Source organism: Tachyglossus aculeatus (assembly GCF_015852505.1).
Source record: "Tachyglossus aculeatus isolate mTacAcu1 chromosome 12 unlocalized genomic scaffold, mTacAcu1.pri SUPER_6_unloc_1, whole genome shotgun sequence".
NCBI lineage: Eukaryota > Metazoa > Chordata > Mammalia > Monotremata > Tachyglossidae > Tachyglossus > Tachyglossus aculeatus.
The window spans coordinates 4,224,789-4,359,765 of record NW_024044828.1 but is presented as its reverse complement, the minus strand read 5'-3'; the positions used below and the strand labels follow the sequence as shown (position 1 = coordinate 4,359,765).

At 43.7% G+C, this 134,977-nt stretch overlaps 1 protein-coding gene across 2 annotated transcripts; it reads right to left on the bottom strand.

Annotated features, from left to right (window-relative positions):
• Positions 1 to 24,043: 24,043 nt before the first annotated feature.
• Positions 24,044 to 134,729, bottom strand: PTPN12 (protein tyrosine phosphatase non-receptor type 12). 2 transcript variants are annotated; one of them, XM_038741447.1, is made up of 18 exons: positions 134,578 to 134,729; positions 82,054 to 82,162; positions 69,240 to 69,316; positions 65,886 to 65,981; positions 64,263 to 64,301; positions 63,484 to 63,555; positions 61,804 to 61,863; positions 58,026 to 58,168; positions 53,937 to 54,003; positions 52,004 to 52,081; positions 51,793 to 51,891; positions 43,811 to 43,896; positions 36,939 to 37,900; positions 33,123 to 33,200; positions 30,987 to 31,057; positions 27,912 to 27,939; positions 26,433 to 26,504; positions 24,044 to 24,840 (listed from the first exon to the last, which is right to left on the bottom strand). In XM_038741447.1, exons 1-18 carry the CDS (start codon positions 134,674 to 134,676, stop codon positions 24,779 to 24,781), a joined length of 2,298 nt encoding a protein of 765 aa, XP_038597375.1. In that variant the 5' UTR covers positions 134,677 to 134,729; the 3' UTR covers positions 24,044 to 24,778. The 2 variants fall into 2 exon arrangements, with proteins under 2 accessions (XP_038597375.1, XP_038597376.1); XM_038741448.1 differs by lacking the exon at positions 33,123 to 33,200.
• Between the last annotated feature and the right edge of the window lie 248 nt (positions 134,730 to 134,977).

Sequence of the window (134,977 nt, the reverse complement as noted above, 5' to 3'; positions counted from 1 at the left end):
AGCCAAAATACTCAGAATCACAGGGACGGGGGCTGAAGGTACAGAGGAGGGCTGGCCAGGGACAACTAGGAAGACCGCAAAAGATGACAGGAGGAAAAGGTGTCTGCTGAACTCTTCTCCCTGCCCTTCTCTCCCCATCCCACTCACGTTTCTGTGGAAAACATGTTCAAACCAGGCTTAAAATGGCTTCAAACTGAACTTCACATAATTACCTTGATTTGTGGACTCCCCTTAGAGGTTCCAGATGCTTGGTGAGACAACGGGATTTTTAATTACAGGAAAAGAAGCTGCCCAAGCCAAGATGGCATACCATACTCCTTGGGTCCATCTGCAATCCTCTTGGTGTGCTATAGACCTATGCACAACTCTGAGGTGTTGACAGGGGCCACCTGCACCTCTCTCTCTGACATGGACTCTAGAAGCAAGACCCATTTCCCTTGTTACCTTCTGCTCTGGGTGGCAGGGAAGGAGCCCATACCACCCGTTACCACTGGCTGGGAAGGCAGCTGGAAATTGGAGCTTGCTAAAATGACAGCTCAGGTCCATCTGAGCCTCTGGGCCGTGGCAGGCCAAGCTCTACCTATAATTATGGTACTTGTTAAGCGCTTACTATATGCCAAGCACGCTGCGGTAGATGATCAGGTTGGGAACAGTCCCTGTCCCACATGGGACTCACACTCTTAATCTCCATTTTTTACAGATGAGGTAACTGTTCCCCTTGAGGATTATGGGGAGGTGTGATAAAGAGGAAATTCAAACACCGCGGGAACAGTTTACTTAAGGGCAATCAAACGTGTGATGATGTATAATTTTATTTCTCTAACACCATATTGTTATTTTTCCTTTTTGTAGTACTTTACATTAAGAAAGAGATTTCTATTTTTATTGTTTCCTACAGTAAGTCTGTTAGGTAGGTTAAGACTATCCTTCTCTTTCAATCAATCAGTACTATTTATTGACCACTTACTGTGTGCAGACCACTGTGTTAAGTGATTGGCAGAGTACAATACAATAGAGTTGGTAGACAGGATCCCTGCCCGCAAGAAATTTACAGCCTAGTAGGGGACACAGACATTAAAATAAATTACATGTAGGGGAAATGGCATAGGTATAAGGATATGTACTTAAGTTTTTTGAGACTGGGGTGGGGTGAATAAGTAATCCCTCAATTAATCATATTTATTTATGGTATTTGTTAAGCACTTACTATGTGCCCAGAACTGTACTAAGCACTGGAGTAGAATCAAATTAATCAGGTTGGACACAGCCCATGTCACACTTGGGGCTCATGGTCTCAATCCTCATTTTACAGATGAGGAAACTGAAGCACACAGAAGTGAAATGACCTGCCCAAGGTCACACAGCAGACAAGTAGCGGAGCCTGGATTACGACCCAGGTCCTCTGACTCCCAGGCCCGTGCTCTTTCTGCTCAGCCATTTGGTTTCAACTTCCTGAAAACCTTTGCCTTACAGCACTAAAGCTCTATAGGAAACAATTCAGAAAGTATTTTTTCTCCTCTTTAAAGCACCTTTTCTCTAAAAGGCGCTTTGCTTAGAACCCACCTGTTTCATAAATGGAGACAAATAAGCATAAAAAACTGTATTGTGTTCAAATGTAGCTAACTACAATACACCTGTAAATTCTACATTTATTTGAACTTGCTGCACTTGACATTCTCAAAATAGTAAAGAACCCAGTTTCAGCCCACAGGTCAGACTACTTTACATAGACAATATAGTCAATGGGCTTTCTATATCCACATAAATTTTTGGGTCCCTCACACTTGAATATGACACCACTGATAGTGATAAATAGTAATAAATAATAATAATGATGATGGCATTTGTTAAGCACTTACTATGTGCAAAGCACTGTTCTAATCAATCAATCAATCGTATTTATTGAGCGCTTACTGTGTGCAGAGCACTGTACTAAGCGCTTGGGAAGTACAAGTTGGCAACACATAGAGACGGTCCTTACCCACCAGTGGGCTCACAGTCTAGAAGGGGGTGACAGAGAACAAAACCAAACATATTAACAAAATAAAATAAATAGAATAGATATGTACAAGTAAAATAGAGTAATAGATACGTACAAACATATATACATATATACAGGTGCTGTGGGGAAGGGAAGGAGGTAAGGCGGGAGGGATGGAGGGGGAGAGGAAGGAGGGGGCTCAGTCCGGGAAGGCCTCCTGGAGGAGGTAAGCTCTCAGTAGGGCCTTGAAGGGAGGAAGAGAGCTAGCTGGGCGGATGTGGGGAGGGGGTGGGCATTCCAGGCCAGGGGGTGTATGGCGGATGTGTAGCGGGCCAAAAGCGAGTAAAATTGAGGAGCTGGATGTTCCCCAATACTGCAGGTGCGAGATCCAATTTTTCTTCATAAAACCGAGTACCTAAGCAGAAGCCAGCATGAGGCAAAAATTCAAGGGTTCTGCTGAAGCGGTAGTGAGCCGAGGCTAGATGGCTCCATCTTCACGCCTCCTAAAGATGATTTCTTCCTTTGTCATTGGCAGGCACTGACTGAAAACGTTTGTCCGTGGGGTGTGATGAAATAATAATAATAATAATAATAATAATAATTGGCATTTATTAAGCGCTTACTATGTGCAAAGCACTGTCCTAAGCTCTGGGGAGGATACAGGGTGATCAGGTTGTCCCACGGGGGGCTAACAGTCTTAATCCCCATTTTACAGATGAGGTAACTGAGGCCCAGAGAAATTAAGTGACTTGCCCAAGATCACACAGCAGACATGTGGAGGAGTCGGCATTCGAACCCATGACCTCTGACTCCAAAGCCCGTGATCTTTCCACTGAGCCACGCTGCTCCTGGAACCGATCCAATAATCTGTTTTGAACGCCCCACTCCTCCTCTAAGCTCCTTGTAGGCAGGGGGTCACATCTACCAACTCTGTTGGAGTGTACCCTCCCGAGCGTTTGGTACGGGGCTCTCCACAAAGCAAGCGAGCGCTCAGTAAATAGCAGAGATCAATCGATAACCATCGAAGGATAAGCAGTGTGGCATGGGGTTGGGGTACGGGCCTGGGAGTCACGAGGTTTGCTGCCATTTGTCTGCTGCATTGGGTTAGGGGCACGGGCCTGGGAGTCACAGGGTTTCCTGCCATTTGCCTGCTGCATGGGGTTAGGGCACGGGCCTGGGAGTCGCAAGGTTTGCTGCCACTTCTCTGCTGCATGGGGTTAGGGCACGGGCCTGGGAGTCACAAGGTTTGCTGCCATTTGCCTGCTGCATGGGGTTAGGGCACGGGCCTGGGGGTCACAGGGTTTGCTGCCATTTGCCTGCTGCATGGGGTTAGGGCACGGGCCTGGGAGTCGCAAGGTTTGCTGCCATTTGTCTGCTGCATGGGGTTAGGGCACGGGCCTGGGAGTCGCAAGGTTTGCTGCCATTTGTCTGCTGCATGGGATTAGGGCACGGGCCTGGAAGTCACAAGGTTTGCTGCCATTTGTCTGCTGCATAGGGACAGGGCAGGGGCCTTGGAGTCACAATGCTTGCTGCCATTTGTCTGCTGCATGGGGTTGGGGCACGGGCCTGGGAGTCACAAGGTTTGGTGCCATTTGTCTGCTGCATGGGGATAGGGCAGGGGCCTGGGAGTCACAAAGTTTGCTGCCATATGTCTGCTGCATGGGGTTGGGGCACGGGCCTGGGAGTCACAAGGTTTGCTGCCATTTGCCTGCTGCATGGCGATAGGGCACGGGCCTGGGAGTCACAAGGTTTGCTGCCATTTGTCTGCTGCATGGGGTTGGGGCATGGGCCTGGGAGTCACAAGGTTTGCTGCCATTGGTCTGCTGCATGGGGTTAGGGCACAGGCCTGGGAGTCACAAGATTTGCTGCCATTTGTCTGCTGCATGGGGATTAGGGCAGGGGCTGGAAGTTACAAAGTTTGCTGCCATTTGTCTGCTGCATGGGGTTAGGGCACGGGCCTGGGAGTCACAAAGTTTGCTGCCATTGGTCTGCTGCATGGGGTTAGGGCATGGGCCTGGGAGTCACAAGGTTTGCTGCCATTTGTCTGCTGCATGGGGATAGGGCAGGGGCCTGGGAGTCACAAAGTTTGCTGCCATTTGTCTGCTGCATGGGGTTGGGGCACGGGCCTGGGAGTCACAAGGTTTGCTGCCATTTGCCTGCTGCATGGCGATAGGGCACGGGCCTGGGAGTCACAAGGTTTGCTGCCGGTTGCCTGCTGCATGGGGTTAGGGCACGGGCCTGGGAGTCACAAGGTTTGCTGTCATTTGTCTGCTGCATGGGGTTGGGGCACAGGCCTGGGATTCACAAGGTTTGCTGTCATTTGTCTGCTGCATAGGGATAGGGCACGGGCCTGGGAGTCACAAGATTTGCTGCCATTTGTCTGCTGCATAGGGACAGGGCAGGGGCCTTGGAGTCACAAGGCTTGCTGCCATTTGTCTGCTGAATGGGGATAGGGCACGGGCCTGGGAGTCACAAGGTTTGCTGCCGTTTGCCTGCTGCATGGGGTTAGGGCATGGGCCTGGGAGTCACAAGGTTTGCTGCCATTTGTCTGCTGCATGGGGATAGGGCACGGGCCTGGGAGTCACAGGACTTGCTGCCATTTGTCTGCTGCATGGGGATAGGGCACGGGCCTGGGAGTCACAAGGTTCGCTGCCATTTGTCTGCTACATGGGGTTGGGGCACGGGCCTGGGAGTCACAAGGTTTGCTGCCATTTGTCTGCTGCATAGGGACAGGGCAGGGGCCTGGGAGTCACAAGGTTTGCTGCCATTTGTCTGCTGCATGGGGACAGGGCAGGGGCCTGGGAGTCACAAGGTTTGCTGCCATTTGTCTGCTGCATGGGGTTGGGGAACGGGCCTGGGAGTCACAAGGTTTGCTGCCATTGGTCTGCTGCATAGGGACAGGGCAGGGGCCTGGGAGTCACAAGGTTTGCTGCCATTTGTCCGCTGCATGGGGTTAGGGCACGGGCCTGGGAGTCACAAGGTTTGCTGCCATTTGTCTGCTGCATGGGGTTGGGGCACGGGCCTGGGAGTCACAAGGTTTGCTGCCATTTGTCCGCTGCATAGGGATAGGGCACGGGCCTGGGAGTCACAAGGTTCGCTGCCATTTGTCTGCTGCATGGGGTTAGGGCACGGGCCTGGGAGTCGCAAGGTTTGCTGCCATTTGTCTGCTGCATAGGGACAGGGCAGGGGCCTGGGAGTCACAAGGTTTGCTGCCATTTGTCTGCTGCATGGGGTTGGGGAACGGGCCTGGGAGTCACAAGGTTTGCTGCCATTGGTCTGCTGCATAGGGACAGGGCAGGGGCCTGGGAGTCACAAGGTTTGCTGCCATTTGTCCGCTGCATGGGGTTAGGGCACGGGCCTGGGAGTCACAAGGTTTGCTGGCATTTGTCTGCTGCATGGGGTTGGGGCACGGGCCTGGGAGTCACAAGGTTTGCTGCCATTTGTCCGCTGCATAGGGATAGGGCACGGGCCTGGGAGTCACAAGGTTCGCTGCCATTTGTCTGCTGCATGGGGATAGGGCACGGGCCTGGGAGTCACAAGGTTTGCTGCCATTTGTCTGCTGCATGGGGTCGGGGTACGGGCCTGGGAGTCACAAGATTTGCTGCCATTTGTCTGCTGCATGGGGTTGGGGTACGGGCCTGGGAGTCACAAGGTTCGCTGCCATTTGTCTGCTGCATGGGGTTAGGGTACGGGCCTGGGAGTCACAAGGTTTGCTGCCATTTGTCTGCTGCATAGGGACAGGGCACGGGCCTGGGAGTCACAAGGTTCGCTGCCATTTGTCTGCTGCATGGGGTTAGGGCACGGGCCTGGGAGTCGCAAGGTTTGCTGCCATTTGTCTGCTGCATGGGGTTGGGGCACGGGCCTGGGAGTCACAAGGTTTGCTGCCATTTGTCTGCTGCATGGGGTTAGGGCACGGGCCTGGGAGTCACAAAGCTTGCTGCCATTTGTCTGCTGCATGGGGATAGGGCAGGGGCCTGGGAGTCACAAAGTTTGCTGCCATTTGTCTGCTGCATGGGGTTAGGACACGGGCCTGGGAGTCACAAGGTTTGCTGCCGTTTGCCTGCTGCATGGGGTTAGGGCACGGGCCTGGGAGTCACAAGGTTTGCTGCCATTTGTCCGCTGCATGGGGTTAGGGCACGGGCCTGGGAGTCACAAGGTTTGCTGCCATTTGTCTGCTGCATGGGGTTGGGGCACGGGCCAGGGAGTCACAAGGTTGGCTGCCATTTGTCTGCTGCATGGGGATAGGGCAGGGGCCTGGGAGTCACAAAGTTTGCTGCCATTTGTCTGCTGCATGGGGATAGGGCAGGGGCCTGGGAGTCACAAAGTTGGCTGCCATTTGTCTGCTGCATGGGGTTAGGGCACAGGCCTGGGAGTCACAAGGTTTGCTGCCATTTGTCTGCTGCATGGGGATAGGGCAGGGGCCTGGGAGTCACAAGGTTTGCTGCCATTTGTCTGCTGCATGGGGTTGGGGCACGGGCCTGGGAGTCACAAGGTTTGCTGCCATTTGTCTGCTGCATGGGGTTGGGGCACGGGCCTGGGAGTCACAAGGTTTGCTGCCATTTGTCTGCTGCATGGGGTTGGGGCACGGGCCTGGGAGTCACAAGGTTTGCTGCCATTTGTCTGCTGCATAGGGACAGGTCAGGGGCCTTGGAGTCACAAGGCTTGCTGCCATTTGTCTGCTGCATGGGGTTGGGGCACGTGCCTGGGAGTCACAAGGTTTGCTGCCATTTGTCTGCTGCATGGGGTTAGGGCACGGGCCTGGGAGTCACAAGGTGTGCTGCCATTTGTCTGCTGCATGGGGTTAGGGCAGGGGCCTGGGAGTCACAAGGTTTGCTGCCATTTGTCTGCTGCATGGGGTTAGGGCACGGGCCTGGGAGTCACAAGGTTTGCTGCCATTTGTCTGCTGCATAGGGACAGGGCAGGGGCCTTGGAGTCACAAGGCTTGCTGCCATTTGTCTGCTGCATGGGGATAGGGCACGGGCCTGGGAGTTACAAGGTTTGCTGCCATTTGTCTGCTGCATGGGGACAGGGCATGGGCCTGGGAGTCACAAGGTTTGCTGCCATTTCTCTGCTGCATGGGGTTGGGGCACGGGCCTGGGAGTCGCAAGGTTTGCTGCCATTTGTCTGCTGCATGGGGTTGGGGCACGGGCCAGGGAGTCACAAGGATTGCTGCCATTTGTCTGCCGCATGACCTTGGGTGAGTCACTTAACTCCTCTGTGCCTCAGTTCCCTCATCTGCAAAATGGGGATGGAGACTGTGAGCCCCACGTGGGATAGGGAGAGGGTCCAACCCAATTTGCCGGTTTCCACCCCAGCTCTTAGAATGGTGCCTGGCACGTGGTAAGTGCCTAGCAAACAAATAATCATAATAATGATAACATTTATTAAGCACTTCCTATGTGTAAAGCACTGTTCTAAGCGCTGGGGAGGTTACAAGGTGATCAGGATGTCCCACGGGGGGGCTCACAGTCTTCACCCCCATCTTAAAAGTGAGGGAACTGAGGCACAGAGCAGCCAAGCGACTCGCCCAAAGTCGCACAGCTAAGTGGCGGAGTCGGGATTTGAACCCATGACCTCGGACTCCAAAGCCCGGGCTCTTTCCACTGAGCCACCCACTAAGCGCTGGGGAGGGGGGATACAAGGTGATCCGGTTGTCCCATGTGGGGCTCAGTCTTAATCCCCATTTTACAGATGAGGTAACTGACGTACGGAGAAGTGAAGTGACTTGATGTTTACCTCGGAGTATAGATGTGGCTTAATAATGTTGGTATTTGTTAAGCGCTTACTATGTGCAAAACACTGTTCTAAACACTGGGGTAGATACAAGGTGATCAGGTTGTCCCACATGGGGCTCACAGTCTTAATCCCCATTTTACAGATGGGGTAACTGCACAGAGAAGTTAAGTGACTTGCCCAAAGTCACACAGCTGACAATTGGCAGAGCCGGGGTTTGAACCCATGACCTCTGACTCCAAAGCCCGTGCTCTTTCCACTGAGCCACGCTGCCTCTCTTAAGAAGGGAGTGTTGGGGTGGCAGTAGTGGCAAGGTTGGCCTTGTTGAGCTGACAGGATTGTGGCTTGTGTTTCCTGGATTGAATTGGGTGCCTTGGAGGAAGTGGAAAAAGTGACCATCCCTGTCCCTAAAGAACATGAAATATAAAGGAGGAGGAAATAAAAAAAAAAAACCCAAATACACAAGTATCGATACAGTGTACAAAATCAGCTTGATTCAAGACAATCAATGGTATTCGTTGAGCACTTACTGGGTGCATAGAGTACTGTACTGAGTGCTTGGGAAAGTACAGTACAGTAGAGTTAGCAGACACCTTCCCTGCCCACTAAGAGCTTACAGTCTAGAGGGGGAAGCACACAGTAAAAAAATTACAGATGGGGAAAGGCAGAGTGTAAGGATATGGACATAAGTGCTGTGGGACTGAGGGTAGAGTGCATTTCAAATGCTTAAGGGGTACAAATCTAAGTACGTAGGCAATGCAGAGGGGAGGGCGGTTAGGGGAAATGAGGGCTTAGTCAGGGAAGTCTTGGAGGAGGTGTGATTTTAGGAGGGCTTTGAAGGTGGGGAGAGTGGTGGACTGTAGGATATATAACAAATACATAACCACATGTGACCCACAACACAGATTAAAATCAGCAACATTTTGGTCCAATACGCATATAGGAACAAAGGGTTATTGGAAATGATGCGATCAGAGTCCTGCGGATTAACCTGAGGGCTCCGGGGAGGAGATATGTTTTGGAAGAGAAGTGAAGAAGGGATTGGCCATATTTTGGAAAAGAGGAAGTGGGGATGAGATCCCTGTTGAAGGGTATAAAGTATGCTAAAGCGCAGGACCCCAGATTATATGAACAGGCTCATTTGGCAGAAGCAGAGAGTCTAAATTGGGGGGTAGGAGAAAATAAGAGCTGAGGACAAGATACAAAAACAAGGAGCAGGTAAGGTGGGAGGCAAATCGTTGTGGAGTACTTAGCCCGGAAAGACTTCACAGTGGAAAGCTGAAGGAATTGCCAAAGGATTCCTGGTCATTTTTTAAAATAAAAAAGGATTTAGGTTTGCATTTGCGGTGCTAATGAAAACCTAGGATAAGAATGTTTAAGGAGAGATTTGAGGGCAGGGATCATTCCCACCAACTCGGTTTCACTGTATTCTCTCAAGTGCTTTATACAGTGCTCTGTACAAATTGAGCATTCAGTAAATACCGTAAATGAAGAAAAAATAAGGATTTAACCCTCCTCTTGGAGATGTTTGTCTGATTCATTGGCTAACATTTTCTGAGCGAGCTCAGTAGAACTTGTTGGAGAGTAAAGTTGGGAGATACCCTTCCACTCTGCCTTGGGAAATGGGGTCTGTGCGTGTTTCCCAGGCAGCTTAGCATTCTGTTCATTCCGAGGAATGGTGATTCCAGGAGGTCCTGACCGAGACTGGGTGAACTAAGCAAGTCAGGGAAAAAAGATTAAAGGTGGAGAGTCATAGATGATGGAAAGAGCGGGAGTGACATTCAGGGAGAAGAGGTGAAAGGGCACTTCCAACTTCTCTCTTCTGCACTCCGTAAACTCTGTACTTAAAAGTTGTCCAAAAAAAGAACTTTCCTGTTTCCCATTGACTTAATGATTCAGAAGAAGCAACCTCATAAATTACAGTGTTTCTAAGAACATAATTTTAATCCTCGGTTTGATTTTACTACATAGTTTATTGGGGTCAGCACTTATTTGCATATTTGTAATTTATTTATTTATTTATTCATATTAATGTCTGTCTCCACCTCTGGACTGTAAGCTCGTTGTGGGCAGCGAATGTGTTTACTGCTAATAGTGTAATAATAAGAATAATAATTTTGGTATTTGTTAAGCGCTTACTATGTGCAAAGCACTGTTCTAAGCGCTGGGGAGGATACAAGGTGATCAGGTTGCCCCATGTGGGACTCACAATCTTAAACCCCATTTTACAGATGAGGTAACTGAGGCACAGAGAAGTTAAGTGACTTGCCCAGAGTCACACAGCTGACAAGCGGCAGATAGTAAGCGCTTAATAAATGCCAGCATTATTATTATTATTTACATGGACTTGTTAATTACCCTTTGGAACAGTTTCTCCTCCTTACCTAGCAGGGAATCCTTGCAGTGGTTAAGTGACAGTGAGGAAAAAAAATCAGTTTGCTCAGTACTCTGCCAAGCCACTTTGATGCAGAAGGAGCCCGTCAGCCTTAAATTAGCAATGTAGTACAGGGAGCAGCATATTAGGACCAAGGGGATATGCTAAGGAAAAAAAAAAAACAATGCCTGCCCTTGAAGAGATTCCCTCTCAATGTCCTTTCTTGTCTTGTCTTTGGTAGAGATTAATTCACTCTGTTCTCTTTAGAGCAATAGGTCTCACTTCCTCTTCCAGATCCATGAATTCATTCTCTCTTTCTCTCCCCTTATTTTAATTCTTGATTTCCCACCCTCCTTTGACTGTAAACTCATTGTGGGCAGGGAACGTATCTATTAACACTGTTATATTTAACTCTCCCAAGCAGTTAGCACAGTACTCTGCGCACAGTAAGTGCTCTATAAATATGACTAGTTGATTGATACTTTTTACAAGCAATGATTAGGGCTCCAGAAAATGAAATTACTTCCAGTGGAATAAATTATGGTCCTACCTTTAAAGCTTGGGTGCTTAAGATTCCTCTCCCAAGGTTTTACTCTGGGTGAGCATAATTTGGTCATAATGACTTTTGCTCTTGATTTATGAAAGCTCAGAACTTCATTTCACAGACCAAACCGGATAAAAAAAACTGGGATGCAAAGCATCTGAGCTGAGAAGCAAGAATATTTGCTTTAAAATGTCAGATATGGCTATGTAAATTAATCTGACAATCAGCTGTCAGAGTAGTTTCTAAAAATTACTCCAGGACCAGAGGTACCTAATGATAATGATAATAATAAGAATATTATTCTGTGAGCCCGCTGTTGGGTAGGGACTGTCTCTATGTGTTGCCGACTTGTATTTCCCAAGCGCTTAGTACAGTGCTCTGCATACAGTAAGTGCTCAATAAATACAATTGATTGATTGATTAACGTCCTCTCGACTGTAAGCTCGTTGTCTAGCAGCAAACATGTCTAACAGCTCAGTTATATTGTACTCTCCCAAGTGTTTAGTACAGTGCTCTGCACACAGTAAGCACTCAATAAATACGATTGATTGATCAATAATAATATCAATAATAATTGTGGAATTTGTAAAGTGTTTACTATGGGCCAACCACTGTACTAGGCACTGGGGTAGATACAAGATAATTAAATCCCACAAATGATTGACAATCGAAGTAGGAGGGAGAACAGGTACTGAATCCCTATTTTGCAGACGAGGGAATTGAGGTACAGACAGGCTAATGACTTACCCAAAGTCACACAGTGGGCACATGACAGAGCGAGAATTACAGCCCAGGTCCTCCGCCTCTCAGGCCCATACCGAAAGGGACTAAATCCAGACAGGGGATCGGCCAAACTCTGTCACTTGTTTACAAGGCAACGCATTTCTGGTCCCTCACCATACAACATGTGTGAAGTTGGAAAGGAGAGCAAAAAAAGAAAATGACCACAGCCAGACTTTTAGCAAAATCAACCCCTGAGGCCCCATGTTATCAGACACACCCAGGATGTAATTACCTGCAACATCATCTAGGTCTCTGGGGTAACTGGGCGGCAATCAGAGAGCTGAAGTAATTTCTCTTGTGGATGGGCGAGGAGCTGAAGGAGGATGAAGTTGCTAGGAGAGAACGGCTGACGCCAGCCCCGAATTTCAACGGATTGGAAGCCACGGGGGCCGGCCAAGACCCCGGCACTGCAGTTTTACAGACAAAAGCAGCCTGTGGAGTAGAGGGTGAACAGGAACGTTACCTAAATGAAAACCCCATGTGGAACAGCTCTCCTTTTCATCTCCCACCTTCAAACTTTCTCTCTGCATTTTGGAACATAAAAAACTCGATACATTACTAAATCCCTTGACAGCTCTAGGCTAGGCTGGAAATTCCTCCCTCTAGGCTGGAAACACTTTGTGGGTAGGGAATGTACCTACTGACTCTGTTATACCCTACTCTACCAAGTGCTTAGTACAGTGCTCTGCATACAGTCAGCGTTCAAAAAATATGATTGATTTGCAACTGCCTCACTTTTCTGGAATAGGCCTCCTGAAAGAACACCATTACTTTCCTGAAAGGCACTTGGGTGTGTTATTGGTATATTTCCGAGTGGCCATCGGGTTTTCTCTTGTTGACTCTTACATAATCTGCCCTAAACCAAAGTTGCTACATTACTACCAGATTGTAGGCCTGTGAGGGGAAACACACATGGAAAACATTGGCTCGGTGGATAGAGCACAGGCCTGGCAGTGAGACGGCCTTGCGTTCCAATCCTGGCTCCACCACTTGTCTGCTGTGTGACCTTGGGCTTCCCTGTGCTTCCGTTACCTCATCTGTAAAATGGGGATGAAAACTAAGAGCCCCAAGTGGGACATGGACTGTGTCCAACCTAATTAGATTACATTGGCACGTAGTAAGCGCTAACATACCATTTAAAAAAAAAGATATTCTTCGTTTACAGACACTAACAGAAGCAGCCACTCGGGCTCCCCACTAAGTTCATTCAATCAATCAATGGCATTTATTGAGAACTTACTGTGTGCAGAACACTGTACTCAGCATGTGGGAGAGTATGATAGAGTCAATAGACATGATCCCTGGCCCCTAAGGAGTATACATTCAGGCAGCGTGTTTATCAGAGGGGTTGAATACCTGTCAATGTATGAGGATGAGTGTTTTCTTTCTGTCTGCAAATGTTTCTCCCGGGTGAATGTTGTGTGGGACAAGTGGAGTCTTGTCGGTGCAACAAAACTGAACTGGGTTGGTTTGGAGGGTGATGGGGCAAGGAGAGAGGAAGAAATGAAAGATGAAAGAAGGACCGTGAGGCTAATTTTGGATGGGGCCAAAGCATGGCCGACCTGGTGCGGTCCAGGCCGGGGCTGGTTTGAGCTCCCTGGATCCAGGCTGCTACTGGCTGGTGCTGTGCTGGTACTGTGTGCAGTGCTCTGCACACAGTAAGCGCTCAATAAATGCGATTGATTGATTGATTGATTGGAGGAGGTGGGGCTATAAGTCCCAGCAGCCTCCAGGGCCCACCCGGCGTGCACAGCTGCAGCCCAGCCAGGGCGGGCTCGGAGTCAGGCCCAGCCACGACTTATCCAGGTCCAGACATGCACTACTGGAGTTTGGTTTCAGTTGGGCCAGACTCAATCAATCAATCAATGGTATTTATTGAGCACTTACTGGGTGCAAAGCACTGGGAGAGTACAATAAAAACAGAGTTGGTAGACACGTTCCCTGCCCACAGTGAGCCTACAGTTTAGAAGGGGAAGTCAGACATTCATGTACACAAATTACAGATATGAGCATAAGTGCTGTGGAGCCGAGGGAGGGGTGAAAAAATGGTGCAAATCCAAGTGCAAAGGTGACACTGAAGGGAGTGGGAGAAGAGGAAACGAGGGCTAAGTTAGGGAAGGCCTCTTGGAGCAGATGTGCTTTGAATAAGGCTTTGAAGGTGGTGGGTAGAGTCTGCCTCAATCAATCAATCGTATTTATTGAGCACTTACTGTGTGCAGAGCACTGTGCTAAGCACTTGGGAAGTACAAGTTGGCAACATAGAGAGACAGTCCCTACCCAACAGTGGGCTCACAGTCTAAAAGTCTATATCAGAAGTAGTGCAGAGGAGGCCCATTCGTAGACTCCCCGAAGCCACCGAGGGGCAGGCCCGGTGGAGCTGGTGGAAGGAGGGGAGTTGAGACGAGGCAGAAGTTGGAAGCTCCTGGTGGGTCAGGCCCCCAGGGAGGTTTTGGCTCAGCTTGGGCCTCCCAGTGCTGGGGCTGAAGGGGATGGGGGAGGGACTACGACAGATTGTAAACTGTTCCACTAGACTGGAAGGTCCTCCACTAGACCATATGCTCCCTGAGGGCAGGGATTGTGTTGACCAGCTTTATTGCACTCTCCTAAGTGCTCAGGACAGTGCTTTGCACAGAGAAAGTGCTCACTAAATACCACTGATTGATTGGGGCGATTAGAGAGTCTGCATGTGGATCATCATGGGATTGAGAATCCCAGGATTCCACCAAAACAATCACACATCTGGGTCCACATCCCCTTCCTATCCTGGACTGATCCTGGCCTGTCTCGGACACTTAGAGCCCCAGAGCTCAAGCCAGCCTGAATGGGCCAGCGCAGTCATTGGACATGGACACAGCAGACCGTGGGGATCTCTTCCAGAGAGGGCAGAACTCCAACCACATCGTAGGAAGCAGTGTGGTCCGGTGCGCAGAGCATGGGCCCAGGAGTCAGAGGACCTGGGCTCTCATCCCAGTTCTGCCACTTGCCTGTGGTGTGAACTTGGGCAAGTCACAATTCTTCCCTCTCCTGTATAATGGGGATTCCATACCTGTTCCTCCCTCTCAGACAGCGAAACCATGTGGGAACAGGGAGTGTGGAGACACCCCGGGGTCTCTGCCCTGCCCCGTCACTGCCTCAGGGCTGTTCTGGACATCGCTGATTAGGACAATACTAAGAGCTGGTGTCCGTCAGTCACTCCTGGGTCTCAGGGCTGGTTACCACACCCGACTAGGACTTCTAGACTGTGAGCCCGCAGTTGGGTAGGGACCGTCTTTATATGTTGCCAATTTGGACTTCCCAAGCGCTTAGCACAGTGTTCTGCACACAGTAAGCACTCAATAAATACAATTGAATGAATGAATGAATGCTAGCCCTCTTGCCAGCCTGGCCATCTAAGACTGAGCCCCCTTTTTCCTCTCCATCCCTCCTGCCCTACCTTCTTCCCCTCCCCACAGCACCTGTATCTGTTTGTACAGATTTATTACTCTATTTATTTTACTTGTACATGTTTACTATTCTATTTGTTAATGATGTGCCTCTAGCTTTATTTCTATTTATTCTGATGACTTGACACCTGTCCACGTGTTTTGTTTTGTCTCCCCCTTCTAGACTGTGAGCCTGTTGTCGGGTAGGGACCGTCTCTATATGTTGCCAACTTGTACTTCCCAGGCGCTTCGTACAGTGCTCTGCACACAGTAAGTGCTCAATAAATACGACTGAATGAGTAGCCGCCCGTACTGCTCCTCCCAAGATTTTGGAAAGGGCTTTGAGGGGTTGGGTTTCCGATTCCAGCTAAATGGCTTTGGGTCACTGTGTGCACCCACCCCTCCAGACCCTTTGACGAAACAGGACAAAATGTTGGTGATTTGGGAACGCTCAATAAATACCATGGATCAACTGATCATGCTTGCTACTGCGGTTCATTGGGCCAGAAAATGCTTCAGCAACCTTTTGCTGTCCTCTGCTGGATAGTTCAGGCAGTGTTATGCTCTGCCTACTCAATTAGTGATATTTACTGAGCTCCTTTTGAGTCCCCAGTGGTACTTAATTAAGTGCTTGAGAGACTCCTCTTAAAGCAAAGTCTCCCTGCTGTCAAGGAGCTGATACCTGAATGGTTCCTGCTGGGTATTGCAGATGTTCTGCCCTCCTCTATTGCTCCACTGATAGGCAAGAGAGGAGGGTGTCCTGGATTGATCAATAATGAGATTTTCTGCCACCCATCTCTCCTATTATTGTTATTATACTTGTTAGGTGCCAAACACTGTACTAAGCACTGGGGAAGATACAAATCATCAAGTCAGACACAGTCCCCGCCCCATCGGAAGCTCACGGGAGAACAGGTATTGAATCCCCATTTTCCAGGTGAGGACACAGAAGCACAGAGGAGTTAAAGTGACTTGCCCCAAATCACAAAGCAGGAAGTGGCAGAGCTGGGATTAGAACCCGGGTTCCCCCAACTCCCAGGCCATTCTGCTTCATTCCTGTGCTATTAGTCCTGGGGGCCCCAAATGCATGACAAACAGGCTTTCCCTCAATGTGGAAGGGAAAAAAAAAAACCCAGTATTTTAACAAAGCCAACAGCAGACAGCACCAGGACAACGCCAGAAAAAAAAAAATCCTCTCTGGCTGCAAGTTGCCAGTCTCTGGGGTGTGACCAACTCCCTGAGCCACGTTCCCAGATCTTCCAATCAATTAATGAGCACTTACAGTGTGCAGAGCACTGTACTAAGTTCTTGGGAGAGGACAATATAATAGAGTTGGTAGACATGATCGCAGCCCATAACTAGCTTAATCTACATGGTTCTTCCAAGGTGCTTACCTGTCTCTAAGTCCTAGATCTCTTCATGTGGCTTCCCTTAGCTCCTCTAAAACAGATACTTTTAGCAGTTCACCTTCTGAGCACAGGGACTCCTGGCCCCTACATGTTCCCCTTCCCCCCCAAACCTCCCCATCCCTCGCTCCATTCTCCCAGAGGTAAAAAGTTCCTCACTTCCTATCTCTAGGAGTTTTATTCCCTCCTTTGCCTCTAGATACCTGCTCTCCCCATTGGTTAGACTGCAAGCCCCGGGTGGACCAGGGATTGTAGTATCTGGCACACAAAAAGCATTTAGTAAATACCATCACTACCTAGTTCATTTTTCCATGTAAAAAAATAATAATAATAATAACATTGGTATTTGTTAAGCGCTTACTATGTGCCAAGCACTGTTCTAAGCGCTGAAAAAATTACGGCATTTGCTAAGTGCTTACTATGTGACAAACACTGTACTAAGTGCTGGGATAGGTACAAGATAATCAGGTTATCCAGGTTGTCCCATGTAGGGCTCAAAGTCGTAATCCCCATTTTACAGATGAGGTTATTAAGGCACAGATAAATTAAGTAGCTTGCCCAAGGTCACACAGCAGACAAATGGCAGAGCCAGAATTAGAACCCATGTCCTCTGACACCCAAGCCCTTGCTCTTGCCACTAAGCCATGCTGCTTCTCCAATAACTGTGCAGCATTAAGTACCCACTGGGTACCATGTATTGAATCGTGTCTGGGAAGTACAAAACAAGTTTGTCACTCTACAATCCCTGCCCACAAGGAGCTTACACTCTGAGGGAGAGACCCAAAAGTACTTACAGAGTAATCCAAATAAAGCATGGACGCTGTGGGTATACCAGTGGGCCTCCCCTTGCTAATAATAATAATGATGGCATTCGTTAAGTGCTTACTATGTACCAAGCACTGTTCTAAGCACTGGGGGAGATACAAGGTAATCAGGTTGTCCCACATGGAGCTCACAGTCTTAATCCCCACTTTACAGATGAGGTAGCTGAGGCTCAAAGAATGATGATGGCATTTTTATTAAGCACTATGTGCAAAGCACTGTTCTAAGCACTGGGGAGGTTACGAGGTGAACAGGTTGTCCCATGGGGGGCTCACAGTCTTCATCCCCATTTTACAGATGAGGTAACAGGCACAGAGAAGTTAAGTGACTTGCCCAAAGTCACACAGCTGACAATTGGCTGAGTCAGGATTTGAACCCATGACCTCTGACTCCAAAGCCCATGCTCTTTTCCACTGAGCCACGCTGCTTCTCTAAGTTCCCAGAGAAGTTAAGTGACTTGCCCAAAGTCACACAGCAGGCAAGTGGTGGAGCCGGGATTAGAACCACTACCTCTGACTCCGAAGCCCGGGCTCTTTCCACTAAGCCACGTTGCTTCTATTGTCTTTGTATCAGGCTGACTCTAGAAGTTTGTAGGGAAGCCTGGAAGCCTAGTTCAGATCGGACAGTTCACAAGAAGAGATGCTAATAGATGCAAATCCTCTAGAATGTAAGCTTCTTGTAGGCAGGGAACATGCCTACCAACTCTGTTATATTATACTTTACCAAGTGCTTAGTACAGTGCTCTAATGAATATGATTGACTGAACAGGTGTTTTGTCCAGAAGGCTGCATCTTTTAGGCCTTGCTAAATCGAATACCCTTTGCATTTGCTCTGCACACAGTAAGAGCTCAATAAATACAACTGAATGAATGAATGAATTTCAGGTTTGGTTACTTTCTCCCTCTCCTTCAGTCACTCAACTATTAAATGCTTGGAGGAGAACAGAGGAGTTAGAAAACACGATGCCTGCCCTCAGGGAGCTTTAGGAGTTTGGCGGGAAAGGCAGTCACAAAATAATTTACAGATAGAAAGGAAAAAGAAATATATAGACAAGTGCTTAAATTAGTACCAAGTTGATAGTATGGTATTGTGAGTCCCCTCAAATGGGAGAACTACCAGGAGGTCAGTTAACACTAGTCTCTGGGCTCTCTGTAAATAGTAGTAATAGTACTTATTGAGCACAAAGTGCGTGACAGAGTACCTTGTTCCTACCGCTCAAGCCAGGGGGACCGTAAGCTCGTTGTGGATGGGGAATGTGTCTTGTTTTTTTGTTATACTGTACACTCCCAAGCGCTCAGTACAGTGTTCTGCACACAGTAAGCGCTCAATAACTCATTCAATTGTATTTATTGAACACTTACTGTTCGCAAATGTCTTGGGTCATTACTCCCGCCTTGCCCACAGTGACCTCTCCTTCTTCTGCCTAGTGTTTATTAGTGACTTCGGGACTCTCATGCAGCTCTTGTCCTACAACTTCTATCGCGGATATTCCTGTTCGATGACCCATAACAGACGGCAAATGTCCTGAAAGCAGAGATCATGTCTCTACTAGTCATTCCTCAACACCCCTGACCCCTTTACAGTGCCCAGAATAGAGGCCACTAATAAATGCTGGTGTCTATCTTTGCTTTTAGGGATCTGCAATAGGCAAGGTCTGAAGATGCCGAGATCCTTGACCATCATTCCCGACCTCTGAGCCTGAGGGTCTGGACGCAAACCCTCTTCAATCTGGCTCTTCAGGCACTCGCCCTCCACACTGGGTTTCCTCAGAGATGCAGCGAGTGAACACGGATTCAGGCAGGGTGGGTATCACCGGCCGATCCGGGCAGGGCATGTGTCTCTTCAAGTAAGCGCTCAATAAATACGACTGAATGAATTGTACTCTCCCAAGCGTTTAGTACAGTGCCCTGCACACAGTAAGTACTCAATAAACACCAGTGACTGACTGACCGACCCCTCAGCAGGAGGCTGCTGGCAGTCTTCGGGCCTTATCTGTTGGATGGAACAGGGCAGGGTGGCCCAACTGACCACCACGGCACGCTTCCTCCCGCGGTTGAGGAGGAACCCCAGGTCTGGGGTCGCAGGGCACCCCGGGGATGGAGCTTTATTTCAGACCCATCTCCAGGGGCAGCCAGAAGGTCTGGGGGGAAAGTGGGGGTGGTCAGATGCTGCCACAGTAGCCAAGGCTTGGAGAGGCAGGAACGGGACGGTGGGGCTGAGCGACTGGCCTGAGGTCTGGGAACACGGTGTGGCTAAAATCTCAAGGTGAGGGGCAAGGTGAGAGTACCAAGAGAAACGAGGGCTGGCAAAGGGGTGGTAGGGGAGCTGGGTAGAACCCCAAAGGTGCTTAGGGATTTAACTCTCTGCATGCAGCTGCTTTTCTTCTCCCCAAATCATATACTCCCACCACAACACTTCTACCCCACTTCAGCATTTACAAGCTCACAACCATCCGTAGCACTTTTATACATATTGACTTGTACGTGCTACAGCTGAGGCACTTTTTCATCCCCTCTGTAAACTCTTTTGTTTCCATCTCCATTAGATTGCAGACTGCTTGAGGGCAGAGTTGATCATATCTTCTAACTGTAACATGCCTTCTCAAGCGCTTAGGAGAGTCCTATGGGCACAGTAGGTGCTCAATAAATAGCTGGAACAACACCTACGGCTGAAGGAGAGGGTGGAGCTCGGCAGAGAGAAGGGGTGGGACAGGGATTGCATCCAATCTGATTTGCTTGCATCCACCCCAGCGCTTAGTACAGTGCCTGGTACATAGTAAGCACTTCAAAAAAATCGCAATCATGATTATTATTCCTAACTTGCAAACTGCAGGTGCTTGGGTCCAAGGGGCCCAGGGCCAAACCACATTCCTGAGCCTGGGATAGAAAGACAGTCTCTTCTAGGCTCCAAAGAAACAACTACTGCTGGTGATACTCAAGAGCAAAACCTCTCAGGTCCTCAATAGTGAGATGGCTCAGACAGGTCCTTCTGGAATCAGCAGCTGTGAGCTCCTGTGGGCAGGGAACGTGTCTACCGATTGTACCAGAGGTACAGTCAATCGTATTTATTGAGTGCAGAGCACTGTGCTAAGTGTTTGGGGGAATACAACAATAGAGACACATTCCCTGCCCATATGAGCTTACAAACTGACCCCAACCAAGACTTGGCTTGGCAATTCACTGGACTGGCCTTCCTTTGTCTGCCTCACCTCAATCAATGGTTCATTCATTCAGTTGTATTTATTGAGCGCTTACTGTGTGCAGAGCACTGTACTAAACGCTTGGGAAGTACAAATCGGCAACATACAGAGATGGTCTAGGCGCTTGGGAAAGCAATGATACCTTTACCTATCTTCGCTAGACCCAGCCCCACTCCTGTTTCTGCTTTCATTGGTGAGGGTGTCTGTTTTAGCCTACAGATTAGCGCTTCTCCATTTCATACTGCTTCTGCCCCTCAGGATTTAACCACAAAGGGAACCGGGTGTTAACTGATCTAACAAAATCAGAGCTTGCATTCCAACCCAGCTTTCCTCTGCAAATTAAGGCAGGATTCAGCCTATGTGAGCACTGTTTGTTGGACTTCTGCCAAAACCATTCTTTAGAGGTCTTGCAACTCCCCATCTGCCAAAATCCAAGACTGCGCTGCCGGCTTTTCAAAAGCTGCTCCCCCCACCCCCCTGCCCCCCGCCATGGTATTTGTTAAGTGCTTACTATGTGCCAGACACTGTACTATGCGTTGGGGTGGATACGAGCAAATCAGGTTGGACCCAATTCATGTCCCAGGTGGGGCTCACAGCCTTAATCCCCATTTTACGGATGAGGTAACTGAGGCACAGAGAAGTGAAGTGACTTGCCCAGGGTCACACAGCAAGCAAGTGGCAGAGCCAGGACTAGAACCCAAGTCCTTCGGACTTCCAGGCCTGCGTTCTACCCCTTAGGCCACGCTGCTTCCCGTACGCTTGTGCTGCCAAAACCCAAACTTATAGAGCAGATAGTACTAAAAGCATACCCGTAATTTCGATCAGAGAACACGTGGTTAGCCCTTTCGCGTGGTGATCTGCAACTCTCAGGTCTCCGGCCACATCATCGGGATGAGCAGTCCAGTCGTCCTCCTGGGTAATGATAAATTATAAACTGAATGAGAACAAAACAAAAGTACCGGTGTTCTGCAGCTCAATCTTCTGATCCTCCTTCCAGGGAGGGGGATGAAGATAACGCCCTGTGATACGGAAAAGCTGGGAAATTCTTTTTCTATTACCCCACATGTGCCTCTTTATCCCCCCCCCAACAACTGGGACTCTTCTTTCAGGGTTCTGCCGCTTGCTTTTTAGAGAAGGCCCACAGAAAGAAATAAGGACCGAGGAAGGATAGAGTCCAAATCACCCAGGGCAGGTGAGAGTCTGTTTTTTTCCTCCGAGATCAGCCGCACTGGAGACCCCAGAGCCTCCGCCTTAGTTTGCTCCACAGTTTTAACTTCTGCCAGTTCTTCCTTCCATACTATAGACTTCGTTTCTGTCTTCAGTTAATTAAGGCCTCCTGTTCAGTTCTCTGTAGAGATGGATAATGTCTAGTTCCTCAAATGGTACACGCTTGTGATATTAGTGGTGCAGTATTAGTTCTTTAAGCTAAAATTAAAGTAGGACTACACAGCTTTCCAAGTTCATTAACCGCACATTAGGACTAAATCCCAAAAGATAAAATAAAAGCATCTTGACAGTGGAATGAGCTTCTAACAAACATTTACAGTTACCTATGTGAAACCACTAGCATTTACTTTTAACTTTTTAATCTATGTTTTTAATGGTGTGGATGGCACGAAGACTCCTTTTTCATTTAGTCACATGTTCCCCACAGCCACAATAGTACCCCATCGCATTTAAGCAATATTCTTTACGGAAAGCTTTTCAAACAGCTCAAGACTACGGGTGAATGGGCAGACACCTTCAAAGGAAAAGCAAAGTATCGAAGGGAAGTTGTATGCACGATCCCAGCCACAGGGCAGTGAACGAGTTTTGGGTCCTTGTCAGCAAAGAAAACAGAGTCCAAATACACAGTCATTATGTGTTAAGCTCTTCTCTGCTCTGCAGAAATACAAAGCTGACAGAATGCCCATCTGGAGTCGTGAAAAGCACTCAGAAACCCACTTCACTTGAAATACAACTGCTGCTCCTGTTGTGGAGTGAGATGACAATAAAGGTCAATGCAAAGAATGCCCCTCTCTCCTCTGCCATGTGCCACTGACTCTGAACTGTAACTGAAGCCCAATGAAACAGAAAACTAAACACAGCATTATAATACAAAACGGAAGAAAAGCCACAAAATGCTGTCAGAAGCCAAAAGCATTAACTCTTGGCAAAAAATAATACAAGAGAAACCAGTCCAAACATTAGGAAGAATTCAGATCTACAGATATCATCTGTCCCAGTGTCAGGGTTTGATAATTATGCCAAAACAAGAATCATACAGACATTTCAGGATTAATCACAGAGAATGAATCATCTTCCGGATGGAACTTAGAAAAGGAAGTTTACAACAAAGCTATGGCTATCCCGGACGTTAACGGTATATAAAATAAAACTTACTACTATTAATAACTGCGGTATTTGTTAAGCATTTACTATGCCAAGCACTGTACTAAATGATGGGGCAGATACGAGATAATCGGGCTAGATAGAGTCCATGCCCCACGTGGGATTCACAGTCTGAGTGGGAGGGAGAACAGATGCTGAATTCCCATTTTACAGATGGGAAAACTGAGGCATGGAGAAGTGAAGTGACTTGCTCAAGGTCACAAAGAAGGCAAGTGGCAGAGCCAGCATGAGAACCCAGGTCCTCTAGCTCCCACCTCTTTCCACTAGACCACCCTGCTTCCCTAAAGCCTTTGTGTGTTTCTGATCAAATAGACACCCTAATCAAGCATTGGCATTGTTTCTACTATCCAAGCCTCAGCAATAAAAATCCATGTGGCGAGCTAACACAAGCACTTTATTGTAAAACTATCACCGAATTTCCCCTTCTGTTCCAAAAGATCCCTGCCGGACCCACTGCGCTTGATCCCCACCGACCCACGCCCCAAATTGTCCTTTATTTGGGAAGCTGAGTGGCCTAGTGGAAAGAACGCAGGCTTTCCTGTCAGAGACCCTGGGTTCTAATCCCAGGCTCCGCCACTTGTCTGCTGAATGGCCTTGGGCAAGTCACTTCGCTTCTCTGGGCCTCAGCGACCTCATCTGTAAAATGGGGGTGACGACTGTGAGCCCCACGTAGGACAGGGAGTTTGTCTAAACTGATTTGCTTGTAGTACAAAGCCCAGCCCATAGTCAGCATTTACATACAATACAATTTTAAAAAACTCAAAATACAAAAAAACACCTCTTCCCTTGGGAATTGCAGGGATAAATCCTCACTGTTAGATGCACCTTCCGGTTCCCTTCCGACCTGCTTTCTTGATACTTTACCTTGCGCTCTCAGTTCTGCTTCACAGGCAAGATCAGTAAAGTTAAATGAATCCATCTCGAATCATTTACGGAGGTTCTGGACGTGCACGGCATTAAAATGGGACTTAAAGGCTTCCTCTTTTGAACTGGGATGAATTTTTGTAACTGCTGCTATTTGGGTACAATGGATGCATCAATCATCTCTTTTCCCAATGGAGTGCCTAGGTTTCCCGCAGCAGAAATTTGACACTTTAATCTGACTAAAATGTAAGATGATTTGCTTTTGGAAAAAATAATTCGTACCAAGTACGTTCAAATGAAAATCAGGACATACAAGAGATGGCAGAGCTGGGGGGGGTTCTGTGTCGATTGCTTGCTTTTTGTTTCCACCGAGATGTCAAGTACCCTAAAAGTGGGAGCTATTTCTATATGTCTTCTAATCTCAGCAAGCTCAGATATTGAGGTATGCAATCCAAGAGAACTCAACATTGCTCCAAGGCTCTCTCGGAGCCCTCACGGCTAAGTGAAAACCCGGACAAAGTAGGTTTGACAATTAAACGGTATGTAATATAAAAATAACCTTTTGCTTACAATTTACAAAATGTATTATTACAATCTTTCATCTCTGCTAACCTGCAGTGCTGGTTGCATGTGTCCAGCAATTAACAAAAATCAGAAACTATTTTCTAAAACTTCAGGGCAAATAATTTACAAATAAGGTACACAAAGATTTAGACCATGCAGAGATTCCTTACATCTTCTGTTAATATTTTATGATTGCAGCTTTATCAAATTATATACCTACTTGCCCTGTCCATTTACAAATAATGCATACATGATAATCAAAACATTAGCCAAAGAAAAATCCATAAACTCAATTTATCATAAAAAGTATTACTATATTAACATATGTCTACAAGCAGCGTGTAACAGGGTTAAGAGACATTAAGGCAATAATACTTGAAGTTACAAAATAAACCATATGTAATACTTTTCCTAAGTGTAATATAAGGCAGGTAGATGGTCCTGGGGGGAGGAAAAAAAAAGGTAGAATGGTATGGTAGGATGTAATACTGGAATTCTCTGTTGTGAACATTTCAGGTTTACAGGGGAAGTACAATAAAATGTGTACCATTCAGTCATTAACTCAATCTACACTGCTTTGGGTTAGTCCCAAAAGTTTTGTTTGTTTTTTTTTTTTAAAGTGGAATACTAAAAATCAGGTTTTCAGTGGCACTTGTATTTTCCAGGATAATTAAAGTGTCCCTTGGCTCCTTCCATCATGTCCATTCTGAAGGTGGATCTCTTGGTCCTTTTGGTTTTCCGCATCGATTGCCAAAACCTAGGGCCAAAATAGTCAAACAATGTCACCTTGCTCAGTGTCCAGAAAAAAACGCCCGGTTCTTTAAACCTCCTCATGCCACCCACGCCCACCCCCTCACTCTTGGGGATCAAACAGTTTTCCATCTGAGAGCTCATCTATGGTAGAATACCAATCCTGCCCCAACACGGAAAGGCGATTACTCCCAACAGACAGAAAGGCCCCTTTCATAAAGAAGAGAAGTTCTAGCCTTTAGCTTGAATAAATGTCAGAGTTCTCTATAGCACCGACAAGTTCCCTATTGTCCAGGCCGGGACAAAAGTATTAATCTTTCGCCCGGGGTTCTGATTTTGGCCAGGGGCTCAGGGCCCGGGGAGGGAGGGCTCGGAGAACAAACGGCTCCGTCCAGATGAGCTGCACAGCGGGGTTGGGTCTGGCTCTCAGCTCACTCTGTCAGCACCAGATGCTAGACGATCATTTTGGGGGCAGCCCTAACGCTACGGTGCAAGGTCTGCAGCACAATTGAATACCGTTTCACAGGAGTTCTGAAAGTCCCTTTTCCTAAAGGACAGAGTCTTTGGTCACCGTAATCTTGCCTGCTAAAGGGACACAGCTCTCTCCTCTTCGCTTGATTTCACGGAGGATTGGTTTTTGGATTTAGAGGGTTGCTCTCCATTATTTGGAACAAGTGTAAACCCAGGAATAGTAATACTCACTGTGGTATTTAAGCCCTTACTATGTGCCAGACACTGTACTAAGCGTGGGGTGGATACAAGCGAATCAGGATGGACACAGTCCCTGTCCCACATGGGGCTCACAGCCTTAATCTCCATTTTCCAGATGAGAGATCTGAGGCACACAGGAGTGAAATGACCAAGGTCACATAGCAGATGCAAGTGGTGGAGCCGGGATTAGAACGCAGGTCCTTTCGATTCCCAGACCTGTGCTCTATCCACTAGGCCACGGTGCCCCATTCCTTTCTCAGGGAAGAAACCGTACTGGTTTCCGGGTCCAAGGGCCGACTCCCAGGCCAGAGGGCTCACCCAGCTAAGGGAATCCCTCAGTGGTGCTAACTATATAGTGCAGAAAGAGGGAGACCACATATTACATCGCACTCTCGTACCAGTCATCCGTCGTGTGTCTGCTGTGTGATCTTGGGCAAGTCACTTAACTTCTCTGGGCCTCAGTTACCTCATCTCTAAAATACGGATTAAGAGTTTGAGCCCCATGTGGGACAGGGACTGCGGCCAAGCTGATTACCCTGAATCTACCCCAGTACTTAGAGCAGGGCTTGGCACAGAGTAAGCGTTTAACAAATACCATTATTATTATTATCCACCTCTCCACACCTTCCCTCATAATGACCAAGCTAGCAAAAAAGGCACCCAGAGTCCTCTTTTGGACCCCACAGTGAAGTTACTGTTCTCTACTGTACTCACCCAAGCACTTAGTACAGTGCCCTGCAACATAGTAAGTACTCAGTAAATACCATTGAAGGTAAAATGGTAGTGACTGTAAAGTTAAAAATTTTTGCCACAATCTTCTTAGTTACAGCAACGCTAATGACATTACCAATACCTGTAACCTCTTCTCTGATGTTCTGAGAATCTCACCTTTCTTATCACTGGAGATGGGCAGTGGACATACTGTATCAGTTTCCATCTGTTTGCCGGCTTCTCGTTGCTCTACAAAGCAAAACAAAGAAAAAAAACAGCAGCTGATCATCGCCATCTTAATAGAAAATAAGGCTAATCAAATAAGGTCTCTAGAGTCACAGTATGTAGAACTGTAAAACCGTGGGGCAAATAAAATGTACATCCAAAAAAATGGTTTTTAGCTTCCTAAAAGTGGAAGGCTTATTATTCAGATAAAGCTTGTTGTTTTTTTCTGTGTATTGCAGGGGACGGAGGGGAGGGAAAGGAGCTGGGGAGGATGGGTTCTTAAACCTGCTATTAGTTAACAAGAAGCATCTATAACATTCTCCGCCCAAATCTAAGACTTGAGAGTCTCGTTTCAGCTGCATCAGCCGGAGCTGTTCTCTCTGCTGCAGCTGTGGGTGACTGCTATCGCATTTACTGCTGCTGCCACCATTGCAGGTTTTCTGTGGGTGTGTGTCTGTGTGTTTTACATCACAGCTGGATGACATGCTTCTGCTTGGGCCCAATATTCCTATCACCTGTTTAGAGAGGTCAATTTCAAAATGACCAATTGGCTGTCAACCAATCATAGTTACTGAGTGTCGACTATGTGCGGAGCACTGTACTAAGCGCTTGGGAGAGTCCGGTATAACAATAATGACGTAACAGAGTTGGTAGACACGGTGAGCTTTCGGCCTACAGGGCTATGGCTGCTGACATTCCTTCAGTCCTCTAGGCCTCAGTCATAATGCTGCTGTAAGAGGACAGGAATGGGGGCAGCAGAAGCTGGGAAGTGATCCTCGCTGCCCCATTCTCTCCCCCCTTCTCCTGCTCACATTCTCTCTCTCCCTCCCTCCTCCCTTTGCCTCTCCCCCCTTTCCCTCTTTTCCCTTCACTATCCCTATCCATCATCACCAAGCACAGTTAATGATTACCGACTGGGTGGAGATCACTACGCTGCTGCTAGGCACTTGGAGACCCAAAACGCAATTAGAAGATGCAGCCTCTTCCCTCAAAAGGCTTTAAATCTAATAATAGAACTAGCCTGCCTCACCCCTTGGAGTTTGAAGGGGCCTGAGAGTGGGAATAAAATATTGGCTCCATTTCTCAAGTAGCCCCCTATCTTCCCTTTTCCTCCTCTTTGTTCATGCTGGGCCAGCCCCATCTCTAATGCCTTGTCCCAAGTCTGCCCAAAGTGTCCAAATTTCTGGACAGTGGACCAGAGGACAAATTTTCCAAATTTATAAACAGGTGCATCCCGAATTCTCAAGTGCGGTTGGAATTTCAGAGAGAGAATCCCAGTTCCTACGTAGGTTCTGCAAAGCTGCCGTTCATCTTCAATGTGGACTCAAATACAATTTGTTCATGTAACTCGAAGAGTGAGGATCTAAATTGCTATTACAATTTGCTTCACTATGAAGTTTAGGAAAGGAAATGAAAAGCAAAATCACTTACCAAACTTTAGACTCCCAGATGTTAAGCCCTGATAAACAAGATATTTTGTAAACTTAGTAAACAATGTTTAAAAATAAAACACAACCCCTCATACAAGTAAAAAATAACCTTCTCAAGAGACATACATCCCGCAAGGCTAGATTGAGTTACTTGTCAAAAACCTCAGTATAACAAAAACTACCTCTGCCTTCAAAGTTTAAACTAAACAGGTAAACAAATTGATTTTATACAAAAGCACTACGTAATAGCTGTACAACTAATTCACTATAGCTTTCATACCTCAGTTATGACACTTGGCAAAATATGCCATTATAATCCTTTCTACTCCTTTCAGAAAGAAGCACTACAATGCATGTCACTGAACACCACAGCCACTACCGCCTCAACTGTAAATGGGTTTATTTCACTATGAAAATAAGACGTCAAAGGATGAGAAATAACATTTATCAAGCAGGATATTTGGGGATAGGGCTTTTTGGAAGACTGTAAGCTCTTAGAAGACAAGAACTGTATTTAATTTTTGGGGGGATAGGGCTTTTTGGAAGACTGTAAGCTCTTAGAAGACAAGAACTGTATTTAATTTTGGGGGGGATAGGGCTTTTTGGAAGACTGTAAGCTCTTAGAAGACAAGAACTGTATTTAATTTCACTTAGCTGTCCCCCAGTGCCACTTGAGAGGGGGTTAGTCTGTTTCCCTAACAATTTCCAAGTCACTAGCCCCACACCCAAATTCTTCCACAGGAACATATGTGACCACACATTCAGGAAACGCTGGTGATGAAATGGGTTTGGAAGAACGGGAACAATTCTGCCTTGCTCCATCCGGTATTCTACGTGTGGGAGCATTTGGGGCACTTTGGGCATTGAGGAGAAGGTTTGGCTTTCTGTGGTAATAATAATACCATTTGTTAAGCGCTCACTATGTGCCCAGCACATAGGGAGATTCAAGAATCAGGTCAGACACAATCCCTGACCCAACAGGAGCTCGCAGTCTAAGTAGGAGGGAGAACAGTTATGGAATCCCATTTTACGGCTGAGGAAACTGGGGCACAGCAGTTAACCTAGATCACATGGCAGATTAGAACCCAGACCTTCCAAATCCCAGGCCCAAAGCCCTGTCCAACAGGCCCCCGTTCCTGGGAGGAGAAGAGTCCCTAGCTGTCCCTGGAGCCCCAGCAGGGCTGTTGGGGAAGAACGATGGAGGGGTGAATTGGAAAGGACTGGGATCCATTTCTGGCATCCATCCGGCTCCAAGGGGCCTCAAGAGATCCTGACGGCTTCCCCCCGAGATGGCCAATTCCATGGGGAGGCAACGGGCCTCCTCCCTCGGCCCTGGGGTGCTGGTGGGGCTCCTGCTATCTGGGCTACTATAGGGAGAGAGTCGAGCAGGGTAGGTGGGCGGAAGACATTATTTGATCCACAACTCTCACTTTCTGCCCCATTCCCCGTCGTTTCCAGATAAAGGTTTAAGACTACATCTCTCTAGCTTTTCTTTTTTTAAAATGGTGTTTAAGTGCTACGGATCAAGCACTGTTCTAAGCGCCGTAGTGGATCTGAGGTAATCAGGTTGGACACAGTCCCTCTTGCCTAGGGGCCCTGCTGCCTTTGCTGTTGCAACACTAAGTACCAGCTTTTCAGGGTGGAGAGGTGGGGGCGGGAGGTGAAGGCTGAGGGAAGGGGACGGAAGGCATCCTTGGTCTCTGGCCGCAAGGCTCACCGCTGGCAGCCAGGCCCTAAAAGCGCCCGCAGTTGGCTGCGGGGGAACCCACCAAGGGGTCCGACTGGGAACTTCTTTGGGCCTCAGTTGCCTCATTTTTAAAATGTAGATTAAGACTGTGAGCCCCATGTGGGCCATGGATTATTTCCATCCTGACTATCTTGTATCTACCCAAGTGCTTAGTACAGTGCCTGGCACACAGTAAGCACTGAACTACCATTAAGAAAAAAAATCCACCTATCAGATGTGAGTGGAGAAAGTGGAGTCCCTGAAATGGCAAAAGCTTGGAGGTGAAGAGTTGAATCAATATTGCAAATTAATTTCTGAATAAATCCCCAGTAGGCCCTGTTGTAACATAGACTGATGTAGTCCATTCCTCGACTGATCCCATTTATTTATTTATGCTTCGGTTGTCATATATGTTTGTACATATTTATTACTCTATTTATTTTACTTGTACATATCTATTCTATTTATTTTATTTAGTTAGTATGTTTGGTTTTGTTCTCTGTCTCCCCCTTTTAGACTGTGAGCCCACTGTTGGGTAGGGACTGTCTCTATACGTGGCCAACTTGTACCTCCCAAGCACTTAGTACAGTGCTCTGCACACAGTAAGCACTCAATAAATACGATTGATTGATTGATTGATTGAGATGCTTTTCAGCCACTGGGTGAGAAGTCTGGGTGGGTTCTGGGCTGATCCTCTCAGGTGAACGTGGCAGAAGAAGAACGTCAACCCCTGCCTTCTCGAAGGTGGGAAGCGGCTTGGAGAGCAAGATGGTGACGGCGGGAAGCAGAAGCACAAGGCCCTCCCGTGGCCGATGCTCTCGTCTAGACATGGGGCGGGCGGGCGGGATTGGTCACGCTCCATCTTTTCCCCCCCATTAATGGCGAGTCTTGTGCCTACAGGCCTAAGGTGAGCCTGGGGCTCATCACAGCCCCCAAGAACCTACACTATTTTGGACTCTCTGTGGCACTTAGTATCCTTGAGGGATAAAATGTCAGTCGTGTAAGATGGGGACCGCTCATGCTTCCTCTATGTGTTCAGATTTGTCCTTTCAGGTCAGTGCTCTGCACGCAGTAAGCGCTCAATAAATACGATTGATGATTTCTGGCAATACATTTAGAGGGGTTCGAGAAGGGGTTTCTTCTCACCTAAATTTCAGAGCTCTGGGGCCAGAATGCCACTTGCTTGGCTTGAAATCAAACATCTTAACTCAGAAAACTAAAATTACACATTGACTTTCCTATGTTAAACTGACATCACCAATACCTCGGACGGCAAAGCTAGAGTAGCCAAACGCAAAGTAACAAAATATTCCGAGTTCAACTGCCTCCCTCCCAAATTACTACACTTACTTCAGACTTCTTTTGTTCACATAACTTCTGATTTTGAAGTGCATTCCACTCAGCAGATCGTACAGCCGGGTCTGAGAAAAGTGAAATCTTATGATCAAAATTTAAGCCCTTTGAATACGGCAACGCTTTAGTTCAGTAGCAAACTTGAAATCAAACTTTGTAATTACAAGCGTAAGTGTTCCAAACACATACTTTGAAAATAATTGTTCATTATGTTATAGTAAGTAGTTTCTAAATTCAAGACAATTGAAAGGGGGGAATCCTCAATCGCTCAAAATAGCACTTTTTCTTGAACCAGCTTCTTAAATGTGTGTCATTTAAATACGGTGAATTACTATTTTGGAACAAGCTCATGACATGATTATTTATTTCCAAAGCCAGGAAAGATATCAACATTTCCAGCAGTTACCCTCCCTGCATTGTCTTTATTGTTAGATACATTAGAACGGGGCCACGTGAATTTAACTAGTTTGTCTACATGCACTATAAAGAATAAAATGCCAAAAACAATAGGTTAAAAAAAGTAAAAACAAATAAAAACATTAGCGATATGCAGACACCCATTGTTGGGGGAACTGATATTTACAGTGCAAATGCTGTACTTTATTTGCTGATCAGAAGGGAAGTCTTCTACTTGCATATAACACCTCTGGCGTTACACTGAATCGAAGATGAGGCAAACAGGATACCATTAATTAAGTTACTGCGCTTCAGAGCCTCGTTGAGTTTTTTACTTTAAACCTGTTCTCTGAGGATCAATTTTGTGTCCAAATGGACTTATTTTGGCCAAATGTTAGGCAGCAATTTTGTTAAAAAAATAACATGAGTCTGCATCTACATATAAAGTCTGAGCTCCACTATCCTACTAAACTACAATTTTGCCATATTCCCTGGACAATTTGCATGAAGTATGTACTCCTTCACATACTGCCTTTTTTAAAGAATATTTATTAAGTGCTTACTATGTGCCAAGCACTGGGATGTGACACTCAGGTTGGACAGTCCACGGCCTGCATGAGGTTCACAGTTTTACCCCTCATTTTACAGATGAGGTAAAGTCATTACAGGAAAGGAATGTGTCTGCTAATTCTGTTGTGTTGTACTCTCCCAAGCGCTTACTACAGTGCTCTGCACATAGAAAGCGCTCAATAAATACCAATAATTGGTTGATTGCGGTAACTGAGGCACAGAGAAGCAAAGTGACTTGCCATGGTCACATGGCAGACAAGTGGCAGATTGGGATTAGAAACCAGGTTTTTCTGACTCCCAAACCTGGGCTCTTTCCACTAAGCCACGCTGCTTCTCCTTCTGCACGTCAAAGCTAGTGTGTTTATACTATGAATAAATGTGCTAATACTTTCAAGCAGGACTCCATCTAGACTGTAAACTCACTGCGGACAGAGAACGTGTCTACCATCTCTGTTGTACTTGTCCTCTCCCAAGTGCTTAGTACGGTGCTCTGAACATAGAAAGCACTCAATAAATACCACTGGTGGTGGTGATGACGATGACGACGATGATGATGATATAAAGTGTTTTACCCAGGGCTTAAATAAGGATTAAGAGCTACTCTTGAAAACCTGTCCTAATGGCTGAGGAGTAAACGTTCCTCCCAAAGTACCCTGTTTAAGTCCAAGCAAGAGGCCCTAAGGACCCAGCAGATACTGTTCCGTCAAAGGCACCGCTCATTACGGGCAGGGAACGTGCCTGCTAATTCTGTTGTATTGTTCTCTCCCGAGCACATAGTACAGTGCTCTGCACGCAAGCGCTCAGTCGATACCACTGATTGACTGATTGATTGACGGCACTCTTGAAGCATCTATGAAGGGCTGCGCCTCTCCCCACATGCTCCTTCACCTAGAGATCAGGTGCTGGATGTGTGGAGAGAACATATCCCAAATGCCAGAGGCTGCCTTCACATCTCCATCCCTCTCCCCAGAGTTTACCCTGGGCCTGCTGCTGCCTAGTTGGGCTGTGGCAGGCTTAGAAAACAATCAAGAAGCCCCCGCTGGGGAAGGAACTGGAGTCAGGAAGGGGAGGGACTAAGGTGTCTAAGCCCAACTCGGCCCCCGGGGAGGTACTCTCATTTGTGGGATCAAGAACCGGAAGATATAAAAGCAAAAATAAGAGACTCACTATGTTCGCTTGTTAGTACAAAAGATTCAGGAGTTCTTTCTGGGAGTGGGGGAGGCGACTCTTCACTAACTTCAACATCTAAATCAAATACATACAATTTGAAGAAATGATTAGGAATGCAACACTTCATCTGAACAGGAGGAGGATGTTGTGCATTTCTTAAAATTCTTGTAACATAAACGACAGTGATAGCTTCTTTGAAAAAGTCAGTCACAAGGTAAAGCTGGAAATTCCTTCCCCCAGGTGCACCTGGTTCCACCTTCACCCTCCCATCCCTAGCTCTTTTCTACACCAGCCACCGTCCAACTAGGCCCAAAGTGCTCAGGAAGGAGACTCCCCTCAACTCTAAGCTCCTTGTGGGCAGGGATTGTGCCTATCAACTCTACTGCATCATGCTCTCCCACGACCTTAGCATAGTGCTCTGCACACAATAAGTGTTTAATACATACCACTGATTGATTGACTGGAGGGTACATGGGTGTTCGAAAGTGGGGGTCAAATCTGCCATCCTCTGCCATCCAGTTGAGCAAGACAGAGGGAGGAGGCGGCATAGCAAGCAAGCGGTGCCCAGAAGAAAGCTGGTAGAAAGGCCAGAGGAGGGTCCTCCTTTGGGTGTGCTTGGGTGACGTGTTTGGGTTGGGCGGGGGGTGTCTCGGATAATGAAAATTACAATAGTAATAATAATAACAGCATTTGTTAAGTACTATGTGCCAAGCACTGCCTGAAACACTGGGGTAAATACAAGTTAATCAGATCTCACATGGGGCTCACAGTCTAAGTAAGAGGGAAAACAGGTACTGAATCCCCATTTTGCCGACGAGGGAACTGAGGTTCCAAGAAGTGACCTGCTCAACGTCACGCAGCAGATAAGTGGCAGAGCTGGGATCGAAACCCAGGTCCTCTGATTCCCGGGGCCATGCTCCTTCCGCGAGGCGACGCTGCTTTTCAATGTTTTATCTAATGCCACTGCTCTTAACACTTCATACAGGGGTGTGGTTACGGGGAAGTGGAAGCAGAAAGGACCTGCAGAAATCTCACCATCTCCTACACCTTTGCTCTGATTTTATGGACACAAATAAGGCCCAGCTAAGAAGCAAGCTTTCAACAACTCAAGCATTCATTTCAACTGCTTCCCACTAGGGCCAACCTCAGTGCTTTCTGTCTCAGACAAACTCTATTACATATTCTGTGAACTGGCAGACCCTGAGAGTTCTAGGTTTTAAAAATAACAAGACTATGTAACTTCCAAATTGGTCTCCTTCAATTTGGCCTTTGGTCCACTAATAGCCAACCATGATTCTAGTGGCTTCAGTGGTTAGAGCAATAGGAAGAGGATTGATTGAGCACTGTCAAGGTGCAATTCACCATACTAAGCATTTGGGAAGTATAAAACAAGCAAAGGACGCATTCCCTGCCCAAAAGGAGCTTACACTCTAAAGGAGGAGACTGACGGACTTGTCTACGGACAGAATAATCCAAATCAAATCACTGAATAAACGTATGCCTCAATTAGCTTTTCAAGTTTCCCCTTCCCTGACTGTGGAGTGCTCTCCTCTTTGGGCTCCACACTAGTGGTGAAAGGGAGCTGGGTCGATAACTGAGTGGGGGTCAAGGAAGAACAGGAAAATTTCAAAGCTGACAAAATTGTCTGAGGCTAAACTGGATGGCCCAGGGGTGAAGAATTATGTGTGTGTTGGGGACAGGAGCTGAGGTGTGTGTTTGGGGTGGGGGGGTGGAGAGGGGACAGGGGGGTGCCAGGAAGCAGGGCAGGTCATAGGAAAGAAAGCAAGAGGAATGAGGGGGAGAGAAACTCCAGAAGAGCTGCCACTTCCAACTATGCTGGTACCCTCCCGAACTCTGAGCCGGCCAGTCTCAGTCGGCGTTCCCCTTTGGCCACTGGTCTCGGAGGTGTGGCCACAAAGGCAACACGGGGAGGGACGGCCAACCCGGGCAGAAGTGGCTGGCTGCACTTGCTCATGCAGGTGAAGCCTAAGTAGACAGTGTGCAAACTCACTTGTGGCTTGCCCTATTTCACACATTCTTCTGTGTATCCCTTGACTAAAGCCTAGCGGCAGCCCTGTAAACCTAAATCCACTATCAAATGCCCTCCAATGACAGCTGGCATCAGCACCACATTTTTAGCATCTGGCTTTAATTAAAAACATTTATCTCCAGAATTTTCACCGAGCCCTCTGGTGAAAGATAATCATAGCCCCTATTATTAATTTACATCATATTCCCATTATGTCATTTTCAGTTAAACCTTTCTTATGGTCTCAATTGATTTTTCATATTTCACAGCACTTACGTGTATTCTTACATTGGGTTGCTTCCTTTACCTGTTATTCATTTCACTGCCTGCCTCCTGGCCCAGACTGTAAGCTCCGTGAGAGCAGGTTTTGTGTCTACTAAGTCCAGTGTAACTCTCGCAAGTGCTTAGTACAGAGCTCTGCACGGAGTAAGCAGGATAATATGAATAAGGTTGTTGGCTGATTGGGCGTCTTTCCTAACTTAGGATGGGGCAGAAAGTGTACTTGGACTAATATTCGATCAAGGTCGCATTTATTTGGCACAGGGAGGTGGAGTACACAGAAGGAACTGTTTAAAGTTGTTTCTCAGGTGGGGGAAAACACAGTGAGCCTCTGTCATTCCTTTGTGACTAAACCTTAAATTTTAAGAAGTCTTTCCATTATACAGAGACTGGTGGATCAAATCATGCTCTTCCACCTTCACATTACATCTGTTGGTATACCCACCTTACAATCCCATGAGACCACGCTTTATTAACTGATAAGGTTTTGTTCTCTGTCTCCCCCTTCTAGACTGTGAGCCCACTGTTGGGTAGGGACTGTCTCTATATGTTGCCAGCTTGTACTTCCCAAGCGCTTAGTACAGTGCTCTGCACACAGTAAGCGCTCAATAAATACGACTGATTGATTGATTGATAAGGTGGCACTCATGATGATCACCATCAGTACTTACTGAGCACTCACTGTGTGCAGAGCACTGTACTAAATGTTTGGGCAAGTGTACTGATATAAGTCCACAACCTGAGCACTCACTAAGTGCCTTTTAGGCTGTGAGCCTGTTGTTGGGTAGGGACCGTCTCTATATGTTGCCGACTTGTACTTCCCAAGTGCTTAGTACAGTGCTCTGCACACAGTAAGCGCTCAGTAAATACGATTGAATGAATGAGTGTCCTTGGGTAAATCTCACAGATTTTTTTGTGCCTGAGATCATTTGTAAAACAAAAGGATGCTCCTGCCTCTCGGGGATGTGGCAAGGGTAAGATGTGAAAGTATTTGAAAAGCAAAGCAGGTATATAAATTCCAGGTTCTCTTATGACTCATTATTCTGCAACTGAAAATGCAGAGCCATGGAACAGCGGGGAATTAATATAGCGACTGCAGGAGCTTGGGAGGGAAAAAAAAATCGGCGGAGAACTGAAGGAATGAACATTTTCAAAATTTTGGCTGCTGAAAGATATTATTAATGAACATTTGTGAGGAGCAATGGTGACCTCAAGTGGCTGGCAAAGCTATTCCATGCAATATGTCCAGTGATATAAGTTGGAAATGACTGCAACAGGTAACAGAATACCACCTTCCATTTGAGAGAATGGGGAAGAGCACATAATACTGAAGAAATGGCTGGTAGATAAGGGTGACGCCCAAATTAAACTCTTATCGAAACAAACCTAAACACCTTCATTTCATCCATTTAAAGTTACGTTTTTGTTTGCTTTCTAAGAAAAAAACCCACAACACCTTGAAACTAGTTTTCTACCTCACCTTGTGGATTATGTTAGAGACCTACCTTTTTCAGCACCTGGATGTACCGGGACTGGCACATCATGCCTAGCAATGGACATTGGTAACACTTTCCTAGCAGTAACGTTTTCAGTACTAGCGGCAGCAGAAACAGTGGCACTGGCGGTTGAAATATTAGTCACGCTCTTGATCGTGATTTCATCAGAGTTCCTCTCATCACTGTCCGAGTCGTCCGAGTGAAGTGGATTAGTGAAACAGAGGGGGGCTCTAGGTGGGGGGGTGCTGCTGGGCTCCCCGAGAATGCTGGACTCCATCTGCGATGCTGGGCTTGGAAAGAGAGAAACAGTTTTCACAGGGGCACCTGAGGATTGGTTCTCTGGTGCAGTGGATTTGGGCAGTGCATTTTCAGGTCCGGGGGATGACCACAAAACAGGTTCCTTCTCTCTGAGGGGCAAGCGGTCCGGTCTAGGTGGGGTATCTGAACTCTTCGACATTCCTTCTGGCGGACTTGCTAAGGCTTTGTTTGATTGTGACACAGTGCAGTCCGCCCAGGAGTTTGGAGAAGTATCTTCGACTAAGTCCCCCAGACTGGACTCTTGGGGCTTACAGGTTTTACCTATCACATTAGGGGGAGCCGATTTAAACTTGATCGCGTGTCCTCTGTTCAAGAGGGCGTTCCCCTCGAAGCTCTTCGGCCCCTCCTGGAGGGGGATCTTCCTAATCTCAAAGCTCAGGTTGCGCTCCAACTTCTTCTCTAGACGCTCAACCGTCGATTCGTTCTTCCCCGCGGGATCTGCCGATTTGTTGTAGTTTTCATTGAGGTCGGGCGCGTGCTGTTCGGACGAAGCCATGTGCAAAACTGGCTTTGGGTGGTATCTGTCGTTGTCTTGCCACACAGTTGTGACCGTTGGATAGGCTGAAGGAGGAGACGGTGTCAAGATGGGTGGGACTGGGTGAGGCTCTGGAGGCTGCAAGATTTCTTCTTTAGCGTCTCCTTCTACAAGGCAACTGTAAAAACAGAAAACAAGGGGTAAACTGCCGGGCCCACTGCAATCGTTGGGGCATCAACCATTTTCCTTAAACACCGGGTCGTGGGCCCCCAAACTCTGATCCATCAATCGACGATAATGACTGAGCGTTTCCTAGGTGCAGTGTGCTGTACTACGCGTGTGATTCATGAACCGAATCCATTTCCCCTCCTAGACGAACCTGGTCTGCCAGATGAAAGGCTGGAGGTCCATGACTCAGATGGGCGGCAATGATCAAATTGATCCCTGGATCATCGTTTCTCGGACCTCATGCTCAGCGGTGGCGGGGTACTGCACTAACGAGCAGCTCTGCTCTCTTACAATCACCGCCCAAACAAGTGAACAGCATTATAGGCTCACAGATGTTTACTGAGTCTGGCCCCCAGGGGAAAAAGTCTGAACAACTTCAGAGTAGGTAAAGTACTTTGGCCACAATTATGAAACTACTCTAAATTGCTTAAATAACCGCTGCACTCTCAGTCACTTGTTTGTATACTGTCTACGTGTATCATTTGCATGCTCTTTTCCTCATGTTTGCTAAATGCCCTTATCCAGATTTCATCAGTAATAATAATAATTATGGTGCTTGTTATCATCATCAATCGTATTTATTGAGCGCTTACTGTGTGCAGAGCAATGTACTAAGCGCTTGGGAAGTACAAGTTGGCAACATATAGAGACAGTCCCTACCCAACAGTGGGCTCACAGTCTAAAGCACTTACTATGTGCCAAGCACTGCTGGGGTAGATACAAGTTAATTGGGCTGAACACAGCCCCTGTCCCCCATGGGGCTCACAGGCTAAGTAGAGAGGGAATAGGATATAATCCCTATTTTACAGATGAGGTAACTGAGACACAGAGAAGTGACTTGACCAAAGTCACACAGCAGACACCTGGCAGAGCCGGGATCAGATCCCAGATGCTCTGCCTTCCGGGCCTGGGCTCTTTCCACCAAGCCATGCTGCTTCTCTAAATTTCAAAGCATGAAAAAGACTTTTCCCCCCTCTTCCTAAAACACTGACTGGCAAATAAGCGCTATATTTCTAATATAAATTAATCAATTAGAAGTACTGATATACTTTTTCTGTGCAGAGCACTATATGAAGCACTTGAAAGAATATGACAGAATCAGTAGACATGATCTCTGTCCTCTAGGAGCTTACAATCAATCTAGTGGAGGACACAGAGTAACCCCAAATACTACCCCAAGAATCCAATACTAACGGAGACTCTATGCTGACAGTTTTGGTGGCAGGCTTGGAAGAGGATATGATACAGAGAGAGAAACTGAGGCAAGGTGAGGGGATAGGGAGATGTGCCATATGGATGTGTCACCTCTCATTGCCTAGTATCCCTGACCAGAGTATAAGTCGCTACTCTTTGAGGTTATTTTGAATAACTGTCAATCAAGTATTCACGGCAAGTGAACTGCAGTTCCTACTTCCTAAGTCTGTACTTTTGGTCAGCATGCCCACTTCCCGAGAAAGCAAACATCAGATAAAAGCAGCTCAGCTAGGAGAAGCGGCCCTGAAAATATTAGAATGAGCAAAGCTACTTACTATCCGTGGCAGACCAGGAAAGGATCTAAATTCCAAACCACAGGAATACCTCAAAATGAACAAAGACCACATCACGAGGTACTTTCCACCTTCTGGGTGTACTTGTCTGACTCAGATGTTAACTGGAAATAAACGTCTGACTTCAGAGATGGCTTTATAAACCCAAAAAAGATTAGAGCACATATGCTAATCATATGATGCTACCTTCTGCAACTGTCCTATTTTAAACGATGAAAATTAAAACCAGATTAAGTAAAATGAAGACTTAGCCAAAGAAACTACAAGCTTCCTCCCCCAAAAATGAATGAGCATTGTGATGAGCCAGACTTTTGACAGGCATATTTCAGTTATCCTGCTTTTCACATCCCCGAGTGGTATAAAGCTAGAATTACCTTCTATGGAAATTTGGTTTTCTAGGAGCAAACCCGTAAATAGCTAGGAATGAATCTAATTGGTCAGATTCAAAATAAATGAATGTTGCTCTGGAATCCCCAAATACCCATATGTAAAGGGGATAAAATTATCTGATCATCTGAATCTGCCTTAGGCATGACCTTAAGTGAAATGAACGAAATTTACGAATTTCAAGTTTTACTTTATTTTGAAATGACTACAAAAAAGGAATTTAGTATCACAGGATTCATTTTTTTTTTTTAAGGATACTGGCTGTGCACAGTGATCAAACACATGAAGACAAAATGCCCACCACAGTAGCAAAGGCTCTGCCACTTGTCTGCTGTATGACCTTGGGCAAGCATTTAACTTCTCTGTGCCTCAGTTACCTCATGGGGATTGTAAACCCCATGCAGGACAACCTGATTACCCTGTATCTACCCCAGCATTTAGAACAGTGCTTTCATTCATTCATTCATTCAATCGTATTTATTAAGCGCTTACTGTGGGCAGGGCACTGTACTAAGTGCTTGGGAAGTCCAAGTTGGCAACATATAGAGACGGTCCCTACCCAACAGTGGGCTCACAGTCTAGAAGGGGGAGACAGACAACAAGACAAGACATATTAACAAAATAAATAAAATAAACATGTACAAATAAAATAGAGTAATAAATCCATACAAACATATACATATATACAGGTGCTGTGGGGAGGGGAAGGAGGTAAGGCAGGGGAGAGGAAGAAGGGGGCTCATTCTGGGAAGGCCTGTGTGGCTTGCCCAAAGTCACACAGCTGACAAGGCTCGTCACACAGTAAATGCTTAACAAGCACCATTATTATTATTATTATTATTATTATTATTATTAAAAGACACATCTAGCTAAGAATTGTTTTTGAGATGAGCTAGCTATGAAAACGATCACTCCACAAGGTTTTAAAATGAAGCTCTGATTGTGATGGGGATATGAAGGATGCCAAAGATTAGTGGCCTATGACCATGCTGATGAGATGTTCAACCTAGGATTTCCACAAAAAATATTTCCTTTCCAGAAAGTAAAGTCTGTGGTCATTAAGAAGCATAAGAAAACTTTGACATGTTTTGCTTGATAAACCTAAAAAAATGAACAAGTCTGTCAGAATCCATCACACAGAAAAATAAAAACTTAATCTTTGGAAATAACTGTGAAGTCAAGGAATGGTGACACTCAGGTTTGAAAAAAATCACCAGGAAATCAGATACCAAGTTTTATAACTGAAGAATTTTTAATGCTATAGATAGAGCTTTATGGTAGTAAGAGACAACTGGCCAGGGAGTAAATGAAAAACTATCAATTAATAGTGGTCACTTCACAATACCCTAGAGAATGTTATGATTTTTGAAATACAATTTTAATTGAATTAATGTCAAGGTCATGCTATTCAGCTGCTGATTTACCAAAAATAGAAACTTGAGTTCTCAATCCTTCAGGATTATTTAAATAGGACAAACCCCTTCATAAGTGGACTGAGGCTAGAAACCAGGGTAATTCTACTTCCCATAAAACATCACATGTGGTTCAGCCATATGGCAGAAAAGCTGCAATTTGCTGAATTTGTCAGACTGAATTACAGGTTAGCAAATATTCCCAAGTGAAAACACGACTTTAAAATAGGCTGTTTGCAATTTTTTGGACTAGAGATGTTTTTATTTTGGTCCACCAGGTAATGGTAGATAAATCTAAAACTCAAAACCTAACTCAATTATATCACTGACTGATTTCTCTAATCATCAGAAAACCTATATTTTGGGGGATTTAACTGAAAAATTAAAAGGCATTTAGCAATTGTAGTTTCAGAGATTTGATGCTCTATTTTCTTCCACGGAATGGGCCAAAACACACTATACAAAAACTGGCTGATCATCATCAATATTTATTGAGTGCTTATTGCAGGCTTGGCCTTGGGGAAGTCACTTAACTTCTCCTTGCCTCAGTTCTCATCTGTAGAATGGGGATTAAGACAATGATCTCTATGTGGGACATGGACTGTGTCCCACCCTATTATCTTGTATCTACCCCAGCACTTTAGTGTAGTGCCTGGAACATAATAAGCACTTAACAAACACCTTAAAAAAAAACAGAGTTGGTAAACACGTTCCCTGCCCACATCGAGCTTCATACCACAGCACCCCGGCCTTCAAGGCTCAGTCGGCACTCTCCTTTTTATGCATCTGGTCTCTTCATCCCATTACTTCCCATCTCACACTCTTTGCTTTGTTTGTTGTCTCTCTCCCCCTCCTAGACTGTGAGCCTGTTGCTGGGTACGGACCGTCTCTATACTTCTGTACTTCTATACAATCTGTACTTCCCAAGCGCTCAGTATAGTGCTCTGCACACAGTAAGCGCTCAATAAATACGACTGAATGAATGAATGAATGCTTCTGCCAGGCCCCGCTTCTCACTGGGCCTCATTCTCAACTTCCTAGCCTTCAATCCCTTCTTCACACCCTTTCTCCTGCCTGGAGAAACCAAAAGGCCAAAGTGTCCTGTGCCGTCCTGGCCAATGTCACGTACTCACATTTCTACCATTTCCCACTCAGTTACTCTGCAGTAAAACACTTGGAATTCCCCCTTGACCCACGTTAAAAGGAAATGCTCAGTACTGCATTTCTTTTGGGCTCTGCAGACTTCTTTCAGGACTCTACTTTGTGCTGATAATCCGCTGCTGGATTAGTTTAGGGGAGTGCCAAGAGTGAACCCCTTCCTTAATGGGGTGCCATGAAACTGTAATTAAGGGTTGCTTTACAAAAACATATTTTTAAGAATTGAATTGGCAAAACTGGGAAAAACAGAACCAGTGGTTTTGTTTTTATAAGAATGAAAAATAGTTGGAAAGTGCTGGTAATTTTACAAATTTATTTTACTACACAATTCTTCTTAATGTATAAAATTTTCCTCAATGGATCCGTAAGGTATCACAGTACACAAAATCTGTAGAGTATAATAATTTTAAAATATTTCTTTGTAATCATTTGAATAAATACAAATGTATGGGATACATTTTGCTCCTTTCTAAGTAGATTTTCATTGAGTCCTTTTTTCCCAGAAATTCATAGCACAATACCAGGAATTCATTAAATATTTCAAATTCACACTTTTTCAGTAAGTCTTGGAGTGCTGCTCTGCTTTTAAAGACAGATCTCAGAAACGATCTCCCCATGCCGCCTCATGCAAATTTTGAAATTTGACTGATGAAATGACATTTTAATCTTCTTGGCAAAAAACTAACATAGCCAGGCAGGGACTTCATTACTGAGAATAATGTGGCAGAAGCTAGCCAAAAATTTTTTTATAATTCTATGTGAATAAACACTGTAGAGCATATACTGCTTTATAATAGTCAGAATTGGAAAATGGGGATTGTGTTATTAAAGAGCCTCCTGATCAACAAAATGTACCTTATGGTAATCAATCAATCAATGGGATTTATTGTGCACTTAAACTGTGTGTAGAGGACTGTACAAACACTTTTGAGAGTACAATACATTAGCGGGTAGACACGATCCTGGTCCTCAAGGAGCTTACAAATACTCACACCTAGACCAACACAGTGCACGTGCAAAGTCGTTTCTTTCGATAACGCACTGCTCAGGAGCCCGACTGATTTGCACTTTGGAAAGACTTTTCGTAATAATGTGCTACCCAAAATATTTAATGAAAACATGGCACAGTAGAACTGACTGTATTCGGATTTGCTCTGCCTATATTTGAAAGTCACATTGTATCACAGGACAACATAAGTTAACCACAATGATCATGAATAGATCTATTTTAGTTAGTTTTACTTATAGTAAATATTCTTAAAAATCATTTTGTTCATAGAATAATGAGTCAAAGTGCCAAGGTAAAAAATGGAATTCTCTTTTCCACTCCCAACGAGAAGATATCAAGTACCGTACCTGCGAGTCCGGGGAGGCTTTGGTGGGGGTGAGTCTTGTTTTTCAAGGTCTATAGAGCTGACAGTATTTTCTGTGCTAACTTCATCCTGTCGAAAGGAAACAGGTAGGTATGTTTAAATGAAATCTGGAGCAAATATTTTACCTCATTTTCTGATATGGAGGCACTACACAGCCTACTTTTGAAGGTTCAATACTAAATAAATCATTAAATCCCATCCCCCTCCAAAAGACCCGTATCAATCTGATCGGATGACTGAATCGATATTTCATTTCAGCTCTAGCAGGCGGCCAGTTTTTAGTCAAGCAGAGCCTTGACTTCCAGCACTCCGGGTTCATGCTTCTCGGTTTCCGGTCATTGAAATTCAACTATTCCCACGATGACTTCAGCTCAAAACCCATTGCCCCAGTCCAGTTCCTGCTCTGCTCTTCTTCCTTCCCTAGGCCGCACAGCTGCTGCCCCTGACTTCTGCCCACCACTCCCGGTGGGAAAGGACAGAGCTGCTTCATTGCGCGGGTGCTGTGTAGGTAAAATTAGCTTTGATTTTCTTTTCCAAGCTGCCCACGAGGGAAAAACTGTAAGCGATCTGTGTACATATTGAAGAGCAGCACAGACCGTGGCTTTACACAGACCGATGCATCAGACTGCTAAGAGAGCCACATCAAACACCTTATATAGTTTTTTACTGTATGCATCCCATTAAGCATGAGTTACCATGAGGAGTTTACAAGTGACTGTAACACAAGCACACTCAAGTAATAACCTGTCTCTGCGGCTTAGGACCATGGCTGAAACTAAATATTAACTTATGAAAGGGTTTTCTTAATGTCCAGGACCATGAAAAAAGTTTCACATGAGAATGCAGTGTAAATTGCTACACCTATTGAAGATTGCCACTGGTGCCATAGCTTTCCTCACAGACACACCTGTCGCCCATCTTCCCCTGAGAAGCGCCAAAAGACCATTTGCTATGCTGATGTAAATTAAGGATTCTGATTTTGAAAGACGTCTTGAGTTCATCACTAAAGTGGGTGAAGTGGTTGCAGCCAATTTCAGTTCAAAACTCAGAAGACATCGGCTACGTAGACAAACTTAATTTTCTCTGGTCCTATTCAGTGCAGTCACATGAAAGAGAACAGGAAGACTACAACGGCCTGGTCTTCAAGCCACTTGAAAGGGGCTTCTAAAGTGCACCCTCCCCGTTTCCCCTTTTCTGAATATAAGCCTGCTGATGAAGAACAGACAAAGGGCTCAAAAATATTTGAAAAGTTCTCTTCCACTAAGGGGAAAAATGGTCCTTGAAGAGGCACTGGGAGACAAAGCTTGCATTTCACCTTCAGTAGTGGGCAATGCTAAATCACCCGCAGTGTGGAGGAATGGAAATTTTGCAGTGAAACTCGTCTGAAATAAGTTACAGAGCAAAATGAGGAAAAGGCAACCTGATTACTCATCACTCATACCACTCCAAGAAATACACAAGACCAAAGTCCCAGCAAAACATTTCAGGGCCCAGGAACAGTATCCTTAGGATTCATGCTCAGGCTCCCTTTGCTCAGCCTCCACCGCTCTACTTACTTTTAAGAAAATTTGGGGCCCACAAGCAGTACTGAACGGGCTAAGCTTATTCAACTCATCTAATGTTATGAGGCAGGTTGCACCCTAAGTTTGAGAAAGAATGTTTGGCAACCAAAATGGCACATGTTGTATATGACATGGAGATGATAAACTCATCCAAGGAAAGAGAAGAAACCAGATGGTAGAAGTAGGAGAAAACCTCTGATCTTTCAAATCCTGGCTCAGTTCTGAAGACAGCCATTTACACGATTTCCTAGATAGAAGTCATTTGTGTAATAATAGCAGCCAAATTTAAGAGGAGTGAAACAAAGAAGTATGACTCCTATGTGCAGGTTTAACAAACTTTTAACATGAATTCTAGAAAAAAATTTGAAAACATGCTTGTGTCCAATGAATTGTTATAACAAAGACAAGAAGAAAGGATGTTTTCAGTTACATCCCCCACCAAAATACTTAAAAACAGACAAAACAGATGGTTATGGGGTGGATTTTAGTTCACCCAAGAGACGGGTTTTTATTTGGATGGCAAACATCCTCGATAGATAAATCTTGTTTAGAAATGTAAAGGGAACCGAGACTCTACTATTATGGTGGGATGGATGAGATTTAATATTCACCTTCAGATTAAATCCAGAAGTGATAGATCTCATGGCTATTAGACTGTGCTGGAGCAACTAAGCCTTTAAAACATGATGTAAACACATTACAGCTAACTCAGTCAGCAATACCAGGCCTAAGAAATCTAGGCAGACTAAGAACAGGCAACTAGGGTTTAAATATGCTTTTCCATCTTATTTCCTCATCCTTAACTGTATCCTGCTCTCTTCTTCTTTGTTAAGAGTAGAGCACTTCCAGATGAGGTCTATAGTATTTGGTCTTTTACTTCCATTTCCACACAGTTCTTTTGGATTATTTTTCTTTACGACTTTCAAAGTATATATTATATACTTCTGTGGTGAATTCAGTGTAAAATATACTTGCTTTTTTAGCATAGTGATAAAGGGAGCTTCATTAAGGGATGGGCATGGTCAAGGGTGACACAAGGGACAATAAACTGGTGAAAAATTGCTTAAACAGGATAAAATTTGGGTATGGCAATTTGCTGGGTCAGTAAAGTTTTTTTAAAAAATTAATCCCAGAGCCACGTGGCTAATTAATATCGTTGACCCTAGCAAACCATGAAAGGAACATCGCCGAGTTTGGAAATTTCCAAAGGCTTGGAATCCAAAACCTGAGTCGATTGAGGCAGGTATTTTCTGTAGACCATTACAACATGCAAGAATTAAATGGTACAGGTCTAGACTGTAAGCTCGTTGTGGGCAAGGAATGTGACAGTTTACTGTTGCATTGTACTCTCCCAAGCGCTTAGTACAGTGCACTGCACACAGTAAGCGCTCAATAAATATGACTGACTGAATGAATGAATGAATAAGGTGGTTACTTCACACATACGATCTCCTAAACTGCCTGCATACTACAAGTGCATAAATGGGTCGAGAAGGAGGGTCAAGGCTTAGAATAATTTTAGAGAAAAACAGCCTCTCAAGAATTTGCCCTGTGCAACCTTTTTATTTCAGTATCATTCTTCTCAGGATATGCTTCTAAACAGCTCCTTCTGATTCTAAGCTTGACTCATTGAAGTTGTGTGTTAATATTTCCTGTTATTTTATAAGGTATGTGATAAAAAAAGGGTCAGAGAATTTGAAGATTTGGACTTTGGAGTTGGAGAAAGCATAATGCTTAGAAAACAAGAGATTGTGTTACAATATATATAAAATGCTACAGACGCCTCCAACCCTGAAACCTAAAACTTACCTAAATGAAAACTGATTTCTGAAACCAGTATTGGTTACAAATCCATGCTTTCAAGGTGAATGCTTTAAAGACCAAGGCTACTTAAAAGAAATTATCAAATTCCTCATTCATTTACAGGCAACAAATTCCTTATTTATTTACAGCATATGAATTTGGATAGGATTTTGTATTCTCTTTACAGGCCAAATAGAGGGGAATTTTAAAATAAAAACAGGTATTTTTAAATTCCTCCTTTTTTCGCTGCTTAGGTACTTCAAATTTCACTTGTTTTTCCTCATATTTTCTATTTTAATTATGAAATTAATGTCACTAAAGACATGTGTAAGAGAACCTACTCTATTTCTTATTACAGTTTCATGCAAAAACTGCTAAAATTGTTTGGGAAGATAACTCTGAAGTGCAGGAAAACTGCAATTTTTTATGGCTGAAATTCTGCTTTAGTTTATCTGAACTGCTAAAATTACTTACAATGAGCCTTACCTCAAAGCACATAAATACAAACTCTGAACAGAGAAAACCATCAAGTTTTGGAAACTGGTTTAGCACAGAAACCTGAGGTTTCCACCTGTGTAGTGGATAAAGCATATAGGCCCAGGAGTCAGAAGGTCATGGGTTCTACTCCAGGCTCTGCCACCTGTCTGCTGCGTGACCCTCTCTGAGCCTCTTACCTCATCTGTAAAATGGGGATCAAGACTGTGAGCCCCACGAGGGACAAGGCCTGCGTTCAACTCGATTTGCTTGTATCCACCTCAGCGCTTAGTACAGCGCCTGGCACGTAGTAAGCGCTTAACAAATACCATAATTGTTATTATTATTATCCAGGGTCAATAAGAATATCTGAAGAGCTTTAAATAAACTCTCCCACCCATTCAAAACATCCCAAAATAAATATATATTTCTTTTGGAGGGGGGGTCGGGGGAAAGAAAGGGGAAGGCACGGGGCCCACTTTGAAACCTAATTGTGGGAAGACAATTTAGAGGCACACTAGGAAAAATTCAGTGAAGCAGGGCCACACCACCTCAGTCTTTCAGGCAGCCTTAGACAGTTGGTACTTCAGAAAATTAGTATAGTACTGAAGGTACTTATAAAAGCCTGAAGAAGTCATTGCCACGAGGAGGAGTGTGTAAGGTTCTATAATTCAAGTGGCTGGAAGCAAGCTTTCCTTTTCATATCCATTTTAACTTTGAAATGCACATATTTAATGTGCATCTTTTTCTTATTTCTGACAGCCAAGAGTTCCTTATTGCTTTAATCAAGCCCTCAACAGTGGCTTACATAATTGATTCCATTCAGTGTGTAATGAATGCTGGCAATGAGTTTGGGAGGAGAGCTAGGATCCACACCAGGTGGTACATGTTTTGCATATGAAGCTAATGCCCATTTAGTACAGCCATGAAAATTACCATAAGACTGGGGCTTAAAACAAGGGTGGGCTTTTATTTTGGCCTGCGGCCCACCTTTGTAACTGTCTGAGGGCTAACACTGAGGAGGGAGGGTAATGGGGCTCAAACTGAGGAAGTGCAGCTGCTTTGGCCTGTAGCAGTTCTTACCGGGCTCCATGCCCACCACGGACATTGTCAGGAACCCCCAGGCACTGCTGCTCTTGGAGTCTCTGCGGGCTGGGAGGTTGGCATGGTGTAGGAAGGGATCGTGTCTGCCAACTCTGTTGTATTGTACACTCCCAAGTGCTTAGTGCAGTGCTCTGTGCACAGTAAGGACTCAGATGCGATTGATTGATTGCCAGGTAGGAGCTACATCAGGAGGAAGCCGCCGGCTCAGAGTCGGAGTGAATCTAGCCCAAGAAGCATATTGTGCCCACCCCCATCCTAAAGAAAATTGTGCCTGAAACAAGTAAATATATGTAGCTCCTCTTCATACTTGTAGATACCCATGGCAGTGAAATTCACCTATGAAATACGGCCCTTTTCGCCATAAATGGTTCAAAGTTTAAGGGGCAGGGAGAGGGAACTGAGGCACAGAGAAATTAAGCGACTTGCCCAAGGCCGCACAGCAAGCAAGCGGCAGAGGTGGGTCTCCTGACTGTGCTCTCCTCCCTACGCCAGGCAGGACCAGGCTAAATTTTGTAATCCCGAAGAAGATTTAAACCGCAACTGCAAGACTGAACTATTATAACATGCTTCTTTCATTTGAATCAAGTGGAGTCATGCACTGCTTCACTTCTACCCTTTCACAGCAAGCAGGAAGATTTGACTGGAATAATAAAAAGGCATTCGTTTACGTTTAGAGGTAAAGGTTAGGAGTAGATATACCCAATTTGCCCAACTGAACAGAAAAGAAACCAATGGATTGAAGGGTATTTTAATATGGCCAGTTCTCTCGTAATTTTCAGCTCGGCAAACGCACCAAAGGGTTCTAGTTTTTGATAAGTTTGCCTTTCAGCCTCATACACCTGACTTTACAGACCACTAAACATTACAAGAAATAACTCAATGTTACTATTACTAGACTCTTTCAAAATTATATTCCCTAAAACTCCTAATTTGAGTCAACATCTGCAATTAGTGTCAACATGCTATTACGGAACACAGAAAAATTAAGTGATTACTTATGAGAACATTTTGCTTAAAGAAGACTTTTTGTGTAGTTTGAGAAAGAAATCGTCTTCATTAGACCACAAGAGAAGCAGAGCGGTCTAGTGGATCGAGCACAGGCCCTGGGAGTTAAAAGGACCTGGATTCTAATCCCAGCTCTGCAACTTGTCGGCTGTGAAACCTTTGGCAAGTAGTCACTTCACTTCTCTGTGCCTCCGTTACCTCATCTGTAAAACGATGATTAAGACCGAGCTCCATGTGGAACAACCGACCATGTCCAGCCTGATTAGGGCTTGTATCTACCTCTGCACTTAGAACAGTGCCTGGCACGTAGTAAGTGCTTAACAAATAATATAAGAAAAAAAGGGACCAGGTACTCCTCTTGAAGGCTTACAATTATTGTTACCAAAACCTATGTTTTCACAGAAAATATACGGCGGAGCACTGGGTTATGAAGCCGTTTTGGAAAATGTCCCTATGCAAAACATGTGCACGAGAGAAAATCTTGCTTTCAAGTCACTAAGGCAAAAACAAAGTTGGAAGATTTATCTGTGCTCATAGTTCCCTTGGGTTTAATTCAAAATAAACAGGCTGAAATGGTTCTCAGGTGAGAGGTTTCAGGGCTAGTACTCTGCCCCAGAGCAGAACATGCCAGACATGAAGAGCTCTTGCTGTGAAGGAGCATTAATATCCCTCAACCCCCCACTGTCAGCTGGCAGTGAGAGGGGAAATTGGATGGCATAAAGAAAATAATGGGCCTAGGAAGGGGAGGGTGGAGGAGCACCGTGTGTCAAGAGAAAGGAGAAAACACGAAAGGGAAATAACAGGACTTCTCCCTCTCCAGGCTACAAAGCCCTACAGTCCTACTCAGTGGCAAACCTGAAAAAAGACAATGGAAAAGCTTTCCAGCTCTGCTTCATGTTAGAGGCTGACAGACATGTCAAGGGTAGCCAATATGTGATCCACTTTTGAGCAGAAACGATGATGCTTTATTTGGGTAAGAGATAAACAAAGAGGTCTGTGAGAGAAACACTTCTGGTTAAGGCCTACTCGTGTCACCCACACCCCTCACTGACGCCAACACACCCAAGAAGATGTCCTCAGCATGGACCGGGGAAGAAATGGCTGGAGAAAGTAAGGGAAACACCAGCTGGCTGCAGCTGCTGCGACTGGGATTGCCCCGATTTTCTGTCCTGCTAGCTTGCTCAGAATCTGCATCAGGAATTTTGGCCACCGGGGCACTGGCATTGGGGGTGGTGGTAACAAGCAGCTGTTCCCATTTACTTCTCCTATCCCGGCTGGTCTGCTCCCGGGATGTTTGTAAGTTTGCGTGGCCGTCCGAGAGAGTGGTTGCTTACTGCAGTCTAGTAGGGGTACGTGTGTATCAGTGGCAAGTTCCTGGTGGGCAGACGGGAGCCGAAGGTTAAAAAAAGGAGAGGAGGAAGTGGGGGGTGAGAGGGAAATGAAGGAGGGATCGGAATGGAGCGTGAGGAGTACAAAAGGGGGTAAAGACGTGGAAAAAGGATGGGATGCAAGTGGCCAAAACATGGAGGGGGGTGGCGGGGAAACCTCATCCTTCGTCCCACTCCATCATCATCATCGTCAATCGTATTTATTGAGCGCTTACTGTGTGCAGAACACTGTACTAAGCGCTTGGGAAGTACAAGTTGGCAACATACAGAGACAGTTCCTACCCAACAGTGGGCTCACAGTCTACTACGAGGCATACCTGAGCCTCCTCTGTCCTTCTACTTGCATGCTGCCACCACCGTCCCACTGCACCAGAAGGCAAACCTGAGTCAAACTGATCACACTGAGGGTGGATTAAACCTCTCCTCGCCTCCTACCTCCACGCCCCATGCCCTAGTCGTTCCAGCCAAGTACTACCTAGAATCTTCTCCAAATCAGAGGGCTGGAGAAACTGACTTGGATGATACCTCCTTTCCTTTCTCAACCCTCACTTTTTTAAAGAAAACCACCAGGGACAGAAAAGTCCTTGGCATTTTAGGCAGTGTTCCTAAAATAGGCCAAGCAAACTTACCACTCCATCCCCAATCTTCCAGTCTGCTTGACTTTCATATTTTTGTAGCTGCTTTTCAAACAGTTGTGCGATGGCTCGATGAACAAGTTCATATTGCTCCTAAAAAAAAAATACACATCGAAAGAGAAGACTGAGGTGCAATAGCCTTTAAAATACCAGAAGAAACCTGCAAATAATAATACAATACTCTAAGTAACGGGAATAAACAGACCTTCGTTTGTACAGCAGAATGCCTTTGTGTCCTCATTTCTTGTATTAAATTAAATACATTAAACTCTTCTGGTATTTTCTGAAACACAAAACAATTAGTACTTTTTGGGAAAGTCTACAAAAAAAGGCAGTTGACAGTTTTATGTTTTTATGGATCCTTTTACTTATTGGTCTCCACAAGAAGCAGTGTGGCCTCGTGGAAAGAGCAAAGACTTGGGAGCCAGAGGAGATGGGTTCTACTCCTGGCTCTGCCACTTGCCTGTTGTATGACCTTAACGTCTCGGTGCCTCCTTTTCCTCCTCTGTAAAATGTCTTGTCAATGCTTTTCCTCCTTCCTACTTAGGCTGTGAGCCCCATGTGGAACAGGGACTGTGCCCGGCCTGATTAACTCACCCAGGAGATACAGTACAACAGAACCGGTAGACACGTTCCCTGTCCACAATGAGCTACGTTCAAAATATGTCCTTCCATTTTTAAACCTTCAAGTTAATAATTAATAATTTAAAAAAACATTGCTGTAGTTGAATTGTTGACACTGCCTTTTCTTGCCCTTTGTCATTCTTAGCTTCTATTTTATTAAAGTGCCAACGGAAATGCAATTTCTTTTACTAAATTAGGCATTTTCATCTGAGATAACTTTTAGGTAATGGCTATTACAGTCATCAATCAGACAGAATAATACTCTTTCACATAACTAAACATTTAAATAACAAAATATTTTCCAAGGTTAAGATGCACTAAGATTCAATCAAAAAGCTATTAACATTTAAATAACCCATGACAAGCAGTCCCACAAAAAATTACCAACTCCTACCTTCGACAAATCACTCTGTCGATTTAGCTGATAAATTGCTGATAAAGTAAAACCCAAATTACAGCTCTCCACAAAAAAATGTGTCAGCCGTAAATAGGTCTTTTCCAAATGGTGGGAAATGAATGGAATAAAAGTTTCCAAATAATGTAATAATGATGTGGCAAAAAAGATGAATTGGATGATATCAAAGGAAAATCATCATCAACGGCATTTACGGAGCCCCTACCAGGTGCAAAGCACTTTCTAGGGTTTGGGGAATGAAATATAATATAAATTATAAGATACGGCCCCTGCCCTTGAGGAACTTCAGACACAATAACTACGAGCATTCCTTTCAACCATTTACCTGCACGTGAAATTCTCCTCAAAGATAAGGAAAGCCCTTCTTCTTAAAAGATATGCAAAGTATGGGTGAGGTAGCATATGTAGCTTAAAATGAAATCTGATGTATGTGTTTTCCCAAAATATTAATTTGGCATTAGACTTTCTGAACCAGTGACTGTTTTCTTCAAACTCTGCCTTCCATCTCAGAGCTAACACCATTAACCAGAGGAAATGGATCTATGACAAATTATTCATCAGGGCGTATTCTCCATCCACTTGAAGGAGTTAAAGTGGGTTAATAAAATCGTGGTTTTTTGAGGTTTTTCCCACCCCCGCTATTAACAGTTTCTTCTTCAGTATCTTTTCTGTGGACAAAACCCCTCCCCATAGACACTTTAAAAATAGAGGAAAAAAACCCATGGAAAGACAAAGTAAAGTCAGTTAAAAAAATACAAAAGGACAGAACCCCCCATTTCTCCTCTGTCCTCAAAGTTGAATATGCCTCGGCAAGAGGCATTTACAGAAAGCAGGAGCTGCTACCTCCCTCTAGCACATCACTCAGCCATCGTGCACCTAACCCACATGCAACCCGGGGGCATCCCATAGTCTCAAATGGCTAAGCCAAATTTTCATCCGTGTGCTTGTCTGAAACAAAGGATCCCTCTCCTAGTCAATGTGTAATTTAAGATTACTTGCTCTCAGATACTGATTATTTCTAATAAATGGCAAATTCCACTTTAAAAGATCATAAAACATAACAAAAATAGGCCAGATGAGACTCCATTAAATCACTCACCCCAGCTTTCAACAAATTCCACGTATAATCTATGGCACAAATAGCTCCGGTTCTTCCACATCCTGCACTATGGAAAGAAAATGTAAAATAACTATTTTTTGACTGTTTAAAAAAATGATCGCATAATGAGCACTTATGCAATGGCTGAATGTACAAAAGTCAAACTTTACTTTTACATCAAAATGTACTTTATTAAAGTGCTCTGCACACAGTAAGTGCTCAATAAATATGATTGAATAAATTAAAAGGACTACTGCTAAAGAATAATCTGTAACAAAAAATCCACGACCGAATATGACTAACTTTTCACAGTCATGTATGAATAGTTATATAAATCATATGGCTTTCAAAATATGTCTTGAAAACTTTTTTGTTACTACATTAATGACTAATTTTTCACAGTCATTTATGAATGGTTATATAAATTATATGTTTTTTTAATGTATCTTTAAAGCTCTTTTGTTTTCTAATACAGGGTAAGTACAGACAATTCAGCTACACAAAAAACATGAAGTTATTTTACGAACTGAAAGAGCACCAAAGGTTCTGAGGCCTTTCAAGTCACTTGAAATAAATGGTGCATTAAAGGGAGAATGAGAAAATGTAAAAATAGTTTACAGCCTTCCAACTGAAAACAATTGTCATTGGATTGCCTTTTTTAAAACCACACATTAACCAAGCAAATGAAACAAACACTCTACAGATGTTTTGGGAGCCTTTTCACATCAATGCATTTTTCAAGCAGCTAAATATATTCTGATTAGATGTAATTCGTTGTTATTTTCCTAGTATTTTTTCTTCAGAGGAAAATAAACTAATTATTAAACTTCCAAACAGTAACAATATTAACCTAAAGTAATTCAAGCAAAAACAACAGAATCTAAAGCTTTGCTAAACTAGTGCAGAATGAAATTTCAAAACATGAGAAACGGAAAAAAAAGAAATGAAATTTAGGTTTGGGGAGCGGGAAGAGCACCCAAACTTGACAGTGTTCACAGACTAATGGGAAACAAATGATCTTCTATCAACAGCTGTTAGAATACCTGAACTTGCCAGATTTTCAAATGAACATGCACTCAATAACTACACTTTCACTACATTTGCTTCAGTGCTGCTCAACTCCCTCCACCTTCTGACTGCACAAATCAGTTCAGTCAATCATCTGTGGAGTGCTCACTGTGTGTAGGGCACCATGCTTGGCAGAGTACAAACAATCCCTGCCCTCAAGGAGCTTGCCGCCTATCTCGCAGGGGAAACAGACATTAAAACCAAGTATATGTATGGGAGGCAAATGAATATGCACGTAAGTGCTGTAAGAGGAGGGCTCAGAGTGAGTTCCTAAACATTTACGGGATTAAGACTCACGTGCACAGGTGACATAACACTGGGGAGGGGAGATCAGAGATTTAGTCAGGGAAGGCTTTCTATAGGAGATGTGATTTTAGTAGGGCTTCGAAGACGGGGAGAGTCATCAGGGAGGAAATTCCAGGCAGAAGAGGATGTGAGGAAGGAGTCACTGGTGATGAAGATGAGACAGAGAGAGAGCGAGGCTCAGTGAACAGGTAGGTATTAGACGAATGATGTATGTGGGCTGAGGTGCGGTGGGAGAGGAGCAAGGCTAAGTAGTGGGGAAAGAGAGCTGACAGTGTGCCTTAAAGCTGATGGTGAGCAGATTCTGCTTGCTGCAAAGATAGAAGGGCAACTGCTGTGGGTTTTTGAGGAGTGGGGAGAAAGACAGAGAATGATTTTTTAGTAGAGTGAAGTAGCAGAGTAGTGAGCAGTTGAGTTCCTTTAACCACCCTCTGCTTGGAATACACATTTAGCGAAACCAGTGCAACTTATTTCCCCAGAGAACAGGAAATAGAAAACGTTAGATAAAAGAGTTCTAAAAGGAGAAGTGAAAGCAGTTTTGTGGGAACTGCTGAAATATTGTAAAAAAGGATATTTCGTACACAAAAGTTATAAAAAAGTTATCAAAAAGAAAGTCAAAGGCCCTTCCCTGCCCTCTCCTACTTCACCCACACAAATTTAGGAGCTCTTTCCTTCCCCTAGCTCCATGGATGGCTCCTTTCTTCCTGGTTATAAAAAATTAAGAGTAGCCCAAAACGTAGAATGAGGCTTGAAATGGGAATTGTACAACAGCTATAAATACATACTTGTTTTACGTCCCTAAAATGACAGACTAACAGAAGATCTTGTATTGTGGTATCACGAACACCGAAGAAAGACAATTGTAAAATTTCAATTTTCTCCAGGACTTAGGCAACCTGGCATCTATTATAGAATGAGTCATGAGGCAAACCACTAAGAACGACAGTGTCTGCGCAGCTTCCTAACGTTCCCTACGGCTCTTTCCAGAAACCCTATCCGAATTTCAACTTTATTTAAATAGAGCACTACCAAAAAAAAAAATTCAAAGTGGACAACTAAGTGCTCTGTCTTGTTAACCTGTGAACCATCCAAATGGCTAACTATGCTTTTTAAAACTCCTTTACAATATGTATAATTGTCTCAAATACCATACCAACTGTGAATATCTCCATTTAATTTTCACTGTAATGTTTGACTCTCAGGGCTTACTATTTTGCATTCAGAAAAAGTGAAACCATTTCCCCAAGGTTTGCATCTCTAATATGGTTATTGTTTAAGATGCCTAACCACAGGTAGCTGGTACTCTCAACTGCTCAGACTCCTCCATCTCCCTGGCATGACGAGTACTGGGAGATTAAAAATTCAGATACACACGTACTCCTGAGGCACAACAGAGCTGCTTAGAAACACCTGACTCACCTCTGCAAGATTTTGTGAAGTATTTGTTAAGTGCTTATGTGTCAAGCACTGTTCTAAGTGCTGGAGCAGATACAAGTGAATTAGGTCACAGTTTAAATAATAAGTATCAGTGTGGCATTTGTTAAATGCTTACTACGTACTAAGAGCTGGATTAAGCGGTAGAGTAGATGCCACAGAGGCAAATTAGACCCAATCCCTTATCCCACATGGAGCTCAGAGTTCTGGGAGAAGTAGGGAGAGAATCCTTCAGTATTTCCCTCTCCTTCCATGCCTCCACAGGTACATGGCATCCTTTTCGTGCGCGTGGTGCAGAGCCCAGTTGGTAATGGGCCTGCCGGCAGATGGTAATCCTCACCACCCACGCTTGCCTTCAAGGGTGCGTAAGCACTTGGTCTGCGTGCCACTCTGGGGTTATGTAAACTGGGGGGAACCAAGCCCGTTCAGGCCAGCCACTGTTCTTGGACACAGCACGGGAGTCCTGAGCACTCTTCCTGCGCGGCGACCCTCTTGCCCTTGACACAAATGCAAGAAAGATGGACACCTGCCTCAAAGACAGGACTGAAGACAGACACAGCCCTTTTTCCTTAACTTAGAGTTTAATGTGCATTCGGCAAGTACCTTTCTTTTTTTTTCCACAAGTGAGTAAACTCAAGCCTGAAAGAAAGCATTAATCTACCTGGAGAGAGAATGACATTCAGTATCCTTTCTATGGTCTAAGAATGCAATCAATCATATATATCTAGCATTTACTGAGTTCGGAGCACTGTACCTAGTACTTGGGGGAGTAAAAACAGAAGGAAAGCATACATACATTCATTCCTTCCCCTCGAGGAGCTTCCAATGTAATGAGGTGTGGAAGGAACTGTCCTTCCTTCCACAAAAAAGGTCATAGTGCAAATATATCAAGATGAAATATTAAAATGCATAACTGAATATGCACACAATCATGACTGTTGAGGAGGGGTATAGATTCGTAAATGCTAAGGATGATCATTGGGTTGCTTTGATTTGGGCCACAGGAAAATAAATAATAATAATGATGATGATGGCATTTATTAAATGCTTACTATGTGCAAAGCACTGTTCTAAGTGCTGAAGGGGAAAGCGCTCGACCGTAAGCTCCTTGAGGACTGGGATCATGCTATCAACTGTACTGAACTCTCCCAGGTACTCAGTACAGTGCTCTGTGCAAAATACTCAAAAAAATACCATTAAGAACTGTATAAATAGATTACAAAAATCACACAGGTTTCAAGGGACAATCTTCCAATAAAGCTTGAAAAAAACTATATTTTGTACCTGCAGTGAATACAAATAGGCACATCTTCATGTTCCTGGTATTCCCTCATTAAGCTGATCATGTCCAAAATAGAATCAAATGATGAAGGAACATCATGGTCTGGCCAATTCACATAATGAAACTGATATATCCTACGAGACTCCTGAAAGAGATTTATAAAATTACTTTGAAAACATATTTAAACTTCTAATAAAATCCAAAGAACATTTTCTGCTTTAAATTATGCCACTTTCTAAAACACTGATAAACAGTGATAAAAAAAACCACTACTACAATGAAATTTTTGGACAAAGGATAAAAAATAATTTAACTACCAAACCCTCACAAAGGTACAAAGCCAATGTGCATTTTCCTAACAATGCCTTGAAATAAGCACGGTTTCCAGGTATTTTTGATTAGTGGTACTCTTTTGGAAAACAGTGTTTTTTGGCATAACATTATCCTTACAAAAAACCTTTTCACTGGAAAGGCTGAGATGGGTCGAGCAGGACCTGTTTTCCTGAATACCTTCCAGAGAAAGGGACTGAGACTAGCCTCAGTTTGGGACCTGAACAGAGGGAAGGTCTTAATTTGACAGCTAATACTTTTGGGAGGCCAGAGAGAGGAGGCTTGCTGTGCCAGGGCAGAGAGATGTTAAATGTTATAGGAGAGGGATAAAGTGGAAAACCGGAATGACTATGATTGAAAAGGCGTTTTCTCAGTTCCCACTTGAGGCTGCCTTCTGAAATTGGCAGCTCAGAAACAGAGGTATAAAAGGTCAAGGACTAAAGGTCAAGAAGGGGAGAAGAACGTGTGATCACAGATTCCTGACCTTGTTAAGGTCTACCAAACATTTCAGAAGGGGTCCAGGAGCCTCCCTACCCATTCCAAACCACCTCCCAATACCAGCACATTATTGCATGGGCAAGTGTGAAGAGACACTGATGAGGCTGAAGCTCTTTTTGATACAACTGATGGGCACAGTCATGAAAAAAAAATTCTAGGCTCACATTTTATATATAAGTACACCTGAAGGCACAATACGTTCATACAGGAGGTGTAAATTCACCATGGCTGTGACTAGGATTGCCACGGAATACTTAGACAATTGCCAGGGCACACTGGTGTGACATGGTCCATTCAAGAAAAGATTGCTTTAGTTGATATCAATATGGGAAAAAAGCCTGGTGCTTAAGGGTTATGAAGACAACAGTAGGTTTTTAGATTTCTGCTTCCAAAATTTCCTTATTCTCACGTTTCTCTAATCACCAAGAATATCAGTGATGTGTAGTAGGCTTGAACTCAATATGTTATGTGATCGGATCTCCTCTAAACCAGTAGAACTGGGGTCATTGGCAAAGGGTAAAACCTTCAGGAAAACCAAGGTTAGGCAGGTGTGTCAACATTCCTTTATAATATATTAATACATTAATACATCAGCATGAGGCCAGGGTTCACAAGGATGCTAGAAGTATTTACGTAAAGATCCAGATGTCTAGGTCTACTTGCAAAATTAACCAGGACATTCCATGCCATTGCTCACCCTATTACCAAATGAACAAGAGCACTCGATGATAAAAAGGAATTTTACATTACATACACAATAGTATAACTCAAAGTTCACAGACATTTCATTTTAAATGAGAAATATGGAATTTTTGGCCATTTAGTAAAAATCTAAGATTTAAAATTAACAACGAGCGCTCACAATTCTCTTTGGATCGGATTACACAGAAACACTGCCATTATTTCTGCTTTTCCTCTAACACGGATTACTTCATCATCAATCGTATTTATTGAGCGCTTACTGTGTGCAGAGCACTGTACTAAGCGCTTGGGAAGTACAAGTTGGCAACATATAGAGACAGTCCCTACCCAACAGCGGGCTCACAGTCTAAAAGACTGACTAAAAGATTACTTGACACGATGTCCTCATAAGAAAGGCACTTGGGCTGGGGTTTCTCTTGAAACTGCTAAGTAAAGCAGCACAGCCTAGTGAAAAGAGCCCAGGCCTGGTACTCAGCGGACCTGGATTCTAATTCCATTCTGCCAACTGCTTGCTGTAAGACCTTGGGCAGGTTGCTTCACTTCTCTGTGCCTCAGTTTCCTCAATTTTAAAATGGGGATTAAATCCTACTCCCTCCTACTTAGACTGTGAGGCTCAAGTGGGACAGAGACTGTATCCAACCTGATAAATCTGTATCTACCCCAGTGCTCAGAACAGAGCTTGACACATAGTAAGCACTTTACCATAAAAAAGTAAATGTGATGGCTTATGTATTTTTTCCACTTAATTTCAGTTTGGTTTGACCAATTCTTTATCTAGGGAAAGCTAGAATGTATAACCAGGGTATTAAAGTGCAAAGCACTATTAGATTATTATTAATGTGGTATTTGTTGAGCACTTTTACTATGTGCCAGGCACTGTACTAAGCGCTGGGGTGGATACAGGCAAATCAGGTTGGACACAGTCCCCGTCCCCAAGTGGGGCTTGCGGCCTCAACCCCATTGTACAGATGAGGTAACAGGCAAAGAAAGTGAAGTGACCTACCCAAGGTCACACAGCAGACAAATCATTCTGGTCAGCTCCTACCTTGAAACCATTTTTCAGTTACTAGGCAAGGGTTTACATTTTCTAGGGTAGGATATGCTTCTCAAACTGGGAACTACATTGCAATAATTTCAATATTTAATAAGACAACGGTTGCAGAGAGGCAAGCCCAGAGTTTTGTTTGTTGAGTTATTTCATTTTAAAGATCCAGAGATACAAAGGAAATTTTTGAGTATGTTTCTGCTGACCAGTTCAATAAAATGTTTAGCCCCTCCTACAGGGAGAACATCCAAGCCAATTGTAATAACTGTCATCTACCCCTAAAATGACACTATTGTAAGGACAAGATTTTGTTGAAAACAGCGAAGTGACTAGTGTAGATTGATCTTACATCACTATATTAGCATATATATATGAGGTCTGTTGCCATAAGAGGAAACTTCAGGTTTTTAAGGGTTTTTTAAAAAAAATAATCTAAAGGCCCAAATTGAGGGGTAGGAGATGAAGAGCCAAGGTATGAGAAGCAGCTAGGCAAGAACTGCAAAGAACCCAGCTCTACCAGCTTCTTCCCAATCCCCCTGGTTTCTCTGCTACTATTCCCTCAAGCTTCACTAGACCAACTCTCCCCAGCCTTCTGCTGCCAAATAAAGGATGTTAACTGTTCAGTAACTCCTGATGCAGGAACATGGCTTCGATAACGTTGCGTGTAGACTGAACATTGCTTAATGGAGCTCCAAAGTCACATCGCCTCGTGCAACTTAAACACCTGAGGGCTAAGGAGACTTTTTCCCAACGGTTGGGAGGTGAAACTAAAGGATTAGAGTGTGACATCTCAGTTGAGGACATTTAAATTGAAATCTCTACTGAGGAAAATCAAATTTTAATAAACGTAATCTGAAGCGATTGTGTGAACAAAGAAAAGAGATTTGTCTAAACGGGTGCATCACTCAATGCATACTTAATCAACAGTGCCTTTACAGAAATTAACTAGGTGTCTCAAAATCTATTAATGTATTAGAAAATAAAACCATATCCCCATTTATGGAAAGATATTTTGTGTTAAACTGACAGTGTTTAGTAACATTCTGGCTACAAATTTCTCACCACCTGAATTTTTGTATGTCTTTTTACATAGCTCTATGGTTATTAAATCACATGAGACGGTTTGTGATAGCATTTATGCCTGACATCTTCAATCCATTTGAAAATGGCCCCCCAAGGACTCTGCTGGAGCTGAAAGCACTTACATTTTGAAATTCAAGTAATAGTGTTCTAATAAAGTAGTCTGTTCTTGCTTGCTCAGCTTCCTAAATGAAAGGAAACAGCTGTGAGTCAATAGCAACATTACAACAAAGTAGACTGCATACACCCAAAATTCCCAATGCATGCACATATATAAGAGCATAAAGATAATTGGTGACTCTGTATTTTAGATTACAGATTAAGAGGACTAAAAACAAAGTGATGGTTCTCATTAATAGCCTTTGAAAAGATACTATCATGGACTGGCAATATAAGCAGGATCGGCACGATTCATTTCCTGAGCAAAGTTAGGGATGGGGGGTGAAAGCACAGATGTGAATTTGTGAAATAGTGCGTCACCCACCCTGAACTATCCACCATCGATACAATAAAGAAAATAAGGAAAATATGTTTGTTTTTGTACTGGTTGCTCAGGTTCCAAAGATAAATCACATTTGCCTCTTCAGAGTGAGCCATATTCTATTCTTATCTGTCTGACTTTATGGGCTGATTTTGGAACTCTTAGGGTAGTTTAAGGTTTACTTGAGTAAGTTCCCCATTATCCAAGAGAGATTTTTGAACTGTAAATAAGTGGTTCTGTTGGGGCTGCCCTCTGAAGCTCTTCCTGGAATGAGCTCCCAAGATTTATGCTCATCCACAACTCTGGGAAGGAAGAAATTGGGCAGAGCTCTACACCCGGACTTTTAAACAGCAAAATGAGAGAGGGAGAGCATAGGAGGGGAAGGGAGCTCAGCAGAATTTAACATAAGCCCGTAAGCCACCTTAGCTTTCTTTTCACCTGGCAGCCTGGAAAGATGGATCTCTGCTCCCTTAGAAGTATTCATTCCTATCACCTCCAAGGGTCAGGGTTGAGGGTCCATTGCTCAAAAGATTAGGGCCATAGCTTCAGAACAGAGGTGACTGCTTCTAATGCAACCGCCTAGATAGGTCTGGGGCCAAAACCCTAGCAGATGGAAGCTCACTTGAAAAGGGCTGTCACTCTTCGAATCTCCTTTCAACACTGATGTTTCAGGAATGATTGGAACAGTACTTGATAAATAGTAAGTGCTTAACAAGTACAATTTTTTTTTAAAAAAGGAAGAAGAATGAGGGCAAGAGAAAGGAACTAGAACAGGAGCAAGCTGGACTAAGTCCCTATAGTTGTTTTTCTGGGAAAAATGGGGAAGACAAGCTGGGAAGTTTGGTTGAAATTCCTCTTCCACAGTATTTCCTATTCCACAACTGGGATTCTCCCAACTACTATATAAGATACATTTCCATGTAGGTACTTGCTTTAAGATTAAAAATACTGCATTTTATTCCATGGTAAGTTGAGAAGGACATGGAAGAACCAGCCTCTAAGTCTAGAGATGTCAACTCCAAGGAAAAAAAAAATGCTGACTGACAAAATACACCACTTTCCTCACTTCTAATCACTTTCGACATAGCAGGCCAATAAGGCAATCACGTAAATTCTTATATTTTAACCTGTCCCAAGTGGTAGGGCAGTACACTACAACAATCACTAATAGATTTTACTTACTGTTTATCAATACAAAGGGGCTTGAAGGAAATGAAGGGGATTTCTATGTAGAATTTATTATATATTTTAAGCATATCAACAATTCAAAGCAAAAATTCCTGATTTAAAAAAATAATCAGGCAACACAAAGGTTAATACTTACACAAGAAATGTGAAACGGTGCAAATGTTACATGCTCTTCCCCATACAAAGGCCAATAACGCTCACATTTTTTCTGTTAAGAAAAGAAGTTATTTAGGGTAATTGGAAAACATTATTAGTCTCACAGTATATTAGCAGCAATATATGTAGTTCTCAGGCTAGAGTGTACTCTACTAAGAGCTAACAAAACAAATCCTCTCCTCGGGGTGTCAGCAGCTTCCCCTCTTCACACCTCTGGTCATGATTGCACATCACCCCCACAAACACACATACAGTTCCCCAGGCACACACACTCACACACACTGTGAATCCAACTCTGTGCAGAGAAACTTTGCTGTATTGCTCCCTAAATTTAAAGTAAAACAATTGCTACTCTACTCTGCCCCTGCTTACAGGTGAGCAAGATTTGGGTTAGACAAGGAAGAGTGACTCACAGTAGGTGTAAATCTCCGGTTAGGCTGGGCCAGGCTTCCTTCAAATTCCATTTAATTACATTGCAATTTCAATGGAGAGAGATGCTCCCATCTTTGAAATATGGGAGCTGTTTTATTTGGAGGCTTCCTATTCATTTTATGGAATTTAAAGTATATTATGGAACCCAATGAGATTCTGGGACGAAGAGAACACTATGATGAAGGAAGTTTTGACTACAAAGAAGTTCATTAGGAAGAAGTTGGCTAGGCTTCACTTTTAATACCAACGCACTGCAAATCTAAGTCTTATATGTTAGTACTCATATAATAAGAGAAGCAAGTTTAGAAGTGCAATTAGTCTACATACCCTTCCCATTTCAAATTCTCGACAAGCCATCACAATGATCTAAAAAAAAAAAAAAAAAAGAAGAGAGACATCACTCAAGCTTAAAACACAATTAAAGCTAAAAAAGAAAGCATGACCTAAATAAATTTTGTCTTCCTGAACATTTGTTCGGACAAAAATGTTGCGCAAAAGTGTCAATCTTGAAAATACCAACCAAATAGTAAAATTTGCGCTTTGGCAACCTCTTCACTGAGAATCAAAAAAAGTGACAGTAACGATCCTCAAACTATTTAAAAAATCAGATTTAAATTACTACATGAGATACAAAAGTAAAATTATTAACAAAAGTGCACCTGACCATTTAGAAAGAAAATACAGCATAGCTAAAACAAACAAAACTGGTTTTGGCAACCTATATGCCTGCATTGTGTTTGCACTCCCTTAAGTACTGAGGGAGTTAAATAACAATTCTCAAGATTTTCTTTAGGCTATCTTCTATAAATGGTAACAAAATGTTCTGTTTGTGAATGCTGATATAATTAACCAAGTAGAACTATTCAGCATTTTGAATGACTGCTGTATAACACTTAAAAATTTGAAGATACATCACAGGATCCAAGATGTAATTGCAGTTCACCAAATCTCTATACAACCAGGTCTTAGACTATATGTGGGTATGAACAGTTTGAATTTGCAATGATAAATAATTTGTGATCACTACACGGCCTTTGAGAACCAAAACATAAAATCAAATTCTAATGCAATATTCACTTTAATTATGAACTTACACCTTCTGGCAACTTCTTTAAAGATCAGCCATGGATTTTTTTAAGGGCTTCTCAACTCTGACTTCCTCTAGTGTCACTCTCTTCTTGACCTTCCCTATTTCCCTATTCATCCTCTCTCCCCCATCGTTTTTGTTATCCCTCTGAATCTCCTCTCTCCTTTCCCTTATCCTTCATGTATTTTACCCATATGCAATTTCTCTGTGCCTACAAATTATTTTCCTAGCCTTAGTGCCTGTCTGTCCATCTCCCTCCTCTTTGTCCTCACCCTCTCTCTCACTTCCCTTTCATCGCTTTACTTTCCCCGCCCCTTCCTTCCCTTGCCTTCTTCCCCCATCTTCCACTCATGATTTCCTGGCTCCAACTCTCCCCTCTCTCTGCTGCTGCTGTAACAACCAGATTCATTTAGGTGGTGGAGAGAGGAGGAGGTGTAGACTATCACTTCTCTCTCTGGCACCTAAATCATCCTGGATGTCAAGAGAGTAACACCAGTGCCAGGCGCTCGCTCCCTTGTATGAGGTCAGATTAGAATCACGGTGGTGGCAGTGAGACCCAGAGGCTCTCTGTCCCTCTGTGTCTTAATTCACCATCACCTGTGCACTCCTCCGTGGGCACGTGCAGTAAATACGGCCAACTGGACCAAAATAAATCAGCGGCTAGGAGTAGCAACAGCTACTTAATAAACTTAAAACCACATCACAGAAATTCATGATACCCATTCGTTCTGGTCTTATTCTTGATGCCAATCGCATCGCTGTACTCATTAAATGTGCCCTCTGTTTAATTTTCTCAGAATCCACACTACCATCTCACAGCATACAGTTCTCTTAAAATAAAGTAAGAAAAGTAGGTTACTTACTACGACATTGTATTCCCATATCATCCTCCAAAAATCTATGACTGTGTTTGCCAATGGTCCTTGGGTTGCAACGTAGGCCTTTGGACCATGGACTCCCTAAAATGATAAACCATAAGATATTCATGTCCAGTACAAACAGATCTCCACAAGCATTGGCAAAAGATGCAACAGTCGACTTGCAACGTGTATTTAGTTTTCAATAAGCCTGTACTGTTTTTGTTAAAAAAAAAAAGATTTTTTTTCACTGTTTCCTTTAAAAAAAGTTTCACATTACAAACCTTGGAAAAAGTTAAAGTAGTTTTAGCTTACATTTGAGTTATTTCCACTTTGGCACTTCTAAAGTTCCTTTCATTCCCCCGTACTAAGAGCCCTCGGGAAACACAAACACGAAGTTTCCTAATATGGAGGCAGTTCAGAGTCAAGAGGTTTCTATTAAGTACCCACAAATAATACAAGGTGTTTTCTGGAACACTTCTCCACAAGCTTAAGTTATTCTCTGATGATAAGTCGTGCTCGTTCAGCTGTTCCAGGTGCTTTTACTATGAGTTTTGGCTAGAGCATTTTTGAGGAATCAGGGAATGTTGGTCCCAAACACGAGCGCGTTCGGTCACAGCACATCATGGGGTTCAAATAAATGATATGTACACGAGCACTTGGTGTTGGAATGGGTATTACAGCGTGAGTTTTTCTTAAAGGAGGGTTTCTGTAAGAATGTTACCCCTGCGTTAGGAGAATACTGGGGGAGGGCACTTGGGTGGGAGCAATAATACTTTCTGACCACTAGGGGGCGGTTTAGCCCATTGCTGCAATGTAATAATAACTGTGGTATTTATTAACAATAATAATAATAATAATAATGGCATTTATTAAGCACTTACTATGTGCAAGGCACTGTTCTAAGCGCTGGGGGAGGATACAAGGTGATCAGGTTGTCCCACGGGGGGCTCACAGTCTTCATCCCCATTAAGTACTTACTATGTGCCAAGCATAGTATGTGCCAAGCATGTGCGTGCTGGGGTATATAAAGTATATCCATATTGGTAAAAGTCCCTATCCCACATGGAGCTCACAGGCTAAGTAGGAAGGAGACCAGGTGAGCCCGCTGTTGGGTAGGGACTGTCTCTATATGTTGCAAACTTGTACTTCCCAAGCGCTTAGTACAGTGCTCTGCACACAGTAAGCGCTCAATAAATACGACTGAGTGAATGAATGAATGAATACCAGGAAACGGAGGCACAGAGAAGTTAAGCAACTTGCCCATAGTCACAGGGTGGGCAAGTGGAGGGGCCGGGATTAGAACCTACGTTTTCTGACTTCCAAGCTCTTGCTTTTCCCATTAGGCCACAATGCTTCCCTTGTATAGAGTGTGTTCAATGTAGGAAGCAATGCAGTCCCTACAAAGAATCAATCAATCAATCGTATTTATTGAGTGCTTACTGTGTGCAGAGCACTGTACTAAGCGCTTGGGAAGTACAAGTTGGCAACATATAGAGACAGTCCCTACCCAACAGTGGGCTCACAGTCTAAAAGGGGGAGACAGAGAACAAAACCAAACATACTAACAAAATAAAATAAATAGAATAGATATGTACAAGTAAAACAGAGTAATAAATATGTACAAACATATATACAGGTGCTGTGGGGAAGGGAAGGAGGTAAGATGAGGGGGATGGAGAGGGGGACGAGCAGGAGAGAATGAACAATTAATGTTCATACCAATGGGCCTAGCTCACTTCCAAGGTGTTCCTTCTGACAGAACTTAATTTCACGTGGAAAAATGAGACCTGATCACAAAATGTCAGGGCCTTAATTATGGCTAGGCACTAGGAATCTTAATTGCTCAGCTGATGCTTTTTTAACCAGAAAACACCATCATTTCAAGGACTCCACGATTACCTAAAAATTCAGAAGGCAAACCACATTTTCCTCATTTTTTAAAATGATCTTGTCAACTAAAATGAAAACGCTAATCCATATTCGAAAGACAAACAATCACTAAAAAACTTCACCTATAACTTCATAATGGTGAGAAAACCCAGCCTTGGCAATCCTGAAGACACTACAAGACAGCCTCCACCAATCATTAAAACAAATTTTGTCAGTTTAATTCAACACATCCCTTTTTTTTTTGAAGGGCAATTAAAAAAATTAGTGAAAAAAGTAGGTTTGGCCAACTTTCCGTTGTAAAACATTAATGACTGAAAAAAACTAAGGAAGAAAAGTTCACCTAAGTACTAGGGTACTTTAAGCTTGACTTTAAATTGGCAGCATTTGATTTCCCAAGACTGCAAAAAATACGGAAGAAAAGTTCACCTAAGTACTAGGGTACACCTTTAAGCTTGACTTTAAATTGGCAGCATTTGATTTCCCAAGACTGCAAAAAATACGGAAGAAAAGTTCACCTAAGTACTAGGGTACACCTTTACGATTGACTTTAAATTGGCAGCATTTGATTTCCCAAGATAAGAGCCAGGTTGCCAACTTCCCCAAGTGTGCCCTGGCATGCAGAGACCACACAGCTTCTGGAGCTGCTCTTCTTACCACTTCTGGAAACTCTGAAAGAAGCGGTACACACTGGCATAAGCCAACAAGAAAAATCTCTCTCCACTGCTGCTGTCCCCAGAGATCGCACCCTCTCCGGGAAGCCAGGAAAGAGTCCAGAATTAGCAGGAGCAAGAAGTGAATGCAAACCAGCTCTTGTGTCCTCTAGACTATAAACTCATTGTGGGCAGGAAGTGTGTCTATTGTTTTATTGTACTCTCCCAAGTGCTTAGTACAGTGCTTTGCACACAGTAAGCGCTCAATAAATATGATTTAATGAATGAGTGAATGTTTCTCATCCAATCAATCAATGTTTCTCATCTGGACTTCATTTTTCATCCAATCTCCCCATTCCTACCTTAACTCAATTACACATACTCTCCTCCCTCCTGCCCGCCGTGTTTTTAATCTTGGGGCAAAGATAGGCAATCCTCCTAGTCACTTTACATTTATTAAATATTGGCTGGAAACTAGATCTCGGAGCAGTTATTAAATTTCCAAAAAAATTGACCTTTTCTGTAAAAGAGATTTTAAAATTCTGTAATTCTCTGGTCTATATCCCTATGTAAATCAAAGGATGCTCTTCAAATTGTGCTAATTCTAATGACAACGAAGCATGCGTTTAAAACATCCAAAGGGCATGCACTTTTCAAGACATTATTTTACCTTTTAAAGGAAAAGATTTTATAGCAAGACAGAATATAAATACAGCTGAGAGAGGGCAAGTTTGTGAAATTTTGTAACTTAAAACTGTAAGATTCAAACTCTGAGGAGAACAGAAAAATCCAAGAATAATTAAACGTTAACACATACCTTAATAAAGTTTGCGTTGATGTAGTCTGATTCTTGAGAGGGCGTTTTTAAAGTTAGTTTGACTCGACTGTGGTCAACTACAGGGGGATAAAAAAAAATCGGCACTAAGTGTTGTATAGTTATTTCATATTCAAAGAGAACAGATTGACAGGCACTGTTAGAGACAAAGGAAGGACACCAGAGTTCAAACACTCGCATGGATATTTGGAATATCGCTACTGAAAGAGAACTTAGGAGGAGCAGCTCTGGCCTAGGGGTTCCTGGCCTGCGCGTTTTTCGGATCCCTGAAACTCCCCCTGCTCACAGGGAAGATGACACGTAGAGGCCTGCAGAAGAAGGGTTCTGCTTGATGAATCTCAAAGCAGAGAGGCCATAGCTGTTGTTTTTCTGCTCCCAGAGTGTTCTCTATCACTGGATGACCCTTTGCTACATCTAATCATCCATCCCATCTAATCATAAGCTCCGCCTAATGGAAAGAGCATGGGCCTGGGAGAAAGAAAGGGTCACAGCTCTGCGCAATGGTAGGCCACTACTTCTGGCTACGATTGATTTAGGGTTGTTCCTCAGTTCCTAAGGAATGCTGATCGACAGGACACGGGGGAAAGATGGAAAGTTTGGGGCCAAAGAAGTTGGGGCCAAAGGCTACCTGTAGGTGGGGAGGATTCCAGAACCATAATGAGCAACAATTTAGAGAACCTGAAAGAGGCACAGCATGAGCATCATGGGCTGAAGCTGGGGTCTGGGGATATTCTTCCCCCCTCCCAGCCCCACAGCACTTTACATACATATCTGTAATTTATTTTTTTGTACTGATGTCTGTCTTCCCCCCTCTAGACTGTAAGCTTGTTGTGGACAGGTAATATGCCTGCTTATTGTTGTATTATACTCTCCCAAGTGCTTAGTACAGTGCTCTGCACATAGAAAGCACTCACATGTGATTGACTGAATGAATGAATGAAACCTGCCAAAGGGGAAGCTGCAATAAGTTGCCAGGGCCTCAGAAGGAAAAAAAAGTACAAAGCAAGGCCTAGGAATAGGGTATGCTTCTTCAATTAATTAATCAAAGATATTTATTAAGCACTTACTGCATGCAGGGAACTGCCTGAGTCCCATTGTTGGGTAGGGACCGTGTCTATATGTTGCCAACTTGTACTTCCCAAGCGTTTAGTACAGTGCTCTGCACACAGTAAGTGCTCAATAAAGACGATTGAATGCCTCGGAGAAAACAACAGAATTAGAATGCAATCTATTACGATTTAGTTGGGATTCACAAGCATCTTTGACTGACTACTTTGCCTTCTGGCTGAAACTGAAAACTGTACACAGAGTGTGAAGTGCAAATGAGAGGAGCATTTTGAATACGATTTCCTAGGAAGATGATAGGAAAAATACAAAAAAAAATCAAAGAAGCTTAAGCAAGGCAGCAGCTCTTTTGAGCTAGCCAGTTATGGATTTAACTATCACTCTACCCACCTTTAAAACCTTCTTAAATGACAATCTCCTCCAAGAGGCCTGCCCCAACTAAGCCCTCATTTCCTCTTCTCTCACTCCCTTCTCCTTCACACTTGCACTTGGATTTGCACCTTTATCCCTCCCCCAGCCCCATGGCACTCAAATAAATGTCTGTAGTTCATTTACTTATATTAATGTCTGTCTCACCCTCTGGACTCTAAGCTCGTAGTGGGCAGGAACATCCCCACCAAATCTGTTGTACTATACTCTCCCAAGCACTTAGAATAGAGCCCTGCACACAGTAACTCAATAAATATGATTGACTGACTGACTGATGACTACTTTAGACTGTCAAACTGGGGCAGGAATTTGGGACCTCACAAACATCCTGCGGCTGAAGACCTAAAGAAAGGATCTGTGAAGGGCTCACCTGGTCCGATTCATTTCTATTTTATAAATACATCAACACTATAAGCATGTTTAGCTGCTTGCACCTGCATTATAAAGCCTAGACCTCATGACTCTAAGTTTATTAATTCCATTCTTCCTTCTCAATGACACAAATGGGTAAAAAAAAGCCTCGTAGCAAAACTCAGGAGCCAGTTGAGTTAAGGAAGCAATAAGAAATGATTGCAACCAAGAGCCACCTTCCCAGAGGAAAAGAAACTAGCTTAGAGAGTTTACGGAACCAGAGTTACTGGTCCCAATTAGCTCCAGTCTTAACCCAAATCCCTGAAGAGCACTGTAACTCTAAGAGTTTTGCAAGAATCTGGGAAAACATTAAGGTTATTTGACTGTCGGTATCCCGTCTGCTATTGGGAGGTTTTAAACATTCAGATGATAGGCACAGCCTTCTGATCAAGTTAATCATCCTTGTTATCAACAAATCAAACTGAGCCTCAGAGATAGAAATTTTCTCTTGGCTGTGGGTACTGTCAGAAACCTAACAATGCGAGGAATCTAGCTTGCGGGTTGCAAAGTGTTCGCAGACAAACAGCCTTCTATGACACCATGCATTCATTTTAATTTACTATTCAGTATTTGGCCGGGCTAGGATGAAGAGCCGGGTAACCAACAGCGGGTTGGACTAATGGGAAGCTGGGCAATTGCCTAGGGAACTGTTAGGCTAGCTATTCCTTATATGGCCCATTGCCCTTTGCTACAGTCATTCAATTGTATTTATTGAGTGCTTACTGCATGCAAAGCACTGTACTAAGTACTGGACGCCCTGGCAGCCCCAGCCTGTCAGGCCGTATTTTGATTCTCAGAAAGGTGAGCACACATTTGCCTACCTCTCCACAATCTAAGAATCTAATAGGTTTTCAAGTCCAACCTGATCTAGGCCTTCCCCAACCTCAACTCAGTCAGACCCTGACAGGCCAAATAGAATGTGGGGTCCAGCCCAGCTAAATCTTCCTTTAAAGATTTTGCTGGAGGGGCAAGATGAGCTCTTCAAAACGGCTGGGCACATAAGGTAATTAATACTCACTTGGCCAACACAGGTGGAATATTAACATCGGCATTCATCTCATCTCATCCTTCCCCTTCACCTCCTGCCCCTCCCAGTGGACCCAGAGGTAGTAGAGGTAAACCTTATGTGACATGATAAACCTCATGTGACATGACATTCTCAAAAACTGAGAATGTTCGTAGGCCAAGTTCGTCTGAACATTCCTAATCTAAATTTGTATTTCAAGGTGGTGTGTTTTACTTGCTCCTTAGGATAGCTGAATCAAATTAATCTAAATATGCAATAGCATTGGATGCCTAAGTTTTCCTATGTTTAAGCACACACGTGAATTCACACCCATGTTTAGAAAACAAAGGAAAGGACGAGAGCAAATGAAGAGAATGCTACTGAAAAAGAATAGTCAGTTCTTCTATAATATAGGTGCTCTGTTTCTTATACCATAAAGCTCACACCTAAGTCAGCATTTATTTCCAAAACTGAATTACGAAAAGGACAGTGAACATTTCATTAATCCCCCAGAACTAATTCTGAAGGAAGCTGGGTACACAACAATTGAACGGGTGGAACTACAAAACTTCCATACCTGGTTCCATTCATTTGTAATGCTCCTGGATTACATATACTCTCAATTTTTCAATAGCTACAACATTTGACAAGCAAGTGCCACTGAGATTCTTCAGAGGTGCACTGGGTCACAACCCAAGGCCACACTGGACTAGCCTCTGGTTAAAAACCTGGAGGACACCAGCCTTTGAAGGCAGGTGGGGCAAGGCTAGTTCCAAGTGGCCCAGAGGAAGTTCAAGGGAAAAATACCCCAGTTTGCTCCAGGAGTCCTGATAAGAAAGTTGTTGCCATCTGATAGTATATTTCTGATGTTAATTGAAGGACTCAGGTTCTAAAAGCAGTTGGATTGCTCAGTTCTAGAGACTCTGAGATCCTCTGGAGCAAAACAGCTCCATCCTTTTTGATGTTCTCCAGAGTTTCAAAGATCAAAAGCTTCACTTTCCTCTTTTGAAACAAATGACACCTTACTCAGAAGGAGGGAGGAGACTGTAGTGGAGAGAGATTGTTTGGACAACAAGGCCCCAAATTATCCATGGTGAGAAGCCCCCTGTCCAAGTAACTTCTCTTTACCTTCAGTTTAGCTGACCAATCTCCTCCACCCTGCATGAATCGCCTAGTAAATAAGGCATGGGACTGGCAATTAACTTTAAGCAGGCCAGGGATTAAGGTCATAACCCTTGAACATGGCAAAGCTTTTTGGGGTTCCTCCTTGGAGCATCACATAGGAATATTTCATTAAAGTTTCAAAGGGCTATATAAATGCCACACAGACTCCCATTACAAAGGGCATAATTATTTCACTGCATCCAAATGCTGCCCAGCATATCCTGTTTTCAGTAAAGTAAAAATCTCATGGGAAAATTTTAGTGATCAAAGAGCAGAGGCCTGCAATTAGCCAACTAGGTTCTACTATCTCCCCATAGGTCACCCATCAACCTGGGATGTCCAGGAAATACCTATTTTCCATGGTTAGAGGAGAACATTTTGCCTAGAGGGGTAATAGCTGAATTTCCCAACCCCATTTTCTCTCCTTTAAATGCTTAATACTTGGGTTGGTTTCAAAATGTAGTGCTCACAGATTTTCCAATGGATACCATTTTTTTCTTCCACAGGCTATTTCCAAAATGATTCCCACAAAAATGTATTCTAAATCTAAATGGGAATTTAAAAGGGGGCAAAAACAAATGGTCCCCATCACTGGATTGTTTTGTCTTCCAATATTAATGAGGAATATAATTGAGCTCACCAAAACATCCACCCAAAGCTCAAAAGGGTTTTAATCAAGACTACCTAAATTACTATACCAGGTATCTCCAGGTACTAAACATGATTAACCTGATTTTTATCACATTAGACCATAGGAAATATTAAGAAAAGCACATTACTTTGTTGCATAATGAATAGATTGAAACAAATAACAAAACCTACCATACTGATTTACATCAAATATTCAAGAAACCCGCTCCATTTCACCGTTTTTTTTTTTTCAGATGATAAAGGACATGGAAAAAAGCTTGTTCACTAAAACTGACACATTGAGAATGACACAATGAAATAAATACAAAATACAAATGATGGAGCCTCTGAGCTTTGGTTCTGTAGGCTTCAGGACCAAGAACCAGCTTCCAGGAGTTGATTATGATAATAATTACAAGAGAAGCAGCTTGGCCTAGTGGATAGAACAGGGGCCTGGGAATCAGAAGAACGTGGGTTCTAATCCGGGCTCTGCCACATGTCTGCTGTGTGACCTTGGGCAACTCGCTTAACTTTTCTGTGCCTCAGTCCCCTCAACTGTAAAATGGGGGATTAAGACTGTGACAGTGTCCAACCTGATAAGCTTGTATCTATCCCAGTGCCTGGAACAGAGTAAAGCTTGACAAAGACTGTTAGAAAAATAATAGTGGTTTTTGCAGTGCTACTGGCCCTTTCTCCTCCCTGTCAGTTATGCTCCAGCTGGAGCAGGGTGTATGAGTGAGTAGGCGGGTAGGGTTGCAGTCCAAAGTGAAGTTCCCACAGCATACACAGTGCTGATGCTGTACTGCAGGCAGCTGAGTTAGTAGCCACTGCAGTCTTTGCTGTCTGTGGCAGCTAGGTCTTCTTCAGCATTTCTGCTGGGCTTGTTTCATCTCCCGCAGCACCATCCGAGGTCCTTCCGTCAGAACCCTTTGCCACTGAGGACACAGCCTCAGTAGGCAGGAACAAAAAAAAAGTGGTCTGAATCCCAGAGCAAGACGCTCTTTCCATTGTACCAACAGCAAGGTGCCAATAGAAAACACTAGCATGAGCAACGTGCTACAAGTGATACCTTTGCTTAAATGTAATATGAACAAGCCTAACTGCAAGTTTAATCCAAAAAGCTGATTGTAAATTTAGCCATTTAAAATTTTAAATGGATCCAAGTGGATCTACTTGATCGGGGAAGTCAAGAAAACCACTAAATTCCACTGTAAGGTGAAACAAGTGCAAAAAATACAGGTAGAGTTTTGCCTTCAAGTCAACAGACCCTATTTCAAAAGCAAAACTTTGATACCGGGAATGCCTGTGGTCTGATGAACTGAGGGAAGGGTAAAAACAAAACAAAAAACAAAAAACAAAAATCAGAGTTTTAGTCCTGGAGATGGGGCCCTGACTAGTTCTTTATCTCTAGGCCAAGCATTTCATCTCCTGGTCTCCATCCACCTCATTCATAAAAATGAATGAATATATAATTCAAATATTCTGCAACTTTTAACAAACAATGAAGAGGCAAAAGTGTTCTAAAATAAGCAGTATTTTTTAGATTATAAAAATAAAATTTCAAATTGTACCTATTTAAAATGGCCACTCACATCTCTGAAGTTTTAAGATCAATGCCTTTACTGCCTCATTCTGCCCATTTAGTCCTGGTGCACTACCTGACCTGCTCTTAAACCCTTTTTACTACAGTTCTTTTTTTATGGAGGGGAGAAAGAAGAAAGGGAAATTTCTGTGGTGCTTCCTCTCCACTCACCCCAAAAGTCCCTACAAATTCCATCAAGAAAAAAATACGGGCTTAAGCTCTTTCCAGTTAAAGAACCGAAAGCTTTCTCTTATTTGGCCAAGCTGTTGTTGGAAAGAGCGATACTTACAATCGCCATTTATTCCTAAAATGAGTGTGTCCTCTTTATTATTCCATTGGAATGCAATCGAAACTGATGGACCATTTAAACAAACAACTGCTTAGTTCTCTCTACTACTTTCTCTGCACAATTATTACCTTATGAAGGAACCGCCTTTACAGTCCTCTAAACTGTAAGCTCATTGTGGGCAGGGAATATGTCTATTATACTGTTCACTCCCAGGCGCTTAGTACAGTGCTCTGCACATAGTAAGCACTCATATATACGATTGGCCTCTCCTTCCCGGCAGTTCATACAGAAGCAGAATGGAATTCATAATTGCATTCTGATTTTACCTGCCCAAATTCCAGCTGGAAAGTCCTGCTAGATCGGAGAAGGAAACTTAGAATACCTTCCTATAAAAATAATTACAGACTTCCTAAAATGTTTGCTAAGAAAAAAGGAAGGAGGAGACAGAATTCACAATTGACACTTCCAACAAATGACTCATAATTTTGTATTTCCATACTTGGATTCATTTATGTCAATCTCTACAAAGACATTTTAATGTCATTTTACTTTCTCACTTGCTAAAATGGAGAGACTGAAAGGAAAAATGTACTACCAAAAGTGGCAGTTTCTCCTTGAAAAGTCAGTTTTCATCCACTATGAGACAGGTTCAATTAAATAATTTTCTGGGTTAATTTTAATATTCTATTTTTCCATCATGCAGTACAACCCCTTTCCTGATTAATGAAATAATTTCAAGGTAAAACACAAATGATGGGGCAACATACACAACCTCTCAAATTTGAACTGTATGGGGTTGTGTTTCTAAATGCCAAAATTATACAATTTTCACTTTTTGAGTTAAAATTCGAAGGCTAGAAATTTGGGGGCTGGTATTTAAAAAAAACAAAACACTAAAATCATTTGGATGAAAATAGATCCAGACACACTCATACAACCCTGAAATCCTTCTTTCAGACTATAATACTGGTTTGAGGGAAGAGGTTTTGGTAAGAGAGAAACTACAACCCATACTCATAACAATTTAAAAATAGAATAAATCACCTTTCATGTGCATCTAGCCACTGGACCTGTAAGCTTGTTGGGGTAATAAAGGTGATTAATATAGTCTCCTAAGCGCTTAGTACAGTTCTCCACACACCGAAAGCGCTCAATAAATACCACTGACTGATTTGAGAAAAGACGGGTGGACATCTGTTATTTTAAGAAACATGCTTTGCATCTCTACTGTTCTTTCCCTGGTTATGTTTGCTGCTATTACTTGAAATACAAGTGCACAGTCACTTTTTATCTCAGCCCCTTGAAGAGTATCTGCTCCTGTTGCTTCTAATTTCAAACTCTGTTTCAAAACCCTGCAAAAATTCCCTCGGGTCCGCAAAACTTTCACTGGTCCTGATATCCTCAGGGCCTCATCCTGTACTCCATATCACTAAACCAAGACCAGTCTTATTTTTGACCATCCCATCTAAACTCCCCAGTTTCTATCAGAACATTATCTGAAGGGAAGTGTTGCGGAGGGGTGGGGGGCAAACTGCCCAGTGGCAGCAGTAAAGGACAGAACTGAAATACTAGAGATAAGCATTTCCCAAAAGCTGCTAGAGGAGGTTTGCTTGAGGCCACAGAGGTCACTACTGCTGCTGCTGCCTCTGACACAGGCTTGCTTTACAGCTAATGACCGAGCATGCGCTGCCTGTGCCCTAAAGCAAACGAGCCCTGACCTATAATGAACTTTTTACAGCAAGTTCGGCTAGGGGGGACTTGCTTCAGTGATAAAAGTGAGAAGCAGCAGGGTCCAGTGAAAAGAGCATGGGCCTGAGAGGTGGAGAACCTGGATTCTAATGCTGCTCGGCACATCTGCTGTGTGACCCTGGGCAAGTCAATTCACTTCTGTAAAATGGGGATTACGACTGACTGATTAAATCCTACTCCCTCAAACAGGGATGCTATCTAACCCGATTAAATTGTATCTACCCCAGCACTTAGAACAATGTTCGGCACATAGTAAGCGCTTAACTAGTACCGTTGTTATTATTATATATAGTTTATATAAATTGCATATTATACATTATTCATTTATGTCTGTCTCCCACACTAGATTGTGAGCAGGGAATATGTCCTCCAACTGTTTTATTGTACTCTCCCAAGCGCTTAGCACAGTGCTCTGCACATAGTAAACACTCAATAAATACCACTGATAATGGGGAGGAGGAAGAGGGGAAAGGGGACAAAGAGTGGCGTGCCAAAGTGGGGGTCTGAAAGATGAGGGGACAACAGGACGAGAGTCTCCCTGGCATTCTTTCTGCACTTTCCTCCTTCTTCCTTCCCTTTGACTCCAGAAGCATAAGTTGCCAGGAAGGAAACCAGTCTGGAAAGATGCATTACCACTTGAAGAGGCTGAGGCAGTCATCAAAATGGTCCTTGTCACCTTTCTTCCAGAGTCCTCGTCCCTTTCTATATTACCTCCAATACTGGAGGTCTTGCCCTCATCTCAACAATCTGTTCACTTCTGTCTCGTTTCCTGTCTAGTCCCGGAAACAATGAGCTCATCTTATCCCCCCCAAGTTGGGGTGGGGGAGATTGAGGGGGTTTGGGTGATCCCACTGGAAACCAATGGGGGAGAAGAGGGTGGAGGAGGGGGAGGCCATGACACTACAATCCTCCACCCTCTCAAAGCTACTATTCAAGTCTGCCCCCACATTGCCTCCATCCAGTATTCATAGAAACTTTAATAAAGGCCAGTTAAACACGAACAGACCTGTCAAGCACCCAAAATTCAAGAGAATAGCACTGCTTCTCTTTTATTAGCCTGGTGGCAAGCAATGTTAGAGAGAGAATGCCACCACAGGATTGTGAGCATGCAGAAGCGGATATAGTTCCAAGCAACAAACCTATTTCCAGATTTACTGTCTAATGCCTTTAGTAATAAAAAGGGAAAAGAATGCTCCAAAATAGGACCCACAAGTAGAGTTGCCATTAAACACGGCGTCTGCTTTTAATGAGACATTGGGAGACACAAAGAGAAGTACTGTGTCTGTTATAAAGGTCTAAAGCAAACAGTCTGGTTGCATCAATAAAAAATGATCTTTCCAAATGTGTTGACAGGTAATGGGCTCTGTGAAAGACATGGAAGTTGATTCCAAACTTGCAGATGACTGGGAGTGTAGATTTGCACTCATATCCGTAAAACCTTACTAGGCTCAAAAACTTTTTCAGAGTTTTACAACTAGAAATTGAGAAAGGCTCATCAACAGGCTTTTGGCCCAAAGGGAAGGAGGAACTGTCATGCTGCTCCAACTTCTTTTATGCCTTCGGCTGCCATTTCTTTTTTACTCTGCCTGGTTATACTCCGGTTTACTCTGGATCATGCAGGCAAACTGCACCAGAACTCAGGGTTGGATTTATCTCTTGCTCCATTTCTTTTCAAAATGGCATTTGTAATGCTCTTACTCTCTGTCAAACCCTGTTCTAAGCACTGGGGTATATAAGATGCAAGTTATTCGGCTCAAACACAGTCCCCATCCCACATGGGGCTCACAGTCTAAGTAGGAGGAATAACAGGTATTGAATCCCCATTTTACAGATGAAGAAACAGACACAGAGACGTTAAATGACTTGCCCACATCACCCAGAAGGCAATGGGGAGAGGTGACATTAGAACCCAGGTCCTCTGACTTCCACGTCTGTTAAGGCCATGCTACCTCTCATTTTTTGTATATTGCCTGTATTGGGAAGTGAAACAATTTAGTCTATATATAATAAGAATGCCCTAAAACACTATTGTAGGAGTAGAACTTGGTAAAACAAGCCAGCTATCTTCTGCTGTGGCATCCTACTCTCTGGCTCCTCCCTATTTTTGGCTAACATTCTATTGGATGAACTATAATTAACGGAGAAAAAATAACTTATTAAGGTTAAGAGAAGCAGCGTGGCTCAGTGGAAAGAGCCCAGGCTTGGGAGTCAGAGGTCTTGGGTTCTAATCCCGCCTCTGCCATTTGTCAGCTGTGTGACTTTGGGCAAATCACTTCACTTCTCTGTGCCTCAGTTCCCTCAACTGTAAAATGGGGATTAAGAATGTGAGCCTCGCGTGTGACAACCTGATTACCTTGTATCTCCCCCAGCGCTTAGAACAGTGCTTGGCACATAGTAAGCGCTTAACAAATACCACCTTCATTATTTCACCAATTGGCTAAAAACATAATATCACTTAACTTCTCTGTGCCTTAGTTACCTCATCTGTAAACTGGGGATTAAGACTGTGAGCCCCATGTGGGATGTGGACTGTGTCCAACCTTATTAACTTGTATCTACCCCAGCTCTTAGTAGAGAGCCTGACACATAGTAAGCACTTAAATACCATTTAAAAAATAGTGGTTGAGCTGGGATTAGGACCCAGGTCCACTTCTTTTGCAAACACTAGAATAAATGAAAGGAATACTGAATTGAACCACAATTGTCACCTACTGGTTTCCGTTTAAACCAAGCCTATTAGAAGACAATAAAATTCACACCCTCGCACGACAATTCTGATTCTACCCCCTTTGGTTGGAGCTGTCTGTGTATTTTCATCAGTGCTAATGCATGGCTCAAAAAGCTCACGGATATTTAGATAAACCAGTCAAATTCACCATCACTAGAGGCATTAGTGTCTTGATAGATTATCCTGAGGGGACCCAACAAGCAGAAATTGGTCCTGAGCAGCAGGTAAAGTCAGGATGATGTAGGTTAAGGTGCGGGGATTGGGAGGAGGTGAGGGAAAGTAGGGAAAGGAGGGTGCATGAAGAAAGAGAATTGGACAGTCGGTCAGTCAATTGTATTTACTGAGAGCTTACTGTGTGCAGAGCATTTAGGAGATCGTGCAATACAACAATAAACAGACACATTCCCTCTGTGCACTCTGCCACCAGGGTTCCACAGCCACACCGCATCAGTGGAGCAGAAGACAGGGCAAGAACGAAAGCTGTCTAGAGCAATGGTGAAAATTCTGGAAACGTTTTGGTTCTTTGGACTAATAGCAATGGTGGCAGTGGCTGGAGCGGTGAGAAACTTGAAGACCACTCTGCCCCAGGAAAGGTACTAGGTTCTCGGAATGTTGCCGTTCCTGGTGAATTTACCCATTATCCTTCCTTACGGGACTATCCTCCCAGCCTCTAAATTAGGAGCCCTCTGTGGGCCCAGGATCATGTCAGAATCCATCTTCTTTTCCCAGCACTTAGTACAATGTATGCTGTGCATTACAAGTGCTTAATAAATTTCAATACAGAGCAGAGTATAGCCCATACACATGGAAAAGCGAATACTCCCAACCCCACAGAAAATCCCCCAAACCGGAGTCTCCACTCAGGGTTCGATTACAGGAGCCAAAAGCCCAGAGCTGGTCCAGACTGGAAGCCCTAGAGAACGGGTTGGGGGGCGGGGGAGGAAATCGGGAAGCAGAAGCAACATTGCTTCTGCCACCCTGCTGACTCAGATCCGGGTGGGAGAGTAATGGCCTCGTTCAGCTCAGAAGTGCTTAGAAAGAGCCTAATAAATCCCACTAACTCAAGCAGTGGAAAGAAAGGAGCTTTCACAAGCCACTTGACTCAACTGGACCCACAATGGCACAAAGAGTAGTGTTCCCCAGGAGGCTTCTGGAGATGGGAACCCAGGAACAATTTATTCCATTGCACCAGGACTGATCCAGCCTCGTCTCCACCCTAACAGTGCCTGCTGCCTAAACCAGTGCTTAATACAGTGCCCTGCACACAGGAGTAAACACTCAATTAATATCACTGATTGACTGACTGGTTAGATTGTTGGTCCCCAGGTGACAACTTGCAATCAACCCAACCTTCCCCAACAGGCAATTTTGAAAATTAAATGGTTTGTTTTAATGAAGTGTATGTCTTACTTCAGTCAGTTAATTCTACATATCCTTCTTTGGCGGGGGAGGGGATCTTTCAAGGCACCCCCATTGGGATATTAATTATTTTAAAATACGATTCAGTATTAGAATAAATTACATATGCTAAAAGGTGATTAGAAGAAATACAAATACATCTCCAAATTTATACTTATAAAATGTTTCCGTTTGTGGAACTGTGCCTTTGATAGTGTACCTTTAAGAAGTGAAGCTAATTGCTATCCAATTTAGCAATCTCACAGCAGGTGAACAGTAAAATGGGTAAGGAACAGAGGATAATGAACATCTCTATTTGTTCTGAAGAAGGCAATTCCAACTTACATGGCAATATGTCCTTATATCTGTTCTTTTTAACATTTTCTTCTTTTTCTCCAGTGACTGTTGGGTAAGTCTTTTCAGTTCTATACTTGGTAGATAATCTTCTTAGTCGCTGAAATAAAAATGTCCAAATTTAGATAACTGAATTTACATTTTAAAATGTTAATGCACTCAGCAAAAAGAACCCTTAGTTTATTATTTTTGGGTCGCTCATTCATTCATCATCCATTGTTTCTTACCCTCCTGGACTTCAGTTTTTCAGCCTTGATCCCCTAAGGTTAATTACTCTCAAAGCAACTCTGAGTGTTTAGGGTACTAAAATTGAAGAACTTCTATCGAATTCTTTTGTATACTACCAAGTAACCAAGAATAGTAAGCTAAAATCATGATGAACTCCTCTACATTTAGTGTCCTACTTTTTCCCAAGTAGGACAGCAACTAAGAGATTAGGACAACTTGTAGTCAACTTGTTTAAAATCAGGAATGGATCACAGAATCCAGTGCTTAACTAGTATCCATGTGTACTGCCTTCAACTAACTCCATTTCTGGATTTTGGCTACGGGAATCTTCCAAATTCCATGATCAGAAAACTTGAAAAGTCTATTTTTCAAATTCTACAAAATTATTACATTCACTTAAACGCAGTGTAAAATAAAGTTCTCTCAGATCTGTTTTGAAATGCCTGACAAAGACCAATTCTGCTTATTCACTGTATTACAGAAGTGGTTTGTGGGTTGGTGACAAACCCTTACCACATATGGCAGCAGGGATGTTCTTTGGACTGGAATACTTCTGAGTGTCAGTAATACACTTCCTGCTTTCAGAAAGCTCTCAAAAGTCAGCATTGTGAATTGTGAAAATTCTACTCTACTTCATCCCTGAAACTGCATTTCAAAGTGGACTACTTTGAGTCTTCAAAGACTTTTTTGAAAGAACTCTTCTGGTGTAATACAGATAATTAAATACACTTGGTATTCAAAATTTTGGCAACAATTTAGCTTCTCAATTATTGCCGCTTTTGTGATTAACTGAGGGCTTTAGTTTGTTACAGAAAGGTGGTAGACGGATTCAATGTTTATGTGAAATGGGGCCCATGACTGTGCTATAATATGCCATATTCCTTTTGGCATACTTAAAAGACAGCATTGTAAACAGCCTTGCAATTAGCAACTCTGCCACAGAGAATAATGATTTATTCCAGGCAAACAGAGAATGATGATTTAATTAATTTTTCTCTCTGTTCTCTTGGAAGGGAGGAATGGGCAGAGCTTTTTTTTTTTTTAAAAAAAAGAGAGAAATGACAAATTTTTCTAATTTCTTTTTAAGTTTTGCCCTCAAAACAGAAGGATTTTCCCTTGGATCTTTTCTTCCCTTGCCACATCATACATAAAGAGTCATCAGATGCCTGCCCTTGTGAGAGGAATGCCATCTGGTACTCTACTGAGAGACATTTGGGGGTTTTCTCTTCCTCTACCCCTGCTCAATGAATAGAAGCATGTAACTAAAACGGGGGGCTTCTAGGGTGGGCCTAAGGCCAGAGTGAAAATGTCCCACATTTGTGATGCTATTTCCTGATGTTGTTCAAAGTACTCAAAACACACAAATAAGCAGTCCAAATGAAGAAAGATAACCACCACAAAAGGGAAATGTTTAAGAGATTGTAATTTGCAATGCCAGAAAAACTCCCACGGACAGAGACTCTGAGTTTCTAGGTAACCCCCAAGATAGATATTAAATTCTCAACTTCCTTTTTATGGCTTCCCTTCCCCTGACAAAACCCACAAATCCTTTATTTTTGTTTCACACCCAAAAGTGCAGAAATCAATTCTGGGTCTTAAAACTTAACATAATTTTATATGAGGGGAAAAAAATGGAGAGATTTGAGAATCAGGACCCAAATGAAAACTCTCCTTCTAGTGCACATACAAAAAAGCATTGAATCAAAAATTCATAAAGTGCTTTTAGGAACTATTTCCTAACTAGAGAGAGCTCCAGGTTCTGAGTACCAAATATTCAAAAAATACAATAACAGCGCAGATAAAAACTCAACCGATACATTTTTCCAATTTGAAAGAACTCCCCTCATGGTGCTCTCCTCTGAAAATGAACAGGGTTCTTTGAAAATTTAAAAATCTGGAAGCTTACTGTGGGCAGGGATCACCCCTGCCTATTCTATTTTAGTGTACTATCCCAAGCTTATTGAACACGGTAAGCTCTCAACAAATAGCACTGATAGATTGAATGGAGCCAAGTGGGACAATGATGTTCGAAAAAAATCATGCTAACCCAGAGGAAAGGCAGATGATTTTTTTTTTGAGGGGGTGGGCAGGAGCAGGATAGGTTGGTGGTAGTACATACACCCTTCCCAGTTAACATCTGGCATGGTCTTCTCATGCATTTCCTAAATCAGTTTCATCTAAATCACTGTAGTAAACGGCATCTACTATAGCTTATGTCCGCACGAGGATCGATCAGTCAAGTCAATCAATGGTATCTGAGTGCTTACTCTGTGTAGAGCACTTTTCTAAGTCGCTCAGAGGAGTACAATACATTCAGTAGATTCGAGTCCTCAAGGAGCTCACAGGAGTCTATCGGGGGGATAAGTAAGAGAAGCAACTGTTCATAAACCCTGCTCGGGGAGGGAACGGGGTGAGTACCTACGTGTTTAGGGGGTGGGACAAATGATGGGTGAGGCCGTAGGGAGGGAAAATAGGATGGGGAATGAGAGTTTTGTCCCAAAAGGCTTCCTCGAGGAGATAATGATTGCACAGGGCTTTGAAGATGGGGTGAGTGCCGGTCTATCAGATTTGCAGGAGAGAGCTCCAGGGGAGAACAGGGACAAGGTGGGTAGGTTGGTATTACAGGTGCAGAGGCCTGGGTAGTAGTGGAAGAGGAGCTGAAAACATAGATCAGGTGGGGTCAGGGCTGAAAGGTACACTTAAAAATGAAAAGAGCAGCGGTTGGAGGTCATATAGGATCGAATGAGGAAGGTGGAGTTCAAGAGATCTGTGCTGTTCCAGAAGCACCAGCTATGAGGGCAAGAGCCTATAATCAATCATATTTACTGAGCACTTAGGGTGTGCAGAGCAATGTACTAAATGCTTGGGAGAGCACAGTGTGGCCAAGTACAGAAAGCACAGACCGGGGAGTAAGAAGAACGTGGGTTCGAATCCCGTATCTACCACTTGTCTGCTCTGTGATCTTGGACAAGGCACCTCCCATCTCTGTGCCTCAATCACCTCATCTGTTAAAATGGGGGATAAGACTGTGAGCCCCATGTGGGACAGGGACTGTGTCCAACCTGATTATCTTGTATCTACCCCAGCGCTTAGTCCAATGCCTGGCACGTAGTAAGCACTACCAAACGCCACTATTATTATATAACAGGGTTGCCCAGTGGCTAGAGCATTGGCCTGGGAGTCAGAAGAACCTGGGTTCTAATCTCAGCTCCTCCACTTGGTCTGCTGTGTGACCCTGGGCAAGTCATTTCAATTCTTTTTAACCTCATCTGTAAAATGGGGATTAACACTATGAGCCCCATGTGGGACATGGACTGTGTCCAACCTGATTTCTTTTTATCTACCCTGGTGCTCAAAACAATGCCTAGCACACAAATAAGCACTTAACAAATAGCATAAAACACAAACGTATTCCCTGCCCCTGGTGAGTTTACAGCTTAGGGGGGTAGACAGACATTAATATAAACATTTTTTAAATAATAAATTGAATAAAGTCTAGTGGAAAGAGCAGGACCTGGACGTCAGAGGACCTGGTTTCTAATTCTGGCTCTGCCACTTGCTTGCTGTGTTACCTTGGGCAAGTCACAAAATTTCTCTGTGTCTCAGTTCTCCTGTCGTCCTTCCTACTGAGACCTTGAGCCCCATGAAAGGACAGAGACTGTGTTTGAACCTAATTAGCTTGTATCTACCCCAGTGCTTCCAAGAGTGCCTGGCAAATAGTAAGCGCTAACAAGCATGATTTAACAAAACAACAACTGGATGCAGTCTTCAAAATGTAATTTATTTTTTATGGTATTTGTACAGTACTTACTATGTGCCAAGCACTGTACTAAGCGCTGGGGTAGATACAAACGAGTCAGGTTGGACACAACCCTTGTCACACTTGGGGCCCACAGTCTGACTCCTTATTTTACAGAGGAGGTAACCGAGGCACAGAGAAATGACTTGACCAAGGTCATACAATAGACAAGTGGTAGAGCTAGGATTAGAACCCAAGTCCTCTTGATTCCCAGGCCTGTGCTCTTTCCAATCAATCAATCAATCGTATTTATTGAGCGCTTACTGTGTGCAGAGCACTGTACTAAGAGCTTGGGAAGTACAAGTTGGCAACATATAGAGACAGTCCCTACCCAACAGTGGGCTCACGGTCTAGAAGGGGGAGACAGAGAACAAAACCAAACATATTAACAAAATAAAATAAATAGAATAGATATGTACAAGTAAAATAAATAGAGTAATAAATATGTACAAACATATATACAGGTGCTGTGGGGAAGGGAAGGAGGTAAGACGGGGGGGATGGAGAGGGGGACGAAAGGGAGAGGAAGGAGGGGAGTCCTCCTTCCTTCCTTCCTAGTGTGTCCACTAGCCCACACTGCTTCTCAAATCATACGTCAACAGTGAGTCTCTGGCGAAGTAATTAAAATAGCAACTTTGGCTCTAACTCTCTCATCTTCCCTTCTGAGGTATCAGAACATGACTTAAAAAATGGCCTTTCACAGACTAGGTACAGTGGCATTTCCTCTGCAGCAGCGGTGTACAACAAGGATCCAACTTAGGAAACAACAATTCTAACAATTATTATGTGCCCAAGTATTCTGGCGAATACTGACTGGAGTTGGTCCTGAATTTTCCTGCCCACAAACAGAATAGCACTTTCTAAACATTCAGATTTAAAGGGTGTGAACAATCAACTCATTTATCTACTAATTCTCTTGTGACTGACTATACGACATGGAAAATATCTGTACACTTTTCTTTTTTAAACAATTTGGTTTCAACTTCCTGGCCACGAGCCAGTCTTTCGTCTCTGGTGAGCTTGAAATTGTAGGTGACTGACGTTATAAACTAACATGCCGAGTCTTGGAGTATTGTTAGTATCCTAGGAGTGCCATTTAAGATATCATCAAATATTTATTAAATGGTCTCATGTGCCTCCGTATAGTCAGAAATAAAAGCTATCGAAGGTCCTGGCTCTGCCAGAATATAGATAGATAGATAGATAGATAGATAGATTATATCTATATATTTAGGTTTAAATAGAAACAGGTTTAAATTAGTTTCAGAAAATTTGAAAATGTTAGTAAAGATGACTTAGTATTTACTATTGCACCCCTTGCCCTCCCCACCCCCCCACCAACAAGGAAAGAAATAGCATTATTGATTTTATAAACTTCAAACATGTACCCTCATAGCCAGAGACTTTTTGGTCTGAAATGTCTTTATTCATTACTTCATAAGAAAGTAGCTTCATTTCCCTGATCATCTCTTGGTTGTCTTCTCGGGTACCTTCTCTGCCTCAATTATGTCTTTCATAAGATGCTGGGACAAAAACCCGTACAGAGTACCACACAATATTACAGGTATGAACCATATTTATCCAGTGGCCTAACCATGTCCTTTGTTTTCCATTCCCTTCTTGATGTTAATGCCGGGCATTTCTGTTGTTGCTGCTGCTGCTCCTTTAACAGATGCTTTTCAAGCGGAGTAAACAATGTCCCTGAGACTTTTCCTGGGTTGTGATCATCATCTTGTAATTTTGCTGATTTCTCTCCAGGGACTATAAACTCCCTCTAGGACTGTAAGATCACTGTGGGCTGAGAACATGTCCACCAACTCTGCTATACTGTACTTGCCCAAGTGCTTAGTACAGTGCTTTGTGCACACTAAACCCCAATAAACACCACTGATGGACTGTCATAATTTTCTAATTGAAGCTTATGAGCAATTTTTTTTACCATCATCACTGTCACCATCAGAGGTAGCATTTATTGAGTGCAAGACACTACATAAGCTAGGCACTTAGGAAAAACAATAAAGAGAAGTCACGGTCCCTGCCTGTGAGGATTTTTTGATCTAAAGGAGACCCAAATTATGTATATATAATGGCAACGAGAGTAAAAAAAAAAAAAAGATACAACTGGTAAAAAAAAATGAGTAAGCAAAAGATGAGCAAATTGAATCAATAAATCTGTATGCATAAAGGTGCTAGCCATGGTTGATAAATTGACATAACCAGGAAAGTGGGGATATTTGATTCAGTTTTAAGAGGTCTTCCTAGAATTAACCCCTTCAATGGCATTTCAGCACCCAAGAAGAGTCAGTGTCACTGGCAAACTTCAGCATTTCCACTGCACACTCCTTCTTCTAGACAACTTTCAGAAGGTTTTTATATTTGGTCTCCAATGCACAGGATGAATGGGGAAAATAAAGAAACAGAGTAAGCTGTGGGTTCAACCGAATTAAAGATAGAAAATTCTATTTTATTCCCCTAAGAACTATAACACTTTTAAAAAAAAAAAACATTTTCTTAGTGAGTCCTATACTTGAAAAGACCATCAACGGTTTGGCCCTTTGTTTTTCTTACACTCACAAAGTAATTTTCTTTTTCCCTTGTTCAAATCACCTCTTGAATTCCCCCAGAGGTCATGTCCCTATTGAATGAGCCTGTTTTCTGGAGTTCAAAATCGTTTTTGGCCCGGATCTACAAAGAGAAAGCCTGATATCAAGCACCCAACACTAGTGATTGCTTGATTCATACAGAAAACAGACACTGGGGATCTGGTATTCCTAGTCTTGTAACACAACCTATTCAAAGTATCAGCACATCACCCTGTCTGCCTGATAGGTAGGAAGCATTTCAGGTTTTTCCCCTCTATCCTTTCCCTCCTTCCACTATCTTGCAGTCTAGGTGAACAGAGGCAGGTCCTAGAATTCAATTAGGTTGGTCACCACAATGAAAGAGGAAGGAGTTGGGGAAAGGCAGTGCAGAGCTGCCAGATACCCGGACAGCTTTCAGGGCAATCCAAAGGCACCTAGAAAAAACAATCCTATAGGCCCGCTGCCTTGCTGCATAAACTCAACATACTCTTTTCTGGCCTGCTGTGTGTCCTCAGACAAGTCACAACCTCTCTTGGCTTCAGTTTCCCCATCTATAAAATGGGAATAATGCCCGCCTCTATCTCACAGAGATGTTTTGAAGATAAAAATGAAAGAATGAATGGAAAATTGCTACAGAAAAATTAAACCACTATTCCCAAATAATTCCCTGCCCACAAAAGGCTTACAGCCTAGAGACTCATCTGAAATTTTCAGGAGGGGGCTCACAAAATACCATTAATTTCATTGTGATCCAGGACATCTTTTTTATTCCACTTGATTTGGGCAAAAAAAATCTTAATATAGTAAAATCATGAATTGTTTTAGTGGTCTGAAGGTAGAGGCAAGCATATTTCTGAAAATAGAGGGACAAATACTGATTACTATAGCTCACTATATCAACTTTCACTTGTTGCTAATACCTTACTAAAATAAAAGATCGCCTATTGTAACATTCAGATATGTTTATCTAGTAAAACAAATGCAAACCTCTGTTTACTGAGAGCCAAGCCTACTTTTTAAAATTTTCTGTTTTTTCCCTAATTGGTTCTGTTATTCTCTAGATGCCTGGGTCTAGGTTACTGGCACACTAAAGAAAGGTTGCAGTAGCTTGGTCAGATTTGAAATCTTCCCTTGTTTAGTCTCTTGGGTCAATCCCACCTACCCTTAGCACATGAAAGTATGTAATCTGGAGATACTTCAATACAACATTTTTCAGGTAACCATAATTGGAAAAAAATATGAAAGGGGGAAACCACTTAATGGTATCTGCTGATATCAGCCTCCTTTGCCATTGTGCTCAACTGTGAAGCTACCGTTAATTAGGTAGCTAAGGAAATTCAGCTGTATAGTCGTGTTAAATGACACGAAAACAATCTTGTTACACGAGAATCTCGGGTTTTGTGGTGAACATCAGAGAGGGGCAAGTTAGAGGAAGTCCAAAGCGCAAATGAACTACGAGATGAAAAACTAAAAAGTTTTGTTCAGGTACATTCTATTGAGATTTTACTAAACCTGATATTTAATCCACTTCCTGGAAATTTTGGTCCCAGCTCCCTGAGAAACTTCCTTTTGTGAGCACTTTAGTGTGAAATTTTAAAATTCTCCAGAGTAATACAGTAAGGTCTGCTGGCCTGATCAAACATCAACAGCTAAGTACTATTGGGAATGAAATTAAATGCAAAATAACATACATTACATCACTATTAACGACAGAAATTCTTCAGCCCGTTCCCCATATTTTGAACCTGGTCACTAAAACTTATCTACGCACAGAGTTATTTGAAACAATGACTGGAGCGGCCTAACAACAGTTCTAAGAGCACACAGCCAGCAAAAGCATTAAAAATGCTTTTTTTAAAAAAGAGCCATGGCACAAATTCAGAGTAAGGTGGCCATAATCCCTGGACCACATGGTGACTGACTGGAGTTTGGGGACCCTCCTGGGGGACAGGAATGTTTCCAGAGTTCCAAAGGCTCCAGCCCCCCAAACCAGAGTTCTTTCCAACTTTTGTGGTGGAGTTCAGGAGGGTGAACAACTAGGAATCACACCCAGCCTCGCCCACGTCTGTCAGGGTGCCTTAGAGACCCCTCCAGATGCCTACCAAACCCATACTATCTCCAAACTCACTTTATTCAGAGAATCAGATTTGGTGGGGGAATGTGGGGGTGGGAGAAGAACCGGGTACCCTCCAAACACCACCAAAAAAAAACCCAAAATAGGTCAGTTGGGGGAGAAAAGGAGTCAGTCAGAACCAGTGCTTGGGGATACGGCACCTTTCATCACGGCATTCTACAGGGGTTTACAAATGACTACTTTCTCTACTGGGACTACGGGGGTGAGAAATAGCTGGAGTATATCAAATATCACCAGAATTGAAACCTAGAACTCATGACTTATTCGGCCTACTCTTCTGACACCGGATGGGACTATGTTAATTTTGCTGCATTCCCCCCATTACTGCTACTCGGATTGTTCTCCATATTATGCTAGCCTTCCCCAGCTTCGACTACGAGTCCCAAGTGGGACAGGGACTGTGTTTGAATCTTGTATCTACCCCAGGGCTAACCATACTTAGCACTTTACAGTAAGAACAGAATAAATGCCATAAGTAACTGGCACACTCCAAACCAGTGGTGTTTCCAAGTTCAGAAAAGGCAAAATTTAAAAAAATACCTTGACATAAAATAGTATGCCAAAATAAAAACCAAACTTCTTTCAATACAATTCAACAAGAATAATTTAGACAATCCAATCACAAACATTATGGAACAAAAATAGATTGCCAGCAAAGAAAACTCCTGAACAGGATACTCTAGGGGTATTCCCTTTATTGCATTAAAGAGAAAGATGCCCCATTTTCTACTGAAGACCTTGAAGTTCCCTGCAACCATGGTATTTAATAATGATAATAATGATGGTATTTGTTAAGTGCTTACTATGTGCCAAGCACTGTTCCAAGTGCTGGGGTTGGGGGGGTATACAAGGTAATCAGGTTGTCCCATGTAAGGGCTCACGGTCTTAACCCTCATTTTACAGATGAGGGAACTGAGGCCCAGAGAAGTTAAGTGACTTGCCCGAAGTCACCTAGCTGACAAGTGGAAGAGCGGGGATTAGAACCCACGACCTCTGACTCCCAAGCCCATGCTCTTTCCACTGAGCCACGCTGCTTCTCAAATTTACGCCTGATATCACTAATTGAACCTTTTCATAGAATTTACAGAAGTACTAACATGAAATGGAATGAGAAACAGCTTAGAATAGAATGTCACGAGATGTCTTGCAGAAGATAAAAAAAAAAAGAGTGCAGTAATATTTTCCACTGTGTTCAACACCTTTCTCCGCTGATTTCAAAGAACTACCAACATAATTAAGCCTCCCACCGTCTTTGTGAAGTTATATTCTCTTTCCAGAGAGGTGAGAAACAAGGTCCCCAAGGCTTCAGGTCTGAAATTCTGGGCTCAAGCCCAGGCGATGCAAATGAGTGAGGGACCTGTTGTATCCGGCCCAATGTTCACTTTCCTTTTGGCTGGATCCAGCACAGCATCCTGAGGCAGGAGAGGGCATCATACATGAAAATGCACAGGAAGAATCAGCACACATTTATGCTTGAGGATTTTGACAAACACTAGTGCGGTCTAGTGGATAGAGCACAGGCCTGGGCGTCGGAAGGAACTGGGTTCTAATCCCGGTTCCGCCAGATGTCTAGTGTGTAACCTTGGGTGAGTCACTTCATTTCTCTGTGCCTGTTACCTCCTCTGTAAAATGGGGATTAAGACTGTACGCTCTACGTGGGACAGTGACTGTGTCCAACCTGATTAACTTGTATCTACTCCAGCACTTAATACAGTGTCTGGCACGTAGTAAGTGTTTAAATAACCGTATGGACTAATGGAATGAGCCACAGTCAACAGATTTGGCATGGACCACAGCTTCCTCTAGCTCCAACTGGCTCACTAGTGGAAGCTTCAAGGAGGCCCATCCAATGGAGGAGAGACAGGAGCAGGAAAGAGGGAAAGAAAAAAGGAAAAGGTGAAAGTACTGATGGCAGGAAAATACACAAGCCACCCTACCCTGGCCTGAGCTGACTCTTTGCCGTCTGGCCCGAGGGCCAACGCTGAACTGTTTAAGGTGCTAAACCACACCAGAAAATTCAATGTCAACCTAACATTAGAAACTAATGCTTCTGATTCTCAGGTCTTCATGACAACCAATAAACCCATACGGACATTAAGATGCAGAAACAAAAGGGGTAAGAAAAAAAAAAGCAGCCAGGTTTGAGTAATTAGCTCAGCCCAAATGACAGGGGTTCGAATCATCAGTGCATTCCAGGCCCTGCCAGTAGTCACAGGAAATGGCTCTAATAATAATGATTTCATAATAAAACCAAAAAAAAGTATTACTGCATTTGTTAAATACCTGCTAAGGACCAAGCACTAAACTCTGGGGTAAATATAATACAATCATATGGGACAAAATACCTGTCCTACATGGAGCTGTGCAATTGAAGGGGGAAGGTGAACAAGTATTGCATTCCCATTTTAAAGGTGAGAAAACAGGAATAAAAACTTTAAGTGGCTTGCCTAAAGTCAAACAGCAGGCAGGTGGCAGGGCTGGGATTAGAACCCATCTCTCCTGATTCAAAGTCTTGTGCTCTGTACACTAGATCATGGGGCTTCTCTCTCAGCCCCTCTCCGTCCCCAAATTTCCTGTTGCAAACCTTTTATTTTTGCTCACTTAAAAGAAGAAATTGATTTGGAGTGGCTTTTTCTCTACACCCCTGACATCTTCAGTAAGGCCATGAAGGTCATTTCCATGTCCTTATAGAATTTTTGGTTAAAAATTAAGGTCTTTAAAAGCAGATTGAGCAAAGTTGCCAAGGGATATGTAAAGTGGGTGGCTATAAAAAGTATGGTAGGTCTTTGAAATTTCTAACTTGGTGAATTAACTTGAAAATAGCTGTTATCACTGACTAATTTTATGAAAAACTGAAGGTCCCACTAAAATCTCACTCATCACTAGCCAGTGGTATATTATGGGGGCCTTCTTAGCTTTCCAACAAGATACCGTCTTTATTGTCTGTGTATTCTCAAAATTTTAAGCCTAATAAATCTGTTTGTCATTTCAGAAAAATGCAAAAATGCACACCATGTCACCACAAGGGAGATCAAAACCCAAACACTTTGATGAACCTATCAGAAAATAAATTTTCAATTCCGAGGCTGTCAAATTACTTTGTTTTTTCCTTCTAAAGAAACTCCTATATTCATCATGGTTCTTTACTTCCTCAGCAGATGGAGGAAATAGCCATAAACCAGGGACAGAAGCAACTACTGTTGCTTGGAGAGGATGGACAATACTGCTTTATAAAGGAATGAACAGTCTGGAAGGGTGTGATCAATGTTTATCTTTTGATTCAGCCAGATTCTTAGGAAGTTAATGAGTGACTCCATTCCATTTTGAAGGACTTTCAACATAACCCTCCTCCGCAAGGCTTTGTGTGTGACTGACACGGTATTAAGTGCTAGTTAAAATAACCTGAGCCTATAAAATTGTTTTGCGAACCCTATAAAGATTTCTCATTTTAAATTACTACTCACTGACTTCTGAAGTTGCATTTCAACATGAAACTCAAAAGTAATGTTAGTGTTTTCTAACTGCCCATCAGCTTTAAAGAATGGGACACCTTATTACATAATATCCTATAAACTCTTCAAGACAGACATACTGTATCATTAACTCCTGTCTTTCAAGCGTTAAAGGTAAGTCTTTGTAGGCTGGCATTCAGGAGAAATATTAAATAACTTTAAAGATTAATACCTACTAGGAGAAAACAACAATGGCAATCTACACAGGGAACTGCCTCCAAATCTGAACCAAGGCTATTGCATATACAGCAACATTGATAAAGATGAATGGCAATGTACCCACTACCCAGTACTATAGATCCAGCAGGGCACATTAAGGAGGAACAGGCAGGCTTTGAGTTAACGTCTAAATCTTCAACCTTTTACAAATATTCTTCGCCAATTACAAGTGATAGGAAACATTTCCTGTAACTTCTCAGTTGCCCCTTATCTAACGCTGTACAGATACCCCCTTACTGTTAATTGGGGAGAGGACTAATTTGTTTATTACTGTTTGTGTTCAGCTGCAGACAAGACATCACTCACCTGCATCCCCAGGGAAGACTGCGGTGAGTTGTCCTGTCTTGTCTTAGACTGTCGAGTCGTCTCGGACCCATACTGGGGTAACAATATTCTGCTACCCTGAAACATACGACCAAGGTCCTAGAAGCGGCTGGTTAACAAAAGTTACCTCTTCCAACCATATAGGTGGAACTGGAAAGTAACTACTAAAGTGACAACTGAGAGGAAAGGAATTCACCTAAGCTTACCAAGGACTATTCGTCTTCTAGACTCTGAGCCTGCTGTTGGTAGGGACCATCTCTATATGTTGCCAACTTGTACTTTCCAGGCGCTTAGTGCAGTGCTCTGCACAGAGTAAGCGCTCAATAAATACGATTGAATGAATGAATGCTCAGCTCAGGTGAGAACCCAACATGGTTTAGGGGAAGGAGCAGAGGCCTGGGAGACAGAGGACCTGGGTTCATTCATTCAATCATATTTCTTGAGCGCTTACTGTGTGCAGAGCACTGTACTAAGCGCTTGAATCCTTGCTCTGATTGATTGGTCTGAGCTTGGGCAAGTCATTTAACTTGTCTGTGCCTTAGTTAACGCATCTGTAAAATATGCCTGTGAACCCTACATGGGCTCACACAGGGACTGTGTCCAACATGATTCTCTTTTATCTAATCAAGCGCTCAGAACAGCGCTTGTTACATAGTAAGCACATAAATACCATAAAGAAGAAACCAACAGCCAGCATAATTTCATTTTCCAAACCACAACCAGCCCCCGACTGAATACACTGCGGAGAAGGTTGTGACCTCAATTTTACCAGCGAAATAGAGGGGTGTCATCTCTGGGTTCTCATTCTCCTCTTCCTAACCTCACCCTACTTGAGCCACACAATCCTAAACTTTAAAAACAGGCTTTTAAAAATTCTATTCTGCTGCATATTCTCAAACAGCCTGTGCAATACTCTGCAAACAGTAGGCACACAAGTGCAGATGCTGCTGGGAATATTTCCACAATTTCCCATCTGAAAAGGAGCTGGGAAGGCAGATGAGAAATTGGGAGTGTCACGTAGGGTGGATGTAGGCCATGTGGGTCAATTTTGGGGTGTGGCGGATTTTTATTGAAGAGCTTTGGCCCTTTCTGATTACACATTCAATAAAACTAAAGCACCAGTGTCATAAGGCACTTCCTACTGTAAAACAGGAGGTGACATCCTGATATTTTCCTTGTGGTATGGTCTTCATAGAAGGCTCTGAAAGAATAATTTGAAGCCACAAGATACATTTGAGATGTAAAGTTAAGGTGGTTTTCATTTTTGTATTTTGAAAGATCCAGGAAAAGCATCTGGAAAGTGATTAGGGAGTCAGAAGAGGACATAGCATCAACACTACTTAATGTTTTACACAGGCATTTTAAACAGAAACAGGATGAAAAAATAGAAAGATTATCATTAAATAAAAAGATCACTATAGGCACACTGAGGGTTCCAGTAGTGGAGTTAAAGAAACTGATCTTTAGATGCAAGCCAAAATGCAGAAAGATTTGGCAACATTTCAAATGTGAAATGAGTTGATACATACCGATCGGTCAGTGGTATTTATTGCACACTTCCTGTGTGCAATGCCGTAAGCACTTGGGAAAATACAACAGAGTTGGAAGATGTGATCCCTTTCTACCAGGAGTTACACAGCCCACAATTTCTGAAGTTGAATTAAGCAACATAAAATGGGACTGGCTTTGGATACAGTGCTAATGCCAGATTATCACTGAATGCAGAGTGGCTTAGAGAGCACAGAGCTAAGAGCAAAGATACCTATACCTGGATTCTAGTTCTTCTGCAACTGACCTGCTGGGTGACCCTGGGCAAGGAATTTAATTTCCCTGTGCCCAGTTTCCTCATCCATTATAAGGAGATAAGAAAGTAGGGGCAGTACGTAAAAAAAGAAAAACAAGTTTATTATCATAATGGGTTGTAATCTTGGCTCTGCCACATGTCTTCTTTGTGACCTTGGGCAAGTCGCTTAACTTCTCTGTGCCTCTGGCACCCCAACTGTAAAATGGGAATTAAATCCTACTTCCTCCTACTTGGGACAAGGACTCTGTCCAACCTGATTAATCTGTATATACCCCAGTGCTTGGCACATAGTGAGTGCTCAAATACCATTATTAATGTGCTTCATTAATTGCTGCCAGTTGGAGACAAGATGCTACTGATGCAAGGTGTGAGGGCCCACAAAATGTGATCCTGCTTCACAGGTCAGTAGGTGCTCTTCCTGATTAGATAGCACAGATAACTTAATAGACAACCTCTCTAGAATCCTTGTTGCTTTCAAATCCGCACTTCTAATTATATTTCTATGGGTCCATTGGCCTAACTCCAAGGGCTCTGGTGGGTTCACTGCCCCTTGACCCGCTGAACCGATCACAGATATGTCATGGGGAAAAGGACTAAGAAAAGTCATCAGGGGCAGATGCACATTTCCCTCCTGCTCCCAGATAGGCTTCTGGCTTCCTTGCCTCCCATCCAGAAGTGCAGCAATAATAACAGCTCTGTTGGAGTGGGAGCAAGTTACAGCCCTGTACAGACCATATTTGGGGGGGCTAACCAAGGTGCACGCCAGGCCCATATAATAATAATGCTAATAATGCTATTTGTTAAGCATTTACCACGAGTCAAACCCCGTTCTAAGCGGTGGGGTAGATACAAGGAAGTCGGGTCGGACACAGTCCCTGCCCCACAAGGGGCTCACAGTATATCAGAGGGAGGGCGATTGAATCCCCATTTTCCAGATGAGGTAATGGAAGTCAAGGTCCCACGGCAGGCAAGTGGAGTGGGGATTCAAACCCAAGCCCTTTGACTCCCAGGCCCGTGCCCTTTCCACTAGGCCAGGTTACTACCCTTGTCTGACCTTCTCGAAAGTTTCGAACCTTGTGAGCTCAAACTCAGGTTTTTTTGTTTTTTTAAAAAACTGCCTGTCTGGGGCGGGGGCGTGTCAACATTGAAAGGGCACTCTTCCCCTTCAAATGGCCAAGAAGCTGACAGGCCACCACAGCCCTAGGAGAGAGAAATCCCACATTTCAATGTGCTCCTCATGGGATTTAGCTGTCTTTCACACAAAAGGAACAGATGTAAATGTGCACTTGGCCACCTTCCTCTCCCTTCTTATGCTCCCCGCAGCGCAACGGGGTAAGCAGCACAAGCAGATCCACACCTTCTCTGTGCAAGCCTGACTTAGGATCTGCAGGCCAAGGTCTGCCCTGCAGGCTCTGAAAGCCCTTTAGGCTTTCTGAGGCACCTTTAGGTTTGAGTCTACTCCCTACTGCTGACCCGCTTCTTTTTCAATACCTTGAACTCTCACAACATAGCCAGTGGGAAACCAGGAAAGGCGAGGGGGGAGGGAAGAATGGGAAAGGGAAGACAAAAGAGGAAGAAGGGACCATGTAGCTGGGGTGGGGGAAGTACAGTGGAAAGACAGAAAAGGAGGAAGGGTGGTCAGAAAGGAAGGCTTGCTAGGAACCACTGAAGCATACCCGTCCACAATCAATGGTATTTTCTCAACACTTAATATGTGCAGGAGCACTACACTAAGTGGTTGGGATAGCATAATACAATTGGTCAGACACGTTCCCTGATGTCCTCAAGGAGCTTAAGTTTAGTTTGATGGATTACGCCTTATCCGACAATGCCAAAGCACTTTACATTATTTAATCTCAATTTAGTCCTCAAAACCCGCCGCAAGGTAGGAAAAGTGGAACAAATATAATCATCCCTATTTTGCAGATGTAGAAACTTGTGCATGGGGAGGTTAAGTGATTTGCCCAAAGTCAGGCAAGTATGAGGTGGAGCCAGGACTAGAACCCAGGTTCTCAAACTTCCAGCAGTGTGTTTCTTCCACTATACCACGCTGTCTGTCCACAACACAAATCTGGGCTGGTAGAACAAAAGCCACGATTTGGTACAGGTAGATCTGGTGTAAGAAGAAATGGTTATGTGCATAAGTGTGGTGTGGATAAAGGCAGGATACTGCTGTACTTCCCAGCCTCTGTCTCAAGCTTGCTGCACAAGACCATAGAAGCCTAGATTTATTAAAGTTTACTGCATTTTAATACAGTTAGATACAGTTAGGAGCAAGATTATAAAGCATTTTGCTAATGGTTTACATAAGCATCAACCCCCATCCCATTCATCCCCATTGTTTCACTGGAAATGAAAACACATAAGCCAGTGTTCTTTCATAAACACAACCCTCGTGTTATAGGAGAACTTCCTGCATTTCAGTTTGACCTACATTACAATGGTGGTTTCTGGTTAAAAAAAGCAGTTTGGGGGTGGCAGAGAAAAACAGACTGAGTGAATTGTTACAAGTGTGAAGGGGCAGGGTGGCCACATGGATGGCAGGTCTGGGAGTCAAAAGGACCCGGGTTCTAATCCCAGCTCTGCCACTTGCCTGTTGTGTGTGACCTTGGGCAAGCCACTTTACTTCTCTACCGTCAAAAAAGGATTACGACTGTCAGCCTCATGTGGGACACTAACTGTATCCAACCTGATTAGTTTGTATCTATGCCAGTGCTTTAGTACAGGGCCTGGCACATAGTAAATGCTTAACAAATACCATAAAAAGGGCAGTGGGAGAAGTCTCGGTTCCTGGAAGATAAACTTCCTCAAATAAAAATGAAGGTGGAGATAGAGGACACAGAATCTGGCCCTTAGGACTGGCTTAAGGAAGAAGGTGAAAGGGCTACCCAAAGCCTTAATGAACTAGCTGAGCATCACTGAAACCAGGGAAACTAGAATGCTAGGGAATGCTAAACTCAGGGGTAGTAAAGTTACAAATAAGGGCCTTCTCAAGGAGCCAGACAGATAAACTGGCAAAGGGAATTCCACACCCCCAGCACTGGACTCCTAGGGCCTGATGTGAGTATGAAAAACTGCTCTCCTTCCTACTACACCCAAATCGAGATTCCCAACGGCTCCTGCTTCAGCACAGGAAGGACTCAGCCAACCGCCGCGAGCCGCTTCAATGTCGCGAAAGCCATGGCTGTTGCTATAGTTGTGGGTTTTTTGGGGGGGAGGGGGCAGGGGGAAGGGTTCTGTTGGCTTGAGCTGTGGAAAGTCTTGAAACCCCACTTCTCTAGTCACAATACTCTATTGCTCATCTATCATCACACCCTGTTGGTTTTATGTTTCCATTTTTCTTCGTGTGTAACACCAAACTCCTTCCTTGACTTGCCCAGACTGCTGCACGAGCCAGGGACAATGTCTAATTCTTATCCATGGATTTTCTTCCCAGGACTTAGACGTTTTGCACACAGTAGGCACTTAATACTACTATTAGAGGCTAAAAGTCCTTGGACCCAGAGAAGGCCAGAAGGAAGGAAGGCCTGGTGGAACTTGAACAGTCATGTGTTTCAGGATAAACTGTGTGTGTGCTTCCTGTGTGTGGTAGTTTTGTAAAAGATAATGCTTCTGAAGTAGTGGAACTTTATGCCTGAATTAAACAATGGAGCCCAGTTGCAAGTCACCTAAGGACAGTGGCCTATGAACCTCATCACAAGCCACTCCTGGCAGCCCTGGCTCCTTTATGAAGCTCCGAGGGTGTAAATGAAACATTAAATTGTGCCCTCTCAACTCAGCAGCATTTACTGAGTGCCTCCACTGAAAGCAGAGGTCATGAGCTTGGGAAAACTGAATGGGAACAAGTATACATGATCTCTGCCCTCAAGGGGTTTAGAATCTAGTGAGGGAGATAGACTCAAATTACAGAGAAGAAGAAGTAATGTAATATACAATTGTTAACCTTTAATTAGCACAGAAGGGCTAAAGCAGCAATTGGGGGCTCTAAGATGGTGGAATAGAGATTAATCAGGGAAGTATTCCTGGATATTTGAGGATGGTGTTGCATGTCCTGGTGTCATATAAGAATTGCTAAGAGTGTTGGGAGTTGGGTAACGTAGCCTCAGAGCCCAAAATTCTTCAAAGAGCACTCGATCTCCTCTTCCTGGAGATGATCATCTCGAGGATGATACAGTAGCCTCCATTTCTAATGCAGCCACAAGACGCTAAATTTTAGTTACATCTCACAAGCTCTTACTCTCTCCTGCCTTTCTCTTTCTCCCCCAAATACCTTTCTATTGGAATTTTTTTAAAAATCACAAAATTCAGAATTGGAAGCTGACTTGTATAATTTTAATTTAGTTTCCACTTAGGGTAGTTTCAAGTTCAGATAATTAAATGCTCCTAAAATCCTCAAAAAACTGTCGCTAGATGATTATTCAAAGAAAAAAATACTGTCTCAAACCAGCAAAAACAATGCAATGTACATTACAGATTTTTCTCTCTCCAGCTCTGAGCTCTCCTTCTCTACAGTCATGCATTTCTTCCTGCCTTCCATACATCTCTCACATCTCTTCCAAGAGGCCTTCCCAGACTAAGCCCACATTTCCCCTACTTCTACTCCCTTCTCCACGGGCCCTGGCACTTGCATTTACACCCTTCAAGCACTTGATATTCACCCCACTCTCTGCCCCAGGGCACTTATGCACACATCTGTAGTTTATTTTAATGTCTGTCTCCCCTTCTAGACTGTAAGCACTTTGTCAGCAGGAAACATGTCTACCAACTCTATTGTACTGTACTCTCCCAAGTGCTTAGTTCCAGTGCTCTGCACACAGTAAGCACTCAGTAAATAGCACTGACTGACTGACTGGGCAGGAGAAATGAGAATCACAGTAAAAGCTCTTTGTAAGACTACTACTGAACTCCCAGTGCATAACCACAGGACCGCGCCGAGGCAATTTCAACCTAAAGAGTCATTAGCAACTGCAAATAAGAGTTCTGAATGGAAAGGAATCTGGATCAGTTAATGGATGAGAAGCTGACAACGGGAAAGTTGTCCAGAAAAATAAACGAGAAAAATAAAATGTTGGATAATATATTCTAAAATGTTAGGATTGATGGCACGGAAGGCAACTGAGCATACGGATAATACTATCGGAGAGAATACGGGCACTACTCGTCTGACCCAATAACGGTACCTTATCTTCCTATGCTTAATATGAGAACATATTTTTAGCAATGATTTCAGTCCCATGCTATTTACTTCCTGACTGGAAGTTCAATGAAGAGAAAGGCCAGCATATTAAATTCTTCAACAGTTTTCAGGGCTCTATGCTGCTGTTCTGGCTTCCTCATTTTCACAGGGAAACTACTTTGTCCAAGGTCAAACACAGAATTCTGCACTTCAGTTTCCTTCCCAGGTTGATAAAGAGTACATATTTCAAAAATCTAACAGAAAGTCAAATATCCCATCAAATCTGGACAGAAAGGAAAAAACGCATAAAAATGGCATGTGAGAAAGGTCCTTCAGAGAACCCAGATTATTGGTTTGGCGGCTCTCTTGGATAACGACAGTGCTGCTTTATTCAGGCGGAATGCATGAATTACTGTGATTTTCAGAGAGAACAGCTGCTTCCTTGCTTTGTTGTCAAGATCCTGGTTCCTGGCATAGTCATACAGAAGAACAACACAGTAAGCCAGGAGAACAACACTTAGTTTTCATGCTAAAAAGACTCAAACAGTAACCATAAACAGAGAGACAGTAACTCGAAAATCATTTTACTTCCTTTTTCTCCCCTTCTCCCTGTAAAGTGTATAGTTGTCATCCAACGAATGGAACAAGGAGTCCCAAGCTACAGTCAATCGGCTACAACACTTTCATGGACATTCATCGGGAATTTAATTTGGCCCAATAAATAGTCTGTTCCTCTTCACCTTTACTTGTAAAACTTCAAGGGTTAATGCTCTGTTTTAAAAAATTAAAAATAAAGTATGGAAAACGGGGTTGTGCAAGAGGCCTTACACACCAACAGCTGCTGAATCCCATAGATTAGTCTCCCATAGATTAGTCATTCAAGGAATGAGTCTCAGTGCACAATCAAATAGGTATGGATTACACAGGCTGACCTATTGAAAGTAGCCTAGCCACCAGCTGTTCAGGTAATTACTATTTTATAGCTCTTAGCTATGTAGGTGTTAAATAAGCACTGTGCACTAAAGGAGCAGTTTAATCACCAGGAACATTCTTACTTGTTTCTGTTTGATGCTACCTAGCACACTAGCACTCTACCAGAAGTCAATGTTACTTTATACCACTTCATTTTCATTCCTCTAACCACCCCCCAAAATGAGAAATACCATATCCACTCACATAACTGCCCCAATTTCACATAATTTTCCTAATATTAAAACAGGGGTGGGGCTACTACAAGGGGTCATATAAGAATTAAGTCTAGCATTAAGGAGAGTAGGAGGAAAAGAAGAAAAAAGAGAGTGGAAGAAAGAGGGAGGCAACAGGACACTTGAGGCTATCTCTCTCATTTCTATTGCACTTCCCCAAGTGTTGTGTAAAATATGCACTCAACAAACTCCTCCTCCTCCACTATTATTTTGTCCCTGTTCTCAGCCCTCTGCTCTTCTTCTTTCTCCCCAAACTCTTAAAGCGATTCCTGCTTACAATCATATGGCAGTACAAAAAATAATCTTTTATTTTTTCCTCAAAAATCCAGGTGGAGTAATCATGTACGCAAATATGGCATGCCACAAAACCGGTATCCAAACTACCTTATTAGATGCAATAACTATGATAAACCGGCCCTCTAGGCAACTTGTTTCAAAGAACTCGGAATATTCATGGTTCACAAATTAGTATGGGAGATACTATTCTAACGGGATCTATTTGTTCCTTTCATGACTGCGGGACACTGGGGTGAGGCAAGGAATGGGAAAGGAGTCTGATGACTCAGTTACCATTTGTATTTGCAAAGGGGAATCTTGGGCAAAGAGGTATTGGGCTTGCATCATTTCCTGAAGGTCATTTTTGGGCACGGGGTAATTTCTGATGGGAGAGAGCTTTCCTGTCAGTGTGATTCAACAAAATACTTTGTTCTGGCCTCCTTCACTCCACAGAAGGCACAGGTTACTCACCTGTAACAATCACTTTCCAAGTTTGCAGAACACCCACATCAGACCACAGTGATACCCCATTGTTGAGCATCATCCACAAAGTCCTAGAGACAAACAATCAATCGTACTTGAACGCTTACTGGATGCAGAGCACTATACCACACGCTTGGGAGAGCACAATATAACAGAGTTGGTAGGCAGTATCCCTGCCCATAACAAATCTGCAGTCTACAGGGGGAGAAAGACATTAACAAAAATTATGGAGATGTATATCAGTGCCATGGGGCTGAGGGAGGGGTGAATAAAAGGGTGAAGATCCAAGGGTGAGAACTTTTGCCATATGTAGATGATAGCACCCAAGAACGCACACACCCAAGACATGGAAACCATGACACACAGTCAAACAATGGTACTTATTAAGCGCTTACTTCGTGCAGCACACGAAGCGCTTGGGAGAATATGGGCAGTCGGTAAATGTGATCTCTGCTTTCAAGGAGCTTACAGTCTAACGGGGGAAACGGGAATTAAAATCAATTACTGGAAAGGGAAGCTACTGAGTATAAGGATAATGTATTTAAGTTCTGTGAGGATGGCAGGGAGTGCTAAAGTACCTAAATATTTAAGGGATGGGACTAAGAGCATGGCAGAGGCATTAAGGAGGGAAAACAGGATGTGGAGGGATGAAAGCGTATCTGGGAAGGCTTCCGATAGGAGATATAATAATAGTAATAAGACCAATAAATACCATAATAAAAATTATCAGTTACATCATTGTTAGATCATTATCAATGTGTTATTTGGTAAGCCCCTACTATGTGACTCTACACTATACTAAAGTCTTGGGTAGATACTAGATATTAAGGTCAGACTGAATCCCTGTCCCACAGCGGTCTCACAGTCTAAAAATAATCAACTATGGTACTTGTTAAGCACTTACTATGTGCCAAGCACTGTACTACGCACTGGGTTAGCAATAAGACAACCAGGTGGGACAAAGACCCTATCCGCATGGGGCTTCAGTCTAAGTAGGAGGGAGTAGGACTTAATTCCCATTTTTCCATCAAGGTTATTTACTGAGCGCTTACTGTGTGCAGAGCACTCAACCAAGTGATTGACAGATGAAGAACTGAGGAACAGAGAAATTGAGAGATCAGACTTCAACAGGGCTCTGAAGATGGGGAGAGTGCTGGTCTGTCAGACGTGTAGAGAAGGGCAGGAAGGAAGGCATAAACAAAGGGTTGACGGTATGCTCTAAGACTAAGCTCGTGGGGGCAGAAGACTCTGTTATATTGTACTCCACCAAGCACTTAGTATAGTGCTCTGAACACAGTAAGTGCTCAATAAATACCACTGATTGACGAGGTGAGAGCAAGAGACAGTGAGAAGGTTGCACGGGGCAGTGGAAGTCAGGTCAGGACACAACATGATGACAGAAAATCAAAGAAAACCCTGGTGATGTAATAGCGTGCACCAAGGAAGCCACTTATACATCCAAAAATTTTTTATCAGCAACATTTTTATCAGATAAATTACTACTTAAGCAGCATAATGACCAAAGATGCAATGATAGATGAGAAAGTAAAAAAAAAAAAAAAAAACTAACTCAAGAAGGCCAGCACATGCTTTGGGAGACTTCCAAAATGGGAGTGCAACATAGTATTAGATTCCAGACTAAATCGAAAGTCAGTGGAGTTGGAGTGCAAGCAGTGACGTTCTGGAACTAAGTCCATCTCCAGGCACTGAAGCTAGGCTCACCTCACCACAGATGTGCAGGGTGGTATATGGGAGGAGAACAAACAGCAGCAGGCTATACAAACAGCTCCTGTACAAGGTGTGGAAACTGGAAAACGGAAACTAAGGAGGGCTGCAGAAACATTTTTAAAGACACAGTAAAACAGCCTCAAACAACTGTTGGACTGTGAGCCCACTGTTGGGTAGGGACTGTCTCTATATGTTGCCAATTTGTACTTCCCAAGCGCTTAGTACAGTGCTCTGCACATAGTAAGCGCTCAATAAATACGATTGATGATGATGATGATGATGAAACAATGCTGCATCCCACCAGAAGAGAGGGAGTCAGCTGCCAAGAACTGACCACCATGGCGTACTGCAATCAGGAAACGAGTGGTTATTTTTGATCAAAACCTTCATAAGGACCGGGAGATGAGGAAAAGTGGAAACCCAGCACAAAATGTTGCAATCAAACACAACACCACACAGGAGAGCTTTTAGGATACACAATGTGGCCATGACTGTGAGTCCCACGTTGACATGTCAAGATACACACACATACACTAAGACATACCCACACACTCTCATTGATAAATCTCACCATCAGTGGCTTCTTCAAGTATAAAGGACAATTAAACATCGATAACTTGTATATAGATACATGATCTGTAAAGGCGGTTACACACTTTTGAAGAACACTGGTTTTTATGAAGTCCACTGAAGAGACTAGAAAGCTCTGGGATAAAGGAATCATGATCCAATCCATTTTTATTTCCTGCCAGACACAGCTTCTCCAAAAGTGAAGAGCCATTAGATTAGACTGTAGGAGATACCACAGCTGATGGTACCAGGAAGAGGGTAGAAAGTTACTTGGGGAACAGGTGGTGGAAGATGGGATTCAATTCAAAATCCCATTACTGGCTGTTGGCTGCATTCAGGCGATAATTTTCCACAGATGTACAAGGAAAAGCCCACATAGCTTTTTCAATCAACCAACCAATAGTATTTACTGAACACTAGATGCCTGGAGAATACAATAGTAGGCATACTAATTGTAGTTTTTATCAGGAGCTTACTATGTGCCAAGCACTGTACTAAGTGCTAGGGAAGATAAGATAATCTGGTCCCAAATGGACCTCATGTTGTAAGAAGGAAAGAGAAAAAGGTTCTGAATTATTAGGGAGGATATGCAAATCATTCCCATGACCGTGGGACCTGTTCTCTTCAGGACCAGAACAGAACAACTATCGTCCTGCCTTATTCCAGCCTGAGTTTTACTAGAGTGCACGTATGAAGCTATGTATATATGGGGAGGCACACCAAAATGTGTCCTCAATTTCAGACCTCACGGAATGACGTCAATCAATCAATAGTACTTATTTAGCATTTACTATGTGCAGAGTACTGTACTAGGCGTGTGGGGGAGGACAATACAGAATTGGCAGACACATCCCCTGCCCACAATGAGCTTACAGCCCAGAGACAAACTTACAGTCTAGACAGCTTGTGTAAAAACGATTGAGTCTTGCTCGTGGAGTTCTCCATCGTGAACAGATTTGCTTCTAGAGCACTCCACCTCTGCCAAAGGAGAGATATTGTTCCCACTTGGATCGGACGGCTTTGCCCAGTTTGGGATACTGCCTAGCACTTGTTCAGACCCCCTAGGTAGACAGCTGTGATTTCTTTCCCATGCTAAACTGCCTCTCTTTGCATCATCTGGAGGGCTTCTTCACACAGCGCTTCCGAAGGTAACGGGGGAATGGCAGGAGCACACAGTACAGTGCTTTGAACACAGTAAGCGCTCAATAAATACGATTAAATGAATGAATGGAAGGACTAGAGATGTTATCACGTATTGAAAATTCAAGTGAATCACATTTGGAAGTGTGCAATATAACTTTTATAATTTTCAAAAAAGTAGGTTAACTGCCCCAATAATTTCAATATCTAGGAAGGATGATGTATAGGCAGAAAAGTAGAAAAATCGAACACCTTTTTACACTCTGAGTTGGTCTGAGGTTCACCTTCACGGCTTAGTGGATAAAGCATGGGCTCGGGAATCAGAGGATGTGGGTTCTAATCACGGCTCCTCCACATGGTAAGAAACTTAACTTCTCTGCACCTCAGTTATCTCATCTGTAAAATGGGGAATTAAAAGTGTGAGCCCCATGTGGGACAGGGACTGTGTCCAACCTGATTAGCTTGTATCTACCCCAGTGCTTAGAAAGGTGCTTGGCTCATAGTACGTTCTTAACAAGTACCATCTCCCTAGCTGAAAGAACTGATGGAACCCCCTCTAAGAGATCTGACACCCAGAGTTATCCCTGTGACTCTAGCCAAACTCAGTTCTTTCCTGCCAAGGTTTGGAATGATTTGAATCCCTAGGCAATTCTGGGGGTTAGGGTTAGTTTCGCTCCTTATAGTGCTGCCACCATTTCTTTATTTTAGGACCTGCACCTCAGATGGAATGAAAAGCATCTGGGAGCGTGGTTAGTCCATGGGGCTGGTTCCTGGAAAAGTTTCTTCCCCTCTGCTCTGCCCTGCAGTTAACACTTTTCCTGACAGGAGTCCCACGTTCTCTGCTCCACCATACTTCGGGTTATCGCTACTGGGTTTAATTAGTTTAACCTACTTTGACAACAGCTGTATATAAACTTCTGATTTAAAACTCCTTTCCCTGAGTTGGCACCTTACAAAAAAGGCTCCCTGATCCCAGGTACCTTGCGCTTCCCCACAGTGGTTCTGATGGTCCACTTGATCTGCGGCTGTCTGGTTATGGTCTCCCCGACCTGCTGACCACAGCTCTTCTTGGAGAACTCCAGTCAACTCGGCAGCTGGAGTCTTGCTATCGGGTCCTAACCTTCAGGACCCAAAATGAAGAACAAACTCTTCACATTCTGAGCCTTCGAATGCCTGGTTCTCGACTAACTCCAAAACATCCAGGCGCTCCTTCTCCTACTAACTAGCCCTTCCCTCTTTTTCCCCCCGATCTTCCCCTGTAATTGGCTATGCTCCATGTAGACCCACTTTCCATCTAAGAAGGAAAACTCAAGAATGAGCGAATTTCTTTCCCAAAAGCTTCTGGGCTTTTTTTGCTCTTCTTTTTTTTTTTAAATGGTATTTGTTTAGCACTTATGTATGCCAGGCACTGTACTAAACACTGGAGTAGATACAAGCTCATCAGGTCCCACATGGGGCTCACAGTCTTAGTCCCCACTTCACGAATGAGGTAACTGAGGCCCAGAGAAGTGAAGTGATTCGCCCAAGGTCACCCAGCAGACAAGCGGCAAAGCTTTTCCTCTCTCTGCTAGTGGAGCTTGCCTGGCTTACCATCATGTACCTCCTCTCCAGAAGGTCACTTAAAGTCCTGGTCTTTCCTGGGTCTGATGATCATGGGGAATGGAGGAAATAGTAAAAGAGGGGCTGGGGGGACATGGGAGGCTACTGTCCCGAGTCAAGGTGGTAGAATCTGAAACTCTAAAAGAGTGCAGGAACCCACTGGACCTAACAGAAAATTTTCCCGGCCCATCTGGTAGAGCCAGCAGAAGTCTCCTCTACTGCTTCTTTAGACGGTAGCCTATTGATCCTAGGCTTGTGACAGTTTTAAAACCGCCCCACCTAGGAGCATGAGTTCCTCTTACTCTGACCTACTCAGCCATCAGCACGGGTCCAGGGTTAGGATAATGCACTTACCCCCACAAGGACTTTCGGAGGTGCTGTGGTCTTAGCCACAAGCCACGACACAACCCATGGATGTGACACTGCAAGGGAGCTCCCCTGGACTGTCATATTAGATCCCAAATTCTCAGCAGCACTGGAAGTGTGGGTAGGGAACGTGTCTATGTGTCTAGAATTGTCTACCAATTCTGTTTTAGTGCATCTTTCCAAGAGCTTAGAACAGTGTTCTACACATAGTAAGCACTCAATAAATACGATTGGTTCAAATTCTGCTCCTTGCCTGACCTGCTGTTTATGCACTTTGAGACTCTACACACGTTAGGAATGTTGGTGAACATTTTCAAGCTCCGGTTTACAATTTTGAGTCAACAATTCCTTTACCCTAACAGTGTATTTACTAGAAACTTAAGTGTATGAGTCTAGAAACCTCAAGCACCAGAATATAAAATCGAAAAGAAGGTTTGAAGTAGTTTCAACTGAAGACTTTGATGAATCGGTGAATGAAACTGGGTTTGATTACATAATGCATATTCTATGGCCAGCAATAGATCAAGCCAGCCAAATCATGATTTTAATTAAAACATTACTAAGCCTGGTGCCCTCCACATTCCTAATATCTTTAAAAGTAGGATAGCATTCACTGAAATGGCTTAAGTGCTGTCTTGAATAGAATCAATTCAGCAAAGCAACACCCTACAGAAGTATAATATGCAAACTATGGGTAATTATTAACATTTTATAAAAATTCTTCATTGTTTGCCAGATCTCCTTTATACCTAATTTTTTTTGAAGTTTCTGAGATTCTGGGATCACTCAAATATATTAGACTCAAACAGATGGATGCCTCCTCTGGCTCTATAATTCTCTTCCCATTTCCTTCACTCAAACATGCTTTTACTTCTTTCCCACAGTTCCTTTCTGCTAACTTTTTTTTGTTGTATTTTCATGGGAAAAATGGACTGTGGGTGAATACAGAAAGTGCTCGGCCAGAGGAATAAAGCATTTTTTTGGTTCAACGAACACCAGGAAAACCTTGTTCACTGGCTCCAGGGAAATGTTATCTTTCAACCTCCTGGAAAACAAAGGCAGTTATGCAAAGGGGAAATAAAACAAAATAAAACTTATTCATATGGATCTTACATAATTTCTTACAGAAATTTTCCAGATTTTGATGTGCTACTCTGACTATGGAATGGAACGCTATCCTTTTCCTATTGAAAGTGCAATGAAATCCCTTTAATGTGCACACACTTCAAGATGCAAACATAGGCATTCTGAAACAACTCCCTACAAACTCCTCTCTGAGAACCATTACACCATGCTGGAAAAGAACTAAGGGGATTTTTGAAAAATCCTAAAGTTTTCTTAACAACTCATAACTGCTGACACTATAGCCTGCAGCTGAAATCATTTTGACTTTATATTTCACCGCATACCCAGTTGTCGTGTAACTCAGGGGTTGCACTCTTGCAAAAACTCCATGTTAGGGAAAACTCATGCTATGGCTATTGCAAAGCCACACACACACATGTGCAAACTGTTTCTTCAGTTAGCAGCACTAAACAGCCCGAACAGGAACAAATGTCGAAAAAACATACCTTGGTTCCCTAACTGTGTTTCACCAAAATGCACATTGAAGAAAAACACATTATGGCAAAACCAGATCGGACTTCTGAATCACTGAGAAGTAGCACGGCCTACTGGAATGAGCACAGGACTTGGGAGTAGGAAGGCCTGAGTTTCAATCCAAACTCTGCCACCTGCCTGGGTGATCTTGGGCAAGTCACTTCAATTCTCTGTGCCTCAGTTTCCTTACCTGTAAAATGGGGATCAAATACCTGTTTCCTCTCCCTTAGGTCAGGGACCGTGTGCCTGATATGATTGTACTGTATTAAATCTAACTACTTAGATTAAAAACAGCATAAGGTTTCTAGGGTTTAGTTGTAAGAAATTTTCATATTTTTGAAAACTAGTTCTCAACTCCACAATATGAAACGCTGCTTAGATTTTTTTTAATCACCGCAAAAATAATCAAAGAAGTCTAACCCATATTACTTTACCAATGAAAAAAAGGAACTTTGAGTCAGTAAGAATTGACTTAATAGGCACAGTAGACAGTAAAGGATGCAAGGAGAGACTTTTCAGCATTTCACTCTCTCCATGAAATTGCCTGAATTATCAGTTCACTTTCCATTTATGAGCCCAGGTACCTCAGCCCTGCCTGATGATGACTCTCCCTCCAAAGAGCCACCTCCAGCACAGAAGGGATTCCTACCCCACTCCCTGCCTGCTCTCCCTGGTTCCTACTTTCTTGGCTCTGTCCTGCTTCCCTGAACTCAGCCCAGTCCTCCCTTGCCTTCTCAGTCTCCCCAGCTTGTTCCAATTAAAAAACAAGACAAACCTAACCCTAGCGATGCCAGTGGCCATCTCCTACTTTCTGTTGGTAACCCTGCTTCCCTGCCCTGGCCAGAGCTGTAGGGAATCGAGATAGATGGGGCAAGAGAAGGATGAGGGGCAGTAGGCAACGTGGTCCCCACCCAGGCCACCTCATCCCTCTTGCCCTCATTTCCAGGGCTTTAGGCTACAGCAGGAAGTGGAGGAGAAGAGGTGGGCAAAGCAAGAATTGTCACCATTTAAAATAAATAAATAATACCAGAGCACAGAAGGGGTGTGGAGGAACCGGGCCTGGGGTGCAGGGAGGGGAGTGACGGAAGAGTCTCTGGAAACAGGGGAGGGGAGCGAAGCTGGGTGAGGAGAAAGAATGAGGAGGGATTTACAGTGTATTTTTACTTACTTGGATTGGTTAGCAGTCACGTCCGGGTTGATTCTGGAAGGTAGCCTAGCTAACTGCATGTAAGTCTCTGGGCAAACATACTCTATGATACAATGATAAACCTATACTTTCAAAGACTGTAACCTGGGTTGTATATAGGGGTACCTGTGTTCTCATTGTCTCTCTCTCTTTCCCCTTTATTCCCCCCTTCTGGCATACAAAGGAATAAAGTCATTCCTTAACAAGATTTTTGTTTTGTGCTTCTTTGTCTCTCATTTGTCTGGGACTCTGCTCTATCACTAGGCACCCAATGTCTGAAATGACACACCCACTACCATTTACATCTAATTTTAGTAGTTTTAAAAATAATTGCTAATAGATTAATGTTCCTAGGCATACTAATGTAAAGGAAAGGTTTAAAACGGCTGACGGACACATTTCTGAAATAAATCTAATAAACTACCCTTTAGTTCCTAGCATTTCCTAATCTATTTGATTACCTATAAGACTAGGATTGCATTACCACAATATTGCCTCAAAATCTGCACAACTTCATTATACTACCTAGGCAAAATCAGTCTTTTGCTTGGGAAATGCCTGATTACACTGCATGCTGGCTCACTAAAAAGCTTGATCTCCAGCTGGACATAGGGACTGACAAAACACTGAAACCAAAGGTCATTAGGCAAATACTCAATACTAATACTTAAAATTTAAAAGCAATACTAATGATGGCATTTGTTATGTGTTTACTATGTGCAAAGCACTGTTCTAAGTGCTGGGGGAGGATACAAGGTGATCAAGTTGTCCCACGTGGGGCTCACAGTCTTAATCCCCATTTTACAGATGAGGGAACTGAGGCACAGAGACGTTAAGTGACTTGCCCAAAGTCACATAACTGACAAGTGGCGGAGTTGGGATTTGAACCCAAGACCCCTGACTCCCAAGCCCGTGCTCTTTCCACTGAGCCACGCTGCTTCTCTAGCATATCACTGAAATTTTCTATTGTTAGTCCTCACTTGTAAAGAAAAATATCTAGTTTCCTGGATTTTAAATTAGTGCTTTCTCTAAATAGTTATTTTGCCTACGCCTTTCTAACTTGAGTGTATGAGTCAAAAGCATGAGTTGATGAAATGCACAAGTCAAATTAACACCCTAAATAGAATGCACATAAAATAAATCCTAATAGTAAAAATCAAGTTAGATTACAAATTGTAAAATGTAATCACCTATATGAATTTACCCTGAGTATACTGTTTTAACACATTAGATTTCTTAAATGCTACAATGAAAAGGTCTTATTTGGGCTTTTAAAATTATCTTTTAATATACACTGCAATCATACAGTTGCCACTGATTAGCATGCATAAAAATGACCTTTAGGGGGAAAGGAAGCTTAATTCTTTACTCTTTTAATAGCTCAATATAATTTTGTTTGTAGAGAATCTCCTCAGCACAGTTTCAAGAAAATACAGTTGACATCCTCCCTCACTTCTTGAGAAGCCGTGTTTCAATTTGCCCATATGCCTCCAAATAAGGCATCTTAAGTGGAAATCTCTTGTTCTAGTTAAGAAGACTCAATTAAATGTGAATTACTGCATCTACGCAGAAAGAGTGAGAATTGTCTATTTGATGCTCAGGGAGAATAAAAGCAAATATATTCATGCAGAGAAACCAGGAGGGGAGGGATAAACTCAAGCGCATCTAGGAAGAGATGCACATGTGTAGACAAAGAATAGCAAAAAGAGACAAATAAGAGTACACAAACATAGCAGTTTTTAAAATTACATTATACACTGTTCCTAAATCCTTTTCACTTTTCTTTTTAAAATCAAGATTAATGAGACCTCAAGACCCTAACCCTGGAAGGAGGGCATAAACAAGAGGTTTTTAGCAAGAGAAATTAGACCAGAGCACAGTGAGTAGATTGGCACGAGAGGAAAGATGTGAGCAAGTTGGAGCACAGTGATGGGGGAGATTACTCTTTGGAAGATCTTTGTGGGCAGGGATCATGTTTACCAAGGTTTTGGGTTTTTTCATTATTATTATTATTACTATTGTTATTACCAACTCTATTATTAGTAAAGAAGTAGTGCAGTCTAGCAGAAAAAGCACGGGACCTAGGTTCTGACTCCAGGTCCACAATTTGTCTACTGTGTGACTTTAGGCAAGTCACTTCACTTCGCTGTTCCTCAATTCCCTCATCCGTAAACCAGGGATTCAGGCACAAGGGTGCAAACATTTTGATCCTAAATGAGAGTTGCACAAATGGAAAGCAAAAGATAATAATCGCTCATTCTCCCCTGATTAGGAGACCTAGGTATGTTGTTTACAAGCAATTTAACAATGTGTTGTTGCATCACCTACCTAGTCAGATGGGACCTAGGTATGCGGATTTTCATAAGTATGCAAAGTATAATTCCTGATCATCCTACATATTAAATGGAAATAAATGGCTGGAGAGTACTGGTGGGGCTGCACTGTTTCGGGACCTGTAGCCCTCTTTTGCTATAGTGTGTCACCCTTACTCTTGAAACCCCCTTTAATTTTAACTCTCAGAGTGACCTACTCTTTAGGGCCTCTGGGAATACGTACGTGCCGATGCATGCTAAATTAAAGAACTACAGAAAAAAACGGACATTAGCTGGCCGGGCCAGTGATGCTTTGCAACACAGGCGTGAAAAAATTTCTGTTTATTGCTCACCACAGAACACCTTCTGCTGACCCGATCTTTGCTTCTCTTCCCTTCCGCTCCAATGCACCGCTGTGGCACTTGCGATACCTTTGTGTGATGCTCAAGAAGGAAATTCTACACTCCTCAGTTAAATGCACAGGGCAAGTAGAAAAGCAGGATGATTTGCCTGATAAACAGTACATGGATGGTGGGAATCAAAAATGAAACCCAAACTTCAAGTCATTAATAACCCCAAATGGTTAGAAGGGAAACTAGGACTCCTTTTATCCCAAATACAACCTCAAAAGATTGTACCCCCTAACTTGGACTACAGTGAAGTGCTTCTTGAGAATCTGTCCAGAAAAACTGACATGTAAAGGAAAAGCTTATGGACACTTCCAAACAATCTACACACCACGTTTGATCAATTCAAAAAATGGTGCTTCTGTGAATCGGGCTTACTTCATTTCATAAGTGACTACTGGCCACCCTACATGTTGCCTCCTCTATTATTCCTACCATACATGCCTCAGAGTCATGGCTACGGTGTCCAGCCATCCGGTTTTATACTAGAATTCAATCTTCGGCTGGGTTTGACCCATTTGGGAGAGACAGGGTTACCAGAAACCTTAACAACGTCTGGTCTTTCTATTTCCAGCACCCAGCCTCCCTCCACCTCGGCTCCTGACGAGTTTGGAAGCAGTGTCCATGTTCAGAGGACCTGGGAGAGGAATGCAATAATTGCTCTGGAGCATGGCGGGGTGCATGTGTGTGTGTGTGGGGGGGGGGGGGGTGGAGATAGACGGTGGGGAGAAACTAGGGACCCCCTAGAGAAACACTGCAGATTCAGCCAAACTCCGTATACTTCTGCAAAATGATGCTTATGGCCTCATTAAAGTAAACTGCATATCCATTGAAATGCAGGTGGCATCTCGTGCGTGTTCATTCTATTTGATTGCCTACAGATTGCAAACCTTTCATAACATAATTCTAATAAAAAGTGAGCATTGTTAATTTCAAAATAAACATTTCTTTGCTACAATCCAACTTTCAATATTTACTACCATAAGTTAAACTCCCCCAAGTCCTTCAATCTGACTTTAAAATGAATTTGGAGCTCTGTTCTTGGTTTTCCCAAATCGGTCCTCTCCCTGTTTCCCTCCTTCCTCTCTGACCATGTCTACTGTTTCCTTTCCTGGCTCCACGTCCAGCTCATCCCCTGAACCCAAGACTTTGCGGTTCTCCCTCTACATTCAGTCTTTTGGGGAACACATGGCTTCAGGTAACCATCTCCGCACGTATACTCACAAATCTCTCTCTCTTGCTCTCTCACTTTTTCTCACTAGCTCTCTCACTTGTTCCCTCGCTCTCCCCCTCTGACCTCTCCTGCTAGTCATTCCATCTCTCATCTAGCTTCCTGGTCATCTTCTCATGGATGACCCACTAGTACCTCAAACTCAACATCTTCTCATCTTCCCTCCTAAACCCTCACTTCTCAACCTCCTCCCCATGACTGAAGTCTACATCCTTGGCATCATCCTTGACAAACAGCAAGAGCAGTGTGAGCCACCCATCACTGCCCTCCCGGCCAATCTCTGGGGCCCAACTGTGTGGGAGAAAGGCTGCCCGATACCCCATGCCACCGAGAGTCCCACCAGCCTCCGCTCCAGCCCAGGAGGGACTCAAACCACGGCAGCACACCATCTCAACTTTTACAACACTGAGGTCACCGCCATAACCCCAGATGCGACTTGAACCATGACCAGCCTGAAACCCTACTGCTCCTTTTGGGTTTATCATCACCTTTGTCTTTTGCATTTATCCACCTCTGCGTATGAATCGGCACCAAACCCCTCCCAACATTATTCTCAGATTGTGAGTCGCTTAGACACCAGGGAATGAATCTATGCCTTCCATTCATTCATTCATTCATTCACTGTCGTATTTATTGAGTGCTTACTGTGTGCAGAGCACTGTACTAAGCATTTGGGACAGGACAAAAGTCTTACCCATATACTTCATTTCCAGGGTTTAGTGCAGTGCTTTGCACAAAGTGGGCATTTACTAAATACCATTACTACCGCAACATTCCTTCTCTTAAAAGCAACCTACTGTCAAAATCCACTACTTTCCCCTCAAAAACATTTCTTGGATCTGTCCCTTCCTCTTCACCTCTAAGTCCCTGGTTCAAGTACTCCTCAGGTCACAATTGGACTATTATACCAACCTAACTATAGTTTCTCTGTTTCCAGCCTCTCCCCACTTCAGCCTATACCTGCCCAGATAATCTTCAAGAAAGCTTGCTCAGCACATACCTCAGCTCTCCTCAAAATCCTCCCTATGCTGCCCATTTCCTTACCATTGGGTTTAAGGCTCTTCACACCACACCTGTCGCCTCCTCCTCATCCCCTGCTTGGACTTTTTGGTCTTCCTAAACCCACCTCCTGACTGTATTCTGCTCTCGCCTTGCCTGTTTCTGAACCCTTGATCACACTGTTAACAAGGCTTCTATTCCTCAGCCCTCCCCACCTCCTCCAGCAAGCCTTCCCTGACTAGAGAGAGACAGTGTGGCCCAGTGGAAAGAGTATGGGACTAGGAGTCAGAGGACCTGGGTTCTAATTCTGGCTCCTCCCCATACCAGCTGCATGAACTTGGGCAAATCACTTATCCTCTGTGCCCCAGTTCCCTCATCCGTGAAATGGAGATTCAATTCCTGTTCTCCCTCCTACTTAGACTGTGAGCCCCATGTGGGACCTCATTATCTTATAACTACCCCAGTGTTTAGCACAGTGCTTGGTACACAGTAAGTGCTTAAATACCAGAGTTATTATTATCGGTACCTCAATTCTTATCAACCTTCAGGCCCCTCATGAACTTATTTATACTCTCCTCAGGATTTGTGTATATATGCGTATTCCATATTTCTATGTATTTCTCCCCCACATTAAGAGGGTAAGCTCCTTGTGGTCAGAGAATGTCTCTCCCAAGTGCTTAGTTCAAAGTACCGCACTCAGACGGTGCTCAGAAAGTACCACTTCTACTACCGAATGGATAACCCTGGGGAATGAAATCCTGTTTCTACATAATAGGTACATGGCCTTAGGGGGAAAATGCTAAATCTATGCGTTTTCTAGCCAAATCTGGTTGCACTGCAGCTAATTTGCATCTCCCTTGTGCAAATCAGAAAAAAAAATGTGGCAATGTCAACCAGAATATTTTCAGCTTCTTAATAAAAGTTTCTGGGTTTTGCTCTTTATCAGCCTTCTTTAAATACATTTTCAAAAATACATTCTCAGAAGATGTGTTTCAGGAGCAGAGGTGGGGAAGCCATGGAGAGTTTCTGGTATTAAGATCGCTAACTTTTTCTTACTGCTTCTTTTTGTGGAAGGGGAGCTCTAACCATTGTTAAACTGAATAGCTCTTCCTGGTTAAGAAAGAAATTTATATTTAGGGTATCCCTTTCAATTCCTCTTGGCAACCCTGATCTTATGTTACGTCCTTTCATATTGTTCTCCCAACTTCAATCTTCCTACAGCATCAGGTGTTTTCCTCAATAAGAGCTGCTGGCCACTCAGCCGAGAGCCTCCATTTTACTATTAATACCCATGACTCAATTCCTTTGAATTTTACTTCCACAAGGTAAATTTTATGTCCCATTTCAGTCTTTTGGGCTGTAAATCTACCCATTACCTTCACCCTTACTCTGACCCACAAAAAGGTAAGTGACTTTATTCATTCAGCTTTAACAACACTCTCGGCATGACGTATAACTGAGAAGAGAGCCAACTTTTTCTTAATTTAATAATACATAAAATATACACTTGTTCTCTTCACACTGACATCACCACCCAATCAATGGGCATGGCCTTGTATAGAAATATTTGGGGATAATGGACAAAAGACACAAAGCACATTTAAAACAACTGAGTACCCAACCATAAAAGTAAAAAACCTCAACTAGTCTGCCTTCACTCCGTGATAATAATAATAATAATAATAATAATAATAATAATAATAATAATAATAATGGCATGTTAAGCACTTACTATGTGCGAGGCACTGTTCTAAGCACTGGGGGGGGTGGATACAAGGTGATCAGGTTGTACCACGTGGGGCTCACAGTCTTAATCACAGTCTTAATCTCCATTTTACAGATGAGGTAACTGAGGCCAAGAGAAGTGAAGTGACTTGCCCAAAATCAAACAGCTGACAAGTGGCAGAGTTGGGATTAGAACCCATGATCTCTGGCTCCCAAGCCCGGGCTCTTTCCACTGCACCACACTGCTTCTCATAAGCTAGCTACATTCTACTGCTGCTGCAACGAGAGCCCTCAAGCTGGATCAGATATTTCTTCTTCCTGCCTTACACGTGTTCAATCAATATGGTTAGACCAACGGCTTTAAATGGGACCTAGCATGAAAATGTGCAAAATTAAAAACAAAATTAGAGAAAATGGGGAATCGCGGCTTCCTAGCTGCTCTTACTCAACACCTCTACAGTCGGCACTCAACAAAATACTTGTGACTGATCTTTCCGTTTTCGTAAAACCAGCCCTGTCACATTTTGAACGTTTAAATGAAAGGGTTTGCTACTGAAAATCACCCACTACAACTCCAATGCTAAAAGAAAGCATTCTGCCAAACTTCAGAAGTCTCTCCACTTTGTGAAATGGTTTCAGCTAAACTATTTCATTTTGCAAACGTAGGATCTATTACCAAGATTTCCCGCTAGTGAGTTTTAGTCGGGACATGCCTAAAAAATGATGTTTTTCTTGAAATGACCTTTAAAAAGGCAGTACTTCAGTCAAGTCCCCCAAACCGTGTTTCTGACTGCCCTGTCCTCTAGATGCCCCTTTTCTCTGGAAAGCAGGGCCGGACACCAGGTCCTCAAACACTTGGGAAGCTGCCAGGGTGGCGATATGAGCTCAGCAATACCCAGAAGGCACTCAGTCTCTCAGAAAAGGAGCTCAAAAATTGCTTTGAGTGGTAACTGGAGTTGCTTTTCTCTGGAAAACCCTCCTGATTCCTTCTGGATTAATAGGATTTGCCAGATCTCCTTTTAAACCAGCACCATTTTCTTACTAGAAAACAATCACCTGACCATTCCAAATCGACATGAAACTCATTACCATATTTCCCATTCTTTCCCTAACCACACTGGAAGCCCTCGGCACAAAAACCTATCAAAAATCCATCAGTGTGGTGAGTCTCGGAGAATTTCCTGCTTAATAAGTTTTTCCGGGCCTATTGCTTGTACTTCACAGATCCTGTCTACATGACATAAGATACTTTTTCTCAAAAACAGATCTTTTGAAAAGGCCTTCAAAGGCCTTTACTGTATTTCTCAAGATTTTAGAAGGGGCCTCCTATTTCTCAAGATTTCGGAAGGGGACTACTATTTCTTAAGATTTCAGAAGGGGCCTCTGATTTTTCAAGATTTTTGGAAGGGGACTCAAGGCATTGCTACACTTCCTCTAATTTGCGATCCCAGGAAAATTGCTTAGTCCGTGTCCCAGACTGTAAAATATAACTAATACACTCGTGTTCCAGGTAAATTTCCCCTTATCCCAAATATCCTCTCTCCAGAAAGCTGAGTTCAAGGCTGCCTGGAGTTAAACAAGCTACATCCACAGCACTGATGGGGGTCTGAGCCACATACGTCTAACATGGATTTGTCTGAGGACTACCAAAGGACAGCTGGTCCCTGCCAGAAGAGAGGCCCAGGCAAAGGACTTCACTGTCCTCTCTGACAACCAGATCTTCCGTTCAGATGGGGACTCGAGCTGTTCTTGAATTAAGTCTGCCTTTACTGAAAGACTATGAGTCTAGAATGGTCCGGAATTGTCTAAGATTAATGGCAAAGCACCGTACTAAGTGCTTAGGAGAGTACAGTACAACAAAAAAGAGACACATTCCCCGTCCACAACGAATATGTTCATAAAGGACTGCTCCCATGAGTAGAGTTATAAGACCAAATCTCTCTCCGCACTGTAACTTAGGGTTGGACTAGATAGATGCAAGCAGATATGAGATGGATGAGAAGCAGTGTGGCCTAAGTGGAAAGAACATGAGCTTGAGAATCAGAGGACTGCGGTTCTAAGCCCAGCTCCGTCACTTAGCTGCTGTGCGACCCTGGGCAAGTCGTTTAACTCCTCCGTCCCTCAGTTCCCTCATCGGCAAAATTGGGAATTCAACACCTGTTCTCCCTCCTACTTAGACTGTTAGCCCCATGTGGGACCTTGATTACCTTGCATCTATCCCAAAGCTTAGTCCAGTGCTTGGTACCTGGTAAGCATTTAATTGCCACAGTTATTAGTTTTACAAAAATGTTCTTCATCGTATAATCAGGATCAGCGGAGTTGGGAAAGGAGGCAGAAAAGGGATGCCATCGAGAGACTGACAACCAGCCAAGATCCATTCTATTTTAATATAACAGATTGGTGAGTTCCAGACATTGTCATTCTTCTAGCAGGTTCAGCACACAACCACGCTAAAAGGTAGGAAAAAAAAACCCTTAGGATTCTGTAAACGATAGTCCCAAGCAGACCCACAGTCTGCTTACCTCAATTAACTATGCCAAAGTTCTTTTAAGTCATTTTGAAAAATATAGTAGTACTATACAAGAATTAAGGATTGCCACTTCAAAGGCCTGTTGGATTAAATATTTCCTGAGCTTCCCCCCTTTGCATGACCCTGAACGAAAGAAAAGCAATTTATAGTAATAAAATAAGCCTATTGCTCAAGATATGTAAATTAGTAAACAAGTCTGATTTTTAAGTCAAGGACATTATTTAGAAAACTCTGGACTTGTCTTGGTTATTGACCATGTCTCCTGTTTTAGTTCTTTTCTTGGGGGCAGAGACTGTTACCATTCTAAAGAGAGCTTGGAGCTGTAGAACACATAACCCAAAGAGCGATTAGAATACAAATTTATCAAAATATATTTTCCTTAAGAATACATCCCAGAGTCACAGTTATTTGTTTTCTAAACATTTAAAATGGAAACAAAACTTGGAGTGTGCCCTTTTTCCTCTTAAAAAAAAAGTTATGAGCCTTTTTTAAAACCAAAGGGTCCAAATGAAATATGAACATTAAAGCGGGATCAAGGCCTGGACTGGCCAAAGTCATTTTTAAGACTTGAGAATATATGCCACAAAAGCTAAAGTGGTCTTTCCAAACTTCCTCATGAAAAGAACATGTGACTCAATCCAATCAATTTTATCTTGCAAACAGTTAAGCACGTGCCGAACTTAAAAAAATAAGACTATACAATTCAGTGGTGAATTTGACTTCTCCCTGGCTTAGTACAGGTGCTGCTGGACGTAAACAATGAAAGTTAGATTTTAATTTCCCAAACTATCGCTATTGCTAGAAGCAGACTTGGCCATATAGAATAATGATCAATTCTGTACACTTGGCTATAAGTTGCTAAAATGAAAACCTAGCCAACACACTCAGTTCAGGATAATATTCTTGCTGAACCTTGCGTTTCATTCTCTTCAGTCAACGATATTTATCAGTGCCTGCATACACATCACTGAAGTAAACACTCCTGCCTGGAAGCCTTGCTCCTTCCCTTTCAAATCCACCAGATCACACCTCTCCCCATCCTGAGGGTCCTCTTCAAAGCCCACCTCCCCTGGGAGATATTCCTGAAGTAATTCCCCCTCAAGACTGTAAGCTCAATGTGGGCAGGGAATGTTATCTGTTTACTGTTGTATTGTACCAAGAGCTTAGTACAGTGTTCTGCCCACAGTGAGCGTTCAACTACCACTGACTCATTTGCACTGCCCTGATTATATCAGCCTAAAGCCACCCATAGCACTGTGGTAGCTATCCAATTACATACTCCCATTTATAATTCATTTTTCCGAAGTCTTGGTATTACCCATTTTCATATTGCCCTTCTGTTTCCCTTCTATGTGTACAACTTACATCTGTCTCCCTTATTAGAGTGCACGCTCCTCGAGACCCACACCTTCCATGTGTAACATACTCTCCCAAAAGCCTACTACAGTATGGGGTGCACGCTCAGGGTATTCTCCCTTCCCCTATCCCCACCCACCTTCCCACTTAGTTTTCTAAATGCAATTGATAAATTCGATGTCAAAAAGTAGGGTCTCATTACCGAGATCCTGTACAGCAAGACTCAACACTAGCTCTTTGCTTTATGCCTCATATATAAATCATTCGCTGGCAGGTGGGCCTCCTAACAGTTTTTACATGCGCCTCTGAATCCTTCAACCGTGCTATGAAATGTCAGTGACAAGTGAGAATTTAAAGGAAGTCTGAAGTCAGTTCCAGTTTTCATCTTCAGAACATTTATTTGTTCAAATACATAATTCTCCCAGACTGGTATTTAAGGTTGCTAGGTAATTATGGGGCACATAATCCAATCATTAATAGAAGACCCTCGTTAGAGCAGAGATCGTGTCAACTAACTTTATTGTATTCTCCCAAGCACTTAGTACCCTGTTTTGCCAAGCTTAAGGGCTCAAATACAATTCATTGACCAATTGCCATTATTACAAAATCAATCTAATTTGAAGGCATACACGGTAAACAAGGATTGCATTACACGTGCTGCAGAAATCTTTTATTAAGCCATGAATATTTTGGAAGAATAATAAAAAATGAAAGACTGGTAAAAATAAAGCAAGGGTAATAAAATAATAAAGTCCACTCTACATGCATCAAATTGTGCCTCAATTTTAGTGACTGGGTAATTCCCCTCTGCAATAATTGCTAGATGGTGAATCAAGGGAACTAATAATTAGTCACCTGGAATATGAAAACAATGGCCTTTTGTACTGGGAGATGTGGTTACTTCTCCATGCCAATTAAATTCACATCTACTTGCAAGAAATACATCAAGTATAACACAGCACACAGTATTTGTAATATGGGATGAGTTATGCATGTCAATTTGTTCTTGGACGGACACATAGGCCATTCTTGACATTAACCTTGGCCTTATCGAGCCCTCACACCAAATCAGTGGCTGATATTGGCCCACACCAAACTCCTCCAGGATATCAGGCTTGTAAGCACTTAGCCCATTGAATCGATTATATAAATTCTTGCTCTCAACTTTAAGAAATTGGGAAAGTAACCGTTTAACAAATAATACATATAACACCCTTAAAGTTTCTATTTTGGGATGCCCACATTAACTAATCAAATCTGAAATACATTCAACAGCCTCACTGTTTCACCTTTCTTCCTTAAATCTCTCCTGAATGGAAACAAGCTTGAGTATAGAAAAAGCACTTCTCTGTTATTATTTTAGGCTATTCAGTGTCTAGAATATTCAATATTTCAACCTCTTCATTCAGCAGAGTCTCCTGGATATCGAAGAAAAGTTAAACAGCCAAAATACTGGCATAAGAATTTTAATTTTTAAAAACGCCCCTGGGTGGTATTTTGTATTTAAAACCATTTATGCTTATTGCCATGATTCATTCATTCATTCAATCGTATTTATTGCACACTTACTGTGGGCAAAGCACTGGGAGAGTACAATGTAACAATAAACCAACACACTCCCGGCCCACCATGAGCCTTCTAGACTGTGAGCCCACTGTTGGGTAGGGACCGTCTCTATATGTTGCCAACTTGTACTTCCCAAGTGCTTAGTACAGTGCTCTGCACACAGTAAGTGCTCAATAAATACAATTGAATGAATGAATGAATGAGCTTACAGTCTAGAAGACCTGGGCATCACTGCTGAAATAGTGGTAGAGGCTGGAGAAAAAAATGCGAAAGCAGAATTTTTGGAAGCTTTCTGAAAGGTTGCCCTCAAGATGATACAAACACTGGCCAAGTAACTGTCAAACACTTTGGGAAAAAAATGAAAAAGAATTAAAACTTACTACTGTTATACTTGATGCTGACATAAGATAAATTGGAATTTACTTTATTCTGGTCCAAATGTGGAAATAATCTCTTTCCACCTAGAAGTAGCGTGGCCTACGTGGAGAGGGCAGAAGCCTCGGAGACAGAAAGATGTGGGTTCTAATCCCGACTCTGCCACTTGTCTGCTGTGTGACCTTGGTCAACTCACTTCACTTCTCTGGTCTCAGTTCCTTCATCTGTAAAATGAGGATTAAGACTGAGTCCCATGAGGAAACTGGACTGTGTCCAACCTAATTAGCTTGTAGCAACCCCAATGCTTATTACAGTGCCTGACGCATAGTAAACGCTTAATAAATACCATAAAAAAGAATATATTTATGCTTCAGCCTTTTTTTTTACTTGTAAGTGGTTCAACAATTAACTGCAATTCACTTTGTACCCCTTTAGAGCTGGTTTCTGATACCATGAGGTTACTTTCTGATGTTTCTTTTCAGCTGAATTGACCCAACGGGAAAGAGCGCTTAAGCGTTCAAATACTAAGCTTCTTCATAAACCTAAAATTTTCAGTGTACCTTTGAAATCTGAGCGAGGGTGGAAATTAAGGAAACGGCACTGCCATTTCTGACCTCTATGTTAGTCCTTGGTTCCTTCACTGCAGCAGGGAATAAGTGGTCTTGGAAGATTTCTCCTCCCCAATGACGGATGCCCCCCAGGGCCCAAAATAGTCATGGAAAGAGACCCCCACCCCACCTCCCAGGCTGCCGTTAGAGAGTCTGCAGGAACCTGGGCCCGACCTGTGGTCAGGGCTCTAGGTAGACTATTCTGGGGCTTTCTGTGTCATCAGGTGCGTGGGCAGCAAGATAGCGAGAAAGAGATTAGCTCCGATTTCACTAGAATGTGCTGATGACTCACAAAGAGCAGGGTCCTGAGGCCGAGCTGGATGAGAGGGGAACACAATGGCAGGAAGCATGGGGGTACCGGAGGCGGTTGGGGCTAAGGTTCCCAGGAGAAGAGGGGACACTGTTCTGGAGGAGTGGAGTTCCCAGATCTAGAGATCAGTGCCACATCACACTGAGATTTGGGGGGAGCTCGTCTAGGGAATAGGGAAGGAGGTTAGGGCACCGTATAAACTTGGAAAAACAAAAATCCAGGATATGTACGCTGGCTGTAGGAAAGGAACATGCCTGCTAAGTCTGTTGTAGTCCCCCAAGTGCTTAGTAAGATGCTCTGCACACCGTAAATGCTTAATAAATACCACTGATGATGACAATGATATTAACTTTAGGTAGACGCGAGCTTGGTGCACTCAGTCCTGTTCACAACTGTAGTGTGAACGGTGGCTAGTCAGAGATGAGCAAAGATGCTCATCAGGGTCCCTTCTTATGGATAGCTAAGGTCACTGTCAGTACTAACAATAATAATTGGGGTATTGGTTAAACGCTCACTATGTGCCAAGCACTGTTCTAAGTGCTGGGGTAGGTAACAAGGTAATGAGGCTGGACAAAATCCCTGACCCACAGGAGGCTGATAGTCTTAATCCCCATTTCACAGATGAGGGAAGTGAGCCCCACAGAAGTTAAGTAGCTTGCCCAAACTCACACAGCAGACGTGTGGCAGAGCCCAGATTAGAACCCAGGTCCTCTGACCTCCAGGCCCAGGCTCTTTCCACTACACCAGGCTGCTTCCCGAAGAATTCACCCACCCGGCTGTAATGCCTGAACTGAAACTCAGCCGCATTGCCACCAACTCCTTAATCCAGGGAAGGGGTTCTATGTAGCTTTTAAGGAGCTACTGTCTACTGCGAAGGTTTCCCCACCATTTGGGGACGTTAAAAAGATCTTCAAGCTCCTCCTGAGAGGCAAAAAAAGTCCCCCCCCCACACACACACACGCTTAGCGTGGGCAGAACTGCCCTAAGCGATAGGATAAATACACAGGTGGGAATTCAAAACAATCCCCTTTCCTCGGGGCTCACAATAAAAGATTTCCCTTTTGCCCCTCCAAACAGTGGGATCCCGGTCACTGTGAGCTGGCTGCCCAAGTGGCAATTTACCAACAAGGCCGCAGGGCCTCCACCATCACATGAGGGCCTGGGTATCACGGCAGGAAGTGCCGGGCGGAAGGTTTTGAGAGCTCAGGAACAAAGATAAGCAGAAAATGCAAGTTAATTACCAAAATGGTCCTCCAAAAGTAAGTAGCACCATCGTATCAACCTGTGAGCCTCAGAACTGAGAGGCAATATGGTCCCATCTGATGGCTACCCACTTCTGGGGACACTAACTCCCCAACTGTCCTCTTCAAAATAAGCCCATTTCAAGTTGATTTTCGCAAGTTTATGCAATGCAAATTTAGCAAACAGTAAGACTAACTTCATCTTGTTGTTTTCAAAGCAACTCAAGTCTGCCTGTGGGCAGAATACCGAACTAATGATTGGAAAAAAAAAATCAAGAGAGTTACAGTACACGTGGACCCTGCCCAAGGAGTTTACAATTTAGAAGGGGGGGCAGATGTTGGATGAAATTTCAGGGAGGAGAAATCAGAAGAGCATATAAAATAATTTCTCTTAGGTGTGGGGAGGTGCAGAACACTTAAATCTTTAGATGCGGAAATTAGAAATTGATAGGGTGAGATCTCCTGGGAGAGATGTGACTTTAGGAGGGCTCTGAAGATGGGGAGGGCAGTGAAGGGCCAGATGTGAAGGGGGAGGTAATTCTAGGTAGGGGAGAGGACATGAGCAGTAACAGGAGACACAAAGAGGCAGAGTGAAGAAGTAAACTGGAGAAAACAAAGAGTGCAAGCCGGGCACAGAGGGGAAGAGAGTGGGTAAGTAGGAGGGAGAGAGCTGACTATGGTGCTCAAAGCCCACGGTCCAGAATTTCCCCTTGGTGCCAAGAGGAATAGGCAACCATGGAAGGTTTTTGAGGAAATGTGTGCAGAATGACATTTTAGAAAATAATAATAATAATCCAGACAACAGAATAAAGTATGGACCAGAGAGGGGACAGACTGGAGGGAAGGGGACCGGTGAGAAGTCCGGCACAGGAACCAAACCCGGGATGTGACAAGTGCTTGGACCAGCGGCTCGGTCATTTGAGTGAAAAGGAAGGGGGGCAACCCAGAAATGTGAAAACTGACAGCGTTTGGCAACTGACTGAATATAGGGGTTGAAAGAGAGGAAGAAGTCAAAGATAATGCCCAAGTTGTGGGCCTCAGAAACGGGCCGGGGGGGGGGGGGGGTGGCCGGTGATGGTGTGGTCAACTTCGATGAGGAAGTTAGTAGGCGGATGAGAAGATCTGGGAGGGCGGGAAAGTGAGGGGTTCAGTGTGGACATTTTAAACTTAAGATGCCCAGGAAACATACAATGTAGAGGTGGTCTGGAGGCAGAAGAAGATGATAGATTATAAAGGAGAACCCCTGAAAACTATGCTTAAAAAGTAAAGGAAAACAACTATCCACTTTTTCCCCCCATTTCCTGTCTTTGGTCCTCCTAACCAAATCCAAATGACATGAGCCTAAAATATCACACAGATGCCCCAATTTAATCAGTCATATTTACTGAGTGTTTACACGGTGCAGAACAATGTATTAAGCGCTTGGGAGAGCGCAACACAGTTGCCTTTCCCGGAACTGCTCGCAATCTAGAGGAGGAACGAGACACATTGAAATAAATAAATTGCAACCATGTACTGCAAGTTCTGGGAGGCTGAGGGTAGGGTGCATTTAACTACTACTTAAATTGAATTAGGCTTTACTGCTCTCCAACCGGGTTGCCCTTACCTAGACACCTTTTTTGTCCCCCGCTTCGGTAACTGCATTCACCTTTCTAACCAAGCAAATATTGTGCACCTCGTACAGCTAAGCTTTACTCTCATTCTATTCCATCTCATGGCGTTCCCAGGCTCAAAGAATGTTCTCATCCCTCCTTTCCTTCAATACTCTTCGCAAGGTTGGGCTCCTCTAGGAACTTGAGTCGCTTCAGTCCCTCCCACAGCTCCCACTTTTCTGCCCCAAGACAGTGTGGCTCATTTCTGTTTTAGCTGAAGCTGACTCTGTATGTTAACATTTCTGGACTTTACATTTACACGTATATGTTTATGATTTGCTTATTTCATAAACTGTAAATCCTTCAAAGGCTAGGGCTGACTTCTAGTTCCTCAAAGTGGAGTTCTCAACAGACGAGATGGAGAACGACACCACTCTGTAATGCACCTACCACCATTATGTGGCATGCCGATATTTTATATTTTCTAAATCCTATGTTGTCCAGTACGGTAATTCTGGCAACTGCCTACCAAGCATATTATAGTCCAAGTCTCCACAAAGTCTTTTCCAGCACTACAAAGATCAGGGTAGGATGCACGTTTGCAATACAAGCAGCAGCATGGTGCAGTGGATAGAGCCCGGGCTTAGGAGTCAGAAGGTCATGGGTTCTAATCCCAGCTCCGCCACTTGTCTGCTGTGTGACCCCGGGTAAGTCGCTTCACCGCTCTGAGCCTCAGTTACCTCACCTGTAAAACGGTGATCGAGACTGGGAGCCCCATATACAACAGGGACTATGCCCGACCCGATTTGCTGGTATTCACCCCAACGCTCAATACAGTGCCTGGCACACAGTAAGCTCTCAATACGGTGCCTGGCACACAGTAAGCGCTTAATACCACAATTATTATTATTATGGTAAATTTATGCTCCAATAAGAAATACATCCATCAAAGTGACTTCTATGCTCTGCAAAATCTGACACTTGGTACAGTAAGCTTTACTTTCTCCAAGGACTTGAAACATAAGCCACCAACATTACTTCTCAAATAACCCATTGTCACTTTAGGGCAAAAACACAGCATCTGTAATGTTACGGCAATGAGTTGTATAGTCAGCAACCCCCCCGCCATGGAAATGAGTTCCTTCTAAGTGAACTCTAGCTTTACTAGATGGAAGCCTTTAAACCAATTGCCCGTAAATCCCTCAGCAATCAATCAATCGTATTTATTGAGCGCTTACTGTGTGCAGAGCACTGTACTAAGCGCTTGGGAAGTACAAGTTGGCAACATATAGAGGCAGTCCCTACCCAACAGTGGGCTCACAGTCTAAAAGCTCAGCACCAGGAATCCCTTCAAAAGGGGATATTGCACTTTAAAAAAAAAAAAAACCAAAAGGCAGTAGTCTAGCACGCAGCCGGAGAAGGTTGTACCATGGATATGGGGGGGATTTGGCGTGGGCAGCCCGCTTTGAAATGGGAAAAATCCCTCCCGATCCTATCCTGGCTCTTCTTCTCCCACCCCTTCGTCCACCGGGGCTGGAAGGGGGGACGGCTTTCCCAAAGCGGGACCCGCTTCCTCTTCTCCCGGGGCCTTGCGCAATATCCGCGGCCGCTTTCCAGAGGGAAAAAATGGGGTGTGTGTCTTGTGGTGTGTGTGTTTGTGGGGGGGAGGGTGTGTGTGTGCACCTCTCGTTTTCCCCTGCAGATGTGAGCGGCAGGAAGGCAGCTGGGGCTCCGGGGGCTCCCGGGTCCGGGCCGGTGGTCGCAGGGAAGGAGGGTGTTGCCCTGCTCCGGGGCGGGGCGTGTCCCGGCCATTGTTCCCCAGCCCCCTCCCCTCCTCGGGGAGACGGGGGATGCGCGGCCCGTAGGCCCCGCTAGTCATAACAACGCCGGGGTTTGTTAAGCGCTGACTATGTGCTAAGCGCTGGGCACCCGGAGGGGCACCCCCGGGGAGGGCGGGGGGAGGCCGCGGGTCCCCTCGGGGCTCAGGAACGTCCTCTCTCCCCCCTTCTACACTGGGAGCCCGTTGTTGGGTCGCGACCGTCTCTCTATGTTGCCGACTTGGACTTCCCAAGCGCTTAGTACAGTGCTCTGCACACAGTAAACGCTCAGTAAATACGACGGAATGAATGAATGGTCCTTCCCAAGCGCTTAGTCCGCTGCTCTGTACGCAGTAGGCGCTCAATAAATACGATTGAATGAATGAATGAATGGTCCTTTCCACGCGCTCAGTCCGGTGCCCTGCACACAGTAAACGCTCAATACGATTGAATGAATGGCCCTTCCCAAGCGCTTAGTCCACAGCTTTGCACGCTGTAAGCGCTCAATAAATACGATTGAATGAATGAATGAATGGTCCTTTCCAAGCGCTTAGTCCGGTGTTCTGCACGCAGTAAGCGCTCAATAAATACGATTGAATGAATGAATGTAGGGGCCCGATGTTGGGTCGGGACCGTCTCTGGTGCCGATTTGTACTTTCCAAGCGCTTAGTCCAGTGCTCTGCACACAGAAGGCGCTCGATAAATACGAATGAATGAATGAATGATCCTTCCCAAGCGCTTAGTCCAGTGCTCTGCACGCAGTACGTGCTCAATAGGATGGAATGAATGAATGGTCCTTCCGAAGCGCTTAGTCCAGTGCTCTGTACGCAGTAAGTGCTCAATACGATTGAATGAATGAATGGTCCTTTTCAAGCACTTGGTCCAGTACTCTGCACACAGTGAGCGCTCAATAAACATGAATGAATGAATGAATGAATGAATGAATGAATGGGGGAGGAAACGGATGCCAACCTGCCACCCCGGACCCCCCAATCCCTCCTCTGCCCCCAGAAAGGCAACGACCTCCGACCAGCAGGAGCCCGTTGTCGGGTCAATCAATCAATAATATTTATTGAGCGCTTACTGTGTGCAGAGCACTGTACTCGCGACCGTGTCTCTATGTTGCCGACCTGGACTTCCCAAGCGCTTAGCCAAGTGCTCTGCATACAGTAAGCGCTCAATATGATTGAATGAATGGTCGTTTCCAAGCACTTAGTCCAGTGCTCTGCACCCAGTAAGCGCTCAATAAATACGTTTGAATGAATGAGCGCTTAGTCCTGTGCTCTGCACCCAGTAAGCGCTCAATACGATTGAATGAATGAATAAGCGCTTAGTCCGGTGCTCTGCACCCAGTAGGCACTCAATAAATACGATTGAATGAATGAATGAGCGCTTTGTCTGATGTTCTGCACCCAATAAGCGCTCAATACGACTGAATGAATGAATACGCGCTTGGTCCGGTGATCTGCACCCGATAAGCTCTGATAAATACAACTGAATGAATGAATGAGCGCTTAGTCCGGTGCTCTGCACCCAGTAAGCGCTCAATACGATTGAATGAATGAATACGCGCTTGGTCCGGTGATCTGCCCAAGTAAGCGCTCAATAAATACGATTGAATGAATGAATGAGCGCTTAGTCCAGTGCTCTGCCCCCAGTAGGCGCTCAATAAATACGATTGAATGAATGAATAAGCGCTTGGTCCGGTGCTCTGCACCTAATAAGCGCTCAATACGATTGAATGAATGAATAAGCGCTTGGTCCGGTGCTCTGCACCCAATAAGGCTCAATAAATACGATTGAATGAATGAATAAGCGCTTAGTCCGGTGCTCTGCCCTTAGTAAGCGCTCAATAAATACGACTGAATGAATAAGCACTTGGTCTAATACTCTGCACCCAATAGGCGCTCAATACGATTGAATGAATGAATGAGCGCTTGGTCCGGTGCTCTGCACCCGATAAGCGCTCGATAAATACGATTGAATGAATGAATGAGCAATTAGTCCGGTTCTCTGACCCCAGTAAGCGCTCAATAAATACGACTGAATGAATGAATGAGCGCTTAGCCCGGTGCTCTGCACCCAGTAAGCGCTCAATACGATTGAATGAATGAATAAGCGCTTGGTCCGGTGCTCTGCCCCCAGTAAGTGCTCAATAAATACGGCTGAATGAATGAATAAATAAGCGCTCAATACGATTGAATGAACGAATAAGCGCTTGGTCTGGTGCTCTGCCCCCACTAAGCGCTCACTAAACACGACTGAATGAATGAATGCGCGCTTAGTCCCGTGCTCTGCCTCAAGTAAGCGCTCACTAAACACGACTGAATGAGTGAGCGCTTAGTCCGATGCTCTGCCTCAAGTAAGCGCTCAATACGACTGAATGAATGAATGAGCGCTTAGTCCGGTTCTCTGCCCCCGGTAGGCGCTCACTAAACACGACTGAATGAATGAATACGCGCTTGGTCTGGTGCTCTGCCCCCAGTAAGCGCTCAATACGACTGAATGAATGAATGAGCGACTGAATGAATGAATGAGCGCTTGGTCCGGTGCTCTGCCCCCGGTGGGCGCTCACTAAACACGACTGAATGAATGAATGAATGAACGCTTAGTCCGGTGCTCTGACTCAAGTAAGCGCTCAATACGATTGAATGAATGAGCGCTTAGTCCGTTGCTCTGTCCCCGGTAGGCGCTCACTAAACACGACTGAATGAATGAATGAGCGCTTGGTCCGGTGCTCTGCCCCCGGTAGGCGCTCACTAAACACGACTGAATGAATGAGCGCTTGGTCCGGCGCTCTGCCCCCAGTAGGCGCTCAGTACGATTGAATGAACGATCAATTCGAATGAATGAATGAATGAATGAGCGATCAGCCCGGCGCTCTGCCCCCAGTAAGCGCTCACTACGACTGAATGAACGATCAACTCGATTAAATGAATGAATGAATGACTGAATGAGCGCTTGGTCCGGTGTTCTGCCCCCAGTAGGCGCTCAGTACGATTGAATGAATGAATGAATGAGCGATTAGCCCGGCGCTCTGCCCCCAGTAAGCGCTCACTACGACTGAATGAACGATCAACTCGATTAAATGAATGAATGAATGAATGAATGAGCGCTTGGTCCGGTGCTCTGCCCCCAGGAGGCGCTCAGTACGATTGAATGAACGATCAATTCGATTGAATGAATGAATGAATGAGCGATTAGTCCGGCGCTCTGCCCCCAATAAGCGCTCACTACGACTGAATGAACGATCAACTCGATTAAATGAATGAATGAATGAATGAATGAGCAATTAGTCCGGCGCTCTGCCCCCAGTAGGCGCTCAGTACGATTGAATGAACGATCAATTCGAATGAATGAATGAATGAATGAGCAATCAGCCCGGCGCTCTGCCCCCAGTAAGCGCTCACTACGACTGAATGAACGATCAACTCGATTAAATGAATGAATGAATGACTGAATGAGCGCTTGGTCCGGTGTTCTGCCCCCAGTAGGCGCTCAGCACGATTGAATGAACGATCAATTCGATTGAATGAATGAATGAATGAGCGATTAGTCCGGCGCTCTGCCCCCAGTAAGCGCTCACTACGACTGAATGAACGATCAACTCGATTAAATGAATGAATGAATGAATGAATGAGCGCTTGGTCCGGCGCTCTGCCCCCAGTAGGCGCTCAGCACGATTGAATGAACGATCAATTCGATTGAATGAATGAATGAATGAGCGATTAGTCCGGCGCTCTGCCCCCAGTAGGCGCTCAGTACGATTGAATGAACGATCAATTCGATTGAATGAATGAATGAATGAGCGATTAGTCCGGCGCTCTGCCCCCAGTAGGCGCTCAGTACGATTGAATGAACGATCAATTCGAATGAATGAATGAATGAGCAATTAGCCCGGCGCTCTGCCCCCAGTAAGCGCTCACTACGACTGAATGAACGATCAACTCGATTAAATGAATGAATGAATGAATAAATGAGCAATTAGTCCGGCGCTCTGCCCCCAGTAGGCGCTCAGTACGATTGAATGAACGATCAATTCGATTGAATGAATGAATGAATGAGCGATTAGTCCGGCGCTCTGCCGCCAGTAAGCGCTCAATAAATAGGAATGAATGAATGGAGGGAGGGTCCGGGCCCTGCTCCGGAGACAATAGGTGGTCGCCGCTTCCCTCTCCATCTCCCCACCTTACCTCCTTCCCTTCCCCACAGCACCTGCATATATGCTTGTACATATTTATCACTCTATTTATTTATTTTACTTGTACGTATCTATTCTATTTATTTTATTTCGTTAGTCTGTTTGGTTTTTATTCTCTGTCTCCCCCTTTTCGACTGCGAGCCCGCTGTTGGGTAGGGACTGTCTCTAGATGTTGCCAATTTGTACTTCCCAAGCGCTTAGCACAGTGCTCTGCACATAGTAAGCGCTCAATAAATACGATTGATGATGATGCTGATGATGATTCCCCTCCCTCCCTCCGTCCCTCCCTCCGTCCGTCCCCTCCCGTCCCCTCACCATGAAGTCTCTGGCGAAGTTGTCGTCCCCATTGTGGTCGGGGCTGTTCATGGCCTGGACGTTCCGGATGAACCTCCTGAGGATGTCCACTTGCTCCATCCCCGAGGCCGCGGCTGCTGGTCGGGGCCGCCCGGCCGGGGACCCCCGGACCCCGCCCCTACGGCGGAAACGGACCGGCGGACACGCCGGACGCCGCCGCCGCCGCCGCCGCCACCACGACGACGACAAACGACGACGAGGAGGAGGAGGAGGAGGAGCGTCCCCTCAGGCCCGCCCCCGGGCCCGGCCCCTCCTCTCCTCAGCCCCACCGGAAGCCCGCCTCAGGAGGCCCCGCCCCCGAGCCGCGAGCCCGCTCCTCATTGGCCGCCCCGCCCGTCGCTCACCGCCCACCTCCGGTCCG

Coding starts and splice junctions, on each gene's coding strand:
- PTPN12 (XM_038741447.1), bottom strand. CDS start 134,676: ATGGAGCAAGTGGACATCCTCAGGAGGTTCATCCGGAACGTCCAGGCC. Junction 52,082..53,936: donor GGAATTTGTTGAAAGCTGGG/GTGAGTGATTTA, acceptor TTTGTGTTTCAG/AAAATACCAGAAGAGTTTAA. Junction 24,841..26,432: donor CATCTCCAGTGATAAGAAAG/GTGAGATTCTCA, acceptor TTTTGGCCCTAG/GTTTTGGCAATCGATGCGGA.